The sequence below is a fragment of the Bos indicus x Bos taurus genome, chromosome 14 (genome assembly GCF_003369695.1).
Source record: "Bos indicus x Bos taurus breed Angus x Brahman F1 hybrid chromosome 14, Bos_hybrid_MaternalHap_v2.0, whole genome shotgun sequence".
Classification (NCBI taxonomy): Eukaryota; Metazoa; Chordata; class Mammalia; order Artiodactyla; family Bovidae; genus Bos; species Bos indicus x Bos taurus.
This window is the reverse complement of record NC_040089.1, coordinates 1559943-1695409: the sequence shown is the minus strand read 5'-3', so window position 1 is coordinate 1695409 and position 135467 is coordinate 1559943. Positions and strand designations below refer to the sequence as shown.

The window sequence follows — 135467 nt, the reverse complement described above, 5'->3', positions numbered from 1 at the left end:
GGAGGAGGCCGTCGGGAGAAACTGCCGACCCCGGCTTCTACTGGGCCTCAGTTTCCCCACCTGTGGAGAGGCCATCCCAGAGAGGAGTGGGGGTGGAGGGCCAGAGGAGCCCCCGCAGCTGCTGCCCCCTGGCGCGGAGGGCTGGGTGCTGGGCTGCCCGGCCTCCTTCCTGGAGGAAACAAGCGGATGTATTCCTCCCGTCCCAGCTGCTGTGGAAGGGGACACCAGCTGGGCGCTCGGCAGGCAGCGTGGGAGAGCCCCTAGGCTGTCTGGCAGGTCTGAGGGGGCCCCTAGCAGGGGGAAAACCAGAAAAGGGGAAGAGGCATGAGAGGAGTCTCATAATTTGGGCCAGTGGGCAGCCAGGGCCCGGGGGGCGATGACTGGTCAGAAGCAGGGGTCATGAGTGGCCAAGGGGAGGGGACAGGGAGGCCAGAAAGCACACTGTCCTCCCGTGGACAGTCCTCTGACCCTCAGCAGGAAGAGGAGTGGCTTATAGCAGCAGCCCTAGTGGCCGAACCAGCTTGGATCTCGAGGTCAGGAGCATCCCTTCAAGAAAGTCATTACTTTGAGCATCTTCCAGGAGGTAGGCCTGGAAGACAGGGAGTCCAGGGTGGGTCCCTGCACCCCCGAGCCTCGGATCAGGGCAGGCCTGGAGCGTACTTCACGCCTTGGACCCAGAGTCACTGTCCCCCCGCCCCCTGCAGTTAGGTGTCCCTCTGGAATTCTCAGGTGGATGAGCTACTGGCTGTGCACCCCCCACCTCAGGGCACAGAGAGTCTATGACACCCCTGGGCAGCCAGCGAAGTCACAGGCAACAAGACCTATCCTGCCGGCCCATGAAAGCCCACTGGGGGCACAGGCTTGGCTGGGCCTGGGGGCAGCCACACCCAACGTGCTGAGCCTACCCTGGCCGGCACCCTGCCCTCACATCCTCACATCAGCTCTGCAGGTAGACTCGATTTTATAGAAAGAGAGGCCCTGGGACTTGAGCCCCAGCCCACCCGGCTCAGAAGCCCCCCACCAAGCTGGGCGTGCAGGGTGGGCCCCTGGGGCAGCCCCGCCCCCAGTCCCATCTCTGCCCTTCCAGCTCCAGCTTCCCTGCCAGGGAGGGAGGAGATGAGACCAGGGCCTGAGGGGTCTGGATGGGCAGGACGGTGGGGGTGGGGGCAGGGAGCACTCTGTCCAGGGGCCTGGGCTGGGGGATTCTCCAGGGTGGCTGGAGGTCCCACTCCCCTGCCCGGACCAGCCCACTCCACTCCGCCCTCCCGCCTCTTTTCTCGGGACACAAAGACACAGAGCTGCCTCTCAGATTACTGCGAGTGTTCAGCTTGCCTGTTCTACAATCATCCAATTACAGACAGGAAATTCATATTAAAAGGAAAAAGGGCCCAGAACACCCAGCTTCTGATGCGAGCAGGAGTAGGTCTCCCGGAGAAATGACTGACTCTCAGGCATCACCATGGTGCCCAGCCCCCTGTTCCTGCCGATTTCCTTCCCCATTCTTGTCAGCACTCTGAGCGTTTGAAAGGAATAAAGGAGGAGAACAGGGAAGAGGCGGCCTTCACCGAGGGCGTCACACCGGGCACCCGCTCGGTTCTGCGTGCACGGTGACGGCGTTCCTGGCAGCGGGTGGTTCTCGACGCTCCCGTGTGCTTCCGGCCTTCCCAGGTGGCCCCTGCGTCCCCGTGGGCGCCGTCCTCTCAGCAGGGGCGGCCGCGCCCAGCCTCCCACCCCACCCAGCAGAGCAGCCCCTTCCGAGGGCAGGGCCGGCCCTGGCAGGCCACAAGGGCCTGCCGACGACCACGGCAGCTGCGAGGCTGGGAGGGGGCTTTTACCACCAGCCTGGCTGGGGCGAACCTGTACACCTGTACCTGAATGCCTGTCCCAGGCGTTCCGTCAGACCCTCATCCCCGAGAGGTCCTGAGGGTCTGTTATGAGTACGACAGACATTCCGTATCAGACAACTGGAACTAAAGATCAAGGGAGATTATCTGGGTGGGCCGGGGTCCATCAGTTGAAAGACCTGAAGAGCAGAGCTGAGCCTTCACCAGAGGAGACGTCCCATGCCCAAGGGGCCCCCCTGCCCTGCAGACTCGGGGCTGGCCCTGCAGTCCCACCAGCCGGTGAGCTGATTCCTCGACACAAACCCCTTCATGTCCACCTCCCCAGGCCTGCTTCTCATCCCACGCTGCCTGGTGGAGGGGTCTGAGCCGCCCCACCCACAGGCCACCTGCCCATCTCCGGTAAGGACCTGGCGTCCTCCAAGAAGGCAGGTGTGTTACGGCTTATGTGCGCAGTGTGGACCGTCTAAGGTCTCGAGCCCACAATGGTTTTAGTGATGGCTTCTCTGTCTGCAGACCAGGAATGTGAGGCTCTTCACTTTCCAGTATTCACTGGAAAGACTGATGCTAAAGCTGAATCTCCAATCCTTTGCCCACCTGATGCGAAGAGCTGACTCATTGGAAAAGATCCTGACACTGGGAAAGATTGAGGGCAGGAGGAGGAGGCGGCAGAGGATGAGATGGCTAGAGAGCATCACCACCTTGGGAGATAGCGAAAGATGGGGGAGCCCGGCGTGCTGCAGTCCACAGGGTCGCAGAGTCGGACACACCTGAGTGACTGAGCAACCTGAGGCTCAGAAAGATCAAGCTTAAGACCCTGCAGCCAGGACTCACCAGGGTCTTCTCGCAGCAGGGACCTTCCCCAATTCTCATGGGTCCACACCCTGAGAATCCCCTCTGGGCCCACAGGCCTCTGGGCAGGCGTAGTCCTGGCAGCAGATGCGTGTCTGGCACCCCCGCCAGCCCCCTCCCCCAGCGCGTCCCACACCTTGTCGCCCACTCAGCGTGAATGTCAGTGGCTCTGGTGTTCTAAGATGGCCAGCCGTACCCCCTGGGTTCCAGGGTCCTGCCACCCTGAGCGGCCTCCCTCTGTAGGCGCCCTCCGGCCGGCAGAGAAACAGCAGCACACACACACTAGTAAGTTTCAGTGTTTTATTAACAAAGTCTTAGAAAAAGCGTCTGTCTTCAGGTGAGGTGGCAAGGTGGACATGGCCTGGCCTGACAGTCGAGGCTTGATCCACAGCGGGCGGGGACTTGACCACACCCCCCTGAGGACCTTGGGGCCTCCCCGTAGCCTGCGCCAGGAGAGCAGGTTATGGCTTATATGCAAAAATAAAATCTGGGGCGGGAGGCGGCGCTGGCAGGACGCAGGACGGAGGGGCTGGCAGAGTTTCCTGCGGGAGCTGGTCTCCTGAGTCTGGGAGCCCCCAACCAGGCCTGCTTGGGCTGCAGACACAGGTGGCCGGCCAGCACCAGGGTGTTGGTGGCTGGGGCAGTGGGGGTCCGGGCCAGGCCGCAGCAGGGCTTGGCAGGGAGCCTGAGTGAGCCCCAGGGGCAAAGGTTTCCGGGCCTCCTGGGGCTGGGCCTGGGGCCACCGGGCAGGGGCGGCCGTGGCGGAAGCTCTGGCAGCAGAGGATGGCCGCGCAACGGGCAGGGGCTCCGGGGTGGGAGCCAGGCCAGGCCCGGGAAGGCGGCGGCCCTGGGGGCGGGCGGGCAGTGGGCAGCCAGCGGGGCGGGCATAGCGGCAGGCCCTGGCCCTCACACTGGCCCCTCTTCACCATCAGCTCTCTGTTGGGCCCCCTCCTCTGGTCTCAGGCTTCTCCTCTCGTGCAGGCAGCTTGTAGGGGGAGAGGACAAGGGACAGTGCCGGGCACAGCAGCAAAGGCTCCGCTACATGGAGCCTGGAGACCTGAAAGGAAGGAAGACACAGGTGGTCAGGGACTCAGGGACCGCCAGGGCGGGGCGGGGCAGGGCAGGGCTGACCTCTCAGAGAGCAAGCCCTTGGGGTCCTGGGGGGCTGTTTCTCAGCTAGGCCAGAGGACTGGGGGCCTGGGGCCAGGGGCTGGGGGGAGCTGGGGGGCCCTTGGTGAGGACAGCCAGGGGCGGGGTCCCCTGCATACCTGTCGTCACTTTCCTGGCTGCAGAGGCCGGCTGCTGCCTCAGCCGGCTGGAGGACTCAGGCCCCAGGGGACCTGCCGCCTGCCATGGGTGAGTCATCGCGCGGGGCTCTGTCCCTCTCCAGGCTGGCGTGAATCACTGGTGCTGTGGGGAGAGAAAACACAGGGCCCTGTGAGAGCTGGGTCAGCAACCTCCCCCAGCCCTGCTCCCCACTCCAGCCCCCTCCCTGACCCCTGAGATCTCCCCTCCGCACCACCCCAACCCCATCCCAGCAGCTAATTTATGGGGATGCCAGGGGCTCTGAGCCTCCATGGGCTCACCTGGGGTGGGGTGGGCTTCGCCCAGGGCCCTCCCAACCCTATGGTGCCCCCTGGTGGTGGTGCCAAGGGGCAGGGGCTCACCTGAGGGGCCAGGAGGCACCAGATCGCCAGGTCTGTTGCCACTGCGGCGGCTGCTGCTGCTGCTGTGTCTTGAGCTTGGGCTCTCCTCCAGGGGGAGGGAGCCACACTGCCCAAGGCTGGCCAGCTGCCCCAAGAGGCAGCAGGGGTGCCAGCCGGTCACGGCGACTGCCAGGAGAAGTAGCTTCCCTGAAGCCCAGGCTCCGGGGGCACCAGTGGCCCCTGAGCTTCTGCTCTGGGGTGTTCCTTGAGCTGGGTGCACGCCAGCCCGTGCCATCTGGACACTGGGTTTCTGAGTGCCCAGAGGGCCCAGGCATTGAGCAGGATGAGGAAACTGTCATGGCCTGAGAGTATGGAGGGCGGGGTTGCTGACTCAGGCCAGTCCACCATCGGGGAAGACAGACGCAGGGAGGGTGAGGGCTGGGTCTGCAAGGAAGGGAAGCCCCTTGGCTGTCTGGGGGACACTGCCCGCATCTGGGTCACGCGTGTCTGTTGGAGTCGGGCTAGGAGGCTGAGGTGAGTGTCCAGCTGCACGAGGAGACTAAGGGCTCCCCTGCAGGGGCGGGCCACTCTAAAGTCCCGGCGGGCAAGGGCCACGGGCGGGCAGGCGGGGCCCAGCACCCTCTACTCGGGCTGAGTCCGGTCGCTGGCTACGGACTCGTTGGTGAGGGCGGGCGTGAGGGACTCGGCCTCTTCCTCAGCGGGCGGGTGGGGGCCAGTGGGCTCGGCCGCCGGCTCCAGGCCGTCCTGCACCTCCATGCCCTTCTGGATGAGCTGCTCCAGGGTCTTGGGCAGTGGGGGCCTTAGGAAACGCTTGAGCTTGGGCTGCAGGGTGCCCACCACGTACTGGATGATCTCCTCCTCCTCAGCGTCCACATACAGCGTCTGGTACAGGTCCCGCTTGCGCCACAGGAACTGGTCCAGCGGCTCGCCCTGCTTCTGCGGCAGGTCCAACTCCCGCTGGATGGCCTCCCGGGACAGCGTGCCCTCACTGTACTGCAGGAACTCCTTCTTGAACTCCACCCAGTTCTTCACCGAGCCCTGCTTGAACTCCCACCACTTCTTGGCCGGCCCGTTCATGTGGTTCTGGATCTGAGACAGCCAGTACTCCTCGGAGCCACCCACCTGGCGCAGGTAGTCCTCCAGGTGGCTGAGGAACTCCCGCGGGTCCTCGAAGACCTGCGTGTCCACGCCCGGGCTCAGCTGCCCGTCCTCCCCCGGCCCCCAGGGCGGGTACTGCTGGGCTTCCACTTCCTCCTGCCCAGGCAGCTGGCCGGCAGCCGGTGGAGAGGTAATGGCATAGGGGCTGACAGTGTAGTCGTAGTTGTCTGCCTCCTGGCAGTAGCCCTCGGGACCCCCGACGCCCACGGAGACGGTGTGGCGCGCTGGGTCGCTGCCCACCGGGTACTTGCCGCCCCCGGACTCCAGGCGGTCAGCCCACCTCTCCAGCCGGTAGAAGACCTCCCGCCACACGTGCATCTCCCGCTTGACCCAGCGCTCCAGGTTGGCGATGGTCTCCTGGCAGCGGCTCAGGCAGGCCTTGATGGACTTCTTCCAGCGCTGCGAGTCGCTGGTGGGCACGTACCCATCCAGGTTGCTCTCCAGCTTGCCCACGGACCGGTGCAGCCCCTTCAGCTCCCGCTCCACCTGCTTGGACACTTCAGCGAGCAGGTGCCGGTGGGTCCTCCGCACGTGCTCCAGCATCTCCGCCCGGCACTTACCGATCTGCAAGATCACGTTGGGCTTGGCGGCCGGACCGCTGCGGGGCCCGGGGTAGGCGTGGAGGCCGCCGGTCGTCCTGTGGTCCAACTCCATCGGCTTGCAGGTTGCGGCGGGGCTCGCTCGGATAGGCGGGAGAGGGAGGCTGCAAAATCCTCTTGGGGATGGCGAGGGGCTGCTGGGGGCCGGCTGCGCGGAGCTGCGAGGCGCGGCGGACGGGTCCCGCGGAGGAGCGGCTGGTCCCGGTTGGTCGCGGCGGCGGCGGTGGCAGCGGCGGAGCCGGAGGACTCAGCGCCCGAGCTCTGCGCTGAGGCTCGGCCGCCGGCTCTTTATGCCGCCAGCGCGGCCCGTGGGCGGCCCCGTCGCCGAGCCTCGGCTCCGATTGGCCCGGGCGCCGGCTCCCCGCCCGCGCCCCCAGCTTGCCGGCCCGCCTTCCCGCGCCCACGCGCGCTCCCGGCGGAGGGAGGACCCACCCCTTGCACACCCGGCGGCCCGGGGTGACTAATGCGCTCGCTCGCGCCGCCCCCTCCCCGACCCATTCAGCCCGTGGGGACCCAGGGATGGAGCTGGGCACGGACCGCGACGCCCCCTCAGCCAGCGCGGGGCCCGGAGGCCAGGTGAGCGCCCCGGGGCCCCCACCCGGAGCTAAGGAGGAAGCCCCTCTCCCGGGCCCCTCCCGGCTTGCTCCTCCAGTGACTGCCACCTCCTGCCTGCGGGGGGCTGGGGGGTGGGGTGTGGGAGGAAGTCCTGGGCCACCGGCGCAGGCCCTGACCTTGCCCAGCCCGGGTCTGCAGGACATTCAGCCACAGGTGAGACCCAGCCGCCACCACGGCACTCGGACCCTCTTCCCTGATCTGAAGACCTTGAGGCATGTTCGTGCACACACACACTCACAGGTGTCAGGTGTGAGTCCCGACGTGGCCTGATCCCTCTGTCCCTGCCCTGGAGCCCCTGAATCCAGGCCTGGAGCTGGCCCTGCGCCCTGTGTGAGGGGCACACACCCAGGGCTTGGCTCCCCCGGCTCCCCTGGCCATGGAGTGGGTGTGTGTGTGCCTGGCTGGCAGTAGCTGGGCATGACCGCCTGTCACCCCACTCCCAGGTCTTTGCTGAGGCCAGGACTTCTTCACTTGGTGCCTCCAGGGACACCTGGAGGCTGCTTTCAGGGGGCAGGAGGTGGGGCAGACGGAGGGGTCCTGCCTCCCACTGCAGGGTGTGGCCCCTGAACCCCCAGGGCACAACCAGAACTGGTCAGAAGCTCCAAGACTTCTAGGAGGATGGAGGTGGGGGGTTGGGGGAGGGGGGAGGGTGCTGGCAGCCTGATGCGGTTGGAGGCTGAGAACCAAAGCACCATATACCATATAAGGAACGGGGCTCCGGAAGCTGAGATTCCCTCCAGAGGGAGGTCCCTTCTGCCTCCCTGGCAACAGTGTGGGGAAGGGACGTCCCCCTGGATGCCCGAGACAGATGGCTGTGGTCCCAGGTCCTCTGCAGTTCTACGGGCACAGGTGGCACACATTGCCCGCAGCCACGCACCACTGCCTGTCCAGATGCCTTCCCTGCAGCCAGCGCCCTCACACACACACTGCACACTCACCCCTCCCCCATATAGACACTCATACCTCCCACCCGCCCATCCTCCCCCCATCCAGTCATCCCTGTCTGTCCACACCTACCCCCTCATGCCAGGCCCACCCGCCCCCAGCGTCTTGCTCACACGCGCGAGGGCACACGGGCGCCCACGCTGCAATCCCCCCTTTGGGCCCCCCCGGAGGCCCCTGCTGTCCTGGGAGCACCCCTCAGAGCCAAGCTGCCACCTCCTTTCCCACTCTAAGCTTTCTCCCCTAGCCAGGAGGAATGTCTCCCTGGCAGAAACTCCCCCTGAATCGCGCTCCTGGCATTTCTAATTAAAGGCAAGTGGGTGAGCAGAGAGGGAGCAGGGTGGGGAGTGGGCCAGCCACTGCCAGAACAGGAATCCCGGGGCTGGAGGCAGTAGGATGTCTGTGTGCGTGAGCGGGCCTGGTCACCGCCGCCGGAGTGGGGCCATGAGCCTGCGACCACATCTGAGGGCCCTGGTCAGGAGAAGCCTGCAGCGAGCCAGCCAGGCAGGGACTGCGTGTGTGCACCTGTGTGCTCGCGCATGTGTGTGTGTGTGTGTACACCTGCGTGTGGCGGGGGTGCCAGAGCCAGCACCTGAGTGACCAGTGGGGGATGGCTGGTCAGCCCTCAGTCTACAGAGGCCCTGTGGCCCCCAAGCCGTGGGGCGGCTGGGGCAGGAGGCTGGAGGTGGGCATCCCCTCTGTGGGCACGAGAGCGGGTCTCAGGGCAGCCTGGCAGGCGAGCTGGCCTCGACCCCGGCCCTCGGTGGCCCCTCTGCCCGGCCTGCCGTGGGCGCGGGGGGTGCTGCACAGAGGCTGCGCTCACGAGGCCGCTGTGACAGGTGATGGGCCGCAGCCGCTGCTCCGGGAACACTTAATCGCTGCCCAATTATCGCCCCAGAAGCCCTCAGCACACCCCCGCGCTGCAGCCTCAGGCTCCATTCTCCCGCCGCCTCCGGAGAGGAGGCCTGGCCAGCTCTGTGCTTAGGGGGGCTGCCCCGGCATCCCCTGTCCTCAGGGCTGAAGGCCTCCAGCTCTAGCCCACCCAGAGCAGGCCGGCTCAGGCTGAGGAGGGGCGGGTGCAGCGGGCAGCCGGGGTGTGCAAGGACTGAGTGGGGCCCAGCCCCCCACCCCCGGCTCTCAGAGCCCAGCTGGGCGGCTGTTCCTCAGGCCTGGCAGCTCCTGAGGCCTCACCTGCTCCGGACGGAGGTGGGTGAGCGGGGGAGGCTGGGTCTGCCCAATGTGAGGGTCCGGGCAGCCCCCATTCCAGCCCCTGCGGGTTCTAACACCCCACCCCCAGGGCTCGGGGCTCCCAGCCCCCAGGGCTGCTCTCCCGATGCTGAGACCCTTGTTTCAGCCCCGGGTCTCCTCACCCTCTCCAGCCAGCCACCCCTCCCCTCCCTGCAGCACCTGCCTTTCCAGGACTGCTCCATGATCAGGTTGACCAGGTTCCGTCCCCAGGGTACACACCTACCTCTGCAGACCCATCAGAGCCGGGCCCAGGCCCCACAGGCACAGGGGCACTCCTCCGCGGGGCGGGGTGGGACAGGCTGTTGGGCCCGGGCCTCCCTCCTTGCCCCTCTTCCGGGGTCTGGGGTGCGTTTTGGGAGCCAGGCTTGGCCTGCCTCTCCAGCAGGGCCTCAGCCGCCGCCCTGCAGACTCGCAGCCTCTCATCAGCCCGCAGTGTGGGCACAAGCATCTGCAGGCAGAGCTCCCGCTGTCATGGACCCCCTGGGCCCAGGTCACTGCCTCCTGCGGCGGGGAGGGGGGCTGTGGAGGGAAAGCCGCGGCGTCCCCGGAGCAGCCGTCAGCCACCCACTCTCACCTGGCCCTTCCTGCCCAGCTTTGGCCTGGAGTCCAGGTGCCCGCCCTCCACGTGTGCCCGCCACCCGTCCTGCCAGCCGGTGGGGCCTCCTCCTGCCTCCTGCACCTGCCTGCCCATTCGTTTGTCATTCCCGGCCCGGCTGTCCCGGTGCCCACCCTGGCCAGCACTGCTGCCGGCCCCTCGCCCTAAACCAGGTACGAACCCAGGTCTCCCGCACTTGCTGCTTCCCTCTTGCTCAGCCAGGCACTTAGAGCCGAGAGCCGGGTGTGACGGCGGCCCCAGAACACCGTCCGCACCCTCACAGCTGAGCCACGGAGCCTGAAGCCGGCCTGGCACAGAGCGTGCGTGCGCAATGGGTCGTGGAGCGGGCGAGATAGTGGGCCCTTCTCCCTCCCTTTCTGGTTGGGAGACAGTTGGCGGTTGCCCACGTGAACCTCAACTGTCCGTCTGTAAAGTGGGCTGACGGTGCCAGGGCCTGGGGTCCAGTGAGGCCGAGTGCTGGTCCTCTTGCCTGACCTGGTCCCCACCCGAGAACGCCCCCCTTGTCCTGAGTCCTGCCGAGAGCCTCCCGTAGGAGCGTCACTTCCGGGATCTGGGAGGTGGGAGGTGGTTGGAACCCCTCCCTGTGGCCCCTGTGGGGAGCGCCCATGTCCCCGAGGCAGTGGTGGGGCCAGAACACCTGCCCGGGCTCCAGCAATGAGGCCGAGCAGAGGCCCTGGGGACAGCCGGCTGCAAGGCCTGGGGCTCGAGCCCAGGCAGCCAGGAGGGCACTGCCGGTCCAGCCACGGTCCCGAGCCCAGCTGCGGGGGGCCGGGCCGCGGAGAGGCCAGGACAGCGGGTGGGGACCCTGGACATGGGGGCAGAGCTGGGCCCTGGAGGAGCACGTCCACTGGGAAACGGAGGCACAGAGAAGGGAGAGCCACTGGGGCTGGTGGTCTCCTGCCTGGGGAGACAATCTCCCTCATCTCACAGAGGCCCTGAGCCGGGGCAACGGCTGGGGTCCCTCTGCTCTGCGTGCCTGCGGGGGGCCTGCTGCAGCAGAGCCTCTGGGAGGGCCCAGGAGGCCAGGGCAGGAGCTCCGGGGGATCCGGCATGGGCTGACCTGAGACAGGAGTGACCCTGAGCAGGGGGCTGGGCCCAGCCTGGGGGCCGGGGTAGGCAGCGGGCGCTGGACCATGTGGGGGGGGGGGGAGCTGAGCTGCTCCCTGAGCTGCGGGAGCGTTTTTTCTTTTTCTTTCCTGTCCCGCCCCTCCTCCAGGGCTTCCTCTCCTCTCCCAGTTGGCAGGGTGTGTGCTGCGTCCTGTCCCCGGAACAGGCAGCCTCACACTCCAGACCCTCCTCCCTCCTCGCCAAGGAAAGTTCTGCATTTTCCTGACAATACCAGCCTGGTAGGGCCTCCCTGCATCCTCCAGGCCAGGGCCCCAGCAGGGGCCATGGGCAGGGCGGGGCGGGGCCCGTCCTCAAGGGACACTCTTTCCTTGCCACCCCCAGCCGTTGCGCAAGGGAAGGCAAAGCCCCCAGCGAGAGGGTCCAGGGCTGCTCCAGGTCCCTCCGCAGGGAAGCCAGAGCCGGGACAGGCTGGTGAGAGGGCGTGGGGACGGTCTGCTGGCTCCCCAAGGCGCTAGGTGCGTCCTGCATGACCAGGGGTGGGCCCCCTCAGCACCCGCCTCCCGGGCTCAGTTTCCTCACCCGCAGAGTGGGTCCAGCCATCGCTGCCCTGCTTGGCTGTGAGGTGAGTCAGTCAATCAAGCGGCACTTCCGTAGCCTGGCTTGGCCGGCACCGAGCAAGGTGGGGTGGTGGGGAGGTGCAGGTCACCCATGAAATAGGGCCACCGCCGTGAGCCCCCACACAGTCCCCAGAGGACACCGGGCTGGGCATGGCCTGAGGCATGCTGCCCACGGGGCCACTGCCCTTGGCACTGGGCCGCCAGCTGGCGGCACCTCCGCTCAGAGGGTCAGGCCCTTCAAGGAGCAGCCGCGGCGTCCAGGGTGCCTGCCGGGGAGTCGGACAGGTGGGGCCTGGGGAGCAAGGCTGTGTGGCTTTGCTGTTGGGAGCTGGAGAATGGGGCCAGGAGGCAGAGGTGTGGGGCAGGAACACCGGCCAGGGCCGAGGACACCCCTGTGCCTGCCGCTCGCTGGTCAACGCCCCGCACGGCAGCTGGAGCCAAGTGTCCCCTCTGCTGGGCAGGCGCCCTGGCCGGGAGCTGGGCACCCCCTTTCCGCACCCCACCCCCACTTCTCCTTGAGGCGTCTCAGGGTGGCGTCCTGCGGACCCCTTGACCCCACTGACCCCGCCATCCTCGGCGCCCTGAAGGGTGGACAGCCGTGGAAGGTGGGGAGGAAAAGGGCACTGGGCTGCTGGGCACGCTGGTCCGCACAAGGCCCCGGCCAGCCAGCTGCCCACCACACCACCTTGTTCAGGTGACGGAGGTCTGCCCAGTGTCAGAAGCTAAGCACAGAAGCTCAGCCAGGCTCACGGGGCATCTACATCCCAGCCCAGAGTCACCACCTCCAGGAAGGCTCCCCGGGCTCCCGATGCGTGAGCCTTGTCTGCCCTGGGCCCCTGTTGGAGCCCCTGAGCGCAGCATCCTCCCACCTGTGCAGTTTGTAGGTGTGTGTGAGTGAGCGTCAGAGTGTGAGAGTGTGTCAGTGTGTCAGTGCGTGTGCTTCCTGATCTCTCTGGACGAGGCGTGCTCCAGCTGGCCAACGGCCAGGCCCTGAGCTTGCTCTAGACACACGGAGTGGACAAAACGCCCTGCTCACTGCCCGAAGAGACTCTGCCTGCTCAGCGGTGCGCCCACACCCCAAGCGTGCTGGGGCCAGCAGCCCAGCGGGGTCCTGCGGGGCGGGGACGCCAGAGTGTGAGCAGGACGACAGGGGTGTGGGGGAGGTGGGAGGGCCGCTCTGAGAGCTCATGTAGGGGGTCAGGATGAGAGCAGAGCCGGCTCCCGGGCGGGGGGCTGGGGGATTGGAATCGTGCAGCCGCCCCCTCCCCTCTGCCCACTGCGGCACAGCCGGGCTGCGCACAGCCCCCACCGCCTCCCTGGACCCCCAGGGGCCCAGCAGAAACCCTGAAGGTGGCTGGGCCCTCAGCCAGGATGCGGGGTGCACTGCCAACCGGCCCAGGGAGATGTCCCCAGAGCCGGGTGCCTCAGACGCCCGTGCCAGGGAGCGGGTGGTGGCCGCTGCTCTGCCGTGCTCTGCGTTCCCATTTACATCTCTGAGCCAGCGCAGTGCGCCAGCCTCCACCACTCAGTTCCGGGGCCATAAAAGGAGTGGGGCTGAGAATAGCTCGCTGTGACGCGGGGAGCTTCCCCACGCAGGTGCAGGCGGCGCCGCAGGCGGGCGGAAGGCAGGCTCTGTCCCAGCTCCGCCCCCGCGCGCGGGAAACGGTGGCGGCCAGCCCGGAGGAGGCCCAGGGTCCCGCCTCCATTCTCCCTGTAGCCTCTCCTTCCCTGCCCCTGGGGCTGGGGCCTGAGCCCCCTGCCCTTGAAGCCACCCGCACCACGCGCGCGTCTCGTCCACGCCCCCGGTCCGGCCGAGGCCTCTCCTGGGCTCCTGATCCACAGCTGCACGCCTGGTGCAGCTGCAGGCCCCTTGCCCGCCGAGGCTGGCATCGCCCCACTCCCCGCCCTGGGGTGTGGTGCCTCCCTGTCTGCTGCCGGCCTCTCAGATGCCAGTCACGGCCGCAATGACCTCTGGCCCCAATCTCCACCCGGCCTGTCCACGGCTCAGCCGCACCTCCCTGGGCCTCTGTCTCCGGGGCACCGTCTGTGCCCTCTGGCCCTGTGCCCGGCCGTCACTGCCAGGCAGCTCTTACCAATTCTGAATAAAGGGTCTGTGCTTGTGTTCTGCCGCAGACCCCACCCGCTGCACAGCAGTCCACCTGCCAGGGCCCCCATCCTGGTTCGGGGGTCTCTCTGGAAAGAGGGTCGACATGGAAGGCGTGTGGGAGACAGGGCCTCAGTGCGTGCCGAGCATCTCCCTGCGCCTTGGAACACAGCTGGGTGCTCACTGTCACCCATTTTACAGACGGGGAGCTTGAGGTGCAGGGAGGGTAGGGGATGAGCTTGGGGAACCAGCTGGTGAGCACATGACTGAGTCTCCTGGCCCCAAGGCCGATCCCCATCCTGCCATCTTCCACCACTGGCCAGGTGCAGGGTCAGGCTACCCGGACACCCTCTGAGCCTCAGTTTCTTCAGCTGATGGGCAGGTGGCCCCTCGGAGGTTCAGGGTAAGGGGCTGGTTGGCAGGACAGCCGACACACAGCCCATGTTCCGCGTTCTTGGTCCTGAGTTCTGTGTGTGGATCTGGAGGTGCTCCCCAGGGTGTGGGGGCCACAGCAGCGGGAGGCGGGGCACTCGGGGGAGGGGCTGGTGACCTCCGTGACCTGCACACAGCACGCCTGCCTCCTGGCCTGGGGACACCGGTCCGACCCCCACAGGCCAGGGTAGATCCCGGACCCCTGGGCTCTCCCTGCCGCCCTGGCACAGTGCCCCCTCCCCGCTCCCTCCCTCCCTTTCCTGGCTGAGCTCCAGTGGGAGGGTCAGAAATAAACCAACATGGTCGAGGAGTGCACAGCCCAGACCATCACGGGCGCCCCCACCCTCCCCCCACTGCATGGGTTCTCAACACACACTTGCCCGTCCCTGCCCACACAGCCTGGGGATCAGGGCCCTGCTGGGGTTGGGCAGCACGTCAGAGGATGGGCCCCTGAGAGAGGAACTGGGCCTGGGGCCAGGGCCTGAGGGCGCAGGCCAGGCTGGGCCAGCTGTCCCGGGCTGGGTGCCGCCCACCGGCTCTGGGAGCAAGCCTGTCCCCACCCACCCGAGTGCTGGCCCCGGCCCATGACTGCCCTGTGGACAGGGTGCTCCCTGCAGGGAGGGAGCCCTAGGACCCCTCAGGTCTCGGGTGGAGGCTCTCCCTGCTCTGCTGGGGCCGCCACACCTCCCACCACCCCCGCCTGTGTGTGGCACCCACTGGCCCCAGCCCCTCAGTCCTCCTGCAGACAGTGGTCATTGTTGGCGCGTCCTTGTCCACCTCAAAGGAGGCCAGCCCTCCTGGGGGCACCTGGGCTGGGGCTGGGGAAGAACCCTGGGGGGACTGGAGAGGAGGGGAGCAGGAGGGCCCAGGTATGGCCTCTGGGGGCAGTGGTCCATTCCCCAATCCAAGGTGAGGATAGGGTCCAGCGCCCTGGGTTGCCCCCCACCCTCTCCAGCCTCAGTGCCCCATGTCCACAGACACAGACCGTCTGAGCTGAGAAGCAGGGCCTTTCCACAGACCCCCGGCCCCCGCGGCAGGCCTGAGGGCCACTCCTCTAAGGGCCCTGAACAGACCACTTCCTGGCAGGGGTCTGCACTAGCTCCCCACCCTCGGCCCTGACAGTGCTGCCCACCCCAGAACCAGGCTGTCCTGGGGCCCCACGTGCCCCCACAGGGGTGCCTCAGGGGCTTGGCTCCCTCAGGGTTGGGGTAGAGCCTGGGGATCTGGGGAGCCAGACGGCAGCCCCACCCCTGCAGGGTCAGGACCCCCAAGTGCGGCCCTCCTTCCCAGGCCCTGCTCCCCACCCAGCTCAGCCTGGGACCTATCCAAGCCAGCCCATCAGCAGAGCGGACTCGTCCGCCCAGGAGCTTACCACCCACTGCCCGTGTCCATGGGCAAGAGCAGTGTGGGGAGCCATCCATCTCCAGCCGCCCCAGCCCCTGCCGGGGGAGCTGGGTGGAAGCAGGCCCTCCATCTACCATCTAAGCACCGCCTGAGGAGCTGTGCCCCCTGAACTGGGCAGGCAGACTTTCCTAGATAAACATAAAATGCCATGTCAGGAGCCCGCATCTCAGTGTCTCCCCTGGCAATATGAGAGGGAGCCTGGGGAGGCAGGAGGTGGCTTCCTGGAGAGCCATCCCAGACAGGCCTGCAGGCTTACCCACCACGTGTGGCCCCTGGTGCCACCCTCAGCAGGAGGCATTCATTTAAGATCCATGGCCCAGGCTGTCTTTGCTTCTTGCCCCTTGACGTTCCAGTCACGCGCCCTGCTTGTCGCTATGCCCTGCAAAATTGAGGAAATCAAGGACTTCCTGCTCACGGCCTGGCGCAAGGACGCCAGGTCTGTCAAGATCAAGAAAAATAAGGATAATGTGAAGTTGAAATTTTGATGCAGCAGATACCTTTACACCTTGGTCATCACAAAGAAAGAGAAGGCAGAGAAGCTGAAGCAGTCCCTGCTCCCAGGTTTGGCAGTGAAAGAGCTGAAATGAACCACATATCCTGCTTTGAACTGTATTAAAAATTTTTAAATTCTCAAAAAAAAAAGATCCACAGCCCACAGTCCAGGCTCTGAATTCCAAGTGTCCCACTTGTAAGTTGTGTAATCATTGTCACACCACTGTCTCCATGGCCAGCACCAGCACCACCATCACCGTCATCACCACCACCATCACTGTCATCACCATCTCTACCACCACCACCAGCACCACCATCACCACCACCATCACTGTCATCACCATCTCTACCACCACCACCACCACCACCACCATCACCACCATCACTGTCATCACCATCTCTACCACCACCACCAGCACCACCACCACCACCATCACTGTCATCACCATCTCTACCACCACCACCAGCACCACCACCACCACCATCACTGTCATCACCATCTCTACCACCACCACCAGCACCACCATCACCACCACCATCACTGTCATCACCATCTCTACCACCACCACCACCACCACCACCACCATCACTGTCATCACCATCTCTACCACCACCACCAGCACCACCATCACCACCACCATCACTGTCATCACCATCTCTACCACCACCACCAGCACCACCACCACCACCACCATCACCACCATCACTGTCATCACCATCTCTACCACCACCACCACCATCACTGTCATCACCATCTCTACCACCACCACCACCACCACCATCACTGTCATCACCATCTCTACCACCACCACCAGCACCACCATCACCACCACCATCACTGTCATCACCATCTCTACCACTACCATCACCACCACCACGATCATCACCACCACTATCATCACCGTCATTACCACCACCACCATCACCACCACCATCACTGTCATCACCATCTCTACCACCACCACCACCACCACCACCATCATCACCACCATCACTGTCATCACCATCTCTACCACTACCATCACCACCACCACGATCATCACCACCACTATCATCACCGTCATTACCACTATCACCATCACCACCACCACCACTATCATGACCGTCATCACCACTACTATCATCACCACCATCACTGTCATCACCATCACCACCACCACCATCACCGTCATCACCATCTCTACCACCACCACCATCACCACCATCACCACCACTATCATCACTGTCATCACCACTACCATCACCATCATCACCATCTCTACCACCACCACCACCACCACCACCACTATCATCACCACTACCATCACCATCACACTACCATCACCACCACCATCACCATCACCACCATCTCTGCCACCACCACCATCATCACCATCACCAGTACTATCACCATCACCACCACCATCATCACCACCATCACCCTCACCATTCCCAGTGGGAGTCAGTTCAGGTCTCTGTAACAAAACACCACTGACTGGGCAGCTTAAACAACATTTATTTCTTTCTTGCAGCTCTGGAGGCTGGCAAGTCCAAGATCAGGGTGTCAGTCCATCAGGTTTCTAGTGAGAGTTCTCTTGGCTGGTAGATGGCTATCTTCTTGAAGTGTTCTCACAAGGCCCTTTCTTGGTTTGTGAGAAAGGGGAATTGAGAGCCATCATCCTCTTCTGATATAGGCATTAGTCCTATTGGAAAAGGGCCCCACTCTTATAACATCATCTAACTTCAATTACCTCCTGAAAGCCCTATCTCTGAACACTGTCATGCTGGGGCTTCATCATATGAATGGGGGAGGGACACAGATCAGTTCACATCACCTGCCATCCTCAACATCGCCACCACCGATACAACCACCATCTCGCCAACCACCACACCATTGACACCATGCATTCCTCATTGCCCCACGCGCCACCACCAGTGCCCTGGCCACCATGCCACCTTCATCCCCGCCTTCTTCCATCCGGGTGCTCTAACTGCACCACAGACAGGGTGGCTTGCAAGCTACAGAAATTAATTCCTCACCATTGTGGAGGCTGGAAATCCCAGGTCAGGGTGCTGGAGTGGCTGGGTTCTGGTGAAAGCCCTCCTGGCTGAGGACGGCAGACCTTGCTACATCCTCACATGACCCAAGAGGCGAGAAGCCCTCTGGGGTCTCTCTTTTAAGGGCATTAATCCAATTCAAGGCTCCACCTGATCACCTCTCAAAGCCCCCGCCTCCCAACACCATCAGCTTGGGGGTTAGGATTTCAGTTAAATCGGGGCGGCGTATGCAAACATCCAGACCACAGCAACCCCATCACCAGCGTCTTCATCCAGCACCACAATTGGTCATCTCTGCCACAACCACCACTATAACCACCATCCTCACCAGCATCACCGTCTCCGGAGCCTCACTGCCAAGTGGCACCACACCTCCTGGCCAGGCCCCCTTCCTGGATGGTGGGGCAGGTCAGACACCTGAGGCCAGTGGACGGCAGCCACCCAAGGCCTCATGCCGTCCACTGAGGAGCCTCCCAAAGACAGCTGGACTCCATTTTCCTAATTAGGGAATGTCGGCCAGTGGAGCGGCAGGCTCACTGAGCACGCCAGTGACATCACTACTCTGCTTTATTAATAAAAGGGGGGGACGGACGCCCACTCACTGGAGACTGCAGCTGAGCCTCCTCTGAGGAGAACCCTCGGGCCCACGCTGCTTCCTGAGCTAACAGAGGCCTCCTTAGACCCTCTGGCTGCCCCTGGCCCTTTCGCTGCAGGGGGGCCTCAGCTCTTGCCGAGCTGCTGGCCCGGCTGCAGGGCTGCTGCTCGGAATGGGGGGAGGTGGAGAGTGAGCCTGGGGGCCCGGGGCCAGAACCTGCACCCAGACTACCTTGCATGTGCTCCAGGGGTCCTGATCTGGAGATGGGGAGCAGGCCTCCTCCAAGGCTTACTGGGAAGCCGCAGAGATGTGGGCAAGTTGACACAGGCTTCCACCCTGCCAGGTTCAGACATAGAACACAGCGTCTCCAACACAGGGAGCCCTGCCTGCCCTCAGTGGTGGCCAGTGTCTCGGCACCTGGAGGCCTGAGCTCATGCTGCAGCCTTGAGGGACAAGGGCACAAAGTCTGCCCTTCGCCTGCTCCCCAGCCCCTTGTTCCTCACACCTGTCCTCTGGGCCCCACCCTCAAAGTCAGGGTACCAGAGCCTGCAGAGGGACCCCCACAGGTGAGTCCCATGCTGCCCTGGGCACCATGGTCCCCCTCCTCCAGGACGCCAGCCTTTTGCTCTCCAGGTCCCTTCTGTCCTCCCAGCACCCAACTCTGGGAAGCTCCCCCAGGCCCTGGGCTGCAGGCTGTCTGGACAGGGCTGGCTGGCTGCAGGCCCCAGAGCGAGCACAGAGTCAGGTTGGACAGGGAAGTCTCCGGCCTTGAAGGATGCCTCCAGCAGGCTCTTTGGGCTCCTCCCACTCCAGGACCTACAGCCTCCTGACTCCTGCAGCCAGAGATGACTGGCCTCAGCTGGACTGGGAAGAGCCCAGGACCCCAGCAAGGGATGGGCAGAGGCAGGACAGGCAGCTGCCGGAGGACGGGGCTGCTCTGGAGGGGCCCTGACCCTGGCTCGGGTGTGTGCCTGCCAATGGGGGACACAGAGGGGCCTGGCATAGCCCTGAGGCACCCCCAGGAGCTGCCCGAATGCGCGGGGGTCTGCCCTGGGGGAAGCCCAGCTCTGACATTCACACCTCTCCCACCTGCCGTGAGTCAGCCACACAGTCACTCTCCGCCCCGGGACCACTGTCAGCAGGGCCTGGAGCCAGGGCAGAGGCGGGGGTGGGGGTGGGGGGTGTGGTCACAGAGCGCGCCACGTCACACGTTGGGGAGGAGGGGCGAGGTCACAAAGCTCTCACCTTCCCCCAGGGCACAAGTGAGTCCCACACATGGTTCCAGGCTCCCTGGTCTTGCCCTCCTTGGGAGCTGAGAGAGCACACGAGCCAGAGTGGGGGCTCAGCCCACAACCAGGGTCAGGACGCAGGAGTGGGGCCAAGGACTGGGGCTCAGTGAGGGACCAGCGTCAGGGTTCACCCAGGCCATGCACGGCAGACCCCTGGCTGCTCAGGAACCCTCCAGCTCCTTCAAGGTTCTAGGTTGGGGCTGCCTGCACTCCCTAGAGTTTCCCAGAAGGTGCTACACAGCCCCCAGAGACAGACAAAGCAAGCTCCTTGTCTGAAAGGGTCTGTGGGGCTGTTACAACTCCTGGCAGCTTCCACATCCACACACGCCCTGTCCCCAGGCCGGGAGACCATCCCTCAAGAGGGTGTGGCAGAGGGGTGACCACACATCACAGCCTGGCCTGTGGGAGGGGAGGGGCAGCCAGTGATGCCCAGACTCCAGCCACCACCCGGAGCCCTCTGCTGGGCCTCTGGCCTCTCCTCACTCCTCACTGCAGGCCAGTTCCAGGCCCAGGCCCTATTGCTGGGCTTGTGCGCCTGCTAACACTGCTAGAACGATGCGGCCATCCTCCACCGAGCCTGGCATCTCCAGCCCTCCCTCCTGGCACTGCCCAAGGAGGCCCTCCTGCCCCAGGCCCACAGAGGTGGGCACACTGACTGGGAAGCCTGTGGCCGGCAGCGGGCCTCTGGACACCTCCGTGAAATGGGGCCGTCATGAGGACCGTCCACCCACCTGGACTGGCCTTCTCCACCTTCAAGGGCTGTGCGCCCAGCAAGCCCGGGTGGGTGGGTGGGAGGCGGCAGGTGCTCCAGCCGAGATGGAGGCCCAGGCTGCTGCCCCAGCCAGTCTCCAGTTCCGGGTGGGGAGACCACACCGCTCTGAGACCACCCGGGCCTCAGAGCATCTCCCCCCATCCCGAGCAGCAGGCCTGCAGCTGGGCCAGCAGCTCATCAAGAGCCGAGGCCCCTCCTGCAGCAAAAGGGCCTGTTCTTTGGATGGCATCATCTCTCAAGCGCTATCAAGATCACGCTCTTTCTCCCACGAGTTCACATCTACTGCTGGGCCCTCTGGCCAATCTGTCATGTTACAGTACCTTTCAATGCCAGGATTTCCATGTTTTTAAAAACAGCTTTTTATTTATCATCTTTTTACTGATTTCTCTACTTACTATCTTCCTTTCCCCCGTTTCCTTCTTCAATCTTAGTTTCCTCTAGTTCTCTGACTGCATCTGTAATGATCAATTTGAAGTCTTTCACTGTTAAAGCCCCCTTCTCACTCCACCACCTGCATTTCAGGAGCATGGTATGTGGTCGTGTTTCCCTGTTTCTTTGTATGTTCGTAATGTTGGATTGGAAACTGGTCCTTTTAGGTAATGTGTCATACCAGCTCTGGGTACTGGTCACCCCAGACTGGGACTTGCCTTCTCTACTTTGTGTCTTGCTGGCTGGCTCTTCTTAGGGGCTCCCCGTCCCTGACAGAGGCTCTGACGCTCCTTCCCAGGGGCACGGCCTCAGGAAGGCCCACGGCCCCCCCCACCCCTCCCACCCCACTCCATGGCGGTGCTTTTGGCAAAGCTCTGACTGTGTGGTCCCTGCCTGCACCCAGCGGTTAAACTCCACTCACAGCTGGCCAACTGCTGTTTTCAACGATGCCCTGGGCAGAAGCTGCTTCTCAGACCAATCCCATTGCACCTGGCTCCTCTGAAGCAGATACTGAGGTCAGTGCTGGGGATTCCCCTGACCCCAGGGGGCCTGCAGTCCAGACTCTCTCCATGACATCCGTCTCTTGAGAGCACCCTGGGGTGGGCCCCGCCACGCTCTGCAGGAGACACAGTCAGCTCCAGCAGCAGCACTAGCGGCGCTCCTGCAGGCCCAGCCCGCTTCTCCCCTGGCGAAGACCTCTGAGCACGCTCGCTGCTGGAGGTGAGTGACGGCTGAGTGCTGCGAGGAGGGGGCAGCGGTCCAGGCCTCCGGGGCCAGCCCCTCAGCGTGGAACCGCCACACGGCTCACCCCGGGCACCTCAGCAGTCTGCCTGCGTCTTTGTGGAGACAGCCGTGGAGAATGTGACTCATGGACAGCGCGGCCCCCCAGAAGCCCTTCTTGGGAGACCTGTGCTCCATGGAAGCAGGTCAGGGTCTGTCTGACCACCCTTGGGCCTCCAGATGAGCTCGATGCCCAGCACACAGCAGGTACTCAGGAACGCTATGCCCTGTGCTGGAAGCACACTTATGCACCAAGGAAACCCACTGCAGCTGGTGTCTGTGCAGCTGCCGGGCAGGCCCTCGGGGGTGAGTCCTGCTTGCCCTGTGCCATGGCCTCCCAGGAACAGAAGCAGCGCAAGTCCCTTCCTCCAACCCCCCTCCCTCCAGAAATATCTGGCTACTATGGCCTCGAGCTGCCTCCAAGGGGCTCTGGCTCCACCCCAGGGAAGCCTGGCTGACAGGTCCAAGCAGGAGCTGCAACCAGCTGCCTTTCTGTCCTGCACCCACCCACCCATCAACCCCCCTGCCCCCACCACCCCGGCCATCAGAGCTGTGGGTGCGCAGGGCAGGGCCTCCTGCTTCCCACCCCCAACAGGAAATGCAGGTGAGGTGGGCGGTTCACCTCGACCCTGCAGGCCAGATCAGCCTTCTCCATCTGCACAGCCTCCAGGGCCTCCCACACTGAAGGTCTAACCAGACCCCCGAGGCCCAGTGCAATAGGGGAGCAGTGGTTCGAGAAGGAGCGCCAAGGACAAGCTCCCTCGGCCAGTGGTGATGGCTGCTTACTGACCGGCCATGACACAGTGGGGACGGGAGCAGGCTGTGTGGGCAGGACGAGAATCCAGCCCAGGGGCTACGTCTGGTGGGGACCGAGCACCCCCAGGGGCCTAGGAAGCTGGCCCACCCCCAGCACCGTCCTGAGGCTCCAGGCCACTGGACTGGGGCTGGCCGTGGGGAGGGTCTCCGTGTGTCCATCCCTCACGTCCAGGCTGCTGCCCCGACATCTGACCCTGCTACATGCCCACAGCACAGGGGACACACGAGTGCAGAAGGGGTGCGAGTGCACGCTGCACAGCTGTCGCCCCCACACGTGCGGGAGACCGACGTGACGGCTCAGCAGGAGGCGGTCTGGCCCAAAGAATCGGCAACGCCACTTTGAAAATGACCTGTGCTTGTTTCACAATCTTCACACACGCGTTTTCAGCAGGAAACACGGCTCACAGAGCAGTGGCAGGCCAGCCATGACTGTCACCTCAGTGTTTGGAAGGACACAAAGACCAGAGAAACGACCACAAACCAAACCCTCGCCTCCCCTCGGCTCTTGCGGGAACAAGGGTGTCTCAGTGCGATAAATAACAGGAATGAAAACTGTGTGTTCAATCAGCTGCCCAAACAGAAGGCAAATGCTGAAGAGCCCAGAAAAGGATGCCCACTTCCGGTTCATTCAAAGAGGGCGGCCAGGCTGCCCAGGGTGCTCCGTCTGCTGACAAGCGACCAGGCTGGCCAGGGGCGCTCCGTCCGGTCATGAGTGACCAGGGGCTCTCTGTCTGGTGATAAGGGACCAGGCTGGCCAGGGGCACTCCGTCTGGTGACGAGCGATACAGAACAGAGGCATCAGAAGCGTAGGGAGCACAGTGAGTCTCCTGGTACGGGTCTTTACAAGAGCGGCCCCCACAGTCAGCTTTCCCCACGTGAATCACTATGGGGCCAACAGCTCAAAATGAGAGTTCCGACGCTGCTAGGCATCTGAGCAGCTCCTTTTACTGTTCTTGTCACATCACCTAAGACGAACTTCTGAACGTCTGGTCCAGTTTTACTAATGCAGAGGCTGTAAATGCAAGTTCTAGGGACTGAGGGACTATGGACCACGTACAGGACTTGGAGCCAAGATGCTCAAACACTGGCAGCGATCTGGGGCCCCACACTGCGGCAATGGGCTCCCCAGTGGCCCGCTCCTGCTGGCTCTAACAACTCTACCACTGCATCCTGGGGCCCGAGGCCCAGGGCAACTTGGAAGTGACGCTCACTCTGCCAGGAGAGCTGACGACTGACGTGGGGACAGGGCCTGCAACGCCACAGGCAGGGGCCACCCGGACTCTCATTCACAATCAAGTCCTACCCTCAGTGACCTGCCTGACCCAGGGCTGGCCCCCAGACCTGCATACAGCCCCAGGGCGCAAGCAGGGGGCCCTTGGGAAGTGTCAGCCCCATCAAGCAGCAGTGGGGACCGCAGTCAGTTGGCTGAAGGTGGCCCTTCCCCGCTTGGACAGACAGACATCCCTACCCTTGCACACTGCAAGGCTCAGGCAGCGAATACAAGCTGGGTGGTGGCCCCTGGAGGTTCTGGGACATTTTGGGTCTGGGTGGGCCCTTCAGGAAGACCTCCTCGCACTCAGGTGGCAGGACAGAGCACACGGCAAAACCTCGACGGGGCAGGCTGTTCCAAGAAACGTGACCCCGAGATCGCAGGTCAAACCTCACTGCCTCACGCCTCGCCGGCCGTGGACGAGCCGGGCAGTGGGGAGCAAGGCTGGGTGCCGCAAGGCCCAGGGCGCTCCCAGGGCGCCTCGAGCTTGACCGCGGCTGCGGGGGCCCCGCCCCGCTGCGCCTGCCACCGCCTGCTGAACACGGAGCGCAGCGCGCGCAGCTGGCCCAGCTCCTGCACCGAGAAGCAGGGCTGTGCCTCTGCGAAGCGCACCAGGGCATCGAAGGACACCGCCGCCTGCTCCCAGGCCGCCCTGTCCACCCCTCCAGCCTCTGCTGGCTCCAGGCTCCCCGAGGCTGCGCTCCCGAGGTGGGCCGGGGCGCCTGCTGTGAGCCCGGGGGTGTGTGTGAAGGCCTGGTCAGGGGGCTTAGTCCTGAGCCGCTCGGGCTCCTCCTCAGAGGATGAGCCCTCCGTGAGTGCAGCCTCAGGCCACAGCTTCCTCCAGGCCCGGCTGAGGACGGCGCCCGGCACCGCGTCCCAGGCGCAGGCCACGTCGAGCACGGCGTCTTGCACGCTGCAGCGTGGGGCCAAGGCCTGCAGCCTGCCGCGGGGCGTGACGAAGTTCCTCATGAAGTCCCTCCGAATGCCCTGGTCCATGGGCTGGAGCAGGGCGGTGACGCTGGCGGGCAGGAAGATGGTGAACACGTTCTCCGAGGCCAGCTCAGCCTCGCGAGGGTGGGCCCGGGACCCGTCCAGGAGGAGGATGGCCTTGCTGTCCTCTGGCAGGGCCATGGCTCGGAAGTGCTCCTTCACTGCGGGCACGAAGATGTGATGGAACCAGTCAGCAAAAATCTCCTTGTCCACCCAGGCGCTGCCTTGGGCCTTGTACACAACGGGCAGGTGCTGGAGGCCCTGCACCGCCTTGGGGCTGCCCCATTTCCCGACCACCAAGGGTTTGATCCTGTGGGAGCCCGTGGCATTGGCGCACATGAGGACGGTCAGCCGGTCCTTGCTCTGTGTGGGCCCAGGCGCCGACCCGCCCTCTGGGCTGGGGCTGGGGGAGCAGCGCCAGAAGAGGCCAGTCTCGTCAGCGTTGTAGACCTGCTCCGGGGACAGGCCATGCTCGGCGGTTAAGCTCCGGAAGAACCCGCAGAACTGCTCGGCTGCCTGCTGGTCGGCCGCCTGCTTCTCGCTGGACGCATCCAGCTTCTTGATGCCGTGTCTGGCCTTAAAGCGCCAGAGCCAGCCGCCAGAAAACACGCAGGGCTCGGTCAGCTGCATCTGCTCGTAGAAGTCCTTGGCTTTTTCGATGAGCATGGGGCCCGAGACGGGCACGCCCTCAGACCGCTTCACCAGGAACCACTCGTACAGCACGCGGTCCAGGTGCTCGAGCTTGGGCGTGTGCAGGGTGCGGCGCTGCGCCAGCGCCTTGTCCGAGTCGGAGCTGGCGAAGAAGCGGAGCAGCTGGGCCTTGTGGGCCCTGATGTCGTACAGGGTGGACATGCCCACGTTGTACTCCTGCATCAGCGCCCGCCTGCTCTCACCCTTCTCCAGGCGCCGGCAGATGTCCATCTTCTCCTTCAGGGTCAGCACCACCCTCTTGCGCTTCTCCCCAGGGCTCCGCCCGGCAGCCGGCTTGGAGGCCATGAGGAGGGGGCTCGTCCCAGCCAAGGGGTCGCGCCTGGGCAGGGGCTGGCGGCCTTCCTGCCGCTTCCTCCCCCACCCTCGCCTGCCGGTGCTGACGAGGGCCAGCACAAGTCAGGGCCCCTTCTTGGCTCCTCTCTCAAGCTCCAGCAGCTTCCCAACCCTCTCTGAAGGGGGACCAGCGTCAGCCACCCTGGGCGTTCCCACGGCTGGACCTCTGGCCTTCTCTGCAGGGATGGTGGCAGCGACTCCCCTCAAACATGGACCGGAGAGTAGAGGGCCCCTGGGAGCTGGTTTCCAGCTAATCGAGGTCTCGCCGCCTGAGCCATGGGGGTCTCTCTCTCGCACATGGTGCTTTATCAGCTGGAAAGCAAAAGGGGGAAGAAAGAGAAACATCACAGGGCACGTGCCTCGGCCTCGCAAGCACGGCCTCGGCACTTTACCTGCGCTGAAGCAGCCACTGGCGGGGTCTGGGGGACAATGAAGAGAGCTGCCGGCGGTGACGCAAGAGGCCAGCTCGGGGGCTACTGGGCTCACTGGCTCTTCTCAGCTTCCACGGTGACCTTGGAGTCGCTCGCTACAGCTCCAAACTAAAAGTGGCTCTCGGGTGCAATCTGACCTCCCAGGAAAACGTGACGGGTGAGGCTACTGAACAAAGCTGGGGTGTCACCAAGCGCTGGGAGGTCCCACATCCAGACTCAACTTTCCCTCCACAGTTGCTCACTGGGCCACCCGACATGAGCGCCTTCATAAAACCCTCGTTCCTTAGAGAGCGGCTGAGGCAGGGGCAAAGGAGCTGCAGTGGGCAGGGATTCCTCTAGGAGTCTGGGGCTGCGGAGCCTGCAAGCCTCTACAGAAACAAGTCCCTCAAGCCCTCTCTTCAAGAGTAGGCTACAAACTCCTTCTAGAAAGATAAGCTCAGTGGGCCTCAGGCTCCTCCCAGAGCCAGGAGGGGCTGCCAGTCTCTCAACTACTGGTCCCCACAGCCTCGGACACCTCTGGTCACACAGTCACATATGAGCGTGCAAACAGCACTCACACCCACTCTGACCTGGGAGTGACTGCCAGCACGTCCCACCGCAGAGAGGCAGGCAGCGCTCACAGCCACTCTTCCAGGCGGGACCCCCACCTCACCTCCCTCCCAAACCCTCACGTGTGGCCCCACCCAACTTCATGCTGTGGGTGAAGCCACAGGACTACTCACATGTGGAATGTACAAAAGCAGCCCTTTGAGACCACAGCTCAACACAAGTGAAGTGTTTTCAGATGTAGCAAGACTCCCAAAAACAAACACTAGGCCTGTCAGCAGCCAGCCCCAGATTCATCCTTTGAGCCCTCTGAGTCAGTCTCCTGGGCTGCAAAGTGGGGGTGCTGGTCCTTCTGGGACCTGTTTTCATCCTAATGGCTGTGTGACAGTGTGACTGTGCACTGCCTGGCCCCATGAGGAGCAGAGGGGATGAAAGGCCAAAATCCATCCTCAAGAAGACGTGTAGTGCAAAACCACTGTAAAAACCAGGAGGAAACAGGGGGCCCCAGTCACGTCGGAGGGACTGACACTAAGCACAACAGGAAGGAGGAGGAAGGACCAGAGAAGGGGACTCAGTGCCAGAAACTGCTCACTGGGTGCCTGACACGAGGCGTGTGCAGCAGGAGCTAGAACACACCGGTCCTGCTGGCGAGGCAGAAACTTCCTTTAAAAGTGACATGCAGGTATATTACTTCTGAAGCAACTTACGCTAAAAGGTACCATAACACGGCAAGAACAATGAAGACCGTTTGCGGCCTCGCTGTGGACATCCTCCTGTGCCATAGGGGAGGGTAGGAGGGGGCAGGGGGCAGACTGTGGGCAAGAGAGAGAGCAGCGAGGCACCACCTGCATGCGGCCCCTTCCTGCGAGCAGGGAGTGGCTCGTCCTCAGAGAAGGCCTGCGGAATTCAGGGGGAGCAAGTGAGAAAGCACCTTTCTTTGGGAGCAGCCAACAGCGTGAGGTCGGGGCAGGGGTCGGGGGTTGACTATCGGGAGAAGTGCTCAAGACACACGTTCTGGCCCGAGGAAGGGCTGGAATCCTGGGAGGGAAGAGGGGCTGAGCAGGGGTCCGCGCTCAGGCGAGGACGTCGGCACACCCTGCAGGGAAGCGAGGCCGTCGTGGGCGCAGTTGTGGGACCCAAGCCTGGGGCAGCCTAGGGCAAGGGACCGGCTCGGTTAAGAGACGAGGCCTGTTCTGAGAACGCTCCTATTCCGGGGACCACGTCTGGGGCAGAAGGGCAAAAGCTAAAAAGAGAAGAAAGAGGCCAGGGCTCAGGCCGGCTCCTTCCGGGGGAAAGGAACTCGGACGCCGGTCCCGCCTCGGGCCGGAATGCCGGCCCGGCTCGGAGGGAGGCTGCGGAGGGACCAAATCAGTTCCGGGGGACCCAGGAGCGCTCCGCACCAGCAGCCAGGCCCCGAGTTCCGGCGCCCGCCTCACCCGCCACACCGGCCCAGAGCTCGCTCACCTGCGGACGCCTGGCCGCCGCCGCCGGCCGGAAGCGCCCCGCCCCGCCCCCCGCCGGCCCGCGGCCCCCCCAGCCACTTCCGGGGCGCTCTAGGCGTCTCGGAGGACTCGGCATCTCTGTGGTCTCGCGGGCGGCCGGAGCCTGCGGCTGGCTGCCCGGGCCGGGTGGTGACCGTACCTGTGTGTTCGGTGATGGGTGCATCGCTGGGCGAGGGTGGCAGGAGGCTGCGGATGGGGGAAAGCAGTGCTTGAGCCCCTCCCTTTGCGAAGCCCAAAGGCCAAGGCTGTTTTTCTCCTCCCCAGCCTCCACTAGAGCCTCCCGTGTGTTAGTCGCTCAGTTGTGTCCGACTCTTTGCGACCCCATGGACTGTAGCCCACCAGGTTCCTCTGTCCGTGGGGTTCTCCAGGCAAGGGTACTGGAGTGGGTTGCCATGTCCTTCTCCAGGGGATCTTCCCGACCCAGGGGTCAAACCCGCGTCTCCTAGCTAGAGCCTCATCCTCCCCTAATTGAGACGATTTGGATGAAAAGACTTGAAGCCTTGACGCTGTAATGAGTTGAGATTTGGGGACCTTGGGATGGGGTGAATGTATTTTGCATGAGGGGCAGAGGACGTCCGAGCCCGAATGCCCAGAGCCCTGTGTCACTGGGTCACCTCACTTGTTATCAGTGACTGTGGATGCTACTGAGTTACGATTCTTGAGGTGGGAGATTATTCCGGTTATCCCATGGGCCGGGTGTCATCCGTCACAGGCTCCTCATGAGGAGGAGGAAGGAGGCACAGGGCTGAAGAACCATGGGACCATGGGAGCTGAGCCAGAAAAGGAGATGTGAGGCCAGACACAGGAGGAAGGGGCCGCGAGTCAAGGAATGCAGAACTTCTAGGACTCGGAAAAGAAAAGGAGGCATTCTCACCGGAGCCTGCAGAAGAACCAGCTCTGTGGACACCTTGAGTTCAGCTCTAAGACTCATGTCAGACTTCTGACCTCCAGAACTGCAAGATGATAAATATGTGTTGTTTGAAGCCAAGTTTACAGTCACTTGTTATGGTGGCCGCGGGGAACTTAGATGGATTTTCATAGCTTCTTGCCTTGGCTCCCAGGATGCTCCCACCCCTGGTCCTCCTTCCTCACCCTCTCCTGCTGATTGCCACCTGGCCAACTTCATCTCTGGCTCTCTCCTCTCTGTCCACACCCACTCCCGGGGTATCTCCTCCAGCCTCACGCTGTGCCTATCAGCAAAGGCAGGCGGCGAAATGTACGCCTCCTGCCAGGACCCCGCCCACAAGCTCTAGCCGCGTGTGCCCTACCCAGCGCCCAGCGTCCCCTCATAGCCTTCTAACGCACTGTGAATCAGCCATCTCTAAACCTGGGTGCACACCCCTCCCGCCCCGCGAGCTTCAGCTTCACCTTCCCCACCGGAGTGAATAGCAGCTCCACGTCTCCATCGCTCCAGCCAAAAACCCAGCCATCCCCGCCCTCTGCCTCTCACCCCCTTCCCCCAACACGCGCACTCTGGCCTCCACATCCAGGCAGCATCTGGCCTCTGCCAGCCCCTCTCTCTGGTCCAGGCCACTCTGTCCTCGCGGGGCACTCTGCTGCCACCTTGTGGGCACAGGATCACTTGCGCCTCCGCGAACCTGCATAGAGCTCCCTTGGAAGCTCCCACCGGCTCACTGGGACCTCAGACCTTGTCTCCAGGACTGAGTCCACTCTGGTAGAGAGGAAGGGGTCTGGAAGAGACAGGAGGAGGAAGACCATCCCCTGGTGCCACATGAAGCCTGACGTGGAGGGCCCCCTCCCCTAAGTATCCCCCCAGTGGACAGTGTCTGGCCCCCAACCATGCCAGATGGTCCCCAGCCCGGAAGTCTTGGAAAGGATCTGGCTGAGTGGACGTCCCCGCATCCCGTGCGCCCCAGAAAGGTCCTCCTGGGCCACCAGGCCTGGCTGGGTCCAGCTGTCACTGAGAGAGTCAGTTCCTAGGCAGTTTGATAAGTCCAGCGTCCCCAGGGAGGAGATAGGGGTCTGAGGTTCTCGAAAAGGAAAGAACAAACTTTTTTTTTTTTTTCTTTAAGCCCAAAACTGATGATTACACAACAAACAACTCAGTTTGTACTATGGATTATATAACAACAATGTATTCTGCAGGAGGACAGTTTCTCCTTTCTGAAAACCTTCTGACTAATCCTGATATTTTAGAATGTATATTAGGGAATGGGTCTGGTAGGATCTTTCCATTGTTAAATTCTAATGCTGTCATCCTAAAATGTAAGTTGTGGGAGTGGGTCTGGTAAAATTTTTACAACCTTGAGACATTCTTTTGATCTATTGTAATAACTAAAAAGTATACAGCTCCACTCTCCGTCCCCCTTCTGATGTCTGTGTCAGAAGCTTTGTCTGTCCCTTTTTCACTTTAATAAAACTCTGCTACACAAAAGCTCTTGAGTGATCAAACCTGGTCCCTGGTCCCAAAGCTAAATCTTCTTCTTCGGAGATCACAAACCCAGCACCGTTCATCCTAAGTGTCAACTACAAATTGGCACTTACCAAGAGCATTGCCAACGACTGAACAACAAAGGCATTTGCCATCTGCCTCTACAGAGATTGAACCCATGCCCTATAGCTGCTGACCTTCAACACCCCCGAGGGGGTTCAGGGTGGAGGGAGACACTCTGTGCTCCAGGGAATCTGGTGGGATGGGTCTTTACCTAGTTGGATGTTTTTAGGAACAGATTTTGTGATCTCAATCCTTGTATCTCCTCTTATCTACAGAAGCACTAATCACTTCCTGGTGACATCAGATTCTCATGATTAACAAAAACCCTTTTGTAAAATGAGTGCTTCATGGTATTGAACTCCCCCTTCCCCAAAACCTTATATATTGACTTTCCCCCACTGCCGCTTTGGAGCAGTCTCTCAGAGCTGTCTGAGATGCTGCCTCCCGGGCTGCAGTCCTCATTTTGCCCCAAATAAAACTTACCTCACAGCTCTCAAGTTGTGCATCTGTTTTTAGTCGACAGTTATGGTGATCGATGAAACAACCCAGAGTGGACTTCCTTCCTGCAACTGGACTCCACAAGGAACCGGAGCTGTTGTACCAGCAGCGGCCCCTTGCACCCATCCGCTTCCTCGGGGAGTGCAGACGGATTTGGGTAAAGTCTCTCCTGGTTCTTGAATCTCCCATATTGGTTGAGATTCTGAGTTTTATTTGGCGGTGGAGGCAGTTACCTGCCCCCTCCCACCAGGAAAGACTCTGGGGTGGGGGGGCCTGGGTGAAATATCCGGGGCATACCCACTCATGGTCTACACACTGAGAGGGGCTCAGTTGAAAGATACAGAGGAATTCCCACCCAGTCAAAAGCTCCTGGGTGGGGGGCTGGCTGAAACACGCCAGGAGAATTGCCCACCCAGTGGAAAGGTACTGGGGAGGGGGGTTCGATTGGGAAAAAAATCAAGGAATACCCAGGGCTCGGCTGAAAGATGCTGAAGTCGCTCCGTTGTAGGGGACTGAACGGTGTTGGCTGAGTGGTTAAGTAAGAGGCTGATATGACACTAAATTTGACTGCCATTATAGAATTTGTCAGGGTAAAAGTGAGGAAAATACATGAGAGCTGTGCTCTGAAGAAAAGGGACAAGACTCCTCCCGGCTGGTTTTGGTTTTCTCAGATGACTGAGAAATGTACAGGAGTGGTGGAGGCCTAGTCCTCATATCATGCAGTAGTCCCATAGGGAAACCCACTCATTAACTAAAATACTTGTTCATCTGGGGGTCGCACATAAGAACTGCCATTCAGTGACCTGAGCAGCCACGGTGGTCTTAGATTGCTGGAGGCAGAATCCGAGACACGTAAGATGAGCTGAAGTGACTCTGGAGTGACTCCTGGAGGAGTTAAGCTCACAAGCGGCACGTGGGCCCACTACACAGGTTCACTAGTGACTTTTATCCCTGACAAATTCAGCTTAAAATGGGATACAGAAACTCTCAAAAATAGAAACAAAAGGATGTCAGAAAGCCAGCCTCTGACTAACACTCATGTACAATACACACAGAGCTCATACTCGCAAGTACCTAGTTAATTGGAGAAATTATACTGAAAGAAATCTTACCCTAAAATGGCCAAATTGGGGTTCTTTGATATTCTAAAAGTTTTTGCGTGTACAATTAGAAGAGGCCGGCTGTGCTTTGACTGGTATCTAAAAGCTTCTAAAGCAGGAAATGATAGAGTAACTTCTTTGCAGCAAATCAACAAGAAATTGCTTGAAACTGTCGGAACTAAAAAGGCTGCTGGCACTCACTTTGCAGGTCGCAGGTCTAGGGGAACTGGGAGGTCACGTTTGGCATTTATGCCATTTGGCTTTTGATTTGGGGGCATCGCTTTACCATCTTTTTGGGGCACTCTTGCCACTTGGCTTTTGATTTCTGGGCATCTCTTTGCCTTTTGTTTCATTTGGAGTGTGACTCCTGGATGGTGAAGTTCTGGTTTGGTTTGTTGGTTTGGTTTAAGTGCACAGACATCTGGTACAAACTGTTCGAGCTAATACGTGAATTTCTCACTCTAAGGTTCCACACCCCACCTGGGAACCCCTTGGGAAAATTTTTTAAATGACTGGCTAATCTATAGTTATGATCCAATGACAAGAAAAGTGGCCTAAAGATATTAGATCTTTATTGACATAGGATAGGAAAATGAACTGAAGTTCCCTTATGTCCAGGACTTCCTCCTGTAATCAACAGCTTGGGGCTGATCAAACTAAGACACCTACTTCCCCAGAGGGACAATCCCTGCTGAGGCCAATCTGCCCTTGTTATCAGGGCCAAGTTGAGTACTAAATTTTGGTCTCAGATCAGATCAGTCGCTCAGGTGTGTCCGACTCTTTGTGACCCCATGAATCGCAGCACGCCAGGCCTCCCTGTCCATCACCAACTCCTGGAGTTCACTCAGACTCATGTCCATCGAGTCAGTGATGCCATCCAGCCATCTCATCCTCTGTCGTCCCCTTCTCCTCTTGCCCCCAATCCCTCCCAGCATCAGAGTCTTTTCCAATGAGTCAACTCTTCGCATGAGGTGGCCAAAGTACTGGAGTTTCAGCTTTAGCATCATTCCTGCCAAAGAAATCCCAGGGCTGATCTCCTTCAGAATGGACTGGTTGGATCTCCTTGCACTCCAAGGTACTCTCAAGAGTCTTCTCCAACACCACAGTTCAAAAGCATCAATTCTTCAGTGCTCAGCCTTCTTCACAGTCCAACTCTCACATCCATACATGACCACAGGAAAAACCATAGCCTTGACTAGACGAACCTTTGTTGGCAAAGTAATGTCTCTGCTTTTGAATATGCTATCTAGGTTGGACACAACTTTCCTTCCAAGGAGTAAGCGTCTTTTAATTTCATGGCTGAAGCATCTTTTAATTTCATGGCTGCAGTCACCATCTGTAGTGATTTTGGAGCCCAGAAAAATAAAGTCTGACACTGTTTCCACTGTTTCCCCATCTATTTCCCATGAAGTGATGGGACCGGATGCCATGATCTTCGTTTTCTGAATGTTGAGCTTTAAGCCAACTTTTTCACTCTCCACTTTCACCTTCATCCAGAGGCTTTTTAGTTCCTCTTCACTTTCTGCCATAAGGGTGGTGTCATCTGCATATCTGAGGTTATTGATATTTCTCCCGGCAATCTTAATTCCAGCTTGTGTTTCTTCCAGTCCAGCGTTTCTCATGATGTACTCTGCATATAAGTTAAATAAACAGGGTGACAATATACAGCCTTGATGAACAGTTTATTGATTATTGGCTAATTGTTTGACTGTTTGAGCACACGAACACATAGGACATGAATGAGGGGGTTATTGGGATTGTATTTTCCTCGGTTTATGTAAGTCTCAAGGAATTTGGAGTGGTGGGCTCAGACACATACACATGATTTTCACAAATGCTGGTTGGGTTTGTGAACCCAACCCAAGGGTTAGCTCCCTTGGCTAAGAGGAGACTCTGCCCTGGGCCCACCTGTGTAATAAACTGCACTCCACTATCCGCATTGTCCTTCTGAGTGAGTTTGTTTCCAGGAATGCGTGGCTACAACAATTTAGGTTACTTTCTCTTGTATTTAGAATTACTTGATTTGTAAGTGCTTACTTCTTTTTCTTTTAAGGCCAATTAGATTACAGCTCATTTACAAATTGATCTCAGCAATCAGCAATATTATTAAAAAAAAAAAAAAGACACACACTGAGATATACATTCATCCAAATAGACACAAGAGGTCTTATAGCTTTGCTTTCCAAACTTAGTTATGAATAAAAAAATGTTTGGAGTAAGATTTTAAAATCCCCTTTTTGTTCGTTTTGGTTTCAGGAATTAGATATGGTCTTGCCTGCTGAATCCAGGGATGGGGGAGCCTGGTGGGCTGCCGTCTATGGGGTCGCACAGAGTCGGACACGACTGAAGTGGCTTAGCAGCAGTAGCAGCAGCAGATAAGTGATCCAGAGAGCTCTGGTCTAAAGGTATAGGAGGAGTTATTTCCTCAGGGCAAGAATTCTTAAAGAGAGAAGTTTTTCTTCAAGTTTCCTCGGGAGTCTAAAAAACATTGTGACCACATTGTCAAAAATTGTAATTCTTATTTGGTGACCATAGTTTTATAGCCAAAATTTAGACTAACTAGACCGAAATTAAATAAACAAACAGGGTGACAATATACAGCCCTGACGTACTCCTTTTCCTATTTGGAACCAGTCTGTTGTTCCATGTCCTGTTCTAACTGTTGCTTCCTGACCTGCATACAGATTTCTCAAGAGGCAGATCAGGTGGTCTGGTATTCCCATCTCTTTCAGAATTTCCCACAGTTGATTGTGATCCACACAGTCAAAGGCTTTGGCATAGTCAATAAAGCAGAAATAGATGTTTTTCTGGAACTCTCTGGCTTTTTCCATGATCCAGCGGATGTTGGCAATTTGATTTCTGGTTCCTCTGCCTTTCCTAAAACCAGCTTGAACATCAGGAAGTTCATGGTTCACATATTACTGAAGCCTGGCTTGGAGAATTTTAAGCATCACTTTACTAGCGTGTGAGATGAGTGCAACTGTGAGAAACGCTGGACTGGAAGAAACACAAGCTGGAATTAAGATTGCCGGGAGAAATATCAATAACCTCAGATATGCAGATGACACCACCCTTATGGCAGAAAGTGAAGAGGAACTAAAAAGCCTCTGGATGAAGGTGAAAGTGGAGAGTGAAAAAGTTGGCTTAAAGCTCAACATTCAGAAAACGAAGATCATGGCATCCGGTCCCATCACTTCATGGGAAATAGATGGGGAAACAGTGGAAACAGTGTCAGACTTTATTTTTCTGGGCTCCAAAATCACTACAGATGGTGACTGCAGCCATGAAATTAAAAGATGCTTACTCCTTGGAAGGAAAGTTGTGTCCAACCTAGATAGCATATTCAAAAGCAGAGACATTACTTTGCCAACAAAGGTTCGTCTAGTCAAGGCTATGGTTTTTCCTGTGGTCATGTATGGATGTGAGAGTTGGACTGTGAAGAAGGCTGAGCGCCGAAGAATTGATGCTTTTGAACAGTGGTGTTAGAGAAGACTCTTGAGAGACCCTTGGACTGCAAGGAGATCCAACCAGTCCATTCTGAAGGAGATCAGCCCTGGGATTTCTTTGGCAGGAATGATGCTAAAGCTGAAACTCCAGTACTTTGGCCACCTCATGCGAAGAGTTGACTCATTGGAAAAGACTCTGATGCTGGGAGGGATTGGGGGCAAGAGGAGAAGGGGACGACAGAGGATGAGATGGCTGGATGGCATCACTGACTCGATGGACATGAGTCTGAGTGAACTCCAGGAGTTGGTGATGGACAGGGAGGCCTGGCGTGCTGCGATTCATGGGGTCGCAAAGAGTCAGACACGACTGAGCGACTGATCTGATCTGATCTGACACTCCGATAGATACAGAAAAATTTATGGCCTGTCTGGAGGAAGGGGTGATTAGTATATGTTTTCTCTTAGGCGATGAGTAACCTAGATACGATCTTCAAGGTTCCCCTGTCTGGAGGGGGTCTTATCCTTCTGTTGTTGTTTTCATAGGCACTAAACACAGAGTTTAGAGTCCACTGGAAAGGTGGCCGAGCATGATCAGCATGAACAGGCCTAAGATGGAGTCCAGGCCCTATGAATTCCTTCTTCAAAATGAATTTCAGGTTCACATGCATGAACTGGGAAATATTCAGTATTAAATGCCTGTAAGTTAAATATTAGTATATCTGTTACAAATTTGTCAGCAAAGAAATTACCTTGCATGAAGAAACTTCTTAAAAAATGTACGTGAAATAAGAACTCTATTAGGAATGTCTGTCTAAAATAGTCTATCCAGACTGGGGTAACTTGAACTTCTAAGGGTTGTGCTTAACCAAGTGTTGGAAGTCTATTGAATAGCTAAGTCATTTCCAAATAAAATAAGAATTTGAAACATTTACTACTAAACACTACCTCTTATAGAGAATATAAGAGATTTAGGATTAAAAATAAATGATGTTTGGTGCTATCCTAAAATGTTCTCTCTAAGAAAACAAAGGTTTTAGAAATTATCACTGGTATTTATGCTCACCAGTCTATAAAATGCTGATATAAAAATCAGTTTTTGGTTGCTTAAGGGAAGTAGGAAGTGTGTTTTCGGTAAAAAGGGTATGAGGAATGAAATTGCATTTTGTGAAGGGAAAAGGAAGTAAGCCTAACTTACAGGTGGCTTTTTAGATGGACGATGACAGTAATGGGTACAGAAAGGGATAAGGTTTGTGAAAAGTCAACCCTGAGGAAAAGTTTTGTATATGGTTATGCTAGGTAGTTAGAATAGGGAAAAAGAGTCCAGAATGGCAGTGGCTAAAAGACAAGGAAGGGAAAAGCCTGTGAAAATAGAAGAAAGGAAGGTCCGAGGACCGGGGTGAAGACCTCAAGTGGAACAAACAGCACTCCTGGCTAAGCCCAGTTTGCATAGGGCAGGCCCGGGGGAGGAAGAAACATAAAAAGAGGAGCCAAAGCGCCCGTGCTCTCTCTCTCTCTCCCGCATGCTGGCGCGCTCCTCCACTCTCTTCTCTTCGCGTCTTTGGGTTGGCATGCCCTCACGCTTCGAGGATGGATTCTCCTGCTATCTTCTAAATAAAATAGAGCCGTAACACTGATTTGTCTAAGAGCTAGCACTCATCTCACTTGCTAGAAAAGTAATGCTTAAAATTCTCCAAGCCAGGCTTCAGCAATATGTGAACCGTGAACTTCCTGATGTTCAAGCTGGTTTTAGAAAAGGCAGAGGAACCAGAGGTCAAATTGCCAACATCTGCTGGATCATGGAAAAAGCAAGAGAGTTCCAGAAAAACATCTATTTCTGCTTTATTGACTACACCAAAGCCTTTGACTGTGTGGATCACAATAAAATGTGGAAAATTCTGAAAGAGATGGGAATACCAGACCACCTGATCTGCCTCTTGAGAAATCTGTATGCAGGTCAGGAAGCAACAGTTAGAACTGGACATGGAACAATAGACTGGTTCCAAATAGGAAAAGGAGTACGTCAAGGCTGTATATTGTCACCCTACTTATGTAACTTATATGCAGAGTACATCATGAGAAACGCTGGACTGGGAGAAACACAAGCTGGAATCAAGATTGCCGGGAGAAGTATCAATAACCTCAGATATGCAGATGACACCACCCTTATGGCAGAAAGTGAAGAGGAACTCAAAAGCCTCTTGATGAAAGTGAAAGTGGAAAGTGAAGAAGTTGGCTTAAAACTCAACATTCAGAAAACGAAGATCATGGCATCCGGTCCCATCACTTCATGGGAAATAGATGGGGAAACAGTGGAAACAGTATCGGACTTTATTTTTCTGGGCTCCAAAATCACTACAGATGGTGACTGCAGCCATGAAATTAAAAGATGCTTCAGCCATGAAATTAAAAGACGCTTACTCCTTGGAAGGAAAGTTGTGTCCAACCTAGATAGCATATTCAAAAGCAGAGACATGACTTTGCCAACAAAGGTTCGTCTAGTCAAGGCTATGGTTTTTCTTGTGGTCATGTATGGATGTGAGAGTTGGACTGTGAAGAAGGCTGAGCGCCGAAGAATTGATGCTTTTGAACTGTGGTGTTAGAGAAGACTCTTGAGAGACCCTTGGACTGCAAGGAGATCCAACCAGTCCATTCTGAAGGAGATCAGCCCTGGGACTTCTTTGGAAGGAATGATGCTAAAGCTGAACCTCCAGTACTTTGGCCCCCTCATGCGAAGAGTTGACTCATTGGAAAAGACTCTGATGCTAGGAAGGATTGGGGGCAGGAGGAGAAGGGGACGACAGAGGATGAGATGGCTGGATGGCATCACTGACTCAATGGATGTGAATCTGAGTGAACTCCAGGAGTTGGTGATGGACAGGGAGGCCTGGAGTGCTGCGACTCATGGGGTCGCAAAGAGTCAGACATGACTGAGGGACTGAACTGAACTGATAATGTTTTCTTGATTCCTTGGACCTATGCCTGTCAGCCACATGTTTTCTATCATGGACATCTTCGCATCCATTAAAAGGAAAACTCCCACAGTTATGGGGAAGATCTACATGGTTAACACCAGGCTATGGTCATTTAGGTTTAAAGGCTCCTCTATGTTGGAACAGTTAAATCATACTAAAAATGATCGACCTGCTAATTATGAGACAAAACTGGGTGCTTTATGAACTATGCCTATTATTACCCATAGAGAGAGTGATTGGTATGGAACTCAGGGGATTTGTGGCACTAATTTATGGCCTTCACATATACAGGGATGGATACGAAGGTGTAGCCTGGGATTCCCATGAATTTAAGCTCATACATGTTAACAAATTAGAGGTAACCCTAACCAATCTACCATTAGTATGATCCCAGTGCGTCAAAGACCTGTATTCTACTGGTATGACCACTTAGCAGCTTGTGTGTATCTGTGTGTGTGTGCCTTCAATGGTGTTGGAGGATGTAATCGACCATATCTAAGCCTTAACAACTTCCATAAGCTTTAAATGGTAGTAACCGGGCTATTAGCCTATTGAATTCTGTCTCTATGATGAGAAAGGCAGTGCTAGGCAATTGCAAGGCCCTTGACACCTTACAGCATCTCAGGGAGATATCTGTGCTATAATTCAAATCGAATACTGTATTTTCGTACCTGATAAATCCTTTAATGTAACACATTTGAACCACGTGAAAAATCAGATTTCTGCTCTAAGTGATTCATTCCCTAGTCTTGACGATCTTTAAAAAAAACCGGTGTGGGAGCCTCATGGCTAAAAATATTTACTTTTAATTCCACTAATGTTATTAATATACCATTTGTATTTTGCTTGTTTCACAAGATTATTATTTCTTGTATTACCAAGTATATGACTGAGCCTCCAGTGGAAATGATGACTAGACTTGAAGCAGTTGATCAAATGAATAGCTCGATATATGATCAATGACTGTAATAGTGTAACTCTAGGTATGAAAAGATACAACAAAGGAAGTACCTTCCTGGACCATGACTAGAAGACAGGTGTCCAGAGATCTTTGACTGTTAAAACCTAGTCCAGTAATAGCACGTTGAGTGTTTTAGGACAAAAACCTTCAGAACTGGGAACGAGCCTTCCCAGCAACGCGGGACGAAATGGTCATGAAATGCCCCCCAAAGTATGGTCGGATGTATGACCACAAGGGGGCCACGTCAACTACAAATCGGCACTTACCAAGGATCTGGTGATTCTTGGGAATCTGGTGGGACCGGTCTTTATCTAGTTGGATGTTTTTAGGAACAGATTTTGTGATCTCAATCCTTGCATCTCCTCTTATCTAGAGAAGCACTAAATCCCTTCCTGGTGACATCAGATTCTCATGACTAACAAAAACCTTTTGTAAAATGAGTGCTTCATGGTATTGAACCCCCCCTTCCCCAAAACCTTATATATTGACCTTCCTCCACTGCCACTTTGGAGCAGTCTCTCAGAGCTCTCTGAGATGCCGCCCGGGCTGCAGTCCTCATTTTGGCCCAAATAAAACTTACCTCACAGCTCTCAAGTTGTGCATCTGTTTTTAGTCGACGTAAGCTATCATCACCAGCCTCTGAGTCCACGGGACTCCTGAGTGCTGGGATCCTCGGTCCTCGGCCGGGGCCACACTGGGCACAGTAGAGCCGCTCCCCCAGGTTCTGGACCCTCGAGTGGGGAGACCAGAGCCAGGGCAAGGGTCTTTCACGGCAGAGGGGACTTTACCTGGGGGGTGGGGGCGTGGCTGCGGCTCCTGGGCTCCCCGACTTCACTCTGCAGGGATGTGCAGGGGGGCACCTCCTCGGCCACCAGGACCCTTCGGGACAGAGACCAGCCCTCGTCTCTGAGAACCACCACATCGGGGCTTAGGACTTCAGTGTATGAATTTGGGGAGGACACTGTCCAGCCCCTGGCCCCTCAAAATTCACATCCTTCTCACATGCACGGTGCACTCATGTCATCCCGAAAGCCTCAGAAGCCCTAACTCATCACAGCGCCAACGCGAACGCCTAGAGCCCAAAGTCTCCCCAATCTCCCATCGCACGTGGCCGAGTCCAGGTGGGATTCATCCTGGCAGATTCCTCTCCAGCTGCGAATCTGTGAAGCCAGACGAGTTAATACAGCAGTGGGATAGACTGAGAACAGACATTCCCACTGCAAAGGGGGAAACTGGAAGGAAGGGTGGCGGGTTCCAACCCCAGCAAAGCCGCCAGTCCTGCCCGGTGTCAGCTGACGACTCTGCTGTGACTGCAGGCGTCGGGCAGCGCTCTTGACCTGTGCCCCTGGACACCAGGAGACCCCCATTAGGGCAACCGAGAATGTCTCCAGGCCCTGCCAAAGGTCCCCTGGGCCGCAGAAATAACGCCCCTGTCTGAGAACCACTGCCTTACAATGACCACTTCATATCAAATCACATCAACAAACACAGATGCGACGGTCAATGTTTGAAGAATGAGGTTTCCAGGCTGGTGCTTGGTGCTGGGTGACTTGACTACAAAGACAGATAAGAAAGGTCCCAGCCCAAGGCACCCCGGCCCTGGTGAAATGGAGTGAGGGTGGGGTGCACACAGGTGGCCCCAGTGGGAACAGCAAAGGAACAAGCATTTTGCTTTCCATGTGAGGCAGTTGAGCCTGGGGGGACGATGGCCTGGGGGGTGATGGCCTGGGGGGCGGGCGATGGCCTGGGGATTGCGGGGCGCACGGGGTTCAGGAAGTTCCAGGTAGGCAGCCCAGGCAAGGAAGGTGTGCCGTGCTGTGCCACACTCACCTCCGCTCAAGGTCGGGTTCCTCCCTGTCTCTGGCCCCAGGCTCTTTTGGACAGAGCCCAGCCTGTGGGAGCCGGGGGCCGGGGGGTGGGGGAGACCCAGGGGTGCTGAGCCACGGGAGGGCCGGGTCTCAGGTCGCCCCTGCCATCCGGGGCTGCCCCCTAGTGAGGCACCCACCTAGCCCTCAGCCTCCCCACAGCCCAGGGAGCCCCTCCAGTGCTCACCCTCCAGCAGTGTCCTCTCCACTCGTGACATGCCCTGGCCCTTTTCCAGGGTAAATCAAGCAGGGCAGTAAGATCTGCTCCCTGAGGCCATCTGGGGGCCAGGAAGATCTGAGGAAGCGAAAGGCACTCTCCCCCGCAGGGAGGGGCTTGCTGCCCCCAGACTCACGCCAGGGCCAGCAGGTACTTGGTGTGGCCTGGGCCGTCAGCCCCTGCCGACACTCCAAGGGGTCCCGGGAAGACTGCTCACAAAGGTCAGATAAAGGACAGCAGGGATCACTCCTGGTCCCCAGGTCAACAGTGGTCGGGAGCCACCGTTCCCACCCTCCACCGCTGGGTTCGGAGGAATGCGGGAAGGGCCACATTAGGGAAATTAAAATGGAAGAAGTCTTGTTCAGGCTTCAGAAGCAGGAGATCAGACCTCTGGCCTGCTTCTGCCTTGCCTGGTCACTGCGTGGATTCTGTGCCTGCCCGCACGCAAAGAGTCAGGCGACACTTTAGATCAGAAAGGGAGTGGGTCTTGGAATTCTTGAACCCCTGAAGGGGTTGGTCTGGCCAACCTCATGGGTCTAATTCACAACGTGAAGCAATCAGCATTGTAAAACTTCTAAAAAACAAAGCTGCATTTTTGCTGATGATGGTATCAGTTTGCAGCCTGGGCTTATAAGCAGGAGCCCCCAAAATTGCAATCTGAAGTCTCACCCGTGGGGTGGACGCACCGCTGGGGACCCTTTCCCAATTAGGACTCCAGATTGCTGGAGGGTCTTCCCAGAGCTTTTAAGTCTGGATAAGTAGTTGGCCCAAGCTGGTGATGTTTAATAAGCTGTTAACTTCTCTCTGTTCTATTTCTTTCTTTGCTTTTCTTTTAATGACTGTATATTAGAATTAAGTCAAACAGTCCTCTGTTAAAAATTGAAATTGTTTATTTGTGTGTAACAAGTGGTTTCTTTCATTAACAAATCCGTCAAACCTAAAACGATTTTCTGCAATACAGGCGGGTTCCCAGAGGCTGGCCGGAGCCGCTGATGGGAGAAGGCTGGGAAAGGGACACAGTCAGTGCCACCGTGGCCCTGGCGTCCCGGTGTGGCCAAAGAGCTGGCCTGCTGATGAATCTCCCACCCCCAGGTCTTAACCAGTGGAAGCCTTTCTAGGCTCCTTATGGAACCGCCCTCTCTGCGATGGTGGAGAAGCTGCCTGCGGGCCTCCTCCTGGGGTGGCTGAGAAATGGGCCCCGTCCCCGGCAGGCTCTGCCTTCTGGAAACATAGAGAAGGCCAGGGAGGGTGCAGCCTGTCAGGCACTGAGGATCTGCCCCGCCCTGGGGCCCAGACCATTAGTGTTGACCGTGGGCAGCTGCCCCCCCTGCCAGCAGAGCCCTTAAAGCCGCCCAGGCTCTGCTCACCTGAGCCCACCACCATGAAGGCTCTCATCCTCCCCCTGCTTGCTGCTAACTTGGCCTTGCAGCCGGGTGAGGCTTGCGTGGGCCCGGGGCAGAGCTGGGGGAGCAGGGCCCTGGGGGTGGGACGATGAGGGAGGCAAGAGGGGCCGAGAGGGAGGAGGCGGCTGGGAGGAGGCAAGCAGGAGAGGGGCTCAAGGCGCCGGTGGAGCCTGCGTGCAGGCGGGCTGCTGGCGGCCTGTTGGCGCTTCGCCGTGTGGACCTCAGCTTCGACCTGTCCTGCCCGAGGAGACGAATCACCAGGAGCTGGAGCCTCGCCCCAGGGACAGAGCTGGCCTGGCCAGGGATGCAGCCACCGCTCGTCGCTCCGGGGGAGCGACGAGGCCACTGAGAGGCACCTTGCCCGGTGATGCAGGCCATTTGGGAAGGGTCCTATCCACCCTGCCCTCCCCTGCCTGGTGCCCCTCCCTCTCAGGAGCGTGGCATCATGACAGGGCCTTCGGGAGGTTGGGCAGGGCGCCCCCGTGTGCAGGGCCCCTAGTCTGTGGCTCTTGTGTACCAGATGGTGCCCCCCACTCCATGCAGGAGAGGAGGAAACGAGGTTCCTGTCCCCCAGCACTGAAGAGAGGGGCAACCCATCACCCCACCCCTCATTCCCCCACAGGCACCGCCCTCCAGTGTTACTCCTGCGAGGACCAGGGCAACAACGAGGGCTGCCAGCGTGTGCAGAACTGCAGAACCAGTGCTGGACCGAGCGTGTCGGTGAGCGGCCCATGTACCCCTGGCCTCTCTGCGTCCTGCCCTGCCCCCCTGCGCTGTCCCTCGGACGCCACCCCCCGCCCCCGGCCCGCGCACTCCCCAGGACGCCCCGCCCCCCGCGTCATCCCCCGGACTCCTTCAGGCGCTCCAAGGGCGCAGGATTAGGTCTCCGAACTGGACTGTTCATCCTTTGGACCACCCGCCCACCAGCCCCCTTGTTCTCCCGTCCGGGCACAGATACGGACGCTCCGTTTCCCATCCATCCACCCCCGCCCTACCCCTTATCCACCCATCCGTCTCCTCACCCATAACCCGTCCCTTTCACCGCTCACCCTCCACGCACCCGTTGGCCCTCGTCCCTCCACCCCGCATCCAGTCATTCACTGAGCATCTCCAGTGCCGGCAGAGGGTCTGGATGCCCGGGCATGTGGACATGGATGCGACCAGGCCCCCGCCCTCACAGGGCTTGTCGTCTTGGGGTCGACCCAAGCTCTGGAATTTCAGTCAAGAGTCAGGACAGGAGGCAGGCCACAGGAGCTGGGCCAGGGCAGGTGGATGAGTGCCCAAGGCCCAGCCCTGCCCAGCATCTCCACCGCCCCTCCCCCCACAGAAGGCATCAGTCTCCTGACCGTCATCAGCAAAGGCTGCAGCTCGCACTGTGTGGAGGACTCGGGGAATTCCTTCGGGAGCAAGAAAAATATCGCCTGCTGCTCCACTGACCTGTGCAACGCCAGCAGGGCCCAGGCCCTGCAGCCGGCCGGCGTCACCCAGGTGCTGCTCGGTGCTCCTGGCCATCTGCTGCTCTGGGGCCGGGCCCAGCTGTAGGATCCAGGAGGACCCTGCTGTGCCCCATGCCAGGCAGCGGTATCCATGGCCTGGGCCACTCCTGACACACCTGGCCCCGTCACAGACCCTCCGAGACCCTCACTCAGGTCGGGCGATGCCCCCCGCCCTTCCCAGCGCTCCGTGGCTCCCTCGAGGACTCCTGCCCAGCTCCCACCGCCCAGCAGGCTGGGCTTCATGATGTGAAACAGCCGGCAGATAGCCCACCAGACCCCTGCTCAATATTCCAACCCACCCTTAACCCTTGCTCAAGCACGTCTTCCTCCAGGAAGCCTTCCCTGCCTGCCCCTCCATAAGCTGAGCCAGGTTCTGCGTGCAGTGTCCTCCACACCCAGCACGGAGCAGGCTCTCTGGAGGGCCCTGCAAAGGCTGAGAGGAAGTGTTCCGAGTAGTCCTGGAGTCAGCAGTGTGAGGTCCTGAGAGCCCCAAGAGAGGAAGCTCAGAGGGGCGGGCTTGTTCATGGGGGTCGGGGGGCAGCAACACCATACACACAGTAGGCCCTTAACAAAGGCCTGTGGGCTTGGCGGCAGAGAGCCTCTGTCCTTGCTTGCCCCCAGGCGGAGGTCAGGGTCAGGGTCCGGGGTTGTGCGGGTGTAAACATGGAAATGTGGAGCACGTTTAGAGCTCTAGGAAAGAAAGAAAGCCAAGGACGAGGATCCCCAGCGCTGGCGCCCGGAAGGCCTCTGCAGGACCCAAGGTCCAGAGGGAAGTACTGAGGTGCTGAGAGCAGCCACGTCCACCGAGCAGGGCTCCAGGCCATGGTGTTCACATGTCAGCCCCTCCCCGTGGGGGGTGCTCCGCCCTGGGCCGAGGCTCAGGAGGGGAGGTGCTCCGGGTCCCCACACCCCACTCTGGACTCCACGGGCGAGCGTGAGAGGGAAGAGGCGGATGGCCCCCGGAGGTGGGAGCCCTGGCTGCGCCCTCCATGCCCTGTGACCCACGTCCTGCCCCACCTCCTGCCGTCCCTGAGGCCTCGCAGCCATAAGCCTCCACAACAGCTCGGCTCCCGGCCCAGCTCCCCGGGCAGAGGTCTCCCCTCCTGCAGGACGGGGCACTGACGGGCCCCCCCAAGGGTACGGACAGCACGGGGCCACCTGCAGGGGCAGCCCCCCCCCAGTCCCCACAGACAAAGAGGAAGTGCAAACCCCTGTCCCCAAGCTCTGGACGACACCTGCCCCCATCTCACCCTCATGGTGTTGCTTCTTGTACGGAACAAGGTATGTTCTGCGAGCTGACACACCTGGTCACACTCTCTAAGGGAAACCACTTTTGTTTCTGACCTCTGTCTCTCCTCGGTAAGGAATAGAAACCCTGTGGTGGCTGAAGTGGTCCTCCAGATGGACCGGCGTGTTTGTTTTTAAGATGACCCTTGCATCTTCCAGGGGGCAGATGCTATCTGATCCGCTCGCAGCTCCAGTAGCCGGTGATGACCCAGCAGACTTGACAGAGCCCTCGCCACACGCCAGGCTCTTCTCTGCCACCTCCCGCACAATCGTTCATTCATTCCTCCCTACTTAGAGGTGAGGCTGTGCAGAGGAGGAACCTGAAGCAGGGAGGTGAGGCGGCTTGCCCAAGATCATGCAGTCAGCTGGTTAGAACTGGCAAGTCTGCATATTCGAACTCCAGTAGAAACAGGCTCAGAGAGGTGAAGGAGCTGACCTGAGGTCACACAGCTGGCTCCTGCCCACCCCAAACCAGGCCCCACAGTGGGCATCTCCTGCTCTGGCCCCAGCTCCCAGCCACAGTCAGCCCCAGGCCGTCCTCCTCCAAGGACTCTGGCTGCACTGGACTACCTGTCTGGCCCTTCCAGGGCTGAGGTTGGTGGGCTCCCCCTAGGCTGATGACTGGTCTGACTCCCTAGGGATATCCCCATCCTCCCCACTTGGCTCCAGCTGCTCAAGGAGGCAGGCTGGACAGCAGGGAGTGTGGGTCTCCAGGGGTGCTCTGCAGTCCTGGGGTACCTCAGGGGCCCTTTCTGGGTCAGGAGAGATGCCCAGTGCTTCCCCACGCCCGGTGGGCATCTCTCCTGACTCAGGAAGGGCCCCCTGAGGTACCCCAGGACTGCAGAGCAACCCCTGGAGACCCCATCAACTGGCCCACATAGGCTGTTGGGGTGGGGCAGCCCCCAGGTGAGTCACCGCCTTGCTGCTGAATGCTCAGGGACTGTCCCTGCCCCCAGCCTGGGCCTGGGCACACAGCACCTAGAAAAGAATTCCAGCCCTGGGAGTAATCCGGTCAGTACCCCCAGAGTCTCCTGGGGTCCACCCCTGTGCTTTGACAGAGCTGCTCTCTGCCAGAGCGACCACCCCGTCAGCTCCACAGTGGACTGGCCACCCAGCTGGCGCTGCAGACAAACAGGTCTGCACCCTGGTTCTGTACGACCCCCAGGCTACCTCTTCATGGCAATGTGGTGGTGACCAAGGTATGCATGGATCCAAGCGAGCCCCAAGCGGGACTGGCTAGGCCAAAAGGGCCCGCAGAGCTGCTGCCGCTGGATCCGGGACCCCTGTGTGGAATTGCTAGGGTCTGGACCCAGGGGCGGGGTCCAGGCAGGGCCGGGGTCCAGGGGCTGCCTGCTGGTTCCGACTACAGGCACTGTTGCTTTTGTTTCCTCGGGCAGCATCTTGAGCCCATGCTTCTCTTCACTTGGAAGCTCAAACCCAGGAGGCGGCCAGTGGAGCTTAGTATACAGGCCTGCCCCTGGCGGCGACGCCCGGCGTTACCCAGATAGGAGAGTCCTTAGGAACCCAGGGGACCCAGAAGTACCCCTCTGTTCGTCTGCCCTGCTTGGTTCCACAGGCTCGGAGGCTCCAGGGCAAAGGGAAGGGGTCGAGGTCCTGCGCCCAGGACTCCTTCCAGCCCTCCACAAGGTGCCAGGGACCTGTCACAAGATCCATGTGTCCACCGGGTGGGACAGAAGCAGCTGGATGGTGGGGGCGTGGAGACGGCGCTGGCGTGTGTCCACTGGGTGAAGGTGTGTCCACGTCCATGGAGAAGGCACTGGTTCTTATGGCATTCACATTTTGAGCACCTTCAGTGCACCAAGCATCCCGCTGGCCTTGGGGTTTGGCAGTCAACGAGACAGACCAGCCCTGGCCACCTGGCCGCAGGGTCCGGCGGGGAGAGGGCACCCCCTACCTACGGATTGCATCAGTGTAAAAGTAAGTACTCTGGGGATCTAGCCCTGTTTGGGGTTCCAGAAAGGGGCAGATGGAAGGGAGGGTCCCCTGTAGAGGGAACAGCATGTGCAGTGTGTGCATGTCTATGTGCGCGTCTGTGTGTGCCTGTGTGTCGTGTGTGCATGTGTGTGTATGTGTGTGCACATGTGCATGTGTGTGAGGGCGTGCATGTGTGCACCTGCGTGTGGTGTGTAGATGTCTGTGCATGTGTATGTGCACTCGTGTGTGCACGTCTGTGTGCCCACGTGTGTGTGGATGTGTGCATATGTATGTGCACGTGTGTGTACATGTGTGTGGGCTCACGTGTGTGCGCCCGCGTGTCGTGTGTGCATGTGCATATGTGTGCACGTGTGTGTATGCACATGTGTGTGTGTGTGTACATGTGTGTGCTGGGTGATGTGCACAGCAGAAGCTCAGAAGGACCCAGGAGCGGGGGCTGTGAGGAGGGCGGGGCTGCCGGAGCCTCGCCCACCAAGCTGCACTGTGGTCTCCAGAACTAGTTCTCTAGCTACAGGGTCCTCCCCTGGGGGGATGGGACAAGGTGGGTGACAAGGCGGCTGCATTCTGAGGGGCAGCCAAGGGGGCCTTGAAGGGCATGGCATTCCATTAGCCCTGAGAAGCTAGCCCACCCCTGGACAGATGGCTCAGAGCCCAGCCAGGGCAGGGACAGTGTTATAGGGACAAGTGTGAGCATCTGTGGAAGGGTCTTCTTACTGCCAGGGTTTCCTATGGTGGGTGGACCTGCCCTGACATTGGAAATGAGCCCTCTGTTCCTGGAAGTATCCAAGCAGATCCAGGGACCCAGGACAACGCTGGCCCTACTCCGCCCAGCTGCTGGTCCCAGAAGCAAAGCCAGAAAAGCAAACCACTCAGCCTCTGCCCGACACTGACCTTGGCAAGGAGGCCGCCTAGCACCCAGCTCCATGGACTGTGGACCACGGCTGCCCCAGGAGCTCCTTCTTCCCGGCCTGTAAGAACCCTGCAGCTCAAGCCCGCTGGGTGTGGACTGGATGGACAGGCAGCTTCCTCAGTCCAGCTGCTGCCAGATGTCTTCTCAGAGCCACTGGACCGCAGCAATCACTCAGCAAACCCACCGTCCCGTGACTCTAATACTGACCTGAGCAGGAGGCCTCGGGGGTCACTGGCAGATGAAGTCGCTGGAGAGGCCTGGAGGCTGGTCAGGCGAGCTGGCCTGCCTTCTCTGGGCCTTCGCGCAAAGCCCTGCAGAGAAAAGGGACAGGACAGCGACTCAGTGCAGCAGCGCGTCAGGCCAGGCGTCCAGGTGCCTAATTCAAGTTACCGTTGAATCCACTGCTGAGTCATTTCAGTTACTAACTCCTCCCTCTCCACCCTGATGTTCTTTGCTCCCGTTTCTAAAAAGGGTAAAGGGTAGGAATGCTTGGAAATGAGGTTGCGGTTGTCAGGATCTTGCGGGGAAGAGGTGAGTGCGGCGGGGTTAATGAGGTCACAGGCTGAGACTGAACAGGTGTACTGGGGCCAGACTGAGACACTCCTTGAATCCGCCCGCACGTGGGGCTGTCGTCCTGCGAAAGCGGGGAGCCCCTGGAGGTTTGGGAGCAGAGGAGGATCGGTTTCCAGTCGTCTCCAAGTAACGCCGCTGGCGACCGGGCTATTTTCCGTTTCTCCCGCAAAATTCCACAGCCTAGGCCAGGGAAGTGCTGGAGGCTCTCCCAAATTAGAGGTGGAATCTCCGGGGTCAGTCCGAGTCTTCAAGCACCAGGGAAGGTGCGAGGGGCTCGCGCTCCCAGAATGGGCGGGGGCGACACTGCGGGAGACCCGGGGGCGCTCCTGCGTCCGTAGCGCCCGGAGTGACCGCCAGGTGCCGCTGCGATCCCTGGGCTCACCGCCCCCTGAGCCCCGCCCGCCGCGGAGAAAGCGAAAGCCGCTCGCGCCCCGGAGTGGGACGAACCACTGAGAGCGTGGAGGGGGGGCCCGCGGCTAGAGGCGGTACTTCGGCCTGCGGAGCCAGGCACGTCGCCCCCTCAGCCGGCCTCGCGAGATGGTTCGCTCCGCCCGCGCAAAGCTCAACGGTTCCCAGGCGGGCCGGCAGAGCAGTGAAACCAGCGCCGCCGGCTGCAACGGTGCGCGCGGAACCCGCACCCGCGCTGACGGCTCTCCCGCGCCCCGCGCCCGCTACGGCCGCCGCCACGATGCTGGAGCTGCTCGTAGCGCTGCTGGCCCTGGCCCTCGCCTACTTCGCATTGCTGGACGGCTGGTATCTCGTTCGCGTGCCGTGCGCTGTGCTGCGCGCGCGCCTGCTGCAGCCGCGCGTCCGCGACCTGCTGGCTGAGCAGAGCTATGCGGGCCGCGTCCTGCCCTCGGACTTGGACCTGCTGCTGCACATGAACAACGCGCGCTACCTGCGCGAGGCCGACGTGGCACGCATCGCGCACCTGACCCGCTGTGGTGTGCTCGAGGCACTGCGCGCGCTCGGGGCGCGCGCAGTGCTGGCCGCTTCTTGCGCGCGCTACCGCCGCTCTCTGCGTCTGTTCGAGCCGTTCGAGGTGCGCACACGCCTACTGGGCTGGGACGACCGAGCCTTCTACGTGGAGGCGCGCTTCATCAGCCTGCGCGACGGCTTCGTGTGCGCGCTGCTGCGCTCGCGCCAGCACGTGCTGGGCACCTCGCCAGAGCGAGTTGTTCAGCATCTGTGCAAGCGCAGGGTGAGCGTCCCCCGTCCCCCGCACGTCTCCCCTGGCCCCTGAGGACCCCTGGCCTCCTGGCCCCACACTGCCGCTTTCCCTCTGCGGGATGCTCTCCTCCCGCCGGGTACCGCTCCCGCCCTTCCCTTTGGTCCCAGGCCAGGGCCTTCTTCACTGATGCCTTTCTTCGTGGGACCCCTCAGGGTTCCCTGATTACCTCTTTGTAGCAGGACTCAGCATGCCCCCCTCCCGCCGCTTCTTAGGAACCTAGCTCCTCAAGGCTCCCGGCCGCACCCTCCAAACAGGGAAGACCCCTCTCTTCAGTCCAAGTGTGGCTAAGAGTGCTGAGCCCGTCTCACGGGTCCTCGGATCTGAACGAAGGATGGCTTTGGGGTGGGGGTGGTGTCGGTGACAAGAGATTGGTGGGCGTTCTCAAGGTCCTGAGACCCCCTTCACCCAGATTAGAGCTGAGGGGCTGGGTCACCATCCCCTGGGTTCGAGTGAGAATTGAGCTCTCTAGAGCTGCAGGACCTGCGTCTTTTCCAGTTGGAGAAAGGAGGGCGGCAGCACCTGCCTGGGGCTCAAGGCCCCTCCCCCAGGCCTGCTCTTCCCGGCACAGTCGGGCCTGCAGCTGCGGCATGGCAACGGGGCCCTGGGGACGTTGCTGCGGTGCTGGTTGCCAGGGCAGGCACCTGCATGCCAAAGCCAGGACCTGCTGGACACCTTGGTGCCCTCAGGCAGGGCGCTGCCCTCTCTGGCCCTGGACAGGCTCAGAAGAGGGAGACAGCCTCACCTCGGTCATGGTGAGGGCATGCATGATGTATTTCCATTGTATCAGAGGTGGGGAAACAGGCTCAGAGAGGTGATGCAAACTGCTTGAGGCTACACAGCAGGCCAGAGGCCCAGCCTTCTGCTTTTCTGTCTCTTTGAGTCAGGGACACCCCCAGAGACCCTGGATCCCACCCACCTCACAGCCACAGAGATGCTGTGTGTATCCCTGCATCGTCAGGAGACCGGGAGGGGAGAGCCATCTAGGCTTTAAATCCGTGGACTCAGCTGCGACCAAAGTTTGGAGGAGAGGGAGCCAAGGGCACTTTCCTGCAGGGGAGGGTGCCATGAGGTCAGGCGTGGGCTGAAGGGTGACACCCATGCCCGGTGAGGCGGCCCTCACCTGGCCTGGCAGGGATACCCTGTGGACGTCCGGTCCCAGATGGGGCAGAGGGCCCCGGGTCCAGTGTCAGGTTTAACGTGGGGTAGGCTGAGCCCAGTGCCGGGATCTGCCTGCTGAAAGGCTGGTGTGGGGCGGCCCGGCCTCGTGGGGAGGGCTGGGCTCCAGGCAAGTCTGGATCCGGTCTCACCCTCCCCTCCCTCTGCAGGTGGAGCCCCCGGAGCTGCCGGCCGACCTGCAGCACTGGATCGCCTACAATGAGGCCAGCAGCCAGCTGCTCCGGGCCGAGAGTGGGCTCCACGACATTCTCAAGGAGCAGTGACCGCCACAGCCTGCCCACCCTGCCCACCAGCCTTGACCTGGAGGCAGCATGGGCCGGCTGGAGTGGCCTTGTGACCCACCAAGCCCCCTCACATGCTCAAGGCCCTCCCCCACCCCCAATTGATTCCCCTCCGTACCCCATCCCACACACAGCATGGGGTGGGGGTGACGCAGGCACCCAGGCCAGCTCTGCCCTCGGGGTGATGACAATGGGCAAACTGGGAGGCCCAGGGCCCTTGGCATGCAGGCAGCAGGGGGTCAGGGTGGGCCGCCTTACAGGTGAAGTCAGGCTTCCGTGCTCTGAGTGGGCAGGTTGCCTGAGGCAGGGAACAGGCTGGGGTTGCTCTGAGCGCCAGAGCTTGGAGTCTGAGGCTGCCACTGGGGGTTGGGCCGGGGGTAGGGCTTGGAGCTGGCCAAGGCCTGGGCCCTAATGTGGGCCCCGAGGAGCTGGAAGGATCAGAGCAGCATTTCAAGGCAGATCCCTCTGCTGCACGTGAGGGCGGGGCAGAGTGTGGCCTGCCAGGGCGCAGGCCGACCGGCCCAGGGTACTCAGGAGAGAGGCCTGGTCACCGGGCGCTGGGGTGGCAGCAGGGCCTGCAGCAGGGGCTTGGGGCTTTGGAGAGTACGATGGGCCCAGCGCAGGTCAGATGTGCAGAGACTCCAGTGGAGGCGGTGAGCTGTCATAGCTGGGGGTGGGGGTGGGGGGTCCTAGTCGGAACCTGCTGCTGAGGAGGGATTGGGGAGAGGCGTGGGGTCCTGCCTGGGTGCCCATAGGACCGTGCTTTGTGACCCTGGCTGGGGTCCTGCCCTCCTGCTGGGGCTGTCCCTGCCTGACTTGACGTCCTGCCCGGCTGTTGATCTGTTAGTTTCTTCCTGCACTGAGAGCTGCTTGCGCAGTGGGCTGGGGCCACACAGGGTCTTCCTGGCTTTGCTCGAGCAGCTCTGTCCTGGCGTTACCAGCCTGCTGAGGTGCCAGCTGGGGCCTGCCCGCTCTCCTGCCTTGCAGCTGGGGCAATGGCCACCTGGGGAGAAGCAGGCACTGGCCCGGGGCCTCAGAGGGCAGCGCAGGTGGGCCTCGTCCCTGGCTGGGACAGAGTCAGGGCTCTGGGGGTGGGTTCTGCCCTGGGCAGGGTGCCCGCTCACCTGTGTCCCTGCAGCGGCCCCCGGGGCAGCCCAGAGGGGCCCAGGACTGCTCCTTGGCCACCCTGTCCACCCCCGGCAGCGGCGCCAGGAGCACGGCCACAGCCCTCTTCCTCCCCTGCCCCCACGGCGTTGTCTGCCTCAGCCAATGGGAACATCGCGGTGTTTCTGTTTTATTTAAGGAAAGCCCAAGAGTAAAGGGCCTTCAATGTGAGCGTGCTGGGGAGTCTTCATTTCCGAAGCCCTTTCTGACGGGGCGGGGGTCGCTGTCGGGATTGTTGGGTGAGCTTGGGGTCCACGCTGGCAGGACAGGACCTATGCCCGTTCCGGTTCACGGGGTCGCGGCCTGAAAGGAGCTGCCCCAAGCCCTTCACAGACAGCCCTCTCCTTCTCTGTGGTTGTCCACAGAGGCTTGGGAGGTCCCACCCCAGACTCTGGGTCTGGGCCCCCAGGCTCCTGGGCTCACTGGGCAGGGTGAGGGCTGGCAGGTGGGGCAGAAGTCAGTGGGCTTTAGTGGGTGGGGTGGGGGGCAGGGTGAACAGAGGGACCATTGTATAGGCCCTCCCAGGAGGGCAGGGATGGGACCCCTGGGACAGAAGGCAGGTGAGTGGTGTGGGGGGGTGGTGTCCGTGCTCTGACCACCTGCCCCAGGAGGGGCCGGCACTGGGGCCTGGGAGAGAAAGGCTGTTGAAAGTGGCTGGGTGTGCAGCAGGCATTCAGCGATGGGGCGGTGGGGCTGGAGAGGCTTGGAGCAGGGCAGTGCTGTGCTGCCAGGGAGGCTGGCTGGAGCCTCAGCCCTTTTCACCTTCCACCTTCCCCAAGGGCCCTGGGGCCTGCCAGGCGGGGCCTCATGCCTGTCCTGAGCCAATGGCCACATGAGGGTCACATGGGCCCCCTCCCAGAAGGTCTGTTTCTCTTCACATGACACATGTTTGCATAGGTCCTGTAGGGAGGGGCGGTGGGGTTTGGGGGATCGTGGCAGGTGACTGAGCTGACCGTTCGTTGCCAGACAGGACAAGTTCCTGGTGGGACCACAGACAGGAAACGGTGCACTCAGCCAGTGGCCTCTAGTAACTGGCTGGGAGCATGTGGGACCAGTGGCTGGGGAGATGGAATGGAGGTGCCTAGGCATGGTCTCGGAGAAGGCAATGGCACCCCACTCCAGTACTCTTGCCTGGAAAATCCCATGGATGGAGGGGCCTGGTAGGCTGCAGTCCATGGGGTCGCTGAGGGTTGGACATGACTGAGTGACTTCACTTACTTTTCACTTTTATGCATTGGAGAAGGAAATGGCAACCCACTCCAGTGTTCTTGCCTGGAGAATCCCAGGGACGGGGCATCCTGGTGGGCTGCCATCTATGGGGTTGCACAGAGTTGGACATGACTGAAGTGACTCAGCAGCAGCAGCAGCAGGCATGGTCTGCCTCGCTTGGCGTGGTGGGGGTGGGGTTCAGGATGGTCATGGACATCTAGGCTGCATGTGGCTGCCTCAGGGGCATGGGGACTTCTGTGTCCACTTCAGGGAGATGCAGACCAGCTGGGTGGGTAGGGGAGGTTCTGGGTCCGCACTTGGAGGACAGGCCCACAGCAGAGAGGAGAAGGGTACCTGCTGACTAAGGGGCCTGGCTTCAGGACTGGGGCGTTGGGAGTGTATCTGCAGCCTAGTTCTCACAAGACCCACTGATCCCATGCAGTGGCTGCTTTTGTTGAGAAGTTCAAGTGACTGTCAGCCCGCATGTGGCCTGGGCACGGGTTCTTCCTAGACCATGCTCCCCCTCCCACACGCCAGTAGGTACAGGACCGTCCACCCCAGGCCCCCGCCCCCTGTGGTCCGTGCGGCGTCTGGCTCCCCAGGTGACCGTTGCCCCCCACCCCCGCCACCTGCCTGCGGGACGTCCGGGGAGGCAGAGCTCCTGGGGGCAGTGGTGGCATTCCTTGTCATCTCTCATGATGGAAGAGGCGCCCTTCTTTCTCTGGCCAGTGAGCGGGGAGGGGGGAGTATTGAGATCTCCCCGCCGCAGCTCTTTGTGACCCACCCACTTCCATGTGACGGGAGGTGGGGGTGTGCGATCAGCACCCACTTGCCTCAAGGCCGCACACCCCCGCAGATGGTGTGGACAGCTGCCGTCCACCCTGCAGCCACCTGCTGGCCACTCTTGTGGCCCCCAGCCATGGCCTCCCCAGCTCCCAAAGGGGTGCAGACCAGCGGGCGTGCCCAGGGCCAGGGCAGGGGCTTGGCGGGCCCCCGTGAGCTCAGGCCACCCTCCATGGCTCCCGGTGGAGGTGCAGGCGGGGAGGACCGGTGACCCTGGCGCCAGGCGAGGAGTCCGAAGGGCGCGCGCCCTCTGCTGGCCACGTGAAGGCCCCACAGGTGCCTGCCACCTGCCTTCCCTGGGACTGGTCAGCTGCCACGCCTCTCCCAGCTGCACACCTGCTCTGCACCCCTGAAGCGCCCAGAGGTGCCCCCCTGTTGCTCTGCTGGCGAGGCTGAAGGGGGCAGTGATGTGGCTTCACTGTGCGCCAAGGTGAGTGGTGGCCCTGGCCTCCAAGCGCAGGGTCACATCAGGGGTGGTCTGGAAGTCTGGCTGTGGTGCAGAATGTGGAGAATCTCCAGCCCAGAGGCCCGACAGCAAGGTGACACTGATAGGCGGGTGTCAGTCCAGCTCCTGCTTCCTACTCTCTGCAGTGGGCTTGAGCAAGGGACCGCCAGGGATAGCTGGCAGGGCTTCCTAGAGCTGAAGGATCCTGGGCTCCAGGGGAGTGGTCAGCCCCCAAGGACACTCTGCAGCCCATCCTTGAGCAGACGGGCTAGACCACGCAGGAAGTGGCCCTGAGCCAGCCCTGGGGGTCCGGGGCAAGCCGACACAGCCTTCGTGTCTTGCACACACACTCCCCTCTAATCTCAGCTGTCCCTGGGGCCCAGGGTATAGTAGGCCTGTTGTCGCAGGAGGTGACTGGGGCCTGGGGAGTTGTGTGGGTGCCCGCAGACCCAGGTACACCCCACCCCACACCCTTCGGAAGACCCAGCCTGGGGGGGCAGGCCATCCCCACACACCCTCTTCCCCAGGCCCCTCCTTGTTGCCGCGGCAGACCTGGGCCCCGCAGACCCACCCACCCATGGAGAACACGATTCCATCCTGGGGAGGTGGCATGGGGTGGGGGGGATGCCTCCAGAACCCCAGGAAATATTCTGGAAGCAGAGTCAGATTTTCCTTTGGCTGAGCAATGAGTCCTGGTCAGACTGCAGGAAGGCATTTGTCCCCTGAAGCCTCTGCCTGCCTGCCTGTGAAGCTGCTCAGAACGGCCGTGGTGGGCACAAGGCTCGTGTGCCGGAACACACCTGGTCCCACCCAGCTCCCCGAAGGCGGCCCCGTGGGCTCTCTGTGTCCAGAAGGAAGAGATGGTCTCCAGCCTCGGTCTATTTATGTATTCCACAGGTTTGGGGGAGGAGGGCAGAGCGCACCCTGTAACGATTCTCCCCCGGGGTCCCATGAGTAGCCTGGTGCCTGCTGAGCTTGGGCCGTGGGCACGTGCCAACAGAGCGGCCAGCTGGCAGCGTTGGGCGCCTCAGGGAAGGAGGTGGCTGAGGACCACGGCCCCCAGGGGGGCCAGGGCCCCAGCACTGAGCCTGGCAATGCCCATGGAGTTGCAGAGGTCGTGGAAGCAGCAGAAGATGGGGTGGGCAGCCCCGATGCTGTCTGGGTCGGTGGCCTCGCAGGAGCTGGCACAGGTGCTGGTCACCACGGGGCTCTCATTGAAAGGGAACTCTGGAGGGAGGGCAGGTGTCAGAGCACAGTCACCACCGCCCCCACTGGCCATCCCAGTCTGCGCCCTTCACCTTGCGCTTCCTGCCTCCTCCCAGGCCACCCTAACTGACCGATGGCCTGGAAGTCACCCGTGCCCCTACTGGGGTTGCAGTGTGGCCCTGAGGTGGGAGCTGGGAGCCCCGGGCCCCCTCCTCACCTGCCTCCACCGTCACCAGCGTGGTCTTGCAGGCTATTTCATTCGGCTTGCAGTAGGTAATGTTCTTGCACAGAGGAAGGGCCGTGGGCTGCTCACAGGTGATGCAACTTAAGGCCTCACCTGGGGGAGGGGCGGGGGCAGACCCTCATCACCCGGCCCTGAGACCCACCCTGGGGGTCACAGGAAGGGCAGGAGAAGAGGCCAGGGGTGGTCCAGCCCCAGGCCCTTCCCCACAGGTCCGCCTGGAGCCTGTGTCGGAGTCCTTCCCTGGAGGACCGCCTTGCCCTGCTGAGTCTCTTCAGGCCCAGCCTCCGGCTTAGACATGATCCCTGCACCGCCCCTCCCCGAGCCCCCACCCCCCAACCCCCCTCCCCCGCCGACCCGAGCCTCGGTCTCCCTGCCTGGAGAGCAGGGCGTGACCCCTGCCCTGGGTGGAGCCGGGCTCAGGACCAGAGGGTCAGGGCGGTCAGCCCAGTTGGTGACCCCCTCCCCGCCCCGGAGGTGGGCTGGGCGAGGACCAGTGCCAGTCCCCCCGTCAGCCAGCTGCACCGCCTCTCTCACCCAGGTGCACAGCCGAGGCTGCGGCGAGCAGCAGGGCCAGCAGGGCCCTGGGGACGGCCATCCCTCTAGTCGAGCCGAGCGGCCGCGGTCTCCGCCAGCTGCCCGTGGGGATTTATACCCAGCCCTTGGGTCCCCACTCTGGGTGGCGGCAGGAGCCGCCAGTGAGTCAGCAGGGTGGAAGCTGGGCAGGCAGCTGGCAGAGGACGCTTAGGTGCTGGCCTTCGGGGCGGGAGCCCCGGATGCTGGAGCTGGCCAGGCCAGCCCCTCCCCTGGCCGCCACACAGGAGCCCCTTTCCACTGCTGAGTGTGGTGCCCCAGGCCCACATCCCCAATGGTTCCCTCATCACTGCCAAGCCCTTCCTCACAAATGGCCTTTAGACCAGGCCTGAGCTTCCCGTTCCCAGCCCCAGACAGCAGGGCTCCCGGACCCGCCGTGCGGCCCACCTCCCACCGCACACTGCCCCACGTCCACCCCTGTGCTCTGCCACTCACTGACCCTACCGCCCGTCTCCCCTGTGCCAGAGGCCTGGGTCCCGTCTGCTGTCTCAGCCTCTGGTTTCTCTGTCCTCTGAGGGTGCAGTGGGTGGATGGGTGGGTGTGTGGATGGACGGGCGGATGGATGATGGATGGTTGAAAAGACAGATGGCTCGGTGATGCTTGAGCGAGTGGCTGGGAGGAAGGAGGAATAAACGGATGGACGATGCATAGGTGGCGGGCGGGCTGGCTGGAAAGGGAGGGGGCACATTCCGGCACTGGAGCCTCGTGCCCACTTCTTTCACCACTTATGAAAGAGTAAGAGAGGTGGTGGATGAAGGGGTATGTGCTGGGTGGAGGGTGGGGGTGGGCCCTGCCGTGGGGCAGGGAGTTACACCCCAGTCTCAGGGCTGGGTGATGTGCTGGGAGGAGCTTAGGGCTGGCACTCAGGAGGCCTGGGTTTGAGCCTTGGCTGTGCTGCCGTCTCCGTATGTGACCTTGGGGTGACTCTCCTTCCTCCAGACTGGATTTTTGTTTTCTGTGATGAAACTAGGAACCCAGGGCAGTTGGAGAGCAGAAGTGACCTGGCCTCGAGGATGGGGAGGTGGTTGCAAGGAAACAAAGGGAATTGTTTGCAAAGGGAGGACCGTGGTTAATCCAGGTCAAACGATGCAGTCACACGCTGCGGGCGTGGCCCAGCACACAGCCGGGCAGCCCTTCCCTGGGGCCTGGGCTGCCAAGGCACGAGGGCTGTGCAAGTGCAGCCAGGCAGGGTCTGGTCTGAGCCTCAGAGACGGTGGGTCCTGGCACCCCCAGGCTTCTGTGCGACCAGGTCTGCTCATAAGCCACCCTGACCCCCTGCTTTTAGATGTAAAGCAGGCAGAGGACCATCAACCCGGGGGGCAGCTGTGAAAACTAGCCAGCGAAGGTTGCGGTGGTGATGGATGTGGAGTGGCGGCCAGGTGGGCTGGTCGGGCTCCAGGCCGGGAGACCCCGTGGGCCGTTGGGGCAGGCCGCTGGAAAGCAGCCTTGAAGGAGCCGGAAGACCTTGGAGGTGGAGATGGCAGGGAGGGTGCTGAGGGCAGTGGGGTAGTGACCAGGATGGACACACAGCCTTCCCGTGTTTGCCTGTAGGGCCATGTGTGTGTGTGTTTACTGAGTCACACCTGGGCGCGTAGTCGCTTCAGTCATGTCTGACTCCTCACGGCCCTATTGACTGTAGCCCTCCAGGCTCCTCCTCCATGGGATTCCCCAGGCAAGAATACTGCAGTGGGTTGCTATGCCCTTCTCCAAGGTAGCTACCTGACCCAGGGATCAAACCGGGGTCTCCTGCACTGCAGGCAGATTCTTTACCAGCTGAGCTACCAGGGGAGCCCTTACTGAGTCTCAATCCAGAGTTTAAGGCTTAAGTGACCCACGGCCGCCCTTGTTTTTGTGAGAGGCGGGAAGAGCCAGGTGGGAGGGCTGGTGGATAGCTGAGGGCAGGGTCTCCTCCTTGACAGGGTCAGCACCCAGAGATGCGGTCCCGGGGGTGGTGTCTGAGACTGTGTGAACGTTCCTGGCCTCCTGGCCCCCACTGTTCCGGGGGGTTTGTCCAAGGTGCTCTCCCAGCAGCAGGTCTGCAAGGGTCCTGCCCCTGGGAGCTGGCTGGGAATGCGAGTCTTGCCCGCAGGAAGACGAGGTGTGGCGTTCCCAGGGTCCGAGGGATAGGAGGCCTCCGAGGCTGCCCGCCTCCTGTCCCGCAGGCATGGGGCGCCCTCAGTGGGACTCGACTGTGCGTCCAGCGGCTGCTTCCCTCCATCCAGGGGCAGGAAACCCTTAAAGGGGGTGGCGGACAGTGGGGGCTTTCCGGACTCAGGGCTGTGGGCTAGGAGGGGGCACCTTGTGGTGCAGAAGGAAAGCCGTGCAGCCCTGTCTCGATGTGGCTGGAGACTCTGGGTGCTGTGTGCATCCAGGGCCTCAGAGCAGCCTCTGAAATGGGGCGGGGCAGAGACTGGGGGTGCGTCTCAGGGTACCTGGGGTCCATCTCCTGCCCTCCATCCGTCAAGTGCCCAGGCCTGTGCTCATAGGGCCCTGGGGGAGGGGCGGGGGCAGGAAGTGGGTATGAGAGGCCTGTGAGGCGGGGGCTTCCTGGGGAAGCAGCCTGGAGGCTTTGGGCTGGCCCAAGGCCCAGGAGAGACGGAGCTCCCCTCTGCACTGGAGCTTGGGCTGCCTGGGCACCAGGGAGTGGGGCTTGTGAGAGCGGGGCTGGGGGCTTTCTGGGGGACTTTCTGGGGTGGGCTTGGAGAGGGCCTGGAACTCCCCCACTCTGCCCCCTCCGCCACATGACGCAGGGGACCCTGTCACCACAGGCCTGACCCAGGGTAAGGCCTTGTTCAGGGGCTGGGCCGATGAGCCTTGGGGGGCTTCGTGGAGTAATCCCAGGTCCTGGGCCACTCTTGGCCCCCCTTGCCTACCTTCCGCCTGGCCTGGCCTGCCATCCTGTACCCAATGTCTCTGTCATTCAAGGGCAGTCCTAATGCCCCCTCCTCCAAGAAGCCACCCCTGATCCAGCCCTGGTGGACATGGTGTGCCTGTGGGCCCCACTTCCTGTCCTGCCACAGTCAGGCCCCCAGAGCTAGGACTAGTGGGTGTGCAGGTCTAGTGGGTGTGCAGGACTAGTGGGTGTGCAGGACTAGAGGGTGTCTCAGCACTAGTGGGTGCGCAGGACTAGAGGGTGTGCAGGACTAGTGGGTGTGCAGGACTAGAGTGTGTTTCAGCACCAGTGGGTGTGCAGTACTAGAGGGTGTCTCAGCACTAGTGGGTGCTCAGGACTAGAGTGTGTCCAGGTCTAGTGACCATCCCCCCTTACCCCATCACAGGGAGATGGAGGGCCCACAGATGGGGCAGTGGCGTGGCTGAGAGAGAGCCTGGGCCGGGCAGAGAGGGTGGGGAGATGGAGGGGCTAGAATGGCCAAGGGGGACACGGCCTAGGCTGAGGAGCCAGAGCTGCAGCGGGCAGCCCTCCCCCCCATCCAGCGGGTAGGTCTGCTCCCAGAAAACAGATTCAGGAGGCCTGGTGCAGGTGTGGGCCGTGATTCTTCAGAGGCGCTGGGGGCTGGGCTACATGGGGCTGCGGGCCAGGGTCTAGAGATGGAGGCTCAAGAGTGGGGTGAGCAGGAGGAAGGCACCAGCCAGGCTGCAGGGGCCGCCCAGGGTGGGCGCCCCATCCACGTTGCACAGGTCAGTGTTGCAGCAGGACACGGGCCGGGTCCAGCCGATGCCGTCCACGTCCGAGGGCTCGCACTTGCTGGCACAGGACTTGGTCACCGTGGAGTCCCCCAGGAAGGGGTACACTGGGGGCACGGGGGCACCGGCGTCAGGCTGGCCCCCGAGCCCCAGCCCAGCCTCCTCCCACAGCACCCACTCTGGCTCAGCCCCTCTGTGACCTGGCCCCTCCTTCCTTCCACCACCATTGCGCCAGGGGCGCGCAGTGACTTGTTCAGGCTGCCTCGAGGGGTGAGGCCACTCCGTGACTCCCCAGCAAGGCTGCAAGAGCCTCCCATTCCAGGAAGGAGGGTGAGGAAAGAGGGAGGGAGCCTGGCTGCTTGGACCAAAAGCTCTTTCTGGAAATGTCAAAGGTGGTAGCTGCTCTCCGCACACAGGGCCTGGGCTGCAGGCAGCTCCGACTCTGGGGCCCTGCTCACCCGCCCCACTGACCTGTCTCCAGGGAGTAGAGTGTGGTCTTGCACATGGTCTCGTTGACATTGCAGGTGGTGATGGTGACACAGTAGGACACGTTGATGGGCTCAGGACACGTGTAGCATTGCAGGGTGACCACTGGGGAAGGGGCGGCCAGGGCTGGTCAGGCAGGCCTGTCCCTCCCAAGCCTCGGGACTCGAGAGCCCAGGTTTGAGGGGGACAATGCCACCGATCCTCCAGTCGCCAACCAACCAAAACCCCAGGAAGATTCAAGAGCTGCGAGCTGGGTCGCTGAGTCCCGAGGCAGAGTATGCCCCTGGCGGTCGGGCTCAGCCTGCCGGCCAAAGCTGAGATGTTGCTGTGTTGGGGGTGCTGGGGAGGCACACGGAGGTGGGGCTGCACCCACACCTCTGCAGTAAAGGCCCAGGCAGGGGCCCGGAGGGCCTCACTGCAGCAGGTCACCCCCCACACACCCCCGGCGTCCTCATCAGCAACATGCAGGACCCCAAGTGCTGCAGGGGGATCGGAAATCGGGCAGGGAGGTGTATGGTGTGCAGGGTGGGCTGAGCCGGGCCTGCTGTGCCCGCTGGTGGAAGCTTAACAAGGGTGAGGAGGAGAGCTCAGGCCCAGAGGGACCCAGGTTGGTCAGGGTGCGGGCTGGTGGGCTGACCCCTTCCTTCCAGCGCCAGTGCCCCAGCCGGGTCCCTGCAGCCTGGCCCTCCGCCCCTACTGCTGTTACTGTGTCTCCCAGACACTTCTGTTTCCTCCTGGACAGAACAGCCTGGCTGGGGCCCACCCCACCAGCTCCTCCTCAGGTTGGGAGTGGGGCCCGTGAGGGTCTGGGTATCTGAGACCCAAGTCCCCCAGGATGTCCGGTCTGCTTCCCTCTTCACCTACTGCTGCCCCCACCCCAGTGCCTCCCTGGGGTCGCCACGGCATCTCCTGAGTCCTGCCCCAGGAACCACGGCCCCGGAATCTGGGAATGTGACTCTGACCTTGCCCGCCTGCCCCAGCGGAGAGCCCGTCCCTGGTGCCCACGCCCCTGATGAAGGGCCACTCCCCACAGTGGGCACCCAGGGCCTTGGCGGCCAACCACCCTGCCAGTCCCAGCCCTGGACAGCGCCTCCCGCTGTCCCCGTCCTCATCCTCCCTGGGCCCCAGGCACTCCTCTGCCGGTGCCCCTCTGTGCCTGCCCCCCATGCTTTCCTCACCTCCCTGCTTTCTGCCTTTCCCTGGCCCCTGCTGCTCCCTCCGGCTGCCGGGCACCCCTCACCGAGCTCACAGCAGGCGGCCAGCACCAGCGCTGGCAGTGCCAGCCGTGTCCCCCACATGGTCTGGTTCCTGCAGCACGTCGGTCCTAGGCCTACCCCTCGGAGGGGATGGGAGCACCGTGCAGCCACCCGACCCGTCAGCCGTGCAGATTAGGTGGATTGGTTTCCCGGGTGGTGGAGGTACGGAGGCCCGCCCCCTACCCGGGGGCCCCACCCACTTCCACCTGAACCCGATCCTCCGTGGCTCTCCTCCGCCCCTCCCTGCCCCTTCCTCATTCCTCTGCCTCCCGCGGTCTGGGCCCCTCCCCGCACCCTTGTGACCCCCTCATGACCCTTCTCTCATGGTTGGGGGTCCTTGCCTGCCTCTGTAACTCCCTCGGGGGTGCTCTGACTTCTCCCCACCAGACAGTACTGCCCCTCAGGATGGTCTCAGCCTGCCTGGAAGGGAGCGGCAGAGGGGGGCTCCCCTGCACCCTGACTCCCGCCTCTGTCAAGGGCCTTGGATGCCCACTCCTGTCTGCGGTGTTGAGTCCTGGGCTAGTGGTTCTGGGTTCGAGTCCTCCCAGGGTGCCCAGGCCCCAGTGCACGGCTTCTTTGAGGTGGTCACGTGGGGCATCCTGATGGGGAAATGGTCGCCTGGACAACCAGCCAAAATGTGCTCAGAGGCTAAGGGCACAAAGACAGCAAAACTGCTGGGTCAACAGAAAGATCCTGGACGGTGGCAGGGGAGGGGGAGGGGGACACGAATCCTGGTGTCCCCTCCAGGGTCCGGCACGCCTTGATCGGAGCCCCTGGCCCCGCTGCAGGTCAGCAAGTTGACAGGATGGGCCTGGCCCCAGACTCAGAAGGGGGAGAAACGGATCCGGTCCTAGGTTCAAGCAGCACCAGGCACTGCTCCCCAGCCCGCCCACACCCCCACCCCACCCCGCCCCCCGCCCCGGGGGCTGCACCTCGGCCTCTCCAGGGTCTGCCCTGTCTGTGACCCTGCCTCCCCACTCTGGGCCCCACGCTGCCCGAGTCAGCATGGGTAGGAGTGGGACAGGGCTGTTGACAGGCCTGGTTGGCCGGGCTGGGCCCGACTCACCCGGCTCCACCACAGCCCCGCTGGGCTCCTCCCTCCTCTCCCACCGGGTCCAGATCTCACTCCCCTCCAGCTCCACCCCTGCCTTCCTGCTCCAGGGTGTCCTTCCCTCCTCTCGTCCTGAGGCTGAAATTCTGCCTGGGAACCTCCCACCCCACCCGAGGGCCCCCAGTGGCTTTTTCTAGTCCGGGGGCAGCAGCTCCATGTGGGCTGTGGTCTTTGATCCTGAGACTGGGAGAGCTGCGGCTCCCTGGGCACCAGGGTGGGGAGAGGCGCCCGGCCTTCCCTAAACACCAAGAAGGTGTCAGACGCCCAAGAAGGTGTCAGACCCTGGACCTGGTTCCGGACACCACAGCGAGGGGCGGTGCCAGAGTTTCAGATTCGGGATGAGAGGCTGTCGCAGCAAGTTGACAAGCTGGTCACTTCAAAGGAAGTGCTGGATGACAGCCAAGACGGCAGCCGGGCCTGTCTGATTCTGCCGCTCCCCAGGACGCCGGGGTGATGCTGGGCGCGGCTAACAGGAGCAGACAGCACCTTGCACACCCGAGCTTCCTCCTGGGCCATTCTCCCAGCGGCTGGACCAGCCCAATGCCTTCTGTCCTTAGACCCAGAGACCTCACCTGTCCTTTTCTTCTGGAACAAGTCTGGCCTCTGGGCATTAGCTCCTCCTAGAGAGCCTTTCTGAAGTCACAGCTGTGCACAGAGTGAGGAGGAATGTGCCCCAGCCAGGGTCTGGGTGCTCTGCTGGGAAGCCTCCCTGCTAAGAGGTCTATGCCCTTCCCTGTTCCTCTAGAGGCCTTGGGGTCAGTGTGCACAGTGTGACCAGGGTCAGAGGTCAGAGTGTGAGAGATCAGTGTGACCAGGGTCAGGGGTCAGACTGTGACCAGGATCAGAGTGTGACCAGAGTCAGGCTCAGTGTGTGACTGGGGTCAGGGGTCAGGTGTCACCTTCACTTCGTCTGGGAAGCTCTTGTGTCCTTAGAAAGAACAAACTAGACAAGTAGGTTAAAAAGGCAGGGAGCAGAGGTCAGTAAAAGAATTACTGTAACCGGCAGTCCAAGCAGGAGTAAGAACCAGTAGCAACTTTGATCTTGGTCCAGGTAGAGTCAACACTTGAGTTACCCTCTTCACAGGAATGGAGCCATTTGGAGTGGTCATATATATTTTTTTATGTATTTTAACCTAGTTAAAGTAGTTGAAGGACTGACAACCTGAACGTTAGCAGACAAAATAAATCTTTTTTTTTCCAGGAGAACGAGCCTGAAAGCCAATCTGGACACGGTGCTTTGCCAGGTAGCCAGTTGTCTACGCTTGTCTGAGTAGGTTCTAGCCTTTTAATGTGGTATTAACATATAAGCCAAAGTAGTTGTCTCCAGTAACAATTTTAGTGTTTTTCTAGGTATGAGAAGATGTAAGAATTTGGGCTCAAGAAAATGCTTACATGAAGATATCTAACTATCTGAAGGCCTGTTTTGTCCGTTTTCCCAGAGCACAAACTGAGTGCCTGATTTCTGCTCTCCGCCCTGAGTTCCTTCAGGGGGCGTGAAGGGCAGCAGCTGTAGTGGCGTGATTTGACCTTCGCAGAGGCAGCAGCGAGTGCCAGTTTTCAGTGGGCAGGGCCCCTTCACAGCCACAGGTTGGCCACGGTTTGGGGGCATTTCGTGACCATTTTGCCCCTCGGTGCCGGGAATGCTTACTCCCAGGTCTGTCAAAGACTTCACTCACGGGCCACTCAGTCTGCTGATTCTGGACCAGGCCCCACGAGTAGCCAAAGTCTCTGGACCGCACCTACCTTACCGGCCTCTTGGTCCAGGGAAATAGTCCCTCTTGTTGCTTCTTCTTCTACCTGCAGTCACACTATTACAATCACTGATCTCGTATGGAACTGTAGCCCACCATTTTATCAGGGGCTCAGTCACACACTTGGTAATGTAAGAAACAACACTTTTTGAAACGGGCAATATAGAAAACTATAATAAATAATATATCAAATATATTATATTTATAATTTATATTAAACATATTAAATTCTGTTAATAAAAAAATTTATTTACCTAATTTTAATTTAATCTTAGAAAGCCCCCTCCCTTTTTAAACAAATCTTGAAGAGGTTATATTTTTGCATGGGCGTCAGAATGAAATCACAGCCCTCTGTGATGACAGGCTTAAGAAGCACGTTTAAAATCTCATTGCAATTCAATAGGCAAAGCAACTTGGTTGCTGCTGTGACATATAGCATTTTAAGAGAGTAACTAGAGCCATGACTAATGACATTTACCGGGACATGTCAGGTCTTTACGAATTCCATTTAAGTGTTAGAACACCTGTATTAGTAACACGTACCACAGAATAGTTACAGTGTAACAAGGTATTCACTTAGCAAAAATAACAATGAAAGATTTCAAAGGCAGTTCAACATCTTAAGAAAATTTGTACCCTGTACAAAACTCTTTTATCAGGTTTCCAAAAGCTCCCTTTTTTACTTTGTGTATCCAAAGTAAAACTTTTCCCACACAGAAACAGTCACCTGTGAGCCAGACCTACTTCCTTTTCCCTTAAGAAAATGCAATTTCATTCCTCATACCGTGTTTACCAAAAACACACATCTTCCTCTCTTTAAGGAACCAAGAACTGATCTTTATCTTAGCATTCATAGATGGGACAGCATAAATACCAGTGATAATTTCTAAAAGCCTTTGCTTTCTTATAGAAAACATCTCAGGATGACACCAACCATTCTTCATTAATAGTCCAAAATGCCTTTAGTTTTTCTGTAAGAGGAAATTAGTTTCCAGTTATCAGTGTTTCAGAATCTTATTTTATTTAGAAATGACATAGCTAGTCAATAAACTTTTTCATCACTTAGTTTAGCATAACCCTAGAAATTCAGGTTACCAAAATCTGGACAGACTGTTTTAGACAAAGGTCCGTCTAGTCAAGGCTATGGTTTTTCCCATGGTCATGTATGGATGTGAGAGTTGGACTGTGAAGAAGGCTGAGCACTGAAGAATTGATGCTTTTGAACTGTGGTGTTGGAGGACTCTTGAGAGTCCTTTGGACTGCAAGGAGATCCAACCAGTCCATTCTGAAGGAGATCAGCCCTGGGATTTCTTTGGAGGGAATGATGCTAAAGCTGAAACTCCAGTACTTTGGCCACCTTATGCGAAGAGTTGACTCATTGGAAAAGACTCTGATGCTGGGAGGGATTGGGGGCAAGAGGAGAAGGGGACGACAGAGGATGAGATGGCTGGATGGCATCACTGACTCGATGGACGTGAGTCTGAGTGAACTCCGGGAGTTGGTGATGGACAGGGAGGCCTGGCGTGCTGTGATTCATGGGGTCGCAAAGAGTCGGACACGACTGAGTGACTGAACTGAACTGAAAGAATAATTATTCTTAACAGAGTTTATCTAAAAGCTCCAGTCTAATTTGCATTCTTTCCTTAAAAATTTCTTCACTGGAGTTACTTTCCTTGCTGACAAAACTTGTAACAGATATAACAAAATTTTATTTAACTTATATTAAATGTAGTCACAATGAAAATATTATGCTTAATGTTAATGACTCTTAGACCTGTCTATATGAGATCAATAAGCATTAATACCAGCTGTTAATTTAATACTAAATACTTCACAGTTTACATGAACCTGAAATTTATTTAGCTTAATTTTTCTTAGAATTAAGTGCATTTGTACTTAGAATTACAAGTTTCATTTGTAAGTGCTTCAGTTCATTTCAGTTCAGTTCGGTCGCTCAGTCGTGTCCGACTCTTCGCGACCCCATGAATCACAGCACGCCAGGCCTCCCTGTCCATCACCAACTCCCGGAGTTCACTCAGACTCACGTCCATCGAGTCAGTGATGCCATCCAGCCATCTCATCCCCTTATCCTCCTGCCCCCAATCCCTCCCAGCATCAGAGTCTTTTCCAATGAGTCAACTCTTCGCATGAGGTGGCCAAAGTACTGGAGTTTCAGCTTTAGCATCATTCTTTCCAAAGAAATCCCAGGGCTGATCTCCTTCAGAATGGACTGGTTATAAGTGCTTACTTTTCTTTAAACCAATTGAATAGAGTTCATTTACAATTAAACTCAGCAATATTATCTAAAGACAAAGACACATATCGAGACACACATATATACCTGAACAGACAGAGATGTCATAGTTTCTGATTGAGATTTAAAATGTCTCTTAGCCCCTCTTTTTTCCCCTTGGCTTGAAATTCTATTAAAAATTACCTCAAAGCTAAAGTTTCAGGCAAGGTGGGCTGTGTATCTCAAGGACATGATAAGAGTTAACTTCAAGTTTTCTCTAGGTATATATTTTTTTAACAAGCTTTGTGAATGTTGCTCAATTGTGTGTGACTCTCTGTGACCCCATGGACTGTATAGTCCATGGAATTTTCCAGGCCAGAGTACTAGAGTGGGTAGCCTTTCCCTTCTCTAGGGGATCTTCCCAACCCAGGGATTGAACCCAGGTCTCCTGCATTGCAGGCAGATTCTTTACCAGCTGAGCCACCAGGGAAGCTCAAGAATACTGGAGTGGGTAGCCTATCCCTTCTCCAGGAGATCTTCCTGACCCAGGAATCGAACCAGGGTCTCCTGCATTGCAGATGGATTCTTTACCAACTGAACTATCAGGGAAACCCAAGCTTTTAACAAGCCAGTTTTTAACTGCATATGCAAAAAGAACTGATTTTGCAATTTCAAAAAAAAGAAATTTTGTTTCAGCCCATTTTCTCCAGAGTCTAAAGAATATTGTGGCCACACTCTTTTTTTCTTTCTGTGATCATGGTCTCCTAATTAAATTTAAATCAGAGAGTGCTCAAATTGACTCTGACAACAGGGGCAGGTTGACTGATAAAATCTTGTCCCAGCAGAGACTGTCTCTCTGGGGAGGTGAGGCCTTTGTCCTGTCAGAAGAATCTGAAGGAGTAAGGGAAATTAGGGTAACCCTAACCCTAACCCTAACCCTGCCTGCGAGATAGGAGAAATTAAAAGGGAATTTTTTAGAATGTTAGGAGAATTTTTCTGATTTCTTAGGCTTTTGATTATAGGAGAAAGTCCTAGACATAAGGGACCCTCAGTCCATTTTCCCATCCTGTGGCAATAAAGATAAGAGACCCATTTTCAGGTCATTTTTTAATCCCCAACTTAAAGGCCAGGCACTGCTGCAGTAAGACTTAATTTTTTTCCTTTCTTAGCACATCTGTGTTTCTTCTGGCTTAGAAAGGGATCCACCCACATTGAATAGCCTGCAACCAAGAACATAGAGCTTGTAGCAAAGTAATCCAGTATACCAGTATACAATCCATTTAGGAGGACCGGAGCATCCCCTGAATTCCATTCGATCTTATTGTCTGATGAGGTTTTGAGTCATGAATCCATTGAATCATGGCCAGATGTCTCTGGCCCCGCTTCGATACCCTGCACAGGGCGTCCAACCCAGCATGGCCAGAGAAGGGCTTTTAGACCATTGCCAGCGTGTTGCCAGGGCTCTCCTTGAGTGAGGTCTGTTGTAGCATCACAGTCTGCACTAAAGTGGCCAGGCTGACAGGCTGGCTGTTACAGTGCGCGGGCTGTCAAGTCCTGGAGTGAAGGGGAACTCCTAGAGGGACAGAGGTGGCCACAGTGGGAAACGCCACCGGGGTCAGGATCTGAGGGTTGAGAGGTGGAAGCATTTCCACAGAGGATTTCTGGACACAGAGTAAGATGGGAGATTAAGCAGAAGAAGAACCCCAAGTGTATCACTCCACTTGTGTGGAGTCTAAGGTAAATCTTGTTTCCCAAGTTAGAGTAGGTAAGAGAAAAAGTAAAGAGCTGGGAGCAGGCCGGTGAGCAACATCGGGGGAAAAGATGCTGGAAGGCAGGGAGGAAGTGTTTCTGGAATCCTCCCCCTAGAAGGGGGAGGTAATTTTTGTACCCTAGGAAATAAAGCGCGTCAGGTAGCAGGGTGCAGTTGTTGGAGGCAGGGGCAGGTGCCGAGCTCCAGCTCCCAGCGTTTTACTCACAACGTTGATGAAGACACAGTCCTTGGGCATGGGGTCGTAGTGTAGGCAAAGTGAGAGAAAGCGGGAGATAGGAAAGAGAAGAGAGCCTGGGCTCCTTCACCGAGCTGATGAAGCCTTGTAGGTCTTGGGAAGGGAACAATGCAGAGGGAATGTGAGCGCAAGCCAGTTCCCATGGAGGAGAGACAGAGAGCAAAAGTCAGAAGTCTCCAGCCAGCAGCGTGGGCGAGACCTGCAGTTTACCTAATTCCCAGGTTGCAGCCCCCTCCCTGCCACCCCCGGGGATTAGGCACCATTTGATCTCAGCGAGGCAGCAGTGAGCAGTGGCATGAGGCAAGATCTTAATGCCCTGCCCAGGAATTGAACCGAAGGAGCCTGAATGAAAACCAGGGATTCTAGCCACCAAACCAGCAAGGGTTAGAGGCTAGAAGCTGTTTTCTCCTGGATCTTTGCCCCTTGTGAAAAATGCATTTATCACGTGGGCAGAAACTGTAAACGCAGGTACAAAGTTTATTATTAGAGACATTATGCAGCAGCAAGTGGGAGGACCATAGAGAAATGGTTTAGCTGAGATAGAAGCAAGGCAGAGATGCACACCCAGAGAGGAAGGGTGTGGGCAACCCCCCTGCTGAGGAGGAGCCCTGTAAAGAGGCCGTTAAGTCATTTCTATTGGTCAGTTCTTCTGGGTCTTTCTCTTCCTTCGGGCTGGTTATCTGGTTTCTTTCTCCACACCTGACTTACCCTGGGACCCTCCCCTGGGATGTGCACACACCCCTCAGCCAAGATGGATCTGTAAGTGAAGGCTTCTGAGAGGGGCAAGACTCATTATGGTCTGAAGTTACCCCTTGATTTTTGACCCACAAAAGAGCCTTTCTGTGCGTATGTAGTGTCTCCCTTATTCCAAAAGGGGGAAGTGGAGATCCCTTCATCCTTTACTCAAACAGGATTTTGCACTGCTCTGTCCTTGCCATGACTATTGCCTTAAGGCATTCACAAGAGAAAAACACTGGGAAAAAAAAAAAAGAGAGAGAAAAACACTGACTATTGACTCTGTTTCTGTTGTTACTTTCCTGTTGGAAGGCAAAAGAGAGGCTGACTGTAAACGCCTTAACTGGAAACTACCTGTCTTTTGCCTCAGGAGATGCAAACAGGAGGCCAGTTGTGAATGTCTAACCGGGAGCCCACGTATCTCCTACACCAAGGCCTGCGAGCCCACTCCTGTCCCTAAGCTTGCAAATGAATCTCAAAGCCTCAAAAGCGGAAGCTTCACCAGCACGCCAGCCTGCAGTGAGTAGGTGGACCAGTTGTCCTCCAGAAAGCCAGAGCAACAGTCCTGTTTTCCCATCGGTCAAGTGGGCCTCCCTCCAGAAGCGGTGGCTTGAGAGGCCTGCCCCCTGGGGAGTGATGATGGTCATGATCTTGACCGTTTGCTCGGGCCTGTGGGTGTTTGCCCAGTGCTGGGGAGGGGTGGGGTGGCGAGGAGCAGAAACGCCGTTGCTCTTAAGAGAGGCCCCGTGATGGGTGCCAGCCCGGAAGAGTGATCCTGAGAGCAGGAGCCAGACCTCCTGGGAGTGACGTGCCAGGCAAGCCATTCTGCTAAAACGGGCGATGTGCTGTGGGGGCAGCAGAGGTGACCGTCTGCAGGGGCCAGTCCTGCCGGCCCAGGGGCCCTTGTGTGTCCACTCTGGCAGCCCGAGAGTGGCTTTTGTCCTTCCCTCTACCTGGTGGGCCCCTCTGGGATGGTCGGTCTCAGACCCCGCCCCCCAGCAGAGGAAGAACTAGCTAGTGTCAGGAGTAGAAAGCTGGGTGCTGGGTGGATTCCTGGGGTCCTGCCTCCTCTCCAGCCCCATCAGCCTTTCCCAGGGGCCAGCTGGGTGAGCTGGTAGGTCGGTCTCACTTCCTGGGAACCAGAACCAGGGCTGGTCCCAGTGAGCCCCGGGGCTTCTCCTGCCTTTCCTGCTTGGCTCCCCTCCCCTGGGTTATCATCTGCCCTGGTCCAGGGCTGGCTCCAGGGCCAAGCCTGGGAGAACCAGGGTAGGTGGGAGTCTAGGAGGGACAGAGCCAGCAGGACCAGCCAGACCAGACCACCGGGGTTGAGTGCAACTGGGTGGCTGGTGAGGACCGAAAGAAAGCAGGTACATGTATTCACTCATTTATTCACTGGCTTGAGGAGGTACAAATGACATCTCTGGTGTACACAGAGGGGGGCCATAGCCTGAAGGCTATTCCATGCCCCATAGTGGCAAGGCTTGGGGCATGGGCCTGGGAAGTGCCTGGACCTCAGCAAGTGGACTGAAGGGGAAGGGCACCATCTGTTCATCCGTCCGTCCATTCATTCCCCTGGGGCCTCCGGTGTGCCGGGCCCGGGGTGGGCACTTAAGCCACAGCCTCCCTCACTCGCACCAGGCCCCAGTTTGGTGGGCGCTATCGTCCTCATTTTAACCACAGAACAACTGAGGCTCGGAGATGTGAAGAAGCAGCTCCAGGTCAGCCTGAGCGGCAGGACCCAACAAACTTGGCGGGGGGTGGGGGGGCTGGGATAGAAAGGAAAGAGGCCTTTCAGTTTCTTTCCACCTTTCTCAGAGGGTTAGAATCATGAAGAGACACATTTCATTGCCACAAATCACACGCTACAAAGGGAAAAGGAGAAGCAGCCATCCGACCTCCCCTCTGGAGCGTCGTCCACACCCGGGCACCAGCCACGGGGCACCCATGCCCTCCTTACATGATGGCGCCAGAACCAGTCCGGTTTCTGGGTCAGAGCTCTGGCACTGGCTTCTCAGCTGGACTCCAGACAGACGGATGGCGCAGGAGCCCAGGGAGGGCGGTCCACAGAGGGCCTCACCTGCTCAGGCAGCCGCTACTGGGACGCACAGGCTGCTTCCGGACTTGAGATGCCGCCAAGAGCTGCAAGGATGAGCTTGCCCACAGCCCGCCCTGCGAGGCTCTCGTTTCTGTTGGGGCCCCACGGCCCTGACACAGGTGGGGAAGGGGTCTGGCCCAGACAAGCCTGCGGTGCTGGGCGCCCCTCTGCCCTCCTCTTTGCTTTCCACCCTGGTCCAGCGCCCACACACCGGGCTGAACCCCTTGACTGTGGCATTTATGGCTTCTCACACCTAGCTCCAATGTTTTTCTTCTAAGCTTTCCTGACCTGAAGCTGTTATAATTACTTTACATGCTAAAATCCTCTTAAACTTATTAACCCACCTTCCCAGCTTCCCCTTTCTCTCCCAGCTGATGGGAGAAGCAACTGCACGGTGGGGCGGGGTGCGTGGGGGTGGGGGTGGGGCGGGGTGCGGTGGGGTTGGGTTGGGGGTGTGGTGGAGCAGGGCAAGAAGTCCAGCCCGCCTTGGGCAGCCACTTCATCTCTCTGTCTCAGTCTCCCTATCTGTGAAAGGGGCAGGTGACGGCTCCTACACGTAGGGCTGTGCTGGAGTGCTTAGAGCCACAACTGCAGGGAAACTGGCAGCTGTTAGTTACTAACCTTCTGGACAGTCAGTCCCGGCAAGTTCACCTGTTTGGTGTCCAAGGCTCTGCTGGTGCTCCTGCCTGTGCAAAGCCACACACTTCCCACCAGGGGCCGGGCCTGGGCAGGAGGGGAACATCTTCCCACAGCTCTGTGCTGGGTTTCTCCCCCAGCCAGGCAGAACCATCTGTGCGGGTGGTGTGGGCAGACTGGTCCCTGGCACTGCGGCAGTGCCATGGGCGTTGGCAGGGGCCCGGGTCAGCGTGGACAGATGGATGCAGGAGGCAGGAGTAAGATGCTCCCTCCGGCCCCCAACACAGCACTCTCAGCTGCCACTGGAGGCAGGGCTCCACCACATCCTCGCTGGGACTGGGCCGGGGGAGGGATGACCGGTCTGGCCGAGGAGCCACTAGACCCGGGACAAAGCGCTTGCACAAGCTGTCAGTGACCCAGCTTCCCAGGCCTCTCATGCTGAGTCAGCAGAGTGGTCTGCCCGCGGCTGCCCCCGCTATTAGCCTGCACGTGCAGCGGGGGGTTTGGTCTCCTCCCTGAAGTGGCCCACTCCTGGGGGCTGTGGGAAGAGGAGCTGGGGGTGGGGTGGTCAGGCTTCCTCCGAGCCTCCTCCAGGGAGGGGCTCACAAAGATTGGGCGGGACACCCGGTCGCTCCCTGGGCTGAGCACTCCTTCGGGTGCGGTCCTTCTGCTTCGTGGCCCTCTGCGAAGTCCAACCCAGCCCCAGCTAAGGACTTCCTGCCTCGGCTTCCCCAGAGCGTCCAGGTCCCTGACGTCTGGGGGTCTCAGAGGGAAGCTTTCAGGAAAGAATTTCCAGCACAGGTCCCCCTGACAGGGGCCACGCTTAGCGGCCAAAGCTTCTGAGTTCCAGGGACAACCCCCACGAGTTGTGGGGTGTGGGCTGTGCCGGCTGGAAGGCGCTCCTGCCCCTTGGCCCCTCAGCAGACAGACCTGGGCTTCCGCAACCTGGAGGGGTGGGGCTCACCTGGGTGGGTGGGTACCCTTTAAATGATAAGCTTTCTTGGGTCCCTGGGCTTTCCTGGTAGCTCAAAAGGTAAAGAGTCTGCCTGCAATGCGGGAGACCCAGGTTCCATCCCTGGGTCAGGAGGATCTCCTGGAGAAGGACATGGCAACCCACTCCAGTATTCTTGGTCTGGAGAATCCCAAGGACAGAGGAGCCTGGGGGGCTACAGTCTGTGGGGTCGTAAAGAGTCGGACGCGACTCTTCCTGGGCCCCTGGGGGTCTCGAGGCCCAGCGTGATTTGGGGGCAGCTGAGAGCTGCTCCTAGGGATGAGGCAGAAGCGCTCCAGCCGGTGCAGAGCTCTCGCCTCCCCGCGGGCAGGGTCAGAGTCGAGGGGCCGCGAAACCCCCGGGACAGCTGGTGTGGCCTTCGGGCCCGAGGCCGGCGCACCACGCTCCCCTTCAGTCGGGACCCTGTTGCGATCGCCCGCGGCCAGGGGCGAGGGAACGCCCACTGCGCGCGGAGGGAGCAAGGCCCGATCCTTCTGCTGTGATCCCTCCTCCCGTCCTCTGCCTCTCCGGCCTCCCGAAGTCCGCCTTCCCCTCCTCTCCGGCCGGCCCAGCCCGCCCAGTGCGGCCAGACCGTCCGGAGAGGGCGTCGCTCCCGCCCCCGCGTGTCCGTGTCCGACGGGGTTGGGTGAATCCTTTCGGGCACCCGGCAAGAGTTCACTCCGTAAAAGGGCGCCCTCCGCCAGGCCTGCTTAAGGCAGGAGGCCAGGCTTCGGAAGGCACCCTTCCCTCCTGGCCGGCCCAAAAATAGCCCCGGGATCAGCTGTCAAGCTCCACCAAATATAGCCTGATCTATCCAGACCCAAGTCCTGCGCAGGGGCCCAGCGCAGGATCCGGAGGGCCCTCAGGGGCGTCTTCAGGCTGAGCTAGTCCCTCCCCTGCCACAGCCCAGGGGCCCAGGCCTGCCTCCCTCTGCCCTCCAGCCCCCTCCGCCCCAGGCAGCCCTCCTGGAGCCCCGGAGAGCCTACTTCCTGGAACCGGCCCCCACCCCCGGGGCCCCGATCGTCCCTCCCCCTCCAGCACACCTACAAGGCAGAGGGGCCAAAGGGCCCCTTCAAATCAGTGTTCCTGGGCCAACAGCACACTGTGCCCATGTTCCAATCCTTGGATGAGGAGAGGCTTATCTGCCTCGTCAAAGCCAGAAGCCTTGGGAGGTGTAGTCCCACATCAGCCTTTAGGAAACCAGATCACAAACGGGAAGCAGACCTCAGGGTGGCTGGGGGAGGTCCAGTCCTCTTGCAGACAGTCCTGGGTGTGGCTGGGGGGTCCGGGGAGGGCAGAGGGTAGGTGAGGGGTGCAGGGGGAGAGGGTGGGGCTATGCTGCTCAGGGCTTTGCCCTCCCTGGCTTTAGAACAGACCCCAGAGGGTGGCCAGGAGTATAAGGGCCAGAGCCAGGGTCGCGGGGGTGGCAAGGCCAGCGCCATTACAGAGGTCATACTGGCAGCAGGAAGTAGTGGATGCGTGCTTGGAGTAGCCGTCGTACACAGTCTCAAAGCAGCTGGGCACACAGGACTTGCTCACCTTCATCCTGGTCGGGGTGTAGTCTGCAGAGGGGGGGGATGGCAGGCCAGGACCCTGAGAGGGGCCAACCCAAGCATGCAGGGCCATTAGGCCAGGATCCCCTCTGCCTGGGGCTCCCAGAAAGGATCCTGGAGCAGGTGGGAGCCTCCCTCTTCAGCCTCCCCCATTCTACCCTCTGCCCCGCCCCGGTGCTCCCCAGAGAGAGCTGGGGCAGCATCCCAGGAACTCACAAGTGCGCGTCGTCATGCAGTAGGAGACCATGGCCGGGCAGCGCATGGGGTTGAAGCAGTTCTCCCCATTGTAGGCGCACACATGGCAGTCCAGAGCCTGAGCTGCGGCCGGGGAGGGGCCGCAGGGAGAGGGGGTCAGAGAACAGGGAGATCAGCCCCCAGGTCCCATCACCTTCCCCAGGAAGAACTGGAAGGAGAGGTGGTCACTGGGATTTCTGCCACCATCCCCCCAGCTCAGCCTGGCTGACCCCAAAGGTGGGTCTGTCCATCCCTATGTTCTCCATCCATCTTACCCACAGGGAGGCCCACCAGGGCCACGAGGAACAGGGCGAGCAGGGGCGTCATGGCCGGGGGCTAGAGGGCAGAGTGAGAGCAGGGATGTGGAGAGCGGTTGGTCCTTGATTCAACTCAGGCCAGGGCTGGGGCAGGGCACAGAGAGGGTGGGACAATCCCCTGCCCCCCTGGAGCTCCTGGTCAACTGGAGGCGCTGTATTCCTGCAGAGAAGGGAGCAAGGACGGGAGGTCATAGCAGGGCCTGAGGCACCCACAGGGGGCTTGGGCAGAGGGGCCACCCAGTTCAGCCTGGAAGGCTTCCTGGAGAGGGAGACACGAATGAGATGAGAAGGAAGCAGGGTGGGATGCTTCAATGAGAGACACCAGTGCCTGCAAAAGGCCAAGACCCGTGCACACCAGATGAGGCAGTGCCACAGCTAGGGTGGGGTGCCAGGTGAAGGCTGGAGGAGAAAGCTTGAATGCTAGGCCAGAACCCACACCCTCCCTAGGGATGGTTGGGGCAGGGGCCCTAGGGAGCTGGCACCCAGCCCTCCCCAACCCAGGACCCTGAGTACAAGGGCGCCCTTGGGCCCGGGAGCAGGTCTAGCCTCACTGCTCTCCTCCCCTGTGCCTCTGGTGTGTCCTTGCACGGACTTTGAGGGCTCAGCAGGGGCCCCTCTCCTGGGAGGCCTCTGGAGCCCTCCGCCACCGCCGGGCTCGCGGCATTGGTGGGCTGCAGCTCTGTCCAGTCTGCAGGGGACGCACTCTGAAAGGACTGCAGGGGGGCCCTTGCCAGGACAAGAACTTCCCAGCCGGATCCGCTGTCTGGAGCGGAGATGCCCCCTCTCCAGACAGGCTCTGGGCGAAACCGACAACTTCCCTCCCTGCGCGGAGACAGTCCAGCCCCGCCTCTGCGCCAAGGGGGGCTAAATCAGACTCTCCCCTTCCAGAGAACAACAAACCCGTTTTCCATGACCCATTTTCAGGGCGTCCCCCTCGGGGTACAGAAGGTCTGAGTAAGGCCGGGCCCGCAGCGCCAGCTCTTCCCCGCCCTCTCCAGGGGAGCCCCGCCCCCGAGACTGCGGTCCCAAGTTGGGGGATGACCTCAACCATGACCTTCATTCACCACACCGAGGCCCCGTTGCGCCTGGGACTCACCCGTGGCCGCTCTCCAGCCCCTGCAACTCGGGTCTGACAGCGCGGCCGTCCCTCCGTGCGCCCCGCAGAGACCACGCCGCGTTGTCGCCCCCGCGGCAGAGCCGCCCGTCGCCGGTGACCTCACTGCAGGCCCCGCCCCGCCCCGCCCGGCCGGCCCGCGGGCTCGTCCCTCTTGCGGGGCTGGGACCCCTGGCAACAGTCCATGGTGCCCAGGCGTTTAGGCCCCGCGGGAACACCCACGCGACACTCGGACGCACGCGCACCGCGGGACACGTCTGGCCCTGCCTCGCTCTCTCTGTAGTCAGCCCCGCACCCCAGCAGCCCGTGCGTCCCCTCCTTCCTTCCACTCAGTTTAACAGGGAGGGGTGGAGGTGGAGTGGAGCCGACTTCTGGACCGAGCTTCTGCGTCCCCAACCTGGCCCTCCTTTACCTGCAGTGTGACCTCCGCAAGCCACCCAGCATTTCTGGGCCTCCTCCCCACACCTGGTCCCACCCAACACAGGGTTAAAGCAAGTCTTGAAAGGAGTCCACTGTTTCATAACTCCCTTAAACATTAATAATAATGTTTAAGGCAAAATTTAAGACTTTCATGGGCTCTAATTTTTTTTTCTAATGTGAGAAAAGAATACATTTCCTTTGACCCTAAATTTTATTTTTCTTTCAAAGAGCTGAGCCATTTTGGGGTCCCTAGGCACTGAGCCTCCAAAGTGAGGTGGGCACTCTCTCTGGAGGGACTGGGATGGTTGGTCACCCTGTTTGCCAAATAGTCACTGAGATGCCACAGGTGACAGGTGTTGGGGATAAAACTGACAAACATTCCCAAATATTCTTGACATCATAAAGCTGACAATCTAATGAGGCATAAAATAAATGCAAGGGTGTGGAAACCTGTGTGTGTTGTGGCCTTCATCCTCAGATCATGATGAATTAAGGGCGTTGCCAAACTCAGCCTCTGTTCACTGCTGCCAAATAGAAATGCAGAGACAGAGTTTGGGGTGAAGCAGAAAAGAGGAGCTTTTATTGCTTTGCCAGACAAAGGGGGCCACAGTGGGCTAGTGCCCTCAAGACAGCCTGGCCCACCCTGGAGCGGGTGGTGAGGAGTTTATAGTGTTCAAGGAGCATGATCAACTCCTGGACAAGTCTTGGATTGGCTGGTGTCAGGGTGGAGTTTCAAGCATCATCAACCTTCTGGTTTCAGCCAGTCTAGGGTCTGTGTCCTTGTGGTCAGCAGTTTTCATCTAGGCGGGGATGGGGTGGTCTGCTTCCTGTAAAACAAGTTAGGAATGTGTGTCAGGCCTTCGTGAAGATCTTTCGGGGATCTGGGAGTTTGGTAATTCTGCTATGGGGCAGAATTACAGTCTACATCATTACCAGTTCCCCAACCCAACAGCTATTCTTCGTTTCTACATTTTCACATTTCCAATTTTTAACTCCCGAGTCAGAATTTTACTTCCAAAGACAAGGATACAGGGTCTTGTAGATGGTTTCAAGTTCCACCTTTTCTTTGGTATTCCTCAATCTTGAGGAGGAACAGATGCAGGACAAGAAAGGGACGCAAGTTCTAGATTGAGAGGTTAATTGTAAACTTGGCAGAGGAACTTAGTTTCTGTTCTGTTTCTATTTCAATTTTCCTCAGGGAAATGAAATAACAACTGCTCTGGTTATGTCCTGCTGAAGTGGGGAGTGCTGCTGCTGCTGCTAAGTCGCTTCAGTCGAGTCCGACTCTGTGCGACCCCAGAGACGGCAGCTCACCAGGCTCCCCCGTCCCTGGGATTCTCGTAGTCCTGCCTAATTTGGGGAATGGACACAGAGTTGGAAATAATCTTGAGTTCAAGATTGACGTCAATATTTTGTATTAAGAAAATGTTGTATCTCTTTGATTGCTTTGCTCTAGCAACCTGGACAACCATTTGAAAATTATTAGACATAACTGCAATGAAGATAATGGTTAAAACACACCTTTGTAGTCTTTTTCAAAGAAGTCTTCCTGTCTTTTGATGGCAACCAGGAAAAATAAGTTTTGGAGTGTTTGCTCTTTACATATATTCAGTAACCAAGTAGTCTTTTGCTGGGAGGCTGTAGGTTGAGTTGTCTCATTTGCTACTGTTTTTGTTGTTCAGTTACTTAGTCATGTCCAACTCTTTGCAACTCCATGGACTGTGGCACGTCAGGCTTGTCTGTCCTTCACCTATCTCCCTGAGTTTACTCAAACTCATGTCCACTGAGTCAGTGATGCCATTCAACTATCTCATCCTCTGTCGCCCTCTTCTCCTCCTGCCCTCATTCTTTTCCAGCATCAGGGTCTTTTCCAATGAGTCACCTCTCTGCATCAGGTCACCAAAGTATTGGAGCTTCAGCTTCAGCATCAGTCCTTCCAATGAATATTCAGGGTTGATTTCCTTTAGGGTTGACTGGTTTGATCTCTTTGCAGTCCAAGGGACTCTCAGGAGTCTTCTCCAGCACCACAGTTCAAAAACTATTGTTTTTAAAGTAGGATAAAGATTTCATAGTTACAAGAAGACCTCAAGACCATAAGGTTGCAGTTGGCAGCCGCTAGTAGGTACTGTTTTAAAAATGGCTGATGGTGTCCTCAAGTCTGATGAAGTTTAGAGAACTCAAGTTTTCAGTAATCCAGAAATATGTCTGAACCCATATCCACACTGACAATCTAGTTCCACTTTGGATGTCTGAACCACAGTTATTCCATTCTGATTTTTCCATGTAATTTTTAATGGGTAAAGCAGATGTACAATGCATGTTTAATAGGCCACAAACAGGCTGTTTTGGTTAGCCTAAAGTTCAAAACAATCATGTATAAGCCAGAATGATTTCCCATACTTGAACATGCAAAAATTTCTTCCATCATTTTCCCCCTTTGATTGCAAATCTTTCCATAAATGGCATTGGCCATCAATATATTTTTCCCGTGTTGCCAGAGTGACACAGTTACCTGCTCTGGTCCGTCTACTTCCCTCGGTGCTACAGACCTCTTTGTTTACATGTTTGCCTACTTGTCCATGTTGGGGGGAAACTAATCAGATATCGTGAATCGGCTCAGAGATACGCGAATGGGGAAGTGCTTTGTAGGCTATGCTGTTCATCATTTATCCCCAATTGTCACACAAGCACTGTACATGTGCTTTAAGCAGTGCACTTAAAAGATGCAGTGATACACGCCTGTGACAGCTTCACTAGAGAATTTTCTTTTTTAATCCTGAACATTGGGGTCAAAAGCATGGTTAAAAGTAAAATGATAACTTTCCATTTTGATAGGAAGACAACCATTTGGTAGACAGTGCAGTTGGATTAGTTGGATGGTTCTTACAGGCTTGGTCCAGATTTTAAAATCAGCTGTCTTCTACTGTTGTCTTCTTCTCATCTTAATATGGGTGTTATTTGGGGTCAATAGTCTTTTCTATAGACAGGCCAATGCACAGGCCTTTCTCAAGTGGGAAATATGAATTTTCAAGAGTCAGTTCCCTTCAGTATTGTCCCACAGGTACTAGTTAAGAGTGCCTGATATGGGTCGTTTTATTTAGTTTGGAGACAGTCCTTTAAAAGACGCCTTTTCTAGCATCCGTAATCTCTTAGTTGTAAATCACAGGGCATCTGATCTTCATGCAAAGGTAGATTATTGTGATTAGCTTCAGAAACAAGCTCCGGATATTCTTCTACTAATTCAATTAAATCTTATAATAGCTTAACAGAGCAACAAAGAGTCATCTTGGACATAGCAAAGCCTCAGTAAATATAAAACTTCAATATCCACAAAGGTATACTATTGAAATAAAGTTTTTCTCTCTAGATTATCCTCATTTTTATTAAATCCAGCCAAATCAAGGCTGATTTGTTCCAAATAAGTCTGGTTTCAATAAACATGGCCTGCTTATTCATATAAATGTAATTGCTCATATAGGCTCTTTTAAGCCTTCAGATTTTACCTGTGCTTCTCTGGTGGCTCAGATGATAAAGAATCTGCCTGCATTGCAGGAGAATTGGGTTTGATCCCTGGGTCGGGAAGATCCCCTGGAGAAGGGAATGGCTACCCACTCCAGTATTCTTGCCTGGAGAATTTCATGGACAGAGGAGCCTGAAAGGCTATAGTCCACGGGGTTGTAAAGAGTTGGACATGACTGAGCAAATAACAAACACATCTCTTCTTTTGGTTCTGACTCATTCGAAAAGACCCCGATGCTGTGAGGGATTGGGGGCAGGAGGAGAAGGGGACGACAGAGGATGAGATGGCTGGATGGCATCACCGACGCGATGGACATGGGTTTGGGTGGATTCTGGGAGTTGGTGATGGACAGGGAGGCCGGGTGTGCTGTGGTTCATGGGGTCGAAAAGAGTCGGACACGACTGAGTGACTGAATTGAACTGAACTGAACATCTAGATTCTTGTATATGTCAAGAGACAGTTTTTTCCAGTCACTTGATAAAGTTGCTTAGACCTCAAGGGCCTCCAATTTTTGAAGAAATCAGGCAGAGAGAAAAGAAAAATATTTTAATTTTATCCACAGGTGTTTATTACCAGATTTTTATAAATCAAAAGTCGTTTGAGGAAAAGGGCTTTTCTATATCTGAAAAACAGATTAGAAGGCATTAGTATGTCAGACAAGTCATAAAAATTATAATCATATTTAGCTGTTCATTGAATCCCATATAATTAATCTTTGTTCTGTTTGAGTCCAGTTTTTCCGTTAGTGGCATTGACCCTGCCTAGTGATCGAAGATCATAGTGACAGGGATAATTTCAAGAAGTTTGTGAATTTTTTCTTAAGGTTACTATGATTTGTCCAGTTAAGTGGGTGTCTTGATCACTAGAGATTGTAGAAATTATATTCCAGATGGGAAACATATTTTCTAACCTTTTCTTTTTCATTGTGAGGACATCAGCCCTGAAACCAGGGAAGGCTTTAACCCTTCAGACAGGAAATGCGGTTTGTCAGGGAGCTGGGAAAAAGCCAAGCAGCAGTCTTGGATTTCCCATACGCTTGATTTTTTTTTTAGTTTACAGTTATTGTTTATTCATTTTAAATTCCCTGATTTAGGAGTAGACTGTTGTCATGTTTTAAGGATATCAGGATAGCAAAAGTCTGACAACAAGGGGTTAATTTTTTGTAGACACAGAATGAGCTTTATCTATGCGTGCCATAATCTTCATAAATCATTGTGAAATAATACTCATTTACTTTATCAAAGTAACAGAAGATTTTAAAAACAAATATAAATCACTTGAAGGCAAAGAAATCTGTATAGCCTGTTGTTAAAAGCTGCATTCCAAGAAAACTTTATTCTCTTAACAGAGAAAGCCAGATTCCCGTCTGGTATCAGTTCATTGTTGATAACAAAATTTGTTCATCTAGTTAATTTTAGTTTAATCTTAGAAAGACCCTTCAATAAATCTTGAAGAGGTAGTATTTTTGTAAAGGCATCAGAGTGAAACTATATCTTTCTATAATGAAAAAAGGCTCAAGAAGGCAGGTATAAAATCTGATTACAATGAAACTGACAAGGTAACTTGGTTACTACTGTGACATGTGATAGACAGTAACTAGAATTATGACTGATAATATTTTACCAATACATATTAAATCTTTATGAATTCTATATAATTTCTAGATTATCTCCATTAGTAACATTTACCACACAATATAACCTGAGAAGATTTATTACTTATTTGACAGTATTTCCCATGCACCTTTAACATACCAAATTAACCTAATTAGTTTAATATCTTTCTTTGGGATGCCTCAAAAGTCCTCTGAAGCACCCCAAAGTTAGTCAGAGATCAAAAGAAGTTCATCAGAATTTGCTTTTAGGAAGTTCCATCAAAAAATATTAGAGAGTTTAGAACATTCAGTCAGATTGGATCATCAGTCACTGTGAAAAAATAGTTATTCTTGCAGCCAGAGTAACAATAAAAGAGATTGGCTCAAGATGGTGGAGCAGAAGGACGTTCGATAATCTCTTGAAAGAACCAAAGTCGCAAATAGCTGTTAAACAACCATTGATCAGAGGATGCTGGAACCCATCAGAAAAAGATACCCACATCCAAGCTCAGAGAGCAAGCCATAATGAGATGGTAGTGAGTGAGTGAGTCAGTGAAGTCGCTCAGTCGTGTCTGACTCTTTGCGACCCCATGGACTGTAATATACCAGGCTGCTTTTTCCATGGGATTTTCCAGGCAAGGGTACTGGAGTGGGTTGCCATTTCTTTCTCCAGAGGATCTTCCCCACCCAGCGATCGAACCTGGATCTCCCACACTGCAGCCAGACGCTTTACCATCTGAGCCACCAGGAAAGCCGTAATGAAATGGTAGGAGGGGCACAATCATGATTAAATTAAATCCCACACCCACCAGATGGGCACCCTACAAATGGGAGAACAGCACCAAAGAAGTTCTCGAACACTAATGAAGGTTCTGAGCCCTACATCGGACTTTCCATCCCGGGGATCCGGCCAAAGGACTAGCAATCCCCAGGGAATCTGAGCTTGAAGTCCAGCGGGATTGGATTGCAGGATTTCCACAGGACTGGGGAAAACAGAGACTCCACTCTTGCAGGGCACAGGCGAAACCTTGTGTGCACCAGGAACCAGGGGAAAGGAGCCGTGATCCCACAGGAGACTGAGCCAAACCTACCTGTGAGTGTTGGAGGGCCTCCTGCGGAGGTGAGGGTAGGCAGTGGCTTGCCACGGGAACAGGACACCGGCAGCAGCAGTCCTGGGAGGTGACCCTTGGTGTGAGCCCTCTTGGAGATCGCCGTTAGCCCTACTGTAGAGCCTGTAGTCTCCAGGGCTGAGTCCCCTCAGGCCAACAACTAACATGGAAGGAGCCCAGCCCATCAGCGGACAATTGGTTTTAAGTTTTACTGAGCATGGTCTGCCACCAGAGGGAGACCCAATTTTCTCCGACACCAGTTCCTCCCATCAGGAAGCTTGCCTTTTCGCCTTATCCACCAGAGGGCAGACAAACTACAAGAAGCAAGCAAGCAAGAAGAACTACAATCCCGCAGCCTCCAGAATGGAAACCCGCAGTCACAGAAAGCTACTCAGAATGAAAGAGCACAGGACTGTCTTCCAGATGAAAGAACAAGATAAATCCCCAGAGAAAAAGCTAAATGAAGTGGAGATAAGCAATCTTCTGAGAGGGTAACAGGCAGGAAGGTCAGGGGTCTCCAAACGGAGAAAAGAGGCTGCAAGTGTCAGACATTTTTTATCTCTCTCTTAAGCAGCAGGAGGAAACAAACCAGTGTTATATATATATTTTTTCCCTTCTCTATACAAATTTAGAAAGAGGTTTCTCTTAAAATTCTGTGTTGCCATAATGACACCTGGTCCCACCTGAACTTATCTTGTCTTAAATCTTGAGCTAACCAATGCATTTTCCTTACGGAAATATTTGTCTTAAGCTATGTTATTGTGCTTTGCATTTACCCTAGACTCTGTCTTCAAGTCAGTTCCGCCTAAGGGCTCAGAACCTACTTGATAAACTAGTTTGTTATACTTATCTATGTTCTCCTAATCTATGTTAATGAAACTATATATTTGTATGGAAATCTGCTTTTCTTCAGGATTCATGTCAATCGTTTTATATGCCCTGGATGACTCACTTGGTGCCAATGTTATCTCAATGCATGTTGTGGGTGAGGAGCCTGGCACCATTCACTGAGTTTTGAGACATTTCCTTTCTCTCATTAGCAGACTGCTAACATTCAGCTAAAGACTAGCAGGGGGGCACTCTTTCTGCTCCCTTCTGACGTCTATGTCAGAAGCTTTCTCTCTTTTATACTTTAATAAAACTTTATGACACAAAAGTTCTGAGCAATCAGGCCTCGTCACTGGCCCCGGATTGAATTCTTTTCCTCCAGAGGCCAAGAATCCCGGCGTCTTTTGTGGTTCAGCAACAACCTTTCACTTCCAGAAAAAGAATTCAGAATAACGACAGTGAAGATGATTCAGGAGCTCGGAAAAAGAATGCAAAAGATGCAAGAAATGTTTACCAAAGACCTGGAAGAACTAAAGAAGAAAAAACAGAGATGAACAATACCCTAGAAAGAATCAATAGCAGAATAACAAGGGCAGAAGAATGGATAAGTGACCTGGAAGATAGAATGGTGAAAATCACTAAAGCAAAACAGAATATGGAAAAAAGAATAAAAAGAAATGAGAACACTATAAGAGACCTCTGGGACAACATTAAATGCACCAACATTTCACATTATAGGGGCCCTAGAAGGCAATGGTACCCCACTCCAGTACTCTTGCCTGGAAAATCCCATGGACGGAGGAGCCTGGTAGGGTGCAGTCCATGAGGTCACTAAGAGTCAGACACGACTGAGCGACTTCACTTTCACTTTTCACTTTCATGCATTGGAGAAGGAAATGGCAACCCACTCCAGTGTTCTTGCCTGAAGAATCCCAGGGACGGGGGAGCCTGATGGGCTGCCGTCTATGGGGTCGCACAGAGTCGGACACGACTGAATCAACTTAGCAACAGCAGCAGCAGCAGGAGAAGACAAAGAAAGAGAAAGGACCCGAGAAAATATCTGAAGAGATAATAGCTGAAAAGGTCCCTAACGTGGGAAAGAAAACAGTCAACCAGGTCCAGGAAGTGCAGAGAGTCCCAGGCAGGATGAACCCAAGGAGGAACACAAGTGTACACAGTAATCAAACTGATGAAAATTAAAGAGAGGTAAAACATTAGGAAGAGTTCCCAGAGCTCACACAAGGTTGGAGGACAAACCTCGTGTCGACTGAAAAGCAAAACAGAGCCCGGCACAACCTAAAAGCCACGCGTTAATGTTTTATTTGGGGACCCTGCTGAGGACTACTGGGGCTTCCCTGGTGGCTCAAAGGGTAAAGAATCCGCCTGCAATGCAGGAGACCCAGGTTCAATCCCTGGGTCAGGAAGATTCCCCTGGGAAAGGGAATGGCAACCCATTCCAGTATTCTTGCCTGGAGAATTCCATGGACAGAGGAGCCTGGTAGGCTATGGGATACCAAAGAGTTGGGCACAACTGAGTGACTAACATCTCCACTTTAGCTATCTAGGGCCAGTATCCTGTTTTCCTCCACCCTGAATTCCCCTCAGGGAAATCATCAAACCCATGGAACCCAGAAGTTCAGTAAACTTCAAGCACAAGAAATTGAAGAAAACTATACCAAAGCAGAAAGTGAAGAGGAACTAAAAAGCCTCTTGATGAAAGTGAAAGAGGAGAGTGAAAAAGTTGACTTAAAGCTCAATGTTCAGAAAACTAAGATCATGGCGTCTGGTCCCATCACTTCATGGGAAACAGTGGAAACAGTGTCAGACTTTATTTTGGGGGGCTCCAAAATCACTAAAAATGGTGACTGCAGCCATGAAATTAAAACACGCTGACTCCTTGAAAGGAAAGTTATGACCAACCTAGATAGCATATTCAAAAGCAGAGACATTACTTTGCCACCAAAGGTCCGTCTAGTCAAGGCTATGGTTTTTCCAGTGGTCATGTATGGATGTGAGAGTTGGACTGTGAAGAAAGCTGAGCACCGAAGAATTGATGCATTTGAACTGTGGTGCTGGAGAAGACTCTTGAGAGTCCCTTGGAGTGCAAGGAGATCCAACCAGTCCATTCTAAAGGAGATTGGTTCTGGGTGTTCTTTGGAAGGAATGATACTAAAGCTGAAACTCCAGTACTTTGGCCATCTCATGCAAGAGTTAACTCATTGGAAAAGACTCTGATGCTGGGAGGCATTGGGGGCAGGAGGAGAAGGGGACAACAGAAGATGAGATGGCTGGATGGCATCACAGACTCGATGGACGTGAGTTTGAGTGAACTCCGGGAGTTGGTGATGGACAGGGAGGCCTGGGGTGCTGCGATTCATGGGGTAGCAAAGAATTGGACACGACTGAGCGACTGAACTGAACTGATACCAAAGCACCTTGTGTGATGAACTGCTTAAAACCAGTGGTAAGGAGAAAACACTAGAAGCAGAGATTATATGATGCACAGAGGATTGAAGATAGGGATGCCAGCAGATTTCTTGTCAGAAACAGTGAAGCCAATGCAGTGAAGCAATGTTTGAAATACCAAAGCACAAAAGCAAGACGAACAACTTGGAGTTACGTGCCCAGTGAAAACATCTCTGAAAAGTGAAGGGGAAATACAGTTTTCAGACATGCAAAAGCAGAAAGAATTCCTTTCTAAAATTAAAAAAGAAAAGAAAAGACAGAGGAAGAAAAGAAAAATCAAAGAGCTCTGCTTAATAAAGTAACAAAGGAGATAAAATGGAATCACAAAAGATTAATCTCTTCACAGAAGAGAAGACAGAAAAGAGAGGAAAGGAAAAAAGAACAGATGGACAGAGAACAGGGAAGGCAGGATGAAAGCCTTAAACCCATGCCACCTGCATTCACACTGAATGGTCCAAACAGAGGTCACTACTTTAGCTGCTGGAGACACAGACACCGGGCAGGCGGCTGCTGTCCAGCAGCTCTGGAAGGCTACCCTGCCCTTCACTGCTGCCCTCACTCACAGACGCTGCTCCTGCTTGGGGGCGATTGGCGCTCCCAGGAATTGGAAGGCACCTCCCACCTCTCAGCTCCTCCTGGGCCATGTGGCCTGGGTTGTCCCTTGAGGGATGTCCCCTCTGTGGAGCCTTTCCTGGTCCCACATGGCAACAACCTCCTCTGTTTGGAACTTCGCCGGCTGCCCCGGGCTTCCAGGTGGGGGGTGGGGGTCCCCTGTGGAATCACCGTCCCTTCCCTCCAGGTGAACGTCCCTGTCCCTGCTCCCCACCTCTTGACCCAAAGCCCAGCCACACGGGCAGACTGCCGTGGGGTCCCCTGAGGGCAAGGCACAGTCCTCGCCTGGCGCAACGCAGTCCCTCTGCCCGACCTCTGTGGCCCGCGTGTCTGACCCGCTCTTTCCACTCCCTGCTGCGGGTTCCGGGGCGCCCAGGGCCCCTAGTGGGCTCCGAGTTAGGGGCGGGGCAGCCTCCCTTAGCAGCTCCTCCCAAGGCCCGGCTCCCGCGTGTGGCCACCGGGTGGCGCACTGGTCCTCGGAATATTCCTGACACAGAAGGAGCGGCGGCCGGATCGCTGGCCCTGCGAGGGCGGAGAGGGAGAAGCCAGCTTCGGCCAGGCGCCGGGACCTCGGACCTCCGACACTGCGACGCGCTGGATTCCCCGGGCGCGCGCAGCTGGTACGCGTAGGGCTCCCAGGCTCCGGGAGCAGAAGGGTCTTGCTCAAGACGACCTGGTAGGACAAAGCGGGATCCTAGAGACCCTGGGCCGGCAGGGCTTGGATGTGGGCGCTGGGTAAGGGCTGGCAGGGTGGGCGGGGTGTTCCCCCGGGTGGTCTCAGGCAGTCAGGTGGAGAGCTTGGCCTGCCCATCACGGCTGCACCCACGAGCTCCTGCGCCCTGCTTCTCAGGTCTCCCTCAGGAGGGCCTTCCTTGTCTGGGGCTGCAGAGGAGGGGCCTGGGGAGGGCCATGTCCCCTCCAGCAAGGCAGGGTGACGGCGGCACTTCAGGCCTTGTGCATGCTGCCAAAACTGGCTCTGGGTGACAAGCCCTGGGACTTGGGGGCCTGTGTGTGCGGATGACCGTCGCCCCCCACCCCCTCCACTCCGGAATAGCACTCACACGACCACACTGGTTTTCAGTCATTTATTCCAACGCTGGGCTTTGAATAGAAAAACAAACAGAAACCAAACAGATGAAGATGAAATCAGGAGGGAGCGGAAGGCCTCCTGTCCCCTCCCCCACCCCGCTGCTCTGGGAGGGAGGCGCCTCGTCTTGTGCCAGGGCGGCTCCAAGCCTTCAGCTCTTCCTGCCCCTGCGCCACCCGCCTGGCCCCAGACCTTCTGCAGAGACCCCAGCCCCGGGTGTCTGAGCCTCCATGAGCCTCCATCCTGGCCAGGGAGAGGAGGGGGTGGGGCCCTGGTTCTGGGGGTCACAGGCCAGGGGCCCAGAGGAGGGCGAGGAGGCCGCAGGCCAGCGCCAGGCCGAGGTGGGCACTGGTGCGGGCGGGCGCGGCGCTCTGCCAGCTCTGCAGAGCCTCATTGCACAGGTCGCTATTGCAGCACAGGGTGGTCTCCTGGCCCTTGCTGACTTGGCCCTGCTGGTTGTTCATGGGCGTGCACCACACTGAGCAGTTCTTCTCCACCAGGTTCCCAGACAGAGGCTCCACTGGGGATGGGTGGGCAAGGTCAGGCCAGGTGGCACCCCATCCCCCAGGGCCTCCCAAGTCCCACCTTCCATCGCCACCAGGACCAGACTGTCACTGAGATCTCTTCCACCAGCCTCCCCAGGGATGATCCTCAAGCCCCAGGGTGCCCCACAGGGCCTCCTTCCCTCCCCCAGATGGCTCACCCCTGATCACAGTCTTGCAGAAGCTGGAGCTGGCTGAGCAGACCTGCGGTTTCTTGCAGTTGCTGGAGCTGGTGCACACGTGGCAGCGGAGTGCCTGGGCTGGGGAGAGAGCCAGGGCTTCAGCAGGCTCCAGGGAGCCCTCCCAGAGAGGCTGGGGAGACCCCTGCTAGACAGAGCTCTCTGCTGCCCCTGCCCTGGGCCAATCGCTCTGAGGTCCCCGGGCCCCACCGGGGCTCACATCTTGCACACAGCCCCGGGAGGCAGGAGGTAACGTCCCCATGGGCTGGGGCCCTGGCGCCTGCCCCTCCCCAGGAGCTGTCCAGCACTGGGCGTCTCTAGAGGACTGGCGAGGCGGCCAATATGGCTGCACTGAAGACCCTTCCCCAGGGGCATCAGAGGCTCTGGGGTGTGCTAACAGCAGCTCACAGGACCTGGCTGCTGTCCCCTCCCCGGGGACTGTCTCACAGCGGGCAGCCCACGGTGAGGACCTGAGGCGGAGTCGGCACCCTGGGGACTGTCAGTTTGGCCATGCTGAGCCTGCAGGGGGATGGGCGACCCTGGGAGGGCCCTGGGGCCTGGGAGGGCATTGGGGCTGGCCTCTGGCCTCTGTCCTTCTCGGGGAGAAGCATATCAAGACAACCCCCAGCATTGCTCCCTCTCCGCGTATCTGATTCTCTAGGTTGACTCTAAGATTCTCTGATTCTGAAATATTGTAAGTCTGTGATCCCACCAAGTTAAGGTGCGGGGTTTACTTTGTTCTAGCCCCCGCAAGCCCAGGGTTCTCCGTGCCTAGAGGGAAGCCACTCCAGGCTTCCAGGGTCTGGCTTCCCACTCCCCCAGCCCCCACCCCCCACCCAGCCCTTCACCTGGCCCAGCGGCCGCAGCCAAGGCGACGAGGAACAGCAAGACTGTCTTCATCTTGGGGCGCCTCTGGGAGCACTGGCGGCCCCCTTCTCTGGAGGCCTTATAGTTGGGACAGGTGCCGGTGGGAGGGGCGGGGACCTGCCCCACCCTGCCTGGCCCACACCCTCCAGCCCAGCACACCCCTGCCTGCCAGCTGCAGGGCTGTCTGTCCCTCTCCACCTCCCGCCCCCTCCCCCTCGTCAGGCTGTAGACAGAGGTGTCAGCTGGGTCTTCAGCTCACTCTGCTCTCACCCTCTGCCCAGCTCTGGTCGCTGTCTCCGACCCCCACCCTCAGATAGGGTCACAGAATCCCAGGTCTGTGCAGGTGCCCTGGGGGTGCCCAGTGCCATGTTCGGGCCGGGGTGGGAGGAGGCCCTAGATTCTTGGGCTCCAGGGGCTCAGGGTTGCTAGGTCAACCACCAGGTCTCCTGAGAAAAAGACCCCAGCGTCGACTTAAAAAACAGTCACAACCTGATAGTTGAGAGCCTGGTGGGCTATAGTCTATGGGGTTGCAAAGAGTCGGACATGACTAAGCAACTAACACACACACACATACACACACACGTTTTATTTGGTGGGAATGTTTGGGACTTCAGGCCTGGAGGGCAGCACCTCAACTGACCCTGAGAGAACTGCTCCAAGGAGCAGGGCAGAGAGGAGTCAGCTTATATAGGAGTTTGTAACACAAGGCGTGTAGTCTGAACATCCGAAGTATTTCTTGTGAGTTAAAGAAAACCGGTTATCTCGAGTTAAGCATTTTCAGGTTTTCCTCTGTATGGGAAGATGCAGCAGTCTGGGCTCGCTGAGGTCATTCCTTCCATATGCACCTCAGCGACCTGGGTATCTTCAGTGCTATCACAGTGTCTTCAGTGCTCACTGCGGGGGAGCGGCTGCAGCCTGGTGGCTGCCGGGTGGCAGGTATCCTTCTCCTTCCTGGTTGCCCTGGATGGCTGGAATGGCTCTTGACTGTGATGTCCTTGTTTCTCAACCTGGAAGCAAAGCGTTCACTAAGTTGTCTGGACCTGGGTGAAAGGGGGACGGAGAAGCCCTCAGGGCAGGGCTGTGGATGCTGGATGTGCTTGCAGAGAGGTGGGCACCACAGTTGGGGGGGGGCATGTGATCCAGTGGGACCTGGAGTGGCAGAGGAGGGGCAAGGGCCGGGCTGCTGGGGAGGGGGCGGTGTGGAGGGAAGAGTCAGGCCCTCATTGTGACGGGTGCTCTCTGTGTCTGCTTTGGTCCTGAGAGGCAATGTGCTCTTCCCGGCCAGGCCCAGGGGCCCATCTGGTGCAGGGTTTGCCTGGGGGTGCCGAGCAGATCCCCACCACCATCCCACTCTTGCAGTGTTCACAGGAGGGACTCGGGCCTCTCACGAGAGGTTCCTGCCCCCCTGCCCCTCTGCTCACAGGTTTCTCTGTCCACTTGCTGGCCTTGAAAGTACAAGTGAAGTCGCTCCATCACGTCTGACTCTTTTGCCACCCCATGGACTGTAGCCTGCCAGGTTCCTCTGTCCATGGGCTTCTCCAGGCAAGAATACTGGAGTGGGTTGCCGTGCCCTCCTCCAGGGGCTCTTCCCAAACCAGGGATCGAATTCAGGTCTCCCGCATTGCAGGCAGACTCTTTACCGTCTGAGCCACCAGGGAATCCCTTGCTGGTCTTGGGACCCCACCACTTCTTTGTTGTTCCTGGAGAGCCTGCTGGGTGGTGTGGGTGAGACGCACAGAGGCAGGCCGTGAGGACCGCGGGTGGGGCTGGAGCACTGACGAAGGTCAGCCCTGGGCACTTGCCAGCAGCAAGCCTGCCGATGGGCCTGCCGATGGACACGCCCCTGAAGGTCTGGGGGCAGGGCCTGCCCAAGGCTCCCTGAGGCACCGGCTCAGGCCTCTCCTCCCCGAGGCCCCCGGCGAGCAGACGGCTGAGCTGGCCTCTGCTCTTCCCTGCCATGGTGGGGCCGAGTCAGACTGCAGCGGACTGCACAGAGCTGGGGGCCCAAGCAGGCACTGCCTGCCCGCACGGGGCCTGCAGAGCCCGCCTGAAGGTGGAGGGAGTGTTCCGGTGCCTTTCGGGACCCCGGGGCACAGGAGGGGGGCACCAGAGCCCATGAGGCAGCCCCACTCAGCCTGCTGAGCCCGAGAAGGCTGCTTGTCCTGAGGGCTGATCCCAGGGCTTGTTTGGGGGTCCGGACTGAGAAGGGGGGCAACGTGGGGCTCTCATGCCCTGATCCAGAGAGAGAAAGTCACCCCGGGCTCTGGGGCCTCCCCACAGGCAGGAGGCAGGAGCGGGAGGGAGGGGGCCCAGGAGGCCTGGGAAGTGGGCGCAGTGACAGGGCGGAGACTGGCAGGGCTGGGGAACGCAGGAGGGGCCGGTGACTCACGTGGGCCCGGGGGCACAGACACTGCTGGGAAAACAAGTTTAGGGGATTGGATTTCCTGTCAGCCCTGTGCTGCCGCACAGTCGAGGCTAGGAGTGGAAGTCTGCGCGTGAGGCCGCTGGGCAGTGGGATCCCCGCACGTGGGGCTGGGGTCCCTGTACCCTGTGCCCACCTCCGGGGCGGTGGCTGTGTGCCCTGGTGGCAGGGCTGCTCACTGGAGGCAGAGGTGGCGTTGGACCCTGCTCTGTGGGGAGGAGGCCTTTGCCCTGGACAGGGCTCTCGCCTCTCCTGGGGGCTTCCTAGCAGAAACATCAAGGCCAGATACCCTTTACTTGTGGGAGAAAGTGGGTGATCCCGATGACAAGAGCTCTCAGAGGACTGGGAGTTACCGGGACAGTGCAGTCAGGGAGGGCTTCCTGTAGGCAGTGACCTGGCCACTACAGTCTTGGAGGCAGGATTCAGGGGAGAGAGGAGCCCTGAAGTTGGTCTTTCATCCTCTTTCACTGGTAAAGAAATGAGGGGCCAGAGAGGACGGGGCTGGCACCAGGTCACCTGGGAGTGGGCAGAACTTGGCACTTCTCTCTACCATCAGTAGCCCTTCCTTCCCTTCCTCCTGCTGCTTTCTGGGCCCCAGCCCTCCCGTCAGCCTGGGTCCCTGGCCTGATGGTACCAGCAGGCATGATAGCCAGGAGAGGCCTTGAAGGGGAACCACCCCTCCCCCGCCCCCCTGCTCTGCTTGTTCCCTGGACTCAGCAGGCCAGGAAGCCAAGACAAGCCCTGCCCCTGCCTGCTCCCTGCCTCCTTGCCCTCCTCCCCAGTCTCAGCCTGGGCACGGGACAGGACTGGGCCCAGACCTCCTGGCGATCAGGACCACAGAGCAGGAGGGTGGCCCAGAGAGGGAAGGGCCCGGCTCAGCGCAGCACAGTGGCCAACCCAGGCCTCCTGGAAGTGTAGCTCTGGGAAGGCCCCCAGGCCCATCCTGGGCTGAGGGTGGGCACCGGGGCGGGCGAGTCAGGCCCAGTCTGGACCCCCTAAAACCCGGTGCCGGGACAGGCTTCTTCAGCTGCAGGCCACTACAGGGGCAGCATCGCCCAGCTGTACCCTTAGACTTCCCTCCTCCTCAAGGTGCCCAGTTCACCCTCTCCTTCATTCCTTCAACCGAGCTTTAGGACTCGGCACAGGCCAGGCACAGAGGGTGAAGTAGAGACCAAAACAGGAGAGACAGGCCTCTGGGGCCCCCGACTCGCTGGGGAGGTGTGGGGGTGCACCTGCGATCTCTGTGTGTGCCGCACGTGGGCGTGATGCCGCAGAGGCCAGGGGCCTGGGGAGCTCCCCCAGGGTGGAGTGGGGCAAGGACACGCCGGCAAGGGAGCCAGGGCCTGGCTCAGAGGCCGTGCGCGGCCTGGGGATCAGGCTCCGTTTCTGTCTTCCTTCCTCCGCAGCTGGAGAGCCATGACTTCCCTGTGAGTCAGGCCTCCGATGACACAGCGTCTCTGACCTGCTCTGTTCCTGTAAGTCCCACACCTGCCCACACTTTCGGGCCCCTCAGTGACGCACAGAGGCGTGGGAGCAGAGCGGGCCTGGCCCCCTGGCCGGGGCTCTTCCCCCGCCCAGGCCCCCTTGCTCCTCCCTCCTAGTCAAGGAGAATCACCTTGTCACCCAAGGCCATGGGCCAGCTACTTCCCAGGGCCTGAGGTGGGCCCCCACCCCCCGTCCTAGCCCGATCCCGGGGCCACCAGCTGCCCTTCTCCAGGGGCACTCCTCTGACTCTGAGTGAGGCTCCCAGATGCCCTTACTGTCCTCGGGCCAGGCTGGGGGATGGGGCTCCAGGCTGGCTCTGCCCCACTGTGCTGGCTTCACCTACCTGCAGGGCCCTTCTTTCCTGCTCTGCTAGATGGGAAATCCAAGGAGTAGCCATATGGGAAGCCCTTCCCTGCCTTGGGGCGCAGCCTGTTGCCAGGAATGGCCAGACAGGAGCCTTAGCTTTCTGAGGGCCAAGAGAGACAAACTCTCCTGGGAGAGCCCTTGCAGGACCCCTGCCCACACCAGCACCTAGGACAAGCCCTGGGCACCTCTCCGTGGAGCCCTGCATGGGCCCTGACTGTCAGCTCCTCTGGCTGCATCCCTGAGAGGACACCGGAGCCTGGGGATCTGGGTGATGAGGGTGAAGCCCTCAGGTGTGAGCCGTGTCCTTCTTGAAGGCCTGGGTAGAGGTTCTAAGGTAGTGAACATGGAGCCCTTCTCCCCTTCCTCCCTCGCTCACTGCCATCACTTGCTCCTAACACCTACCCACCTGCCCATGCACCCATCATGCATTCATCCATCCGTCTATCCATGGATCCACCCACCCATCCATTACCCATCCATCCATCCTCCCCACCATCTATTCACTCATCTGCCTCTCCATCCGTGTAGCCGCCTATCCTTTTATCCAGGCATTCTTCCATCTTCCGTCCATCTATCCATCCATCTGTCAATCCATCCGTCCATGTTTCCATCTCCCCGTCTAACTATGCATTCATCTTTCTTCCATCCATCCATTACTCTGTCTGTCTGTCCATCCATCTACTCATCCAGGACTTCCCTGGTGACTTAGATGGTAAAGAATGTGCGTGCAGTGCCAAAGACCTGGGTTCGAGCCCTAGGTTTGGAAGGTCCCCTGGAAAAGGGAATGGCCACCCACTCCAGTATTCTTGCCTGGAGAATTCCATGAACAGAGGCACCTGGTGGCCTACAGTCCATGAGGTTGCAAAGAGTTGGACACAACTGAGTGACTAACACACACACTCTCTCATCCACCACTCCATGTACCCATTTATTCATCCATGCGTCCATCTGTCCATCTGTCCATCCATCCACCCAGCCACTCATACCACTCACGTGTGCTCTAGGAGATAGTTACAATGATGTCTCTCTATGTCCTCAGTCCTCTTCCCTTTCTTAATTATGTACACGTCTAGTCATTCTCAAAGGCCATGGAGTGAGACCTGATGGGGCTCTAAGAGCCTTAGGTCTGTGGGTAGTTGGTGGGCAGCTCTGGGATTTGCAACACCTGAAATGCAGATACTCCCTTTTTACTTAAGATTGCTGCAGTCCATGGGGTCGCCAAGTCGGACACAGTTGAGCAACTGAACAGAACTGATACGTGAAACAGGGGAGGAGGAGGCTTTGGGAGGACATCGTTGACTATAACCCTTAAGGCTGTAATAAATAACTAATGAAAATCACGGGCCCTGCTGGTCTGTCCATCTTTGGCACTCATACCTTTTATCCAGAGCGTTATATAAATTCCTTTCCAGGACAACCCTCCACCCTCGTCTCTCTGTCCCTTGCCCCTTGGGAACAAGAAATGGCCCCTTATTTGGAGATGCGACTCTTTAAACCCCAGTGAAACACAGCCAGGACGACCTAGAATTTTCTTACAGGTTCTGTGGAAATAGCTGATGAAACTGTGGAATGGGGACTACTGTTTTCCCAAGCGTGTGTTGCGGTGAGAGGGCTTCCGCCTGTCATTGAGACCCAGATTTCACACGTGGACAGCCTCTCTTCAGATCCTGCATTTTACCGACAAGGTTCCTGGGTCCGGGATGATGGGGAACAGCAGCGTGGCCCCTGCGGCAGCCGCGCGGCCTGGGAACTAATGGCACGCTGTCCTCACGTGACCCGAGTGGAGGAGACCTGGTGTCTGCTGCTGAGCGAGAAACCTGGACCCGCCCAACCCAGCTGCTCTCTGCTTTGCTTGGGGCCTTGGGGGCCCGGTGCTGGCACCAGCCTAGTCCAGGGGTGTGCGTGTTGTTGCAGCCTGCTCTGGGTGTGGGGACAGGCCCTTGGGCAGGGAGGTGGGTCCCCACCTGGGCCTGTCAGGAGTTCAGTCACAAGAGCTTAGCGGATCAAGGGGTTTGTGTCATCTTAACTTGGTGATGTTACGTAAGAGGGGAGCAGGGGCAGTCCCCTGGGGAGTGGGGGAGAACGTGACTTGTGGGGGGCCCTGGAGCCCCAGGGCTGTGCCCAGGCCAGAGGAGGCAGCTCTGAAAGTAAACCCCAGGACACATGCAGGGCTCAGGGCTCCAGGACCCCCGCTGGTGCCTGCCCTCCCACCGTGGCTCTCCCTTAGGGACATCAGGAATAACAGGCCGCAGCCCCACCCCCACGCCACCCAAAATGCCGCTCCCTAAGCCAGCAGCAGGAGCAGGGGCTCGAGGGTGAGAACCGGCCCCCCACCCCGCTGTCCAGAGCCTGTCCTGTGGGGGCGTCTGCTGCCCGCCCTTCGGCCTCCTGCCGGGGGTCAGTCCTGCCCCCCTCCAGGTTTTTGCACCTGCCACCCTGCTGCCTTCCCGCAGTCAGGATCGCCACCACAGCCTCGCCTCTGAGCCCTCCAGCCCCGGTGGGAAACCGCGGGCCCAGCTCGGCCTGTCGGTCTGTGGGCCGTGGCTCCCGTGTGTGTCAGTGTGGGGTCCTGCCATGCGGGAGGCACTCTCCGGGGGTCTGCGGACTTGAGACACGGTGGGGGGCGGGGGCGGGCAGCTGTGGACAGGGTTGGGGAGAACTCAGAGAGGACTCAGGCTTCGGTGCACCACTTGGCCCCCAGGAGCAGGCATAGGGTGGGATGGGCGGTTGGGGGCGGTCCAGAAAGCTCTGAGATCTGAGGACAAGTGAACGACTTCATCCGGAAACAGTCTCCTCGCCCCACCCCCTCTGCCGAACACAGAGGAGGCGGACACGAGTCGTGGGGTGGCGTCCATCGTGGTTTTCCGCTGGGACTTGTAGGGGTGGGGCCTGCCCCAGAGGGAAGGTTGGTCTGACAGGAGAATCAAGGAAGGAAATTTCCACTTTCCTTAAGAAGAGAAACCCCAAGCTTCTCAGGCTGGGCGGAGTGGCCCAGCCCTGAGCTCCAACTTTGCTGCGGGGATGGCCACCCTGCAGGGCCACCTCCTCCTGGGCCTCCAGCCTGGCCTGTGCAGGCAACTTGCGCTGGAGGCTGGGACGGGCCCCGAGGGAACCCTGACCACCTTGGTTCAAGGCAGGGCGCCCGCAGCCTGTCTTGTCCTCCACACGGCCCAAGATGCAACGGCAGGAGGAAGCCCCATGAGAGGGCAGGCCCCCTACACCCCGCCACTGGCCTGAACCTCTGCTGTCCCGCATGTCCTGGGATTGCTGTGACAGAATGGCCACCACTGCCCTGTGACAGGCACAGCGGCCCTGCAGTGGCTGGGGACAAAGGCCCTGGGGCCAGAGAAGGGCCTTCCTCCCTTTGGGGCAGGAAGGGGGCTCCCAGAGGCCCTGGGCAGAGGGGCTGGGGAGCAGACCATCGGGAGAACTGGAGACCTTGGGGCCTGGAAGGAGCCCCAGAGCTCTGGGCGCCTGATGTTCCCCAATCAGGGAGGTAGGGTGGGCAGGGGAGAGGGGCGCAGAGCTGACCACTTGCGCTGGGGGAGGCTGAGGCTCAGACGGGCACCCCACGGGCTGCCATGTCAGCCCCCCAACTCGGGGTTTGTTGAGAGTGTGTTTCTGCCACTCTGGCCAGAGGGCTTGGGGACACCCTGCTCTTTGAGGAGCAGAAGTGCTTCTTCCCCACCTGAGCATGTGTGCTGAAGTTCCCCCACACTTACAGCGTGTCCACCACCCGCCTTCAAGGCACGGGGTTCCCCAAGACGAAGGACGGGAACCGCCCCCCGCCCCAGACTCAACATCTCAGACTGAGCTGAGAGCAGCCTTGCAGCTTTATTCCTTCTCTCTTGACATCCTGGGGGAAAGCCCCTGGGGAGATAGGTCCATCCCCGCAGTGGTCAGCCAACCTGGCAGGGGCTGGCAGGGGTGCTGATGACTTTCCAGAAACCCCATCCCACCCCTGGACTTCAGCACCCCGAGCCCCAGCGTGAGAGCCCGAGGAGGCAGGCCCACTGGCCCTGAAGATGTCCCCTGGGTCTGTGAGGCATGGGTGCTCCAGCTGAGCAACGAACAGGTGGACGGGTGAGCGAGTGTCCGCATGGGGCATGAGTGGCCGGAGGGGCGCGTGCAAAGCCCTGCTCTCAAGTCTGCCTTCGCCTGCACAGGAATGACCAGAGCAGGGGTCGCCATGGAGCACAGGGGGCCCTGAGAGGCAGGGCCTGAGGGAGAGGGGGTCCCCAGGGGGAGCCCCTCAAGTGGGCTGGAGGGGGCTGGGGAGAATCCAGGCGCCCTTCCCACTGCTGGATGGTCAGGGGACCCCCGGAACCCAGGAGAAGGCTGAGTTGAAGGTGTGTCCAAGCTGATGGTTCCCTGTGGTGGGGAGAACTGCTCTTGGGAGGGGGCTGGTGGGGCCTGGGGGAGGCAGGGAGGAGAGATGGGGAGACAAGTGCTGTAGATGGACCCCACACAGGCTGCGAGGGCTCGGGTGAGACTGGGCTCAGCAGGCCGCCCGGAGCAGAGCCCACAGCAGGCTGGCCACAGTGGTGACCCACAGGGCTCCTGGGCCGCCTGGCAGGCCTGTGGCTGCGCTGCTAACGCACTGGCTGTCCCGGCAGCAGGAGACAGAGAGGGCCAGGCCGTCCGAGGTCACGGTGCTGTTGGGGCAGGTCGGGGCGCAGGACTTCATGACCAGGACGCCACTGGGGCTGGCTGTGGAGAGAGGGGCAAGGGCCCGTGGGTGCCTGCTCCACCACCCAGCCGGCCGTCGGGGAGGGCCTGCCGCTGGGGCCCCGGGCACTGCAGGCACAGCTGGCTCCGGGCTCCGGGCTCTCCAGTGTGAGTGTGTGTGTCTTCCGCTCACACCGGCTCCTCCAGGATGCCCAGGGCCAGGGACTGACAGTGGCTCCCACGCCCTGCCTGTCTTCCCAGCCCCTCTGACAGACGTCGGGGCTCTTCTCTGCTCTGGGTTTCAGGCTCCAGAGGGAAGGCCAGGCCCTGTGTTCACCGGTCTGTTTGTGGGTCTGGCAAGCCCTAGAAAAGGTGGGTGGGGGCTAGAGGACACGGGGCAGCCTGCACATTTGCCTTCAGAGCTTCACATCCCTCGTGCAGGGAGACAGGGTGAGCTGGGGCCCCGGGGAGTGAGCAAGGCATTTTGGCAAGATGCCTTCCTCCATGGACACTGGCTCAGTTTCTGCACCTGCCCTGGGGGGGATGCTGAGCGGGGCTCCTGAGATGATGGTGCTGGCAGCTCAGAGCCCAGTGGTGCTAGGACAGCGTGAGTCACTTCTCTTAATGCACAACGCACTGGAAACTGTGACCCCGCCCGAAGGGGACTCCCGTTCACAGTCGGCCCAGAGGCTGGAGATTTCCTCGTCTGGAGAGTGTGGATAATCAGAGAACCAACTGTGCAATTGTTCAGGGCTAGATGGGTTCATCTGTGAGGAGCACTGAGAGCAAGCTGAATAAGCATCGGCTTTCGGCCGGCGTGGCTGGGTGCCATGTTTAGGGTGCTGTCATCAGAGCCACCGGTGCCAGGAAGGCTCTCGCTCTCTAAGGCCAAGGCCTTGGCCAAGGAGGACAGAAACGCCTGCTCCCGGAGGGTCAAAGTTGTGCCCTGACCAGGAGGGTCATAGGCCAGTGTGACCCTCTGAGGGGCATCGAGCAAAGACCAGCTTGCCCAGATGGGCAGCTGTCCCTCCCCAGGAAGCCCCTGGATGTGGGGGGCGCCCAGGGCTGCACACTGGATGGGGTGTTTCTTTATCTGTACCCCAGCAGTGGATTCAGTTAATTCAACGATTAATTGCAGCTCTGCTGAGTTATTTGGGTAAGGAGCTGTGTTTCTGTGGGCAGAACATAACAGGGGCAGTCTTGGTGAAACCAGTAGGAACTTAGGGGTCTCCTGGATACAAGCCCATTGGTGTCCTTGCTTCTTGTTTGGCCCTCCTCAAACTCCAAAGAGCAAACTCGAGCAGCTAATGATCAGGACGACAGAGCCAGGGTGGCTGGCTCCTCTGGAAGGGCCATGGATGACACTCTGATGCTTGTCCACAGCCAGTGGGGGATGATGACTACACTGACCAGAAGCACTGGACTCCAGATGGCTTGAAACCAGATGGTCAAAATTCCAGAAAATCCCGCAGTTAAAACTTCTCCACCAACCCATGACCACGCACCTTCCACCCTCGTCCCTAATGTTGCCTTTAAAATTGGCCTTCGGGAAGTTTGGGGCTTTTGAGCACGAGCTGTCCATTCTCCTTGCTAGATCCTGTAATAAATGCTAACTTCCCTTCATCACCGCCTGGTGTGAGCAGACTGGCTTTGCTGCGTGTCGGTTGAGCGGACCTGAGTACTGTTTGGTAACTGGCTAACCCATTTCTGAGTTACAACCGAGAAGACGCCTCCCAGTGTGGCCACGTCCTCCCCTGAAGGCTCTGAGCTCTAGCTTCCTGGCTTGAGGAATGGTGTATTAGGCGGGGCTGTCAGCGGACTGACTGAGAAGATGACTAATACTCTGGCCTGGCACCCAGTAGGGGCTGGCTCTTTGCAGCGAGGACCTCTGCGGGGCCACGGTCTCAGGCCCCTCCTCAGCAGATCCACAGCAGTGGAGGCCCAGAAACCACCCCAACTCCCAGGGTTGCCCAGCTGCCGTCCTCATGGTCAGATGAGAAGACTGAGGCTTGGGGAGGACTCACAACCTCCTGGAGGCACGCTGGGTGACACAGGGAGCACAGAGCAGTGACCATCCCACCCCCGCCCAGGCCTGACCCGGCCAGAGGGTCCTTGTCCCCTCACTTGCTGCTCCAGGCTCCCCTGCACCACCCCCTCGGGTGGGGTCTCACTGCTCCGTCCCTACTTCTCAGTCCGGGGAACCCCTGACTCAGGTTGGGCTGAGTCTGACTGCTGGCTCCAGAAGGGATACTCAGGGAGTGTGGCCTGGCCAGACAGGGGGATGGACAGACAGAGGGATGGTGAGGGGCAGGTGGGAAGTGGGGTGAAGGCAGAGACCGCAGACCTGGGGTGTCTAAGGGAAGCCCCCGACCCCGGGATGGAACTGTGCACCTTCAGGGTGTCTAGTCCTATCCAGGGTGAGAGAGCTGAGGTTCTTGGGGCGAAGGGAGCGCCAGGGGGCATCCAGGGCCTGCTGGGAAGAAGCAGCGTCCACCCCCCTCATTCCTTCTCACTTCAAGGCTCACTGTGCCCTGGCCACCTCTCCCTCGTAAGCCCCCTGAAGCCAGCAATCTTGTGGTCCCTGCCTCACACCAGGGCCAGAGGCAGGGGCACCTAGTGGGTACTCAGGGCCACCAGCCAGGTGATTTGGACGGGGAGTAGCTCGCAGCTGCGGCCCTGGCAGCCGGGGCTCTGCCGGGAGCAGGGCTCGTCCCCTAGTCCCGAGACAGGGACATGCTCATGCCTCTGGGTGAGGTCTTTCTCTGCCTGACAGAAGGGGAGGCTCCAAGAGGCATCAGAGGGGTGCCCTGCTCCTGCACGGTGTCTCTGGGCTGAACATGGCTGATGGCCAGCTGGGTTGGGGGAGATAGACCCCAGCATGGGTCCCAGCCCTGCTGTGCACTCACTGGGGCTCTGGGCCAGACCCTATGACCCTGTCATGTGTCCTGGCTGCAAGGGCCTCTGTGTCATTGGGACTGACAAGGGGCGATGGCCCAGAGGGTGACCCCTGTGAGGCTGCCTGGATGCCCTGCTTCATGTGGGGAGCCTGGGGGACTCTGCGGGGCCTCTGCAGACATGACCTCAGTGGCAGCAGCTACCTGCAAGGAGGAAATGGCAGACTACTCCAATATTCCTGCCAGGAGAATCCCATGGACAGACGAGCCTGGCTGGCTGCAGTCCATGGGGTCACAGAGTTGGATATGACTGAGCGACTAAGCACACACTTGCAAGGGGAGAGGGTGCCTCCTTCCCTCCCAGAATCGGACCCAGATGCCCAGCCCACATCTCTGGGCCCTCACGCAGTGCCCACGTCTGCCCCTGCCCCTCACATCTCTTCTCTCTGAGGGGCCCCCTTCATTTCAGATCTTTACCCAATCTCTGCCACCCATCCAGGCCAGGCATTCCCACTGAGCAGACTCCTGCCATGTGACCTCCTGGGGCCCCACCTGCACCCTGACCCTGCCTGTCATTGGCACCACCCGGCCCGTGGCAGCTCAGACCTGAGGAGGAATCCCAGGAGGTAAGAGGAAGGCGTGGGCCTGCCCTGGGGAAGGCAGGGTCCCGGTGTGGCTGGGCAGGCAGGCGGGGGGCCCGAGCACAGTGCAGGGTGCCCAGGTCAGGGGTCACGGGTCCTGCAGCCCACGGTGCAAGGCAGGCAGCCCGGGAAAGGCACACTGGCTGAGCTGCCGACCAAGGCCAGGCTGTGCAGACGTCCCCTCCAGCCCCCTGTCCCTGTCTTGGTGAATCCTTGGGCTGCCTGCTCCCTCCCTCCCAAATACTTTACATTGGTTTGTTCTTAGTCATTCAGTCGTGTCCGGCTCTTGGTGACCCCATGGACCTTAGCCCGCCAGGCTCCTCTGTCCATGGGATTCTCCAGGCAACAATACTGGATTGGGTTGCCATTTCCTTCTCCAGGGGATCTTCCCAAACCAGGGATCGAACTCCGATCTCCCGCCATGCAGGGACTCACTCAAACCAGGAAGCCGGCACTGGGATCTCAGGGTGACAATGTTGTTGGGTTGCTGAAGGAGTTTCTCTTAACCAGCCCTTGCATGGACACATGAAGTCTACAAAGAAGGATGGGTCCGTCCCTTCCCCTACAGCCCTGGGTGGGCCCCACTGCTGGGTTCCTGCAGGAGGACATGGTGTCCCCGGGGTCCGGGCTGGGCCGAGAGGCCCACGTGCAGGAGGTGGGGCCGGTGTGGGTACTCACCGGCCCGAGTAATCACACAGTACTTGTCGGGCGGGGCACACTCCACCAGAGGCTCGCACTGCAGGGCCTGGGCTGGGAGGGAAGGAAGCACAGGCCCGTGGTCAGTCTGGGCTGGGGGCTCGGGCAGCCACTGGGGGGGGGCTCCCTGGGGGCCTGGGGCTGGGCTGGTGCCTCCTCTCCTTCCTCCTGCTCTGGGGGTGTTCCCGGTCAGTCTGGGCCAGGCCTCGGGCAGCCATGGCAGGCAGGGACCCTGGGGGCTTGGGCCTGGGCTGGGCACCTCCTTCTCCTCCTCCTGCTCTGGAGGCCTCCCTGGTTCCCTGAGATGAGCTGTGAGTTCGGGCTCTGCTTCGGGACAGTTGTGCCCCACAGGCCCCCTGCAAGTGTCAGTCTGGCAGCAGGAGTGTGGGTGGAGATGGTGGGCAGGGCCTGCAGGCGGCCCCCAGGACAGAAGCGATCAGAGTGCTCCTTCTCGGCCCCTGTTCCTCTCGGCCACAGTGTCCTCGCCTGGCCCAGGACTGCTGCCTGGACCGGAGGACCGAGGCTCTGAGATTCTGCACACAGCAGTGCTACGGGTTGCTGACTAACAGGCGGGTGGACGGGGCGTCTGCAGTGAAAGTCCAGTCCCAGCCAGCCCCAGAGTGCTGAGCGCCTGGCTTCAAGTCCCACAGACACGGAGATGGGGACAAGGCTCCCAGCCTGGAGACCCCACAGGCCATGCAAGTGTGGCCGACAAAGGGACAGCGTGTAACCCGGAGTGGGCTGGAGTGGGGCATGCACTGGACACGCTGTGGGCACCTGGCCGAGAAGGACTGTGGTCTTCATAGAGGGAGGGGCCGTCTGGGAAGGCTTTCTGGACTGGGTGGCCCCGGAGCTGGGCCAGACAGATGAACGGATTTTTATTTGTCATCCAGGGAAAGAGCTCTGGGGCAGAAGGTACAGCGTGGCAGAAGCCAGGCCGACGGGGACCAGGCTGGGAGGGCCCCGGAGCTGTGACAGACAAGTGGGCAGGTGGGACCTCCGGAAGCCCCTTACTGCGGTGTGGGGGCTGTGCTGCAGGAGAGGGCACCTCTCTGCCAGGGTTTTGGGCAGGGGGATCTGTGGGGGTCCCTGGGGGTTTTCTGGGAGGGGTGCCCTATGGGGGTGTCCTTGCACACACGGATCGACTGATGTCAAAACTCTCCCCTCTACATGGAGAGTCGGGGTGCTGGCGGCTGTGCCGTGGGCAAGCAGGAAGGCCAAGCTCAGACCCTCAGAGCCCGAGGCTCGAGGCCATCCTTCCCAGGTCAGTGTTCTGGAACTCCCCAAGAAGAGGCCTCTCTGCCTGAGGGTGAGCCCCAGCCATTCCTAGTCCCCCATGTGCAACCAAGTCCTGGGTGCTGGTGGGCAGGGGACACTCTGAGGCGCCTCGGTTTCCCCCACAGGGTCCAGGTAGTCCCCATATGCTTGAGCTGTGCTGAGCCTTAATGGGTTAATGCTCCCAGGAAACCCAAGACCAGAGGTCACCCTCCCCTCCTTGATTCCCACCGCTGAACTGGGCCTCCCAGCACCGGCTCTCCACTCCCACTTCCACCTCTGCACCAGGCTCTCTTTTGAGAAGTGAACTTGCACACTGCCTGGGCCACCGAACCAGCCTCACGTCCTTGCACAAATGTCCGTCTGTCTTTCCAGGCCTCCCAACCTGGGGCTGATCCCCAAGGAGCCCCCTTCCAACTGCAGCACCCCCTTGCTGCCACCCTACGCACCCGCTCACCCCTTGGCCTTCCCCAGACAGCACCACCTCCACACCCGCCCCCCAGCCAAGCTGGGGGTGAGGGCAAGTGTTGGGGCTAATTACCCCTGGGTGATAATTATTCACTTAATAATCACAGGCTGTATCACCCCTCCCCAGGCCCCATTTCCGGTGACCTCAAAAGCTGCAGGCACTGATGTTCAGTGTCATAAAGCCAGGTCATCAGGTAGGGGCAGAGCCGGGGCTGAAGAGGGGTGACCAGTTTCTTTTCCTGGTTTAGCACTGGAGTCCCACCTCCCAGAAATCCCAGGGAAACAGAACACTTGGTCCCCCTGGCTGGAACCCGGGTCCCCTTGCCTGGCCCAGAGCTCTGCAGCCTCAGACCGCTCGCTGCAGTCTTTTGCATCCACAGGAGGCAGATGTTCCAGAAACCATGCCCCAAAGGGTACCAAGGTCTCTGTGTCTGGCTGGTCAGGGAGCAGCCTCAATGGCCTCTCCCCCCACTCTCTAAAGCCTCACACCAGGCTGACGCCACAGACCCTCAGACTGGAGCCAGCCCTGCCCGGCGCCGCCCACCCAGGTCAGCATCCCTTACCCAGGTCAGTGCACAGCGTGGCCAGAAGCAGAAGCACCAGGAGTGGCCTCATTGTGGGGTATCTGCCAGCTGGGACTGAGGAAGAGCCAGCAGCGGGCGCCTTTATATGGCTGGCTTCCCGGCCAGAGCAGACCTAGTAATTTAGCTGGAGATGAGCTTGGGCCAGCCAGGCCAGCCTGACTCACGCCGCCTGGGCTTCCCTTTGCCCTGCCCCCACGGTCCCCAGGGGCTCTCAGAAGGTCCCCTGTGCCTCCGTTCCCCTCTTTCTGTTCGGAACCATCCATCTCCCTGTCTCTGCCATCATCACAAGGCCCAGGTTGAGCCGGGAAGAAAGCAGGAGGCGCAGGCATGGTGTCTGTGGTGACAACCCGCTCTGGGAGTCTTAGGGACAGGGTCCTTTCTGGGGTTTGGGGGACACAGTCCCCCAGAGCTCTTCCAAGTAGGCATAGCCATCTCTCCCATGCTTCTCCCCTGAGCCAGGGCAAGCAGGGAGGCTCCAGACTCATTTTAATGGAGAAACTGAGGCATCACAGGCTTCAAGCTGGCTTTGGACCACCTGGAGCTCTGCTAAATGCTGCTGTGATTAGGAGACCTGGGCGGAACCCGAGCCCGCATTCCTAGCAAGATCCTTGAGGAGCTAGTGCTGCTGGTCTGGGGGCCAACTAACCAGAGGCGAGCAGAGCCAGGGGGCACCTGACACCCTGTTGGGAGCTGTGACACTGCCCATCAGGCTTCCAGGCCAGGCTTGTGGGAAAGTGGGTGACCAGGGTGCCCTGGGGGGTGCAGCCTGCTCACAGTGGGCGGCCCGCGCTTGGCATCTGGTGGAGGGCGCTCACATCTCCTGATGTCTCACTCCACCCGCTCCGGGGGCCACCAGCCTCTCTCCCCTGCAGTCCCCTCCCCAGTGACCACAGCCACCCTTCTGGATGCAGCTCCGACTGGGTCTGTCTGCCCAGAGTCAGCGCCGTCTGCTTTGAGTAACTCTGCCCCCGCGTCAGCCCCCAGAGTGGACCCCCACTCACCTCCTGGCCCTCCCTCACCCAGACCTGCCAGTGCCCATGGCCCTCTCCCCAGCTTCCCCTCCCCGGGAGAAGTGTGTTGTCTAGAGCGCCCTCAGACCCTGCTGCCCTGCCTGTGGCCTCAAGGTGCCCACCTGGAGCCTGTGGCCTTTCCCAGTCTCCATCCTCCTGCAGAGAATGGGCTGAGCTGCTGAGCACAGGGCAGCTGTCGGTGGGGTGGGAGGTGGAGATGTCTGGGCTGGGGGCCACACGCATGCATGTTGGGCCCCTGCAGGGCAGGATGGGTCAGGGCTCCAGCTGGGGCCAGGCTCTCTCTGTGCAGCCAAGGAACCTGGAACCTAAATTCACACTAGACTGTCGTTTCTTTTCTTTCTTTGCACACGTAACCCATGGGATCTTAGTTCCCTGACCGAGGATAGAACCTGTGCCCACTGTGTTGGAAGCGCAGAGTCTTAACCACTGGACCACCGGGGAAGTCCCTGTCCAGTTTGTTTTGATGGTACATTTGTCAATGATATTTTAGCTTTTCTAATGCTTCTTTTAAAACATTCATGTTTTTGGCTCTATGGTGTGTGGGCTCCCATTTGTCCCAGGCCCCAAAAGATGAGGGTGGGTAAGGAACCAGAGCTCTCCTCACTTCCCCTAAGACTGTGGGAGACACTGGCTGAGCAATCCTGGCGTCCACTCCATCCACTCCTCCCACTCCATTTTCCCTCCTAGCTTGGTGACCTCCTGTGGCCATGAGCCATGGCAATGGCCAGGCCTTGCGCTGCAGCCCATGGCTTCCCTGACCTGAAGCCCAGTCTTGCCTGGAGCTGTCCTGACAGACAGACTGGACTCTGAAGCCTGGGTGCCTTTCCAGATTCTGCCTGAGCACTCAGCCCAAGCCTGAGCAAGTTCTTTGATCTTCTTGGAGGAGCATGTGGTTGGGAAGTGCAAGATGGGGCCCAGACTGGAGAGTTCTATTTGGAGCAGTGAGCCAGCCAAAGACCCAGCTTAGGGTCCAGAAGGCGGAGGCCAGACACGGCCTTGGGTCTGTGCACGCAGCAGAGAAGCTGTGGGAGGCAGACAGCACCTGGAGCCCCAGCCCCACTGCTGCAGGTGGCTAACAGCCACTTGTTCAGGTGTTGCTGACTACTGCTCAGTGCCAGGCTTGGGTCCGGGGGTGCAAGGACGAGGGGCTGGGGGTGGGGAACTGGGAGAGCCACAATCAGAGATCAGTCATTCGGGGCACACACAGGGCAGCCGTGTGCATAGCCTGGAACAGATTCCAGGGTGGGCTGCATTTTGAAGTAGGGTGGGGAGGGGGTGCTCTGAGGAGGAGGAGCCAGGGCAGAGCAATAGGCAAGGGAGGCGGACTCCCAAAACCCTCCGACAGGCAAGGTCAGAGGGGTCTCAGCCAGCAGGCACAGCGCTCCTCAAACTGAGGTTGGTATTCCTGGGGACCTGTGAGAGCTCCTTTCCCCTAGTAGGTCGGCATGGAAAAGCACAGACTCTCTTCTGCAGCAAAGCCTCTGCAGTCCTGTGGGGTGGGGGTCTGAGAGGGTCAGCTACCTGTAGAGACCTCTTCCAGGGAGGGGGTCCTCTCCTCCCCACAAAGAGAGCAGGAGGGCAGAGGCTGCCTGGCCCGGGTGTGGGCAGAGAAGTGTGTCCAAGCACCTGTTCACCCAGGGGCTGGGGTAGGGGGAGAGTCTACCCAGAAGGCATCTAAAACTCACTCTTCTACAAGCTGGGTGCTCTCCCGTTAAGGCTTAGACTCTCAGCACAGGCCAGTTAACATAAGGCCTCCTCAGGCTGGCACTGCCCTCCTCTCCCCAGAGCGGCTGAGAGGAGCCTTGGAGCATCCTGCCCCGCACACCTGTGGGGCAGGCGAGGAGGCTAAGGTGACAGTGAGGCCCGAGGCTGGACACTGCCCAGAGGAGCTTGATCCCACCTCTGGGAAAAGACCTTGGCCCAGGGACAAAGCCCAGGGCCTCCCCATAAACAGGGGGCTGAGGCCTGCTCCTGCCCCTTCCCTGCTTCCTACCCAACCTCCCACCCCGTGCTGGGCAAGGGGCAGTGAGGTCCCAGGTGGGATTCGGACCCCCCAGAGTTCAGAGGTTGGGAAGAGGGTGTTCCTATGTCTATTCCAGCAAGGAGTCTCCTGAGCCCTGACCCTGGTCCCACTCTGGGCCCTGACCCTGGTCCCAGTCTGAGCCCTGACCCTGGTCCCACTCTGAGCCCTGACCCTGGTCACACTCTGGGCCCTGACCCTGGTCCCAGTCTGAGCCCTGACCCTGGTCACACGCTCTGAGCCCTGACCCTGTTCACACGCTCTGAGCCCTGACCCTGGTCACATGCTCTGAGCCCTGACCCTGTTCACACACTCTGAGCCCTGACCCTGGTCACACTCTGAGCCCTGACCCTGGTCCCATACTGAGCCCTGACCCTGGTCACACGCTGAGCCTTAGTCCTGGCCACAAAGAATGGAAACTCTTCTCGTCTTAGGGCTCATGAGCAGAGTGCTGGGAAAGGAGAGGAAGGCTGGCTTGCTCAGGGGCACCAGGTACCTCACAAAGGGCTTAAGCAGTCAGTGGAGAGTTCAGGCTGGTGGGTCCTGGAGTGTCCTGAGCAGAAAGCCATGTGTCCTGAGTGACTCTGGCACCCGCCCTGACCAGTCTCGCCTCCTCCCTCCCTTCCTTCTCACAGAGCCTGGCCCCTGCTCCCAGCACTGCAGCCTTCTGTTTTCCCGCAGCAAGGACAATTTCAGCTTCTCCATACCTATCCCTAAGGACCCCTGTCTTGGGGCGGGGTTCTCTGAGTGTCCACGTGGACAGGACTGTCCCAGATGCCTCCTTCCAAGGTGAGACAGAGCGAGCTGCAGGATGAGATCATTCCCTCTGGGTCCCCCCATTCTGGGTGGGCAGGTGCTCCAGTTCCAGCTGGTCTGGGCAGCAAGGAGCCAGGGTGCTAGGACGCCTGGGCCCCTGAGCGTGGGCAGCTGGTATTTTCCAGGAGCGGGAGGGTGATAAACTGGATAAACAGGGGTGTCCCAGCAGCTAGCATCCTGTGCGGCACACCCAGGACAGCCTGGCACTCCCTCCCTGCAGGTTGGGGCTGAGTCACGGAATGGGGGCCCTGGAGGTGGGCCAGGAAGCTCATCAACCAGAGCAGGGGCCAAGGCCTCCAGGAAGTGGTGCATGAGAGAGGCTCCCTGTCTGAGACTGTGCCCTTGGGTTCTGTTGCAGCAGCACGTCATGGAAACTTTGGCACACCCTGGGCAGAGCCTGGCCGGGGAATTTCACTCTCCGTTATCCTGTTAAATGTAATGCCAAGGAACAGCCAAGTCAGAGGCAAGCTCCTACCTTCCAGCGTCCAGCTCCTTCCAGCACCCCCTGCTGGCAAAGTGGGAGTGTGGCAGGCAGTGTCGCTGCCAGAAGCTGTGCACCAGTGGGGTGTGGAGCTGAGCCTGGTTCACCACCAGCAGTGAGAGTAGCAAAGGGAAAGTCACTGAATTGGACGGCCTGGGTCGCGGTGGGGCAGGCAGCTCCTGTAGGAGCACTTGCGCCCGGCACGTCGTCTTCAAGGTCAGTGCAGGTCCTGACAGGAAGACATCTACCTCGCCTCTCTGGCGGGCGGTGACTCAGACCAGCAGGAGGAAGGAAGATTTTCTCCCCGCCCGGCAGCAGCACAGCCAATGAAAAGCCACCTCGGTGTGAACTCCCAGTTTCCTCCAGTGGACGTTTGGTTCATAACGGCCCCTCCCCTCTCCCCTTCTCCTCTGCAAAAGCGGTTCGTCTTTGGTTTTCTAGACGTGCAGTGCGTATAGCTCACCAGAGCTGCGTTCTTTGCCAATCCCAAATTGCGATCCTTTGCTGTTCCCGAATAAACCCATTTGGCTGGTAAATAATGGCTGCTTTATTGTTAGCAACCCCTTCCCCTGGCAGAGACCACACGGCCCTCAGGGTTCCATCAAACCTCGGGGAGTGGAGTGGACTGACGCTCCAGTTCAGGACTGGGAGTGTTATAGAAACCGTGGCGTCGGAAAGAGACAAGCGGCACTCAAAGATGCAGAACTGTGGGGAGCGAGCTCCGCCCATGGCAAAGGTCATGAGGAAGGAGGCTCGGCATACGCAAAGGTGGGATCGAGCCTCAGGAGTCCCCCTGAAAATTCTCGAGCATCTACCCCCAAAACCAGAGTCTGCCTACTTTCTGCTTTGTGCTTTCACCTACACCTCTGACTTTACGGGGGGCTGTCCCCGACTACCTCTCTCTGAAAAAAGAGTTAGCTTACAGCTCCAGTTAATAATTCCTGGGTCTGACAGTGTTTCAACCTACAAACTCCTTTGGAAATCCTCTAGCCTGCCTGAATAGGTTTTTCCGGCCACATGTGATTGTTCAGAGCCTCCCAACTGTGAGAGGCATGAGATGTTCTAAATTGTCTAAAAACAGATTCCTTTGAGTAGTTAAAAGATTGATTAGAAATTGTATTGGTGAGGGGTTTTTCACTTATTGAGCCAATGTTTGCTGCTAAGTCTCCATACCCCTTACCTACTGTGTCCTTGGCGGTGTATTGATTGATATAATGGGTGTATGGAAATGTAAGTAGTAGCCTCAATGTTTGTAACCTTGGACCCTTGAGTTAATTCTTTTCTTGATTGAGCCCACCTCACCTTTGCCCTATAGGAATGCAGCTTTGTCCAATGCTTTTTTGGAGGCTGGTGCCTGACTTTGGAATAATCACCTTTAGAGAAAAATAAGTTCCTTAAAATGTTAACAGGCCTCCTGGCCAGAAGATGATGTAAATCACCTGAACTTTTGCATATGATAAGTTTGAAAGCCTGGCTTTGATTAGGACCAGGAACTGCTGTCCTTGCATGACTCCACCCCTTCCCCCATTATCCTCTATGCACAACTTAAGGTATAAAAAACTATTTTGGAAAATAAAGTGCGGGCCTTGTTCACCGAAACTTGGTCTCCCCATGTCGTTCTTTCTTTCACCTTCTAGCTGAATTTTTCCTCTGAGGCGGGGAAGCTCGTCAAGCCTACTAATTTTGCCTGGGCTTCTAAGATCCGACCGGGGAGGCCTTAGTGTCTCCTCTCCTTTGGGAGAACGGGAGGACGCCTGCGGCCTTCGTAGGTGACGTAAATTCCCTGCTTTGGAATTTTATTCAGCCTCTTTTCTCCACTAAATTTCCTCACTGAGCTATCCTCATCCTATTACTCTTTATATCTTTGATAAAATATTTAAATAAATAGGTTGTCGACGCCGTCCCCGCTTTGAATACCCTGGATCAGCCGGGGCTGGACCCCGGCACAGAACAGCAGGGTTTATTCAGTACCGGTGCCCGCTCGGCAGAGTTACTTCCAAAGGCTGAGTGTCCTGGCTTTGTTCTGGGTGTCTTTTATACACCAGAAACTTCTAGCTCAAAAAGCTCAGATCCCTCCCCTGCAACAAGCAAGCAAGATCACAGAAGCGAAAGTGGTGATTGATGAGCAGCAGCTGTTTAAAACAAGATAAGGGAAGAGAAAGCAAAAGGTTGTTACTTTCATTGGGGCCTTTGATCTCTCTCCCGTCTCAGAAGACCCCTCTGAGGGCGTCTTGGGGCTGGCCTGGAGCATACTTCTTGTCAGGCTTCTGGGACTCCAGAGGGTGAGGCCACCTAGGGGCAGGAGCAGGATGGCTCCAGGGCCACACTCCCCATCCACGTGAGGATGCAGGGGATAGCTGAGGCCACGCTTGTCCAGGGAGTGGGCTGTCTCTGCCAGGTCCAGACCTTCAGCTCGTGCCCCTTCCCAGGTGGGGGAGGGTCTTGAATGGGCACCGACATGGCAGAGTGGGCACAGGGTTGCCACCTGTCTGTCCCCAGCTTGGAGGATGCCAGGAGGAGAACCTTGTGTCTTTAACGCTGCCCTGAGGTTCTTCCTCCCCAGCGTTCAGATGCCCTCTCGGCTGGCGAGGGTCCTGCTCCTAGCTCCACCCCACGCAGTTCACACCACCACTGGACCCCCTCTGCCTTCCTCTGCCTGCTGTGCCCATCTTGGGGCCTGCTACCTGGATGGCCCACGTCACTGTGGGGCAGGCGGCTCCTGCAGGACCGCACCTGGGCCTGGAGAAGCCCGCTGGCCCCCCCAAGGGCGGCACCACCTTGCTGGTTCTGCTGCAGAGGTCTAGATGCTGGGCACGCAGGGCCTTGGCACCCCCCGGCCACCAGGACCCTGGCAGCTCTTCTCAGTCTACAGCTGGGAGACAGGTCAGGGAGGACAGGTAAGCTGGAGACAGTGAGGGCCACTGCACACTGTAGTCATGCATTTATTCACTCATCCCACAAATATCTGTTTATGTGCCTCCTACACGCTGGGCACTGTGCCCAGCCTTGGCCCCTGTGTCTCCGAACACACTCTGCACAGTCCCAGGGAGCGGAGAAGATCTAGAGAGGGGTCTGCATGTGGCAGGGGCAGCAGCCCAGAGGCCTGACTGCAGCTGCGGGCCCTCAGCAGTGGGGCCTTAAGCAGGCTTCCTGCTTCGCTCTCGTTCTCACCAAGGAGTCCCACCTGGCCAGCCCTGGAAGAGCTGCACCCACAGCAGCACCCACAGCTGTGCCTGAGGTTCCCAGGCCTGGTCGGCACTTCCTGGCCTGGACCGCATCTCCCCTCCTCAGTCTCTGAGGCCCCAACTACGGCCCCTGGGGTTGGGAGCCTGCATCCCCACCCCCTTGCCCAGCTGGGACGATTCTGAGGATCTCGGGCGCCCGGGACAGTGTGTGGCCTGCCTGTGTGGGCGGCAGCACAGCTGGATGGCGCCCTCCCTCCCTGCCTGCCCTGGAGACGTGCCATCCCCTCCAGAAGAAACCATCAGCCCTCAGCCCTCCTCTCTGGTCTGCTTCTGGGGGGCCTTCGGCACCTGGCCCAGAGCTGACCGGCAGCCTGCAACCACAGCCCTGAGGCTCATCATTATTCCAGGAATTACGGAGCCACCAGGGAGGCCCCGGAGACCCAGACAGCAGACCAGAGGTCTGTTTGACTGCCCGCAGCCGAGGACTCAGGAAACCGTGGCTGGATCTGCCCTGGGCTGCTGAGTTCGCAGAGCCTCCCCGAGCGGGAGCTGAGCCGAGCGCGTCCCTCAGACCGTTCCTGAGCTGCTGAGACCCCATGAGCAGGGAAAGCTGTGCACTTAACTTGCTGTTTAAACTATTAGGACACAATGAATGTATTTGCTTGTTTCAGTTTAAAATCTGCAACAAACAGCAAGACACAGACACTTAAGATCTGTTAGGATCATGTCCTGACATCTCCTGGTATTTAAACTCAAATTAATGCAAATTAAATAACGTAAAATCAGTTCCTCCATCACAGCAGCAACCCTTCCTGCCCTAGGCACCTGCGGGCGGGTGGAGTGGAAGTGGCCTGGGTTCAGCGCGGTGCTGACCGTCGGAGAGCCCCAGCCCTGCTCACCCCCGCTCTCCTCCTGCCCCCACCCCCCAGCCACACACAAACCAGCACTCCCGTTGGGTGCACAGTTCTTCTGCTTGCAAACCAACCTTGTCTCTTAAGTTCCACTTGTCCCAGTGGTCCTGTGGGGGGTGACCATGATCCTGTCTTCCTCCGTTTGCCATAAGGGGACAAAGAGCTGTCCAGAGGAGCTGGCAGTGCATGAGGAGGCAGCCCTGCCATAGAACTTTCCAGCCCAGCCCTTGGGCTTTCTGTCGCACCTTCTGAAGCCCTGAGTATGTTTCTCAAAGATTTGACAAGGTAAGCAGAGCCCAGAGCGAGCCACCAGAGCCCGAGGATCAGTGCTGGTCTAACCACTTCTTTTTCCTGTAAAGTGTCCTGGAGAGGAAGAAGGTTTCTGACTTGGCTTGCTCTGGGGCTTTACCCTTGTGGCAAGCTTGCAATATGTGTTCAATATGTGTAGGCTGGAGAAGGTGGGAGTGCCCTTCTCACTGGTGGATCTGTGAGTGGTGAGCTCAGGACAAGAGCCCGCCACATACAACTCACTCGTTCATTGATCACCAGCTGCAAAGACTCAGCTGCCTTCTGATCATGGGGACTCTACTGTGAGATTTCCCTATAAGAAGTCCTGGGCTTCTGGATGGTTTGAGAAAGTCTGTATCATTATGCAGACGAATCTCCATAATGAGATTGGCTGAGGGGGAGATGGGTTGCTTTTCACCCAGCATCGTTCCCTTCAGGTTCATGCATGCTGTTGCCCGTATCACTGGTCTGCTCCTTTTTATTGCTGAGAGGTATTCCGTGACATGGATGGGCCACAGTCGGTTTAACCACTTGCCCCTCGAAGGACATCTGGGTTGTTCCCAGTCTGGGGCTGTTTTGAATGGAGCTGCAATAAACATGTATCCACAGGGTCTTCTTGTGAACATGTCTTCAGTGCTCTAGAGTGCAGTGTAGGTCGTCTTGTGGTTGCATGTTGAGTCCTAGAAAAAGCTGTCAGACTGTCTCCCCGTTTCCCGCTATGGCGATGCCATGTTACCTTCTCGCCAGCAGTGTATGGATGATCCTGTTTCTATGCATCCTTATCAGCATTTGGTGCGGTCACTATTTTTAACCTTAGCCCCTTTGAAATGTGTATGGTGCTATGGCATTGTGACTTTAACTTGCATTTTCATAAAGGATAGTGATGTTGAACATCTTTTCATGTGCTTATTTCCCACCTACATCTGCTTATTGGTGACATGTCAGTTCATGTGTTCTAGCCCATTTTCAAATTGGATATTTTTTAAATTGTTGAGTTTTGAGAGTTCCTTAGAATTTTGGATGATATTTTGTTGGATATATGGCTTGCAAATATTTTCTCCATCTGTAGTTTCTCTTTTCATCTTAACAGAGACTTGAGCAGAACATGTTTTTAATTTTAATGAAGCCCACCTTATCAATCATTCCTTTTATGGACTGCTTTTGGTATCAACTCTAAGAACTCTTTGCCTAGTCATGCTACTGCTAAGTCACTTCAGTCATGTCCGACTCTGTGCGACCCCATAGACGGCAGCCCACCAAGCTCCCCCGCCCCTGGGATTCTCCAGGCAACAACACTGGAGTGGGTTGCCATTTCCTTCTCCAATGCATGAGAGTGAAAAGTGAAAGTGACGTCGCTCAGTCATATCCAACTCTTAGTGACCCCATGGACTGCAGCCTACCAGGCTCCTCCATCCATGGGATTTTCCAGGCAAGAGTACTGGAGTGGGGTGCCATTGCCTTCTCCGTTGCCTAGTCCTAGATGGTACCTTTTTCCATATCTTTTTAATGTTTATAGGACCTGTAGAAATGTCATCATTTTTATTCCCTACATTGATAATTTGTGTCTTCTCTTAGTCATAATCATTCTTTCTAGGGGTTTATCAGTTTTATTATTTTTTCAAAGAAATAACTTTTGATTTTTATTCTTTTGTGCATTTCTATTTTACTAGTCTGTTTCTACTTCTTTGGGGATTGCTATTCTTTTTCTAATTCTTGAAATATATACCCAGATCTCTGATTTTCAGATTTTCCCCATTAATATATGATTTCAGATCACAAATTTCTCTTTATAAGCATGGCTTTAGCACTATACCACAGATAATAATGTGTCAGACACATTGCAATTTAATATAAATATTTTCTAATTTCTATTATTATTTTTTTTTTAGTCTTAGGCTATTCAAGAATGTATTGCTCAATTTCCAAATATTTGGGAGTATTTTAATTTTTGTTCTTAGTTTCTTATTTAATGTCACTATGGTAAAACACATACATACTCCAGATTTCAATCCATTGAAATTGTTGAGAATTGCTTTACACCCAAGCATATGGACAAATGTTTGGTGACTATTCCGTGTCCCTTGACAACATTGTTTATTTGTTGGATGTAATAATTCACATATGCTATGTGGAATTAAAGAAATCTCAGGAGAAGGCAATGGCAACCCACTCCAGTACTCTTGCCCGGAAAATCCCATGCATGGAGGAGGCTGGTGGGCTGCAGTCCATGGGGTCGCTAAGAGTCGGACACGTCTGAGCGACTTTCACTTTTCACTTTCATGCATTGGAGAAGGAAATGGCAACACACTCCGGTGTTCTTGCCTGGAGAATCCCAGGGACAGGGGACCTGGTGGGCTGCCGTCTATGGGGTCACACAGAGTCGGACACGACTGAAGTGACTTAGCAGCAGCAGCAGCTAAAGTTGTTGCTGGGACAGACCTGAAGTGGGGAGCTCTCCCCCTACATGCATAATCACTTACTTCAAGGGGAACAGACAAGGGGCCTACATCCCCACAGGAACTAACCTCTGCTTACTCTCCAGCAGAAAAGACACCTCTCCGCAGCATGCAACTCAGCCAGTCTGCAGCAGCGGAACCAATGGGAAGCCTCCATCAACCATACTCTTAGTTCCTCCAATGGACTCTTCGGTGATCATTGCGGCCCCGCCCATCTCCTCCTTTTTCCTATAAAAGCAAGTTCTCCGTCCTTGTCCTGTGGGTTTGCTTAAGGTCGGCACCAGATTGCTTGTCTGAAGTCGAAATTTCTGTTGCTGTTCCTGAGTAAACTTGCTTTTGCCAGTAAACTATCTGGCTGTTATATTATTGAAGTTGACAGTTACTAGGTCAAGACTGTTAGTCATGATGTGCAAATATTCTATAGCTTTATTAATGTCCTGCCTTGTTCTATTGATGCTTTTGAACTGTGATGTTGGAGGAGACTCTTGAGAGTCCTTTGGACAACAAGGAGAGCAAACCAGTCAACCCTAAAGGAAGTCAACCCTGAATATTCATTGGAAGGACTGATGCTGAAGCTGAAGCTCCAATACTTTGGCCTCCTGATGCGAAGAACTGACTCACTGGAAAAGACCCTGATGCTGGGAAAATTGACGGCAGGAGGAGAAGGCGATGACAGAGGATGAGATGGTTGGATGGAATCACCGACTCCGTGGACATGAGTTTGACAAGCTCCGGGAGATAGTGAAGGACAGGGATGCCTGGCATGCTGCACTCCATGGGATCACAGAGTCAGGCACGACTGAATGAATGAACTGAACTGAAATTGTTCTATCTTACACAAAGAAAAATGTACTGAAATCTACCAACTTGTCTTTTGCTTCTGTTGATGTTTGCTTTAAATTTTGTGGCTATGTTAATAGATGCTTATCCATTTAGAATCATTTCAGCCTCTCGGATTTACCCTTTGGTAATTACGAAAAGCTCTCCACTATAGTAATGCATATTGTGTTGGAATCACCTTTGTCTGACATTAGATGCTCTACCACCCTTCCTTCGTTTACTATTTGAAGCCTATGCCCGTGACTAGCTTCTGATCCAACATCTGCACCAGCCCAGGACACTGCCCACCCTCCACCCCTACCCGCAACCGCCAAGTCTGGAGATCACACTGGAGCGTCCTGGTGCAGCCAAGCGGGGCTGGGCCGCTAGGGGCGCCAGAAGGAGCGGTGGGGCTGGTGCCGGGGGAGCACACACTCCTTCCGCGGTAATTCCGGTTGTGTTTGGCCTGTTCCGGGCCGAGAGCGTGTCTGCCGAGTTTGGGGCCTGAGGCCTTTGCGCAGGTTTGAGCGTTTCCGTCCGCAGTTGCTTAACGAGGCCGCGGTTGTGCTGGCCCGGAAGCCTCGGGCTCCACTCTCCCCGTGGAGGGGGGTCTCGTCAGCTCCGTGAGCTGGCCCGTTCCTTGGCGCTTCTGCGTGTTAGCGGTTTCCTGAGGCCGGGCCGGCCGCTTGGTGTTACAGCACCTGGGAGCTGAGAATGTCTTTCCTACACGTAAACGGTGGGGGCGCGGGGGTCGGGGAGGCGGGGCATCTTTTGTGGAAATCTATAAAATGCAGATTTCATTGACCAAAAGTAAAGGTGTCTTTGGAACGCAGCGAGGCTCGTCTGGTGTCGTGTTTACCGCCTCTCGGAGCACTGGCCCCGTGTATTGGTTTCTCGCTGACCTCTGTGCCGCTCCTGCCATAGGCAACTCTCTACACTATTGATATCATTGGGTTAACGATGTATGTAGTTCTTTATATGTAGTGACACCCCAAGACCTCATTATTACTGTTTCAGTATTCATTTAGATTGACTCACATTTGCTTCTTTTTTCTCTGCATTTCTGGGCTTACGTTTGAGATCATTTTTCTAGCTCTTTCGTGTGTGTGTGTGTGTGTGTGTGTGTGTATTTAGTGTGGTCCGCTGGGGATAAGTTCTTTGAGATTTTTGTTTCATTGAATTTGCTGTTAACCTTTGCGGACTTACCAAAAAATATTCACAACCTAAAAGTTGAGAGTTATGTTTTATTCTGTGGGAAGTTTTAGGACTTTAAGCCAGGAGAGAGCATCTCAAGTAACCCTGAGAGACTGTTGCGAGGGGATGCGGGGAGGAGTCTGGTTATTAGAAGTTTTGCAGCAAAGGGCAGTTAGTCTGAACATCAAAAGATTATTATTAATTAAAATAATTTTTTAAATATCCCAAATTAAGGAGTTTAGTGTTTTATTATGTATGGGAAGATGCAGGAGCCTGGGCTCACCGGAATCATTACTTTCATATGCATCTCAGCTGCCTGAGGCCAGTGCCCTGTGTCCACACCTTGAGCTTCCTCAGAGCTCACCAGCTCACCATGCACGATGGCTGCAGTCCCTGGTGGCTGGGGCGTCATTGGTTACTGATATGGCAGGAAATAGTTCATTTCTCACCTTTGAATTTTGAGCAGTATTTTTGCTTCTAGATTGGTAGCTATTTTTTGCCAGTGTTTTGACGGTGTCATTGCATTGTCCCCTTTCATTGCTTACTTTCTGTTTTGGAACTCTTATTTTGTGGCTATTTTGTCTGGCTGCTCTTCAGATTTTCCTTTTATTCTTGGTGTTCATCATTTTCACTACGATGTGCATAGATATGATTTTTCTTGATCCTACTTCAATTTTGTAAAGAGTTTCTTAAATCTATGGGGTGATATGTAATCAGTTTTGGGAAAGTTTTAGCTCCTGAATCTTGAAATGTTGTGTCTGACCCGTTCTCTTTCTTTTCCACTTAATGGATCCACATTGTCTCAGCTGCTGCTGTGTCACCAGAGGCTCCAAAGTTCTCAGAGTTAAAGCACTGACAGTCTCATCTGTGCATCTGAGGGTAGGCTGGGCCCAGAGGGTAGCTGTGCTTCTCATTCAGAACTGGGCTCAGCTGAGATGATTCAGCCATATGTGTCTCTCATCCTTCCACTACGAGGGTTATAATGAGCAGTTTCTCCTCATGATGGTACATTTGTGCATACATGCTAAGTTGCTCAGTCGTGTCCGACTTTTTGTGACCCCATGGACTGTAGCTGGCCAGGCTCCTCTGTCCATGGGATTCTCCAGGCAAGAATACTGGAGTGGGGTTGCCATGCCCTCCTCCAAGGAATCTTCCCAACCCAGGGATTGAACCCGCATCTCTTGTGTCTTCTGCACTGGCAGGCGGGTTCTTTACCACCCGTGCCACCTGGGAAGCCCCATTCATGATGGTGATAGAGGCATAAATAAGAAAGCAGACCTTAACAAATTAGAAGTTTGAGCCCCAAGTCAAGTCAAAGGAAATAAATCCAGCCTTTGGTTGATGGGGCTGCAAAGTTACATGGCAAAGTATTGGTTAAAAAATGGAGTCCACATTTACATCTGCATTCAAGCATGTTGGACCCTTCACCATGGCCCAGTTATCAAGCTCTTTCCATTCTTTAAAAGTGGTACAGTGTTCAGTCTGATGTTTTCTACCTACTGCTCTTCTCCATTACTGAAATCCCTATCTTTGCTTTTATTTCAAATGCTGCTAATTCAGCTCTTGGTCCTTTCTGTCATACTCTAGATTCTTATTTCATTAATTTTGCCACTTCATTATTGTCTCATTACTATTTTTTAACTTTCAAAATGGAATGTGTAATTCCTTGATTTTCTGATGTTCTTCTATTATAAAAATTGAGGTTTTAAAATGCTTGTCAGTTTTCCCCCTGGAAGATGCTATAGCTTTATCCCGGTGTTCTGTTGTGTATCGTTTTGTTTTTTGTGGAGACTTTAACTGTCCAGTTCGCAGGACTTGACATTTTTCATTCGGGGTCTTGTTTTTCAGCAGAGCGCCTGCACTGACTGCTGGGTGCAGAGCTCAAGGCATGTTAATTGCGTTGTTCAGTGTTTTTACTCAACTTCTGCCCTCAGGTCTGTCTCTTGTTGGGAGAAGTGTGTCTAAATATTCCACTTTGTTGCTGGTTTTGTCCGTTTCTCCTTGTTCTAACACTTTTTACTTTATGTATTTTGGAGCACTTACATTAGATACACATAAATTTTAATTTGTTAAAAACCTTTTTCTGGTAAGTTGAACATTTTGTTATTTATGTCTGTTAGTGATTTTTGCCTTAAAGTCTGTTTGTTTAACATGGATAGTTTAAGTCTACTGTATCTTCTTCTGTCTTTTATGATGAATTTTTCTGTGGTCTTTTGTTTTGAGTATTTTTCTGGATTAAAACAAAAACTTCAATCTGATAGTCTGTCTCTGAGCTGGTGATTTGATTTATTGTGATTGTTAAGGCATACAGATGCATTTCTATCACCTATTATTTAGTACCTTTAAATTTCTTCTATCCATTTTCTCTCAAGTATTGGTTTCTTTTTTCTATTGCTAGGTAGAAGGTAGCAAACTCCATTTCTGTGACACTTTGGCATTGACCCTTTATGCCTATGGCCATCTCTGATTTCTCTGTGAACCACATAGAAACCAGAGAACATTTCATTGTTAATCATGCCTTTTCACACCATTTGTATCCAGTATGGCCTTATTTTCTTTAACCTTCCAAATGAGAAAATATTATTTTGGGGCTATCTTGTTAGTGTTATTTGGCTTTATCCACAATTGGGCTTCCCTGGTGGCTCAGCTGGTAAAGAATCTGCCTGCAATGCAGGAGACCTGGGTTGGAGACCTGGGTTCAATCCCTGGGATGGGAAGATCCCCTGGAGAAGGGAAAGGCTACCCACCCCAGTATTCTGGCCTGGAGAATTCCATGGACTGTATAGTCCCTGGGGTTGCAAAGAGTCAGACAGGACTGAGCGACTTTCACTTTACATGTCTTAGTCTGCTCCAGCTGCTACAACAAAACATCGTGAACTAGGGGGATTAAAGAGCAGACACTTGTTTCTCAGAGTTGTGTAGGCTGCACGTTCAAGATCGAGGTACCGGATGATTCATTTTCTGGCAAGAGCCCTCGTCCTGGCTTGCAGATGGTGGCCTTCTTGCCATGTCCTCACGTGGCAGAGAGAGAGAGAGAGCTCTCTGGAGTCTCATCTTCTAAGGATATTCATTCTTTTGTATCAAGGCCCAACCATTATGACCTCTTAGCCTTATTTACTTCCTTCCTCCACATACAGTCACACCAGGAATTAGGGCTTCAACACAGGAATTTGTGGGGATACGGTACAGTCCATGGCACCACATATTAACATGTTTTTTAAAAATTGGTTCTTTCTTGCATTCCGTCTTGCTGTCTGGGATTATTTTCACTCCTCTTAATGCTTTTGGGGGAGTTCCTTTAGTAATTACTAGTCAGTGGTAAACCATTTTATTTTTTACTTATTGTAAACAGCCTTTTAGTATTCAAGGCCAAGTTACTTTTTGGCTGTTTTCTTTCAGCGCTTTGAAGTTGCCACTGCCTTGCCCTCTGCCTCCCAGTTTGAGCTGTGGCCTGCGCAGGATATAACTGCTGTTCGCTTCCAGATGCGTGTTTTCTCTCTGGAGGCTTTTGTAATTTTCTCTTGGTTTGCAGTCTGGACGTTTTGCTCTGAGTGTGTCTCGGAGCAGCGGGCCTGTTGTGATTGCTTGACCTGAATGCTGTTGCATCGCTTTTGGAAAATCGCCCATTGCTCTTTGTTTGAACACTGCCTGTGCTCTGCTTTCTCTGTCCTCTTCTGGAATCCTGCTTGTTTTCTGTATTAGCTTCTCTCTTACTCTTCATGTCGTCTAGTTTCGTCTCTGTGTTTCCAATCTCTTTTAACCTCTTGGTTGCAGTGGAATCGTTTGTTCAGCTCAAATTCCAGTGTGTTGTCATCTCGTCATCTCTGTGTGATCTACTGTTTAATTTCTCCCTTGAGTTTGTATAAGGTTACAGAGGTTACATCACTCACTCCCAGCAGTTTCCTGATTTTTTGCCTAATATTTTTGACAGTCTGTCGTTCTTTTCCTCATCTTTTCTATGCTCTTTTATTTCTAAAAGCAAATTTATTTTGTATTACAGACCTGTGATTTCCAATGTTTGAAACTTTTGGTGATCCATTTCTGCTTACTTGTTGTTTCTTGTGTTCTTGTGTCTTTTGTGAATTTTGATTTTTAGCAGATATTTATTGAGATAATACCTCTGGGACTCTATGACTTCTGAGCTAAGTGAGTATTCCTTCAGAAAGGATTTTCCTTTGCTTTTGTAGGTATCACAGGGTGAAACTCATCCATTACCACTTAACATTTATCTTGTGGCTTAGGTTTATTGGAATAAACCAGTAGTGGAAATACAAGCCCCAAGTGATAATGACAGTATCTAATTCTGAGGAAAAACTTCTCTTCATACGTTTTTCTCCATGTGGAGCCATTGCTGACATAGACAAGTTTCCTTGTGCAGAGAGAGTCTTTTCCCCTAGTTTAGTATTTAATTTAGAGCACATCCCCTCTGAAGTGCCTCATTTATGTCTTTTGCTTTCAGTTCCTCTCTCATGGAAACCCAGTGCCTTGTCCGCTGCCCAACCTGAGGCTCACGGTGATAGAAAGAGAGCAAATATGCTGAAGCAGCTGCCAGCTTCACTCCTTGCTCACTGTATATTGTAAAGACTATTTTATTTCCTTTCCTTCCCCTCTTCTTTCCTTTTTTCCTCTTCTGAAATGTTCACATTAGGTTGGTGTACAGTTAAAAAGTATTCAGATTTTTTTTTTTCATGCGACATTTTTAACTGGTCTGTAATAGGAGGGATTTTAGCTGACAGGGTTGTTGCTGAGAAGAAGCGTTTTTGCAGTCCTTCCTTCATGATGTGCCTGAGCCCCCACTGTCGAGGCTGACCATGTCTGACTAGCTGGGACGGTGCGTGGGCTCGTCACATCCTTGGATTATGTGAGAGCATTTGAATGCTTTGCCACAAAGTATGGTGTTTGAGCTTTCTGGTGGGTAACTTGTATTAAATTATTGACTTTTTCTGTTCCTAGGGGTCACAGCATTTTTAAAAGATCAATTAGTGAATGTTAATGATGCTGTGGTTATCATCCTTTACTTCTTGTTGGACATCATTTTCTAAGACTGAGTCATTCTTACATTTCTGGAGCAAACTGTACTTGGTCATAACCTGTTATTATTTTAATACAGCCAGTTAGGCAGTTTTTGGGTTTTGTTCACAAGTATGTTGGCCTCTAATGTTCCTTTCTTGTACTGTTTTTGTTTTGCTGTAGTTTCAGTTATGTGCTTGGCCTCTAAAAGGAGTGAGTTGGAAGGAGTGCTCCATGTGCTTGAGACAGACAACAGGTGGGTGTGCTCGTTCAGAGACGGAGGCTTTGGAGTGGAACTTGGGAGTCGCTCCGTGTGTCTCAGGAGACAGGTCCTTGGCTGGGTTTGAGGGGCAAGGCTTGAAGGCTGTACTCCCCAGCGCCTCCACGTGTCTTCTTGGGGCCCATCAAGTCCAGTAGTCCAAAGAACTGGCAGCTCATAAAGCTTCTGAAAGGCTAGAAAGCTGCCTTCTCCCTAGAAAGCTGCTTTCAATTAAAGTGGACCCTCAAATTCTCCATTTTGTTTGTTTTTAAAGCCTACATATAGGTGATAGTTTGGGCATGCATGTGTATCTTGTCACTTTGAACAAAAAATGCTGCCCCAGTCTCGTCCCCCCTAGAGCATGTGCTGTGCGCTGCTGCAGCGCTCACCAGGTGGAGCTTGCTCCCCCGCGACACAGCTCTGGGCTGCTGAGCACTGCGCTTTGTTTACACGAACAAGAAAGAAACACTTGCTACTCTTGCTGAGACCCCCTTGTTTGCAGTTTTCTGTCACTTGCATCACACTTGCTCTTAAAGAGCACAGTGGCCACCTTAGCAATGCCACTTAGAGTAACACGTTTCCTCCCCCTCACGTGAGCTCTCCCTCTCTCTGAATGAAGCTTTGACGTCTCCAGGGCACTGTAAGCCTCTTCCTCTCAGGCCCTTCTGTCAGCTCTGGCCAACATTCTGCTGTCTACCTCCATGTAGCCGTCCAGGCCTGGCCTGGCCCTGCTCACCTTGGTTTGCCCGCCTCTCTCCAGCTAAGTTTTGACAGATCATTTGTTCCTCAGTTGCTCTCTTGAACCCAAGTGTAGTTCCCTCTTGCCCTTGTGACCTTGGATTGGTGAACACCTAGACCTCATAGAAAATGTTCATCACCCAGTTGTACCTGACTCCTTGTGACCCCATGGATGGTAGCCCACCAGTCTCCTCTGTCCTTGAAATTTTCTAGGCAAGAATAGTGGAGTGTGTTGCCATTTCCTTCTCCAGGGCATCTTCTGGACCCAGGGATTGAACCCGGGTCTCCCAACTGAGCCACTAGAGGCCCTGCCATTTCAGCTCCTATTCTGGGACTGCTCCTGGGTCCTCTTGCCAGCAAGCTTTTCTGGGTCTCTGCATGGTCTCAGCCATGACCTTCTCTCTCTCTTGCCTTCAGGGCCTATTCCAAGCTGACATCATGCCCACCTCGTCTGTGCGCTCACTCTTTAGCAGACACCCCTGTCTTCAGCTTCACAGAGAATATGTGACTGTTTGGGAATGAATTCTTTCATTTCCTGGCTCCTTCCAACATGTGAGCTTTCTGTGCACTCCTACTTGTCCCTCTACTCGCTCACAGAAGTGTTTGCTCTCCTGCCGGGGTTGCAGCCTCTGCTTTGGATCCTGTTCCATTCTGTCTGCACCAGCTGGGCCCCCGTTGCCTGTCCTTCACTCAACTGGCTCCCTGCTCTTCACAGATAAAGATTCCCAAGTCTTTACATTCTTGGTGTGGCATCGATGTTGATCCGTGATCTGTTTTTTCTAAACACTGTCCTCTTAAAACTTCTTCCTTCCATAGTGACTTCTAGAAAGTGTATCTATCTGGTGACAGCATTTTCCCCAATTCACTTGAACTCCTCATCCTGCAATAATCTGATATCTCTCATCATTTAATCATTGAAAGTACTCTTCATCAGATCACCAAAGACCCACCAGATCCAAACCTAGGGAATTCTCCCTGTCCATGGGTCTTGATGTCCCAGTCATCTTACACTGCGCTAACCATCCTCCTGTGAAGAGATGCCAGTGTCCAGCTGCCATGGCAACTTTTGAATAGTTGACCTCTTGCATCTCTTGCCTGCCTTAACAAAAGGGATCCTACTTAAAGTCTTGTCCTAGGCTGAGAGTGGGGAGTCCTAGGAATGCCGCTTCTGGACAGGGCATGAGCAGGAAGGCGGGAGTGCAATGCCTACGCTAAAGGGACATGCACAGAGCAGGAGCCGAACAGAAACTGGAAACTGTCAGCTGTGGAGTCACTGGCCAACACTCGGGGGCCCTTCTGGTTCAGAGGCTCTAGATGTGACAGAGACAGCCCTGCTCCCTGCCTGCCCCACAGTACCCCCTTCTGGGGCCATTGAGACTCTCTGGAAGGTTTCCAGGATGCCCCAAACAGCATTCCCTGAGTCAGACTAGGTGAGGCGGGCCAGAGTATGGGAGGGAGGGGGAAGCAGGAGAGCTGCAGATGGGGCTGCACCCACCCTAGCACCCAGTCGGGGCCACAGGGGAGAGAGCATTTGTTTTGTGCAGAACTGTGGCTCAACTCTCTGGCTGTCTGTGCACGGCTACATCTCAAACAGAGACTGGACAAAGGCTGGAGCGTCAGCAGCAGCGCTGCTGTGTGCCTGCCCAAGCTTCAGATGCTGGACAAACGCACGTGCAAGAATCTGTGAGTCCACACACCTATGCCGGTTGGTGGGGGAAATCCATGCTTACTCAACAGAATTTCTCCTCTTCTGTCTCTTGGAGTCTGGAAGCAAGAGCTGAAGGAGAGAAGCCAAGGGGCCTCCCCTGTCAGAAGAGGGCTGTAATCAGGAGGGGGTCCTACTACCCCACACTGAGCAGTATTTCTTTCACTCCAGAGACACCTTATGCCCAAATCATTCTGTCTCTCCCACTGACCCTGGGCCCCCCCAAAGGTCAGAAGTGTCTGAGGTCTACTCTTCATGGGTGGGCCTCAGGCCCTGCCCTCCATCAATACCAAGGCCCCCCAAGGTGAAGAGGAGTCAAGAGTGATTGTCAGCAATAAACAGTTACAAGGTTTGATTTCAAGGAGAAACAACGTGTAGACAAAATGGCTGTGGGGAAGGTTTGGCCTTGCGGTAATTCAGCCTGTGAGGTAGGGCCAAATGGACTCATTCTCCCCACCCCACGTCAAGGTCCCTGCAAAGTCAGACCACCATTGAGCTAATCGATGGAAAACAAATTTAATACAGCAAGTCCCAACCACCTGCAGCCAGTTGACCTCGTCACGGCAGCCTGAGGCCCAGGAGCGCAGAAGCCAGTGTCAGGAAAGGCATCAGCCCGGAGCTGCTGCCCCAGCCCTGCCCCTTGATGAACTTCAAGTAAGCATCTTCTGTGTTTTCTCTGATGATTGGTTTCTGGATGTTGCACAGGCTGGATGTACAGCACGCCAGGTACAGAAAGGGTGTGGGCTTTACGAGCACGAATGACCTGGCCATCTGTGAAAATGCCTCATTCATCCCACAGTTCAGTGCACACTGCTTGGAAATAAGGAAGAACCGTGGAAATACTCCTAGTGGGAAATAGGACAGAGAGATGGGGGTCTCATGAATTGAAAGCAGCAACGCCAACACCATTTCTGCCTGAAGTCTGCCCAACCCTGACCCTTCTATTGCCCCTTACCAGAGCCCCACTCAAAGAGGGCACCTGAAAGGGATTTGGGAGCCGTCACTGCAAAGGAAGAGGGTCAGGCCTTTCTGTTCAGAGCTGCTTTTGGGGGTGGCGTGGCATCAGATGCCACCATCTCTGACCTGTCTGCACATACCTGTCTGCACTTGAGCCTGGCAGTCTCCATTTGGGAACGCATAGGTTCCCTGGGCCTCAACTTCTCAAACATGGTTGCTCAAGCCTTTGTGACCACAGACGAGACACACGGGAGCAAGGGGCACCTGGCCATCCTGGCCACTGCCCAGGGCTTGGAGCTGGCCTCTCAAGGAGCCACTCCTGCGGCCTGGGTGTAACTGCTGTGACTGTGAGCCTACTGCCGGCACGGCCAGCACTGGGGGCATGACCTGTCTTCTGACTTCACCTCCTCCCATATTTCACTGCACAGTCATCTTTCCACACTAAGTTATCAAGTCCAGGTGAGGCTGCAGTGGGGCTTATGCCTCGACTGACTCAGTAGCCCACACGCTTCTTGGAACATGGAAGCCCCAGAAGTGGCTGATGAATGGAAAGTGAATTCTCCAGGCCAGACAAGGCCACTGTTGGGTCATGCCAGGGCCTTCAAAGTCACCCTCGGGAGAGAGTTCTTCATGAGGCCAGAAGTGCTTGGGGGAGTTACAGATGGCAGAGCAGCGGTCTCCAAATGTTTTAAAGCATGCATCCTCTTTTCAGGACATATTTTAAGCCCTGATTATGTACATCTTTTGTAAAAGCTATTCTTGGTCAGACATTGAAGTCATTAAGGCTCAACTGCTCACCTAGAAGTGAATGAAAAGAACTCTCCTTTACTTTCTCCCTGCACCTCAGTATTTCAGTCTGGCCAGCGGTTGCTGCGTGCCACCCTGCATCGGCTCTGGGGTTACTTATGTAAGCTGAGTCTCCTCAATGGCCTGCTGGCACTCCTGGCTTCACAGGACTTTGCTCTTCAAATTTTAAAAAAGGATCATTTTTATGTTAGTTATTCTTTATTGAGGAAAACTCGACAGGCCCTAAGTCCTGAAAGCATTCTACTGACCTATGTGTGGAGCCCCACTGGGACCCAGGACACTTACTCACGGCGGCAGAGATACAGTATGTAGAGCCATTGTCACAGTTTTCTGGCCCTTGGCATTCAAAACTGTTCTCCTTCTCACAAACGTGACACCTCAGGACAGCATCTGAAAGGAGGAATAAAAAGAAAGAAAGCGGAATGTGGCAGCTCTCAGATCCCATCAGAGCAACACCTGCCATCCTCTCCTTCCTCTGAGTGAGGACAGAGCCCTGGGTCCATCCATCTTTCTGGCGCCTCACAGCCTCCCCTATCCTGCAAGCTCCTCCTCTCCTCTCTGGGCTTCTCTCGTGTGCCCACTGGATGTGTCTCACAGACCCACACCACACCCATAGCATGAACACAGGCGAGCGCAGAGCCTCAGCCCGGAGACATGCACTGTCATATGGAAACAGCCGAGTCCCTGCCTCCCCCAACCCCCGCTCAGGACATGCCCACATCACCACACCTCACTGGCGCCTCACATTAGCTGCTCTAGAGAAAGAAGCCCCATGGCTGTGGAGTCTGCACCCATGCACCCTGTCCACCCACCTTCCTGGCTGACCCCACTGCCTCCAGTGCCTGGCTCCACACTCCTTGGCCTGAGACCCTGTGTCCTGCCTGACCCAGGAGCCGAGGTGGCCCACCATGGGGTCTGTGTCAGGGGAGGACTTGTTCCTAGGGAAGAAGCTGGTCACACTCCAGCAGCTCTCCATTTTCAGAGACAGCCCCAGGCGGCTTGAAGATGGCTGGTTCAGGCTTGGCCTCCAGCCCCACCATCCCCAGGAAGGCAGGGCCATGGCAGGGAGAGCTGGGTGCTGGGCAATAAAACCAGCCATCCCTGCCTGCCCTTGGGGACCGCACATCAAGAGGCTCCCCAACTATGTATCCATATCAGCTGACCACCCTCCTAAGGCTGTCTTGCCCACTGAATTCTCTGGGCTACACCTGCCTGGACCCACCTGGGGCCATGGCCACCCTGTGTCTGCACAGGCATTCCAGACCTCCTCCTCCCAGCCCAGGAGGCTCAGGGCCAGAACTGACCTTGTCTTCCAGACACGGTGAGATTGCTCGCCACCTGTGGCAGGCCCAAGACCAGAAGCAAAGCAAGGAGGGTTATCATTTCCAGTGATGCCTGGTCCTGGACATGAGGAACAAGCAGGGCCCCTTGGTCAGCTCTGACTCTGGAGTTAGATTTGACCCCTGTTGGTCTAGTACCATTCCGGGCCCTCCCCACTGGTCACCGGGGCAGACCCTCTCCTCATCCATGGGCCAGGGGCTGGGTGTGGCCTCTCAATGCTGATTGGGGGGGGCTGTCACCACCACCACCAAGTCCCCTCTGTCCCCATCACTCCCTGGAACTCTGCATTCATTCACCCATGCCCCAGCAAACTTGCTTGGCAAGTGTTCCTGCCGCAGCTCCCCCAAGGCAGTACCGGGTTTCCCCCACCCCTGATTTGAACTCCTGTTCTCTTAGGAGACACCATGGGGTACTCTCCCACCCAGCGCTACCGCCCTTCCTCTTCCCTCTTCATCTTCCTCTCCATCCATGGCCAGGTCTTCACTGGTGCAGCCTGACCCCAGGGTACAAGAAGGCTTGGCTACCCCTGCACCACCCAGCCCAGCCTCACTGCCCAGATCAGTGCTGAGGCTAGCCCTCTCTCTCACAAGGCCTGCCAGCCTTATGCCCTTACACACTTATATTGTTGATTGATTCTTTTTTGGTTTGTCTGGTTAGGAATTAGAAAGCCAAATGAGAACCTGTATTAACTCTAGCAACCACAAACACAACGACAGCAAGAAGAGAAAACCAGAAAGCTGAATTTGCAATGTCACCAGGTAAACAGAAATCCGAAGAGTAGCAAGCCCTAAAAAAGTGGAATGATATGCTGTGTTCCCAGATCAGAAGACTTACTGTTGCTAAGATGTCAGTTCTCCCTAAATTGATCTGTAGATTTAGCACAATCTCAAATTTCCCAGAGATATATTTTCAATGTAGAAATAATCAACTGGGATTCTAAAATTGAAGTAGAAAAGTGAAAGACCTAGAATAGCCAAAATAGTTTGGAAATAGAAGAGCCAAGGACTTATACTACTTGATTTTGAGACTTACTAGAAAGCTATGATAACCAAAGACAGCATGATGCTGCAGAAAGCTTAGACATACAGTCAGAAGAATGGAATAAAGAGTCGAGAAGTAGACCTACCCATGTGTGACTGACTGGTTTTAGACAAAGGTGACAAGCAAAAAAAATGCATTGAAGAAATGGCCTCTCCTGTGACAAATAATGCTGAGACCTTGGAACAAACAGATGCAAAACTGATGCCCCCAAATGCAAAAAAGAAAGACATAAACATGACTTTCCCTTTGAAAAGTGAAAAATGAAAGTGTTTGTCACTTAGTTGTGTCCAACTCTTTGTGATTCCCATGGACTGTAGCCTTCCAGGCTTCTCCATGAAATTCTCCAGGCAAGAATACTACAGTGGGTAGTCATTTCCTTCTCCAGGGGTCTTCCTGACCCAGGGTGGTGTCACCTGGGTATCTGAGGTTATTGATATTTCTCCCGGCAATCTTGATTCCAGTTTGTGCTTTATCCAGCCTGGCATTTCACATGATGTACTGTGCAAATAAGTTAAATAAGCAGGGTGACAATATACAGCCTTGACGTACTCCTTTCCCAATTTGGAACCAGTCTGTTGTTCCATGTCCAGTTCTAACTGTTGCTTCTTGACCTGCATACAGATTTCTCAAGAGGCAGGTCAGGTGGTCTAGTATTCCCACATCTTTAAGAATTTTCCAGAGTTTGTTGTGGTCCACACAGTCAAAGGTTTTGGCATAGTCGATTAAGCAAAAGTAAATATTTTTCTTTTGCTTTTTTGATGATCCAACAGATGTTGGATGTTGACGTTTTAGATAAGATGTATAAAGCATGAATCACACCAGCAAAACTGCTACAATTCATAGGGAGATAACGCTGATGCCTGTAGTTAACTTTGAAAGGAATCCAAAAGATAAAGTGAATAACGCATTGTTAGACAGATGGATAGACACATGGGAAAACTAGTAAAATGTTAAGGTGGACAAGGTGGTGGGCTTCCCAGGTGACGCAGTGGTAAAGAACTGCCTGCCAATGCAGGAGACACAAGAGACAAAGGTTCAATCCTGGCTTGGGAAGATCCCCTGGAGGAGGAAATAACAACCTACTCCAGTATTCTTGCCTGAAAAATTCCATGGACAGAGGAGCCTGGCAGGCTGCAGTCCATGGAATCACAAAGAGCAATGACTGAACAATTAACACTTTCACTTGCTTATACCGAACAGAGTTGGACACAACTGAACACACACACACACACACACACACACACACATCCTTGCACTCACTGTAAAATATTTCAACATTACTGCCTCAAATAATTTATATAAAATGCCAGGGATTTAAAATGTGCTCTACAGAGAATTCCCTGTTGGTAGTCATTAGGACTCCATGCTTTCACTGCCATGGGCCCACGTACAATTATTCATCAGGTAACTAAGATGCAGCCAGCCAGGTGGCATGGCCAATTTTTTTTTTTAATGTGTTCTACATTTTTTTAGCCCAGATTTAACCCATTATGAGAATTACGGCATAGGGCAGAAACTATTTGAACGAGAGTCTTAATTCACCTTCTCAGTTAAAAACTAAAGATCCAGAATTTGACTGCCTAACCCTGCGTGTAGAAATCTAAGGCTTCTGCAGCGTATAGGTTAAATGGGCTGGGAGTGATATTTAGAATGTTTTAACATTGCTAGTCACAGTCTTACAAGCTACAGTAATTTCTATGGGGGTAGAAAAAGGATTAAGAACATCATTAAATGAATGAGAATTAAAACAGGTGGCCTTTTGCATTGCTTCACTTGTCCCTGATATGGCAAAGACTGTCCAAGAAGAAAAACAGCTCATGGGAGACTTGGTCTATGAGGCCAACTTAGCTAACACCTCCCAATTCAGGCAAAAGTTGTATTCTTTGGAAATGGGACTCATCACACATTGAGTTTTCCCACAGAGGTGTTTGAATTTGCCAGCATATGTGAAAAATCGAGCGTGGTGGATCTCAAGAATGATAATGATATGACTTAGTGAGTTGCTACATTGATAACACCATGTGGATGAGTTCCCTCCAAGAAAAGTGTGATAAAGAACCTTATTTGGCGCCAACTGGAAAGAAATCATCTGAAAGAATCTCCGGAAAAAAGATCCTGGAGATTACTCAGGATCCTGGATTATTGTGACACCACCCCCTCCCGATTTTAGCTCCAGACATTACAAAAGATTGTAAAGGGCAAAGTTCAGTGGCATCCCATAACGTCATTTTCCTTTTCTTTTGGTACCACTAGCTTGGCGAAGAAAGTGATGACCTGGTTAAATCTCTGTGCTGGTCGTCCACTGATGGTGTTGACTAACAGAAAGCTAACAGAAATGTCATACCTGTGAATTGCTTTTAGCAGGAAATATCTGATCCTCCTAGGGGTGTGATTTAAATCAATGTGGACTCTGCAGGTGACGGGTATATGAGTTGGGCAGCGTCCAGCCTCAAAGTCGGAGATGCTGGGTGGGGTCCTGGTGGGACGTGGCTTTCAGTGGTGAAGATGCTGTGTGGGTTACCACGTCACCCATCCCCAGAAGATGATGATGAATGGCCCAGGTGGTGGTGGAAAGGATACCCACAGGAAAGGCTGCCAGGTAGGTAGGGGAAGCCATGGGACCCCAGTAGAGGGATGCATGCTGTCAGAACGGATGGGGATGGTCACAGTTGCATCTGCCATCCCGGCTTCACGAGGGAAGGGCCAAACCACAGAATCTGCAGACACTGACCTGAGACTGAGTCCAAGTCTGAAGTTCTGGGTCCACCACCCTACCTCCTGCCTAGAACTTTTGGAATCTTCTAGCCACCTCCCATCTGTTCCTCCATCCAGCTGTACCCCGCCTGCCATCTCCTGCCCAGGTTTTCTAAACCACCGCCTCCCCCAACCCCCGCTCCCCGCCCCGCCACATTGTGCCCAGGCCTTTGGAACCTTCCCCAGCCCTGTGGTCTGTGAAGACCTTCGGGAACCTTCCACGTCTCTCTCCCCGCCAACCCTTCAGGGTCCTGCCCAGACCTTCTAGAAACGTCTCCTTGCACCTTGTCCTTCCCGGGCCTCCCTAACCTCACCTGAGACCCCATGTCCCGGAGGACCTTTTGGAGCCTTCTTCAGCCTCCCTATTCTGCGAAGACCTTCTGGAATCTTCCCAGATACTCACGTCCTGCCAAGAACTGTGGAAACTTCCCCACACCCGTGTCCCAGCCAGACTTTGGGATTTCCTCTTCCTCTGCCCCATCCCCAAACCGCCCCCAACCTTGTCTTGTCTAAACCTACTGGAACCTACCAGGACACGAACTCCAGTGGGAACCCACACGAAGCTGCAGGTGTGTGAGGAGAAGTCAATTAGGCTCCGCGACCAGACTCAACCCGGAAGTACTGAGCGGCGTCTCCCATCAGGCTTTGCGCGGCTTCCAGAAGGTTTCGCTGCGGTCGCAAGTGAGAGCGCCCCCAGGGGCAGTCTCGTCAGAGGTAGTCTCGTCTGGCGGAGGTAGATGCCCGAAAGTGTTAGAGGACACGGAGCGGGGAGATGGTTCCAGAAGCTCTGGGCAGGGGCAGAGGTGGCGGGGCAGGTTCATGCCGTGACATACCCCAGCATCACAAGTCTCCATGACTGACAGTACTAGCATTCCTTCTCTGTTACAATGAAACTGAGGGAGAATCATTACTCGAGAGAACCAGCAAATCCCTAAATTCTTGGTAACTAGTCCTAAACCAATTATACAGAAGAGAGGCCCCGGTGGAAACTGGGTAACAGTAAGGTCTAAAGGATTGTGAGGTGATCGCAAGTTAAAAGTGCAGGGAAAGGAGCGGAAAAGGTGCTTAGTGAAAATATATCAC

The 135467-nt window shown here is 56.7% G+C and overlaps 10 protein-coding genes and 1 long non-coding RNA gene across 16 annotated transcripts; 3 read left to right on the top strand and 8 right to left on the bottom strand.

Annotated features, from left to right (window-relative positions):
* Positions 1-2979: 2979 nt before the first annotated feature.
* On the bottom strand, positions 2980-6375 carry ARC (activity regulated cytoskeleton associated protein). Its single transcript, XM_027560711.1, has 3 exons — positions 4361-6375; positions 3962-4103; positions 2980-3750 (listed from the first exon to the last, which is right to left on the bottom strand). Exon 1 carries the CDS (start codon positions 6170-6172, stop codon positions 4982-4984), a length of 1191 nt encoding a protein of 396 aa, XP_027416512.1. The 5' UTR covers positions 6173-6375; the 3' UTR covers positions 2980-3750; positions 3962-4103; positions 4361-4981.
* Positions 6376-17130: 10755 nt separating this feature from the next.
* Positions 17131-30138, bottom strand: JRK (Jrk helix-turn-helix protein). Of its 3 annotated transcripts, XM_027560708.1 has the most exons (4): positions 29607-30138; positions 29031-29109; positions 28296-28342; positions 17131-25989 (listed from the first exon to the last, which is right to left on the bottom strand). In XM_027560708.1, exon 4 carries the CDS (start codon positions 25627-25629, stop codon positions 24043-24045), a length of 1587 nt encoding a protein of 528 aa, XP_027416509.1. In that variant the 5' UTR covers positions 25630-25989; positions 28296-28342; positions 29031-29109; positions 29607-30138; the 3' UTR covers positions 17131-24042. The 3 variants fall into 3 exon arrangements, with proteins under 3 accessions (XP_027416509.1, XP_027416508.1, XP_027416511.1); XM_027560707.1 differs by lacking the exons at positions 28296-28342; positions 29031-29109; positions 29607-30138 and adding an exon at positions 28119-28170; XM_027560710.1 differs by lacking the exons at positions 28296-28342; positions 29031-29109; positions 29607-30138 and adding an exon at positions 26831-28112.
* Positions 30139-43519: 13381 nt separating this feature from the next.
* On the top strand, positions 43520-47934 carry PSCA (prostate stem cell antigen). The gene is made up of 2 exons (XM_027561716.1): positions 43520-43932; positions 44179-47934. Exons 1-2 carry the CDS (start codon positions 43611-43613, stop codon positions 44613-44615), a joined length of 759 nt encoding a protein of 252 aa, XP_027417517.1. The 5' UTR covers positions 43520-43610; the 3' UTR covers positions 44616-47934.
* A 1911-nt stretch (positions 47935-49845) lies between these two features.
* On the top strand, positions 49846-53318 carry THEM6 (thioesterase superfamily member 6). Its single transcript, XM_027560695.1, has 2 exons — positions 49846-50496; positions 51852-53318. The coding sequence occupies exons 1-2, from the start codon at positions 49984-49986 to the stop codon at positions 51963-51965; spliced, it is 627 nt and encodes a 208-aa protein (XP_027416496.1). The 5' UTR covers positions 49846-49983; the 3' UTR covers positions 51966-53318.
* A 3192-nt stretch (positions 53319-56510) lies between these two features.
* On the bottom strand, positions 56511-58331 carry SLURP1 (secreted LY6/PLAUR domain containing 1). Its single transcript, XM_027560615.1, has 3 exons — positions 57629-58331; positions 57068-57187; positions 56511-56871 (listed from the first exon to the last, which is right to left on the bottom strand). Exons 1-3 carry the CDS (start codon positions 57687-57689, stop codon positions 56672-56674), a joined length of 381 nt encoding a protein of 126 aa, XP_027416416.1. The 5' UTR covers positions 57690-58331; the 3' UTR covers positions 56511-56671.
* A 2830-nt stretch (positions 58332-61161) lies between these two features.
* LYPD2 (LY6/PLAUR domain containing 2) lies at positions 61162-63902 on the bottom strand. The gene is made up of 3 exons (XM_027560614.1): positions 63057-63902; positions 61802-61921; positions 61162-61437 (listed from the first exon to the last, which is right to left on the bottom strand). The coding sequence occupies exons 1-3, from the start codon at positions 63112-63114 to the stop codon at positions 61229-61231; spliced, it is 387 nt and encodes a 128-aa protein (XP_027416415.1). The 5' UTR covers positions 63115-63902; the 3' UTR covers positions 61162-61228.
* Positions 63903-70632: 6730 nt separating this feature from the next.
* On the bottom strand, positions 70633-78127 carry LOC113904050 (ly-6/neurotoxin-like protein 1). 4 transcript variants are annotated; one of them, XR_003514382.1, is made up of 5 exons: positions 77831-78120; positions 76693-76894; positions 76400-76501; positions 72866-76192; positions 70633-72674 (listed from the first exon to the last, which is right to left on the bottom strand). XR_003514382.1 is itself a non-coding variant. In XM_027560693.1 (4 exons), exons 2-4 carry the CDS (start codon positions 76742-76744, stop codon positions 75996-75998), a joined length of 351 nt encoding a protein of 116 aa, XP_027416494.1. In that variant the 5' UTR covers positions 76745-76894; positions 77831-78127; the 3' UTR covers positions 70633-75995. The 4 variants fall into 4 exon arrangements, 2 of the variants coding, with proteins under 2 accessions (XP_027416494.1, XP_027416495.1); XR_003514383.1 differs by lacking the exon at positions 77831-78120 and adding an exon at positions 77635-77725; XM_027560693.1 differs by having other exon boundaries at positions 70633-76192; positions 77831-78127.
* Positions 78128-80898: 2771 nt separating this feature from the next.
* LOC113904501 lies at positions 80899-111703 on the top strand. Its single transcript, XM_027561713.1, has 5 exons — positions 80899-80913; positions 88351-88538; positions 88833-89073; positions 110258-110411; positions 110797-111703. The coding sequence occupies exons 1-5, from the start codon at positions 80899-80901 to the stop codon at positions 111036-111038; spliced, it is 840 nt and encodes a 279-aa protein (XP_027417514.1). The 3' UTR covers positions 111039-111703.
* Positions 89468-92181, bottom strand: LY6D (lymphocyte antigen 6 family member D). The gene is made up of 3 exons (XM_027560692.1): positions 91054-92181; positions 90188-90286; positions 89468-90004 (listed from the first exon to the last, which is right to left on the bottom strand). The coding sequence occupies exons 1-3, from the start codon at positions 91103-91105 to the stop codon at positions 89769-89771; spliced, it is 387 nt and encodes a 128-aa protein (XP_027416493.1). The 5' UTR covers positions 91106-92181; the 3' UTR covers positions 89468-89768.
* Positions 99969-107995, bottom strand: LOC113904049. The gene is made up of 3 exons (XR_003514381.1): positions 106551-107995; positions 104227-104298; positions 99969-100055 (listed from the first exon to the last, which is right to left on the bottom strand). It is a non-coding gene; the product is annotated as an uncharacterized LOC113904049 (long non-coding RNA).
* Positions 111704-126060: 14357 nt separating the features above from the next.
* On the bottom strand, positions 126061-131901 carry LY6K (lymphocyte antigen 6 family member K). Its single transcript, XM_027560691.1, has 3 exons — positions 130553-131901; positions 129534-129638; positions 126061-128329 (listed from the first exon to the last, which is right to left on the bottom strand). The coding sequence occupies exons 1-3, from the start codon at positions 130629-130631 to the stop codon at positions 128043-128045; spliced, it is 471 nt and encodes a 156-aa protein (XP_027416492.1). The 5' UTR covers positions 130632-131901; the 3' UTR covers positions 126061-128042.
* Between the last annotated feature and the right edge of the window lie 3566 nt (positions 131902-135467).

Coding starts and splice junctions, on each gene's coding strand:
- LY6D (XM_027560692.1), bottom strand. CDS start 91,105: ATGAAGACAGTCTTGCTGTTCCTCGTCGCCTTGGCTGCGGCCGCTGGG. Junction 90,287..91,053: donor GGCTGCGGCCGCTGGGCCAG/GTGAAGGGCTGG, acceptor CTCTCTCCCCAG/CCCAGGCACTCCGCTGCCAC. Junction 90,005..90,187: donor CTGCAAGACTGTGATCAGGG/GTGAGCCATCTG, acceptor ACCCATCCCCAG/TGGAGCCTCTGTCTGGGAAC.
- LOC113904501 (XM_027561713.1), top strand. Junction 88,539..88,832: donor CGGCTGCCCCGGGCTTCCAG/GTGGGGGGTGGG, acceptor GCTCCTCCCAAG/GCCCGGCTCCCGCGTGTGGC. Junction 110,412..110,796: donor CCCAGATGCCTCCTTCCAAG/GTGAGACAGAGC, acceptor GTTCTGTTGCAG/CAGCACGTCATGGAAACTTT.
- LY6K (XM_027560691.1), bottom strand. CDS start 130,631: ATGATAACCCTCCTTGCTTTGCTTCTGGTCTTGGGCCTGCCACAGGTG. Junction 129,639..130,552: donor CACCGTGTCTGGAAGACAAG/GTCAGTTCTGGC, acceptor TCCTCCTTTCAG/ATGCTGTCCTGAGGTGTCAC. Junction 128,330..129,533: donor CTGTATCTCTGCCGCCGTGA/GTAAGTGTCCTG, acceptor ATTTCCCACTAG/GAGTATTTCCACGGTTCTTC.
- JRK (XM_027560708.1), bottom strand. CDS start 25,629: ATGGCCTCCAAGCCGGCTGCCGGGCGGAGCCCTGGGGAGAAGCGCAAG.
- THEM6 (XM_027560695.1), top strand. CDS start 49,984: ATGCTGGAGCTGCTCGTAGCGCTGCTGGCCCTGGCCCTCGCCTACTTC. Junction 50,497..51,851: donor AGCATCTGTGCAAGCGCAGG/GTGAGCGTCCCC, acceptor CTCCCTCTGCAG/GTGGAGCCCCCGGAGCTGCC.
- ARC (XM_027560711.1), bottom strand. CDS start 6,172: ATGGAGTTGGACCACAGGACGACCGGCGGCCTCCACGCCTACCCCGGG.
- SLURP1 (XM_027560615.1), bottom strand. CDS start 57,689: ATGGCCGTCCCCAGGGCCCTGCTGGCCCTGCTGCTCGCCGCAGCCTCG. Junction 57,188..57,628: donor AGCCTCGGCTGTGCACCTGG/GTGAGAGAGGCG, acceptor CCCCTCCCCCAG/GTGAGGCCTTAAGTTGCATC. Junction 56,872..57,067: donor GCTGGTGACGGTGGAGGCAG/GTGAGGAGGGGG, acceptor CCCTCCCTCCAG/AGTTCCCTTTCAATGAGAGC.
- LYPD2 (XM_027560614.1), bottom strand. CDS start 63,114: ATGTGGGGGACACGGCTGGCACTGCCAGCGCTGGTGCTGGCCGCCTGC. Junction 61,922..63,056: donor GGCCGCCTGCTGTGAGCTCG/GTGAGGGGTGCC, acceptor CCCCTTCCCCAG/TGGTCACCCTGCAATGCTAC. Junction 61,438..61,801: donor ACTCTACTCCCTGGAGACAG/GTCAGTGGGGCG, acceptor CCGTGCCCCCAG/TGTACCCCTTCCTGGGGGAC.
- PSCA (XM_027561716.1), top strand. CDS start 43,611: ATGCAGGAGAGGAGGAAACGAGGTTCCTGTCCCCCAGCACTGAAGAGA. Junction 43,933..44,178: donor CATCCCCCGGACTCCTTCAG/GCGCTCCAAGGG, acceptor TCATTCACTGAG/CATCTCCAGTGCCGGCAGAG.
- LOC113904050 (XM_027560693.1), bottom strand. CDS start 76,744: ATGACGCCCCTGCTCGCCCTGTTCCTCGTGGCCCTGGTGGGCCTCCCT. Junction 76,502..76,692: donor CCTGGTGGGCCTCCCTGTGG/GTAAGATGGATG, acceptor CCCCGGCCGCAG/CTCAGGCTCTGGACTGCCAT. Junction 76,193..76,399: donor CTGCATGACGACGCGCACTT/GTGAGTTCCTGG, acceptor CCCCCTCTGCAG/ACTACACCCCGACCAGGATG.